This window comes from Quercus robur, chromosome 2, assembly GCF_932294415.1.
Source record: "Quercus robur chromosome 2, dhQueRobu3.1, whole genome shotgun sequence".
Taxonomy (NCBI): domain Eukaryota; kingdom Viridiplantae; phylum Streptophyta; class Magnoliopsida; order Fagales; family Fagaceae; genus Quercus; species Quercus robur.
The window spans coordinates 97,958,468-98,102,646 of NC_065535.1; the positions used below are offsets into that span (position 1 = coordinate 97,958,468).

At 36.9% G+C, this 144,179-nt stretch overlaps 5 protein-coding genes and 1 long non-coding RNA gene across 12 annotated transcripts in view; 4 read left to right on the forward strand and 2 right to left on the reverse strand.

The window, feature by feature from the left end:
* The first annotated feature begins 18,965 nt into the window (after positions 1–18,965).
* LOC126716137 (ferric reduction oxidase 6-like) lies at positions 18,966–25,301 on the forward strand. 2 transcript variants are annotated; one of them, XM_050417167.1, is made up of 9 exons: positions 18,966–19,485; positions 19,583–19,676; positions 19,830–20,027; positions 20,449–20,683; positions 23,000–23,327; positions 23,412–23,676; positions 23,790–24,045; positions 24,144–24,576; positions 24,972–25,301. In XM_050417167.1, exons 1-9 carry the CDS (start codon positions 19,260–19,262, stop codon positions 25,139–25,141), a joined length of 2,205 nt encoding a protein of 734 aa, XP_050273124.1. In that variant the 5' UTR covers positions 18,966–19,259; the 3' UTR covers positions 25,142–25,301. The 2 variants fall into 2 exon arrangements, with proteins under 2 accessions (XP_050273124.1, XP_050273125.1); XM_050417168.1 differs by lacking the exon at positions 19,583–19,676 and having other exon boundaries at positions 19,293–19,485.
* Positions 23,852–67,217, reverse strand: LOC126716138 (uncharacterized). The gene is made up of 2 exons (XR_007652014.1): positions 67,134–67,217; positions 23,852–23,884 (listed from the first exon to the last, which is right to left on the reverse strand). It is a non-coding gene; the product is annotated as an uncharacterized LOC126716138 (long non-coding RNA).
* LOC126716136 (ferric reduction oxidase 7, chloroplastic-like) lies at positions 34,466–115,946 on the forward strand. Of its 5 annotated transcripts, none has more exons than XM_050417164.1 (9): positions 34,466–34,917; positions 34,988–35,087; positions 35,243–35,428; positions 38,814–39,048; positions 40,752–41,079; positions 41,163–41,427; positions 41,534–41,789; positions 41,887–42,319; positions 115,565–115,946. In XM_050417164.1, the coding sequence occupies exons 1-9, from the start codon at positions 34,674–34,676 to the stop codon at positions 115,732–115,734; spliced, it is 2,217 nt and encodes a 738-aa protein (XP_050273121.1). In that variant the 5' UTR covers positions 34,466–34,673; the 3' UTR covers positions 115,735–115,946. The 5 variants fall into 5 exon arrangements, with proteins under 5 accessions (XP_050273121.1, XP_050273120.1, XP_050273119.1 ...); XM_050417163.1 differs by lacking the exon at positions 115,565–115,946 and adding an exon at positions 68,224–68,719; XM_050417162.1 differs by lacking the exon at positions 115,565–115,946 and adding an exon at positions 42,725–43,193 and having other exon boundaries at positions 34,470–34,917.
* An 11,062-nt stretch (positions 115,947–127,008) lies between these two features.
* Positions 127,009–131,493, forward strand: LOC126716139 (endoglucanase 25-like). Its single transcript, XM_050417169.1, has 6 exons — positions 127,009–127,734; positions 128,306–128,616; positions 128,983–129,444; positions 130,151–130,286; positions 130,419–130,591; positions 130,716–131,493. Exons 1-6 carry the CDS (start codon positions 127,356–127,358, stop codon positions 131,115–131,117), a joined length of 1,863 nt encoding a protein of 620 aa, XP_050273126.1. The 5' UTR covers positions 127,009–127,355; the 3' UTR covers positions 131,118–131,493.
* Positions 131,494–132,370: 877 nt separating this feature from the next.
* Positions 132,371–137,431, forward strand: LOC126716140 (MLO-like protein 13). Its single transcript, XM_050417170.1, has 14 exons — positions 132,371–132,577; positions 133,359–133,416; positions 133,592–133,803; positions 134,278–134,394; positions 134,558–134,612; positions 134,709–134,803; positions 135,746–135,820; positions 135,905–135,993; positions 136,082–136,131; positions 136,213–136,253; positions 136,347–136,616; positions 136,701–136,768; positions 136,864–136,924; positions 137,050–137,431. The coding sequence occupies exons 1-14, from the start codon at positions 132,458–132,460 to the stop codon at positions 137,320–137,322; spliced, it is 1,584 nt and encodes a 527-aa protein (XP_050273127.1). The 5' UTR covers positions 132,371–132,457; the 3' UTR covers positions 137,323–137,431.
* A 259-nt stretch (positions 137,432–137,690) lies between these two features.
* LOC126716141 (uncharacterized) overlaps positions 137,691–144,179 on the reverse strand; it is a 9,123-nt gene continuing 2,634 nt past the window's right edge. Inside the window, exons 3-5 of one of the 2 annotated variants that reach the window (XM_050417172.1) lie at positions 139,630–139,866; positions 138,946–139,163; positions 137,691–137,968 (exon numbers count right to left, since the gene is read on the reverse strand). In XM_050417172.1, the coding sequence (XP_050273129.1) occupies positions 137,950–137,968; positions 138,946–139,163; positions 139,630–139,866 (474 nt within the window). In that variant the 3' untranslated portion in view covers positions 137,691–137,949. Of the gene's footprint in view, positions 137,969–138,256; positions 138,766–138,945; positions 139,164–139,629; positions 139,867–144,179 lie in introns of those variants that run through there. The other variant, XM_050417171.1, reaches the window with a different exon arrangement.

Consider the following 144,179-nt stretch of genomic DNA (forward strand, 5'->3'; position numbering starts at 1 on the left):
TCCTAGCTTGGTGTATAATATAATATTAGCTTAACTGGTAAAGTCTCTGATAGTTGTATAAAAAATCTTGGGTTCAATCTATGCCTACACTAAAAACTAATTGGTGTCTTGATCTGATGATAAAGAACTATTATTAAAAGCGGACGCCATAGGTTGAAATTCTAAAAAAAAAAAAAAAAAAAAAAAACTACAAATATAGATAGAAAAAAAAAAAAACGGTTTGTTAAAGAAAAAATATCTCATGAAATTAATAGTCTCATAATAAATTGATGATATTGAGATCGAGCTACCTCATCAACTTAAAAAATAAATTAATACAGCTATATCATGTGATGTGGGAGACAACTATACAAAAATTAATGACAAAGACCTCTCGTGTTATATTCCCCTGCAGCTGCAGGTGAATAATTTGCTTCGATCCAATGAAACCCATAATATATTTATTCATGCATATATATATATATATATATATATATATGATATTTCTTTACCACAAACATATACAACTAAGTACCACTTGCATGTCTTTCCTTTACAATTTATATATATACGCTATTATTTGTTATTTTATGGGGCCGGGGTATATATCACGTAAGTACCTATACTATCTTTCCTAGGACAAAATGGGCTTCTGCCCTTTTCCACAAAACTAATTAGCCTTTTGCCCTTCTTCCCAAACTAAATAGGGAAATGCCCCTCTTTTGAAACTCGACTTTTTCAAAATCAAGTTAAACCCTATAGTGACGTTTTTAAGGACCTATAGTGACGTTTTTAAGGACCTATAGTGGCGTTTCGTAACTTGATATCCATAAAATCGAGTTATAGGCAATTTTATTGCCCATAACTCGATTTTGTGAATATCAAGTTATAAAACGTCACTATAGGTTCTTCAAACGTCATTATAGGTCCTTAAAAACGTCACTATAGGGCTTTAGATTTTTTTTTTTTTTTAACTCGATTTTGAGAAAGTCGAGTTTCAAAAGAAGGGCGTTTCCCTATTTAGTTTGGGAAGAAGGGCAAAAGGCTAATTAGTTTTGTGGAAAAGGGCAAAAGCCCATTTTGTCCATCTTTCCTAGCTATACCTCTCATTATTCATTAACATGCATATTGGATTTGGAGCAATGCCTAACTTATTACCGTAGGTCTCATGTACCTATATATAGAACACGCAAGCTGTGACACAAGTACTACTGTTGCATACAACATATCGATGCACAAACAAAATACCTCCTATAAATATAATAGAAGTGGAACTACGTACGTTCGTTGATACTATAGCCCCCAAATTTCTTAAAACTTTTGGATCTCCCAATATGTATATTTAGGACAAAATTGGCCTTTGCCCTTTTCGGGCAAAATAAATAGCATTTTACCCTCTTTCCCAAACTAATTAGGGAAATGCTCCTCTTTTAAAAATCGATTTTCTCAAAATCGAGTTAAATTATTATTTTTATTTATTTTTTATTTATTTATTTTTTTGGAGCCCTATAGTGGCGTTTTAAGGAGCCTATAGTGATGTTTTAATGACCTATAGTGGTGTTTTGTAACTCGATCTCTACGAAGTCGAGTTACATGCAATTTTTTTACCTATAACTCGATTTCATGAAGCTTGAGTTAAAAAAACGCCATTATAGGTCCTTAAAAACGTCACTATAGGACTTAGCTCGATTTTGAGAAAGTCGATTTTTAAAAGAGGGTATTTCCTTAATTAGTTTGGGAATAGGGGTAGAATGCTATTTATTTTGCCCCAAAAGGACAGAAGCCAATTTTGTCCCATATATTTAAATTAATCACAAGTTTTAGCAAAATATATGGATGGTCCCTAATATTGTTATCTATTACACGTCACTTATAGTCTCTTGGTAATGTTTAACTATAAATAAATTCTTTCATAAATTGGACATATGGAATGATCATGGCTCTCATCTCATCGACCAAAAAAAAAAAAAAAAAAAAAGAAAAAGAAAAAAGAAAAAAGAAAAAAGAAGTAAATATAGGCGAAGCCCAAAAGCACATGGAATGACTATATATCTCAATAACCATAAGATTATATATTAATATCAATTAGAATCCAATTGCATTCCAAAGTTGTTGAACACGTACGAAACCTAAACGCCCACTTCACTTAGAGAAATCCTAATTAAGCATCCATTTTCTCTCTAATTAATTGAGCAGGTTCTAAAGTACACCGTAAGTTTCTTTCCTTAATTTGCAGTACTCTCCAAGTGCCCTTTCTGTCCCTCTTACCAATCTCCTATCATCTTTCTTGTTTCACATAATATCTCACAGTGAGCAATTTGGTGTATCTTATCTTTCTTATGCTTTCTTCCTTCTTGTACATCATTTTCGTGATAAAGAACAAATTGAAATACCCACATATATATGGTGCTGCCATAATTCACACTTAACCTCCTGCATATGCTTTGCACTTGTTCCAAGGAGAAATGGGCTTTTGCCCTTTTATTTAAAAGAAAATCCAGCATTTTGCCCCATTTCCCAAACTAATTAGGGAAATGTCTCTGTTTTGAAACTCGATTTTTGGACAATCGAGTTATAACAAACTGAAAATTAAAAAAAAAAAAAAAATTGCATGGAACTCGCGCGAGTTCATGGAGCTCGAGTTCCATGCAATTTTTTATTTATTTATTTTTATTTTTTTATAAGTTTGATCGCCCTATACCTATAGTTGCATTCAAGGAGCCTTATAGTGGCATTTTAAATGGAACTCGAGTTCCATGCAAGGTTTTTTTTTTTTTTTTTTTTTTTTTTTTTTTTTTTTTTAATTTGATCGCCCCATACCTATAGCTGTGTTCAAGGAGCCCTATAATGGCATTTTAAATGGAACTCGAGCTCCATGCAAGTTTTTTTTTTAAAGTTTGATCGTCCCATACTTATAGCTGCGTTCAGGGAACCCTATAGTGGTGTTTTAAATGAAACTTGAGCTCCAAGAACTTGAGTTCCATGCAAGTTTTATTTATTTATTTATTTATTTTAAGTTTGATCGCCCTATACCTATAGCTGTGTTCAGGGAGCCCTATAATGGCGTTTTAAATGAAATTCGAGCTCCAAGAACTCAAGTTCCATGCAATTTTTATTTTTTTATTTTTTTAAGTTTGATCTCCCTATACTCAATTTTCTACAAATCGAGTTTTACATTGAAACTCGATTTTGAGAAAATCGAGTTTCAAAATAGGAGCATTTCTCTAATTAGTTTGGGAAAAGGAGGAAAAATGCTGGATTTTTTGCGCAAAAGGGGCAAAGGGCAATTTTCTCCCTTGTTTCGACAAAGAGAGAAAGTTTGTTTTTTTATTATTTATTTTTTCAATTTATCTTCACCAATGCATATAACTAAGATAAGTGAACTTTTACTTGTCTTCGCCAATGCATATAACTAAGATATGTTTCACTGACTTTCTATTTTACTCTCCTCATTTATTACTAAATAGTTTCTCTAACTTTCTATCTTACTATTCTCGTTTATTACTAGATAGTTTCATATGATATTGCAAAATATATTCATTAGCTTGGATTTTCTACTTAATATGCTTACTTGGGCATATGAATATATTCGTTTTTTTTAATATTATTTTTTATAACAGCATACGAATATATATATTTGTTAAATATACTTGTTTGGCTTTGCTCATAATAGCCTAAAATATTTCTTCACACTTAATTTGTATACGCCTCATAGCTCAAATTATCTACACATGAGAAATACTCGTTTTCTCATTTGTTAGGACATATGTAGATATTGTTAGAGACATATGTTATGTATATTGGTTAGTCCTTTGACAAAACGTACTTTACTTGTAATTGGATAGATCTATGATGGGTTTAGTACTTCAAGGAACAAGAGTTCATGTCTAGTATTGAAACCATGCAAATCTGTCCAAGAAACAAGTAAAGAAGTGTTGTTCATTAAATCTCGACAAATAGCTCAACAGATAATATCTATCAAGGTTTAATGCTGATGCTCGACAATTGCTCAACAGAAATTATATCTATCGAGAATTACGAAATTCAGATTTCCAGATCTGTTTTCATGCATATCCAAGTGTATTATGTAGGGTTTCTTTTCTCACAACCCTAGACATATATAAGGATTATTTTAAGGGCTATCAAAGGTGATGCAAAGTGATGCAACTCAATGCAAATTGATTGTGCATGCATATTGTGACCGGAGACAAAATTGCCCTAGTTCATCATATTCTTTGTAGAAGCTGCTGTGTCTTTGCGCCAAGGGTTTTGTAACCAAGGAGTTTCTTGATCTTCATCGTTTGGATGAAATGAAGAACTTTGCAGCCAACATCTTTCTCAAGTTGGTGTGTCCGTCACGTACTTGGATCCGTGCATCGATTGGTTAGTCACGTACTGGGAGCTATACATTGAAAAGAAAGATTGTCACTACATTACAAGTCCAATTGGGTATTGGAGTAAGAGCTCAACTGTAAGTTGGTATTAGGTACTGAGATTCATTTTACTTGTAATCGCTTGTTTTGATAATAGTGGATTCTCGGGAGTGGTGACTTTAAATTCACCCGGTGGGGTTTTGTCTCGGTGGTTCTCTCCATTCGTAAACAAATCACCCATGTCAAATTTAATTTCTGTTGCATTTAGTTATTTGGTGATTTGTTTGTGCTACCACGCTTATTGCATGTAATTGAATCTAATTAATTTCACTTGGCTAAATTAATTGATTAAGTTACCAAATAGGTCAATACATTCTTGACCTATCAAGTGGTATCAGAGCGGGCACATTCTGATTAAGGTTAATCTTTGCTGTATGATCCATTGACCCCTGTTGTCATGGCTGCAAATGGCATAAAAAGATCTTTTATTTCAAATACATCTTGCTTCTCTAATCTCTATTTGAATGAGTGTTTCAGAAAATGCAAGTCTAAAAGTTATTTGAAAGCTATCTTGAGGATTATTGAAAAAGGTCTTAGTATAACAAAGAAGAAACTAGACTGTCTCAGAATGATAATGTGCAGAGGAGTTCGTCTGAGAAGGGTGAAACTTAAAGGCTTCCTTCTTAAATGACATATTAGAGAGAAAACCATTCCTACTGATTTTTCATGCAAGCATGAGGTGTGCTCTATGATGAAGTCTGCATTTAAGGTAATGGATACATATTTGTGATACCTTGACAATGGATGCTCACGACATATGACTGGAGACCGCTCTCTCTTTAAGGTTTTCGAGTCCAAGAAAGGTGGAAATGTCACCTTTGGTGATGGGTGTTAGGTTCTAAAAGTTTAGAACAATTGGCAAATTGTGAACACAAACTTGTTTAGATATAGATCTTAGAGTCTATAGGTATTATTAAACAATGCTCAAGGTGATTCAAGTCAAGATTCAAGAACATACAAGCTGTAGGAAGAAGATTTCATAATCTGTCTGGTTCGATCGATTGAAAGACAAGCTCGATTGATCGAAAGTCGTATCTGTAGAATTTTAATTTAGCCCAAACGGCAGTTCAAGCCTATTAAGGATTAGGGTTTCAGATCTACTTCTCCTAATATATAAAGGAAACCCTAAGCACGTTTTTATGAGGCTTTTCAGAGAGAGAAGAGTGTGTCTCTTTTATATTTAGGGTTTTGTACCTAAAAAACTCTCTCATATTTTCTACCGGTATTATTACTTGAAGAATCTCAAGATCCGGTATTGTAGAAGTTGCTGCCTTCTCTAGTTATCAAAGGTGTTGATGATCTAAACCTTCAAGGGTGGTCTTGGAATCACAAACAGGAGAGTTTGTGTTGCTAAACCTTTGAGTGGGATCTCAAAGTCACAAATATGGGTGTTTGTGTTTTGCAAAGGCCAAAGAAAGAAGGAGTCCGTGGTTTCGGAGCTTGCACATGGTCGTGTTAGTAAGTTTCTACTGGTGGGTAGTAATAGGATGTTAGTGGTCTAAGTCGCTATTGTAAAACTTCGATTCTTTCTAGTGGATATGTTTTTTACCTTGAGGATAGCTAGGTTAAATCCTCCCCAAGTTTTTTACAGGTTTGGTTTTCCTGGGCTATCATATCGTTGTGTTTTTTATTTTCCGCTACTATACATTGATATGATATGATTGTTTGATAGTGATAACCTAGATCTGGAATTTGGACTAAGTAATAACTTGGCTAATTAACTAGGTTAATACAATTATGTTTTAAGGGGTCTAAAAACCAACAATGGGAGTAAATCACAGATAAAAGGGAAGGTAACCATCTCTCTACCTGGACTGCTAGACATTTCAAATGTGTTGTATGTAGAAGATCTAAGGGTAAACTTGTAGAGCATAAGTCAGATATGTGATCAAGACTTTATGGTGCTGTTCTCAAAAGGGAAATGCCTTGTGTTGAATGAGTCTGAGAAGAAACTCATAAGCGGTGTTTGCACTCTGGACAACTGCTATGGATTATTACTTGATGCTGATATTGTGTGCAATAGCATTCGTTTTCCAAATGAAGACCTATGGCACCAAAAGATGGGACATGCTAGCTACAAACATCTATTAATTGTATCTAAGCATGAATCAATTTTGGGGATACCAAAGCTCCGCAGAGTAAACAATGTTGTGTGTGGACCATGTCAACTTGGGAAATAGACAAAAGAAAAACATCCAGGCACTTAGACATTAGCTACATCTAGATTCTAGACCTTTGGAGCTACTACATCTGGATCTCATGGGTCCAACTAGAATTGAGTCTCTTGGAGGAAAGAGATACATCATGGTTGTGGTAGATGGTTTCACCAGGTATACTTAGGTCATCCTTCTAAGATCCAAGTCAGATGCTCCTAAGCACATTGAAGCCTTGTGTACAAGATTGCAAAAATGAGAAGAACTTGAAGATTGATTGAAATCGAAGTGATCGTGGTAAAGAATTCGAGAACTCGTACATGGAATCCTTCTGCACTAGATCAGGTATATCTCAAGAATTCTCTGCTTCTATTACTCCTCAGCAAAATAGTGTAGTAGAAAAAAAAAACAGAGTCATTCAGGAGATGGCTAAAGCCATGTTGCACAATAAGGATGTTGTTAGAAATTTATGGGGAGAAGCCATCAACACCGCATGTCATACGGTTAATAAGGTGTACTTTAGACTCGATACCAAGAAGACTCCCTATGAGTTGTGGAAGGGAAGAAAGCCAAATGTGAAGTATTTTAGAATCTTTAGAAGTACTTGCTTCATCCTTAATGATAGAGAGAATGTGAGAAAATTTGACTCCTGAAGCAATGAAGGAATATTTTTGGAATACTCCTCCATTAGCAAAGCTTATCGGGTGTACAAAAGAAGAACCAAGAAGGTGATTGAAACAGTTAATGTTGTTATTGATGAAGCTTTAGATTATGGTTTTGAGAAAATTAGTGAGGAAATGACTAAGGAAATTCTTCCTTCAGAGTTTAAGGGTGTTCAAGAAGTAGTTGATCAAGAAGAGAAAGGACCTTCCTCAAGGATCAAGTTGAATCACCCTCCTGAAGTTATTGTGGGAAACATGAATGAACTTACACTAAGAAAGTGTACAGTTGATGAATGTGTTGCTAACTTTGTGTCTTATTCTTGCTATTTGTTGCAGGTTGAACCCACCAAGGTTGAGGATGCTATTTAGGATGAAAGCTGGGTTAAGTCCATGCATGATGAACTGCTTCAGTTTCAAAGGAATGATGTCTGGGCCCTAGTACCTAGACCGGAAGGGGAGCACATCATTGGCACAAAGTGGATATTCTGTAATAAAACTGATGAGGAGGGAAATGTGATCCGCAACAAGGCTCGTCTTGTGGCTTAAGGATACTTTCAAGTGGAAGGAGTAGATTTTGATGAGACATTTGCTCTTGTAGCTCGTATGGAATCCATTAGGGTTCTCCTAGCCCTAGCTTGTCACTTGAAGTTTAAGTTTTATCAAATGGATGTAAAGACTGCATTCTTAAACGGGTTCCTTAAAAAAGATGTTTGTGTGGCTTAGTCTAAAGGATTCATTGATCCACATTTTTCAGATCATGTGTTGTACCTCAAGAAGGCACTTTATGGACTAAATCAAGCACTCAAAGCTTGGTTTGACCGGCTTACACAATATTTGGTCTCCTATGGCTTCACAAAAGGACAAGCAGATCAAACTCTCTTTATCAAAAAGAAAAATGGCGATTTGATATTTGCTCAAGTTTATGTTGATGATATCTTCGAGTCTACTAAGGATGAACTTGCTCATAATTTTTCCAAGCTTATGTAAGCCGAGTTCAAGATGAGCATGATTTGAGAGTTGAATCACTTCCTTGGATTGCAGATCTATCAGCAAGAGTTAGGTATATTCATATCTCAATCTAAAAATGCTAAAAATCTTGTGAAAAAGTTTGGATTGGAATCTGCTAGTTCTGTTAGAACCTCCATGAGCCCAAATGTTAAACTCACTGTTGATTTGTTAAGAAAAAGTATTGATTCTTCTCTATATAGAAGCATGATAGGTAGTTTTCTTTACCTTACTGCTAGTAAACCTGACATTAGTTATAGTGTGGGAGTGTGTGCTAGATATCAGTCTAATCCTAAAGAGTCTCATATGATTGCTTTGAAAAGAATCATAAAGTATGTCAAATCCACTGCCAATTTCGGTGTGTGGTATAGCAAGGACACCAATGATGTCTTAGCTAGGTATTCTAATGCAGACTAGGTTGGTAATGCTGATGATAGAAAAAGTATTTCGGGGGGTTGTTTTTATGTGGGTAATAATCTTGTCTCCTAAATGAGTACGAAGCATAATTCCATCTCTTTATCCACTACTAAGGCTAAATACATCGCTGCCAGTAGATGTTGCACCCAACTTCTGTGGATGCAAAAACTCTTCCTTGATTATGGTATTCGTCAAGAACATCTTACCTTCTATTGTGACAATACCAACGCCATTAACATCTCTAAAAATCCTGTTCAACATTCTCGAACAAAACATATAGAGATTCAACAGCATTTCATTTGGGAGCTTGTCGAAGATGGCACGCTCATTCTTGAGTTCATTTACACTGATGATCAGAAGGCTGATTTGTTCACTAAGCCTCTTGATAGCAAATGGTTTGAATTCCTATGCCAAAACATTGGTGTAATCTCCATGGAGTGATCTTTTCATCTTCTCCTCCTTCCTCATGCATTTGCATCTATTTTTATGCTATGTTTTGTTTGTTTGTTTTCAGTTTTGCGTCATTTTTTTTATTAAAAAAATGAAAAATCAGAAAAATACAAAAACAATGTGTGTTTTGTGTACTTTGGATGGCCATTGAAACAAAATTTTCTAAACTTTGAATCTTTTGTAGCTTAGATAAGTATCTTAATGCACAACTAAGCAAGTGAGCTTTGTGGCTCGCGTTTGTGCTGAGTACGATTAAGTAATCTCTTGTACTTAACACTCATATCACTCTTTTTTACAGGAATGACTAAAAAAATCCTAAGAGAAAGGCATAAATAACCATCTCACCACTAAAGCCCGCCAATCATAAATAACATTTGTGTGCTTCGACATAGCAGAATTGTGATGTTTAAAGCTTAACATAATTGGGTATTTCTTCTCTCTCTTATATGCCCATGCATGATATGCTAAAAAGAAAAAGAATATGCAAAGAAAATAAAAGCAAAAAGAATCAAAATGCTTTTAAATATGGTTGCAAGTGTGTTTCTAGGAGATATGGGAGTTATAGGATGTACCTCAAAGGTGATAGTCCCCATCAAGCAGTTATGATTATGTGTGAGTTAAAATTGATTTTCTCATATCTCAAATCATCATAACTTGAGACACTTACGCACTCTTGCAATGTTTTCACACACAACGCACATATTCTTTGCTACTTTTGATGATTTTCTCATATCTCAAATCGTCATAACTTGAGACACTTACGCACTCTTGCGATGTTTTCATACACAACACACATATTCTTTGCTACTTTTGATGCATGCGCAGGTACAATGTGATTTGGCCATTACAAGGAATACATGTGTTAATGTATGCTCACTACATTGTCTTGACTTGTTTTTGAAATATAAAATTGGTTAGACTTATTTTGTGTGTGTGTGTGTGTGTTTTTGATCTATGAATGCTTTGCATTTTCTTATTGAGAGTGAAAGCTCGAAAATGTGTTGAAAACACAAGAGCTGTTTAGACCCCCAAATTAAAGTTACGGCTCGATTGATTTTACTCTAACTTATACTAAGTGCAGAATAGAGTAAATGCGAGTGGATAAACACATAAACTACTCTAACCTATATTTATTATAACACAGCAGTAAACTGAAAGGCAAATAGTAGGGAAGAAGAATGCAAACACAAGATAACACATCGATGTGTTATCAAAGAGGAAACCGAAGAACTCGGTAAAAAACCTCTCTGCCGCCCTTCAAGCGGTAATCGATCCACTAGACAATTAGCTGGGATACACGAATAGCAAGAGACCCTCTAAGCGTAATCTACCCAATGCACCTAATCCCTTCAAGCTCCTACTCCAACAAGGCTTCTCGGAACCGTGACTTCTCTAGCTTTCCGGATCCCGCAATACGCCCAATTGCATCTGCCAAAGCCTGGCTTCTTCCAATGCTTCCTAGTAGCACCAAAACCTCACTTGATACTCTGAAATGGTATGGTAAGTGTTTGGGCTATTAACCTCGCAAGGATATGAAAATGGAGAGGTAGGAGTTGAGGAAAAACCACAATGGATTATGTAGAGAAATGTTGGTATAACAATTTCTAACTCTCAAAGATAGTGGCTAGGGTATTCACTCAGAAGCACTCCTCAACATCTGTGGGTAATGTGGGTATATATAGTGTAGATACAAAAAATGTGTATCATAAATGACAGTTCAGCAAAACAGAATGTTTCGCGGGTATCTCGCGAGAAGGCCTTACCCGTGAGACACTCGCGAAAACTAGCTGTCTCCATCCTGTCTTGACACTTCGTATTCTAGTCATGTGCAGGACACATGCTTTACTTCGCGGGAAGCTTACTCGCAAGCTACCCGGGAAAACAGCGTTAGTCTTCACACTCTCTCTCTCTCACACACAACCTTTACAAATAAAACCCATATGAAATATAGGGTATATAAGATTGAACAAAATTACAATCAAATTTGGCACGGAATTAAAGCCAACAAAAACATAGTTGTAAATTACAACTTTACAGAGAGATTTTTTTGAAAGCTTAAAATGTTGATTGGATCTTTGGTTAAGTAGCTTGCTTGTTTGCATTCATTTCTTTGTGTTTTTCCTCTCTTTGAAAAACTGCTTTTTATCAAGCTCGATAGCTTCTCGACAGCTCCTTGACAGCTTTCTATCTATCAAGCCTCTTGGACTTCTTATCTCGATAGATCTTATCGCAAATTCGATCCATCGAAGCTTTTTGGAATTTGTCTCGATAGCTTCTCGATATATTCTCAATCCATCGAGAAAGTTTCTGTTTGGCCGATAGCTTCTCGACAGCTTTTCTATCCATCGAGGTGATTTTGTCGTCGACAGATTCTCGACAGCACCTCGATGTATTCATATCTTTCGAGATTTAGTGCTCGACAGATCACGATAGATCCTCGATCCATCGAGTTGTGTTTTGTTTAAATAGGTTCAATGCGAAATCAAATCTCACTTTCTCATTTCTCCCTTGACAGAAATTTCTTTTCTCTCCCTCTAAACACTCTTTCCTCACTCCTTTCACCTTCCCCACTCAGATTTCGGCCTAGATCTTGCATTTCTCCTCTGGTAAGGGTCCTTAATCCTTCTTTCTTCATGCATTTCACGCATTAGACCTAAGTTTTAGGGGTTTTATGAAATTTTTGGGTTGGGTGTAGCTTATTTGATGCTATATGATCATGCATTGCATTCCATTTACATTTTCACAATGTTTCATGCATATAGATATGTATTTATATGTTGAAAATTGTGTGCTGATAGATTTGGATTGGGTTGAACTCATGATGCAATTTTTTTTTGCATGTCACATGTTCATGCATTCTTTTCATGCATACGTACCCTTTCTTTTCTATCTATCTGTTTTGGGTTGTGATTGTATTCTGTTTTTTTTCTCTCTCTCGGATAGATTGCGCATGGCACCTAAGCGCAAATCTACTTTGACTCGAAACCCTTTTTGTTCTGGGTTATCTTCTTCCTCCAATCCTCCCGTTCCCCCTCTTTACATTCGGTTCCATGATGAGAAGGCCCATCAGGACTTCTCGGAGAACTTTCCTAAATGTGGCGTTCATCTAGAGCACCATGTGATTCTATCGGACTTTTTTGATACTCCTATTCCCGATGTCATTAACACTCGGGGATGGAAATCTCTTTGTGAGATACTAGGAATGGCAACGGGGTGGGTTTGGGCCGGGTTTTTCCATACCAGGACCCGGCCTGTTTACTAAACGAAATTTTTTTTTTCCGAGGCCCGGATCCGCCCTCGCCGGGCCTCGCGGGCCCTACGGGCTCCGTTAAGCCTTGCTAGATTTGGGCCCAATCCGTGGCCCAAATCGTGGCCCAACCAAAAAAAAGAAGAAGAAGAAGAAAGAATTGAAGCCCAAATGCCAAATCAGTCCAAAATCCAGCAATACACCAAATGAATTTACATCCATCTCATGTTATATGCCATAATCAATTTGTAAGTACACAATTCATGATTGGAATATTATCACTAAAGAGTTTCACCTAAATTTGGTTTCACTAGAAAGAAATAATCTACCAAATTAACTAATATATAAAATATACTGCAGAACATTATTAATAGTATTGCATTAATACATATTCAGATACAGAGCTCCATTTCAGAAACAAATTTTACCTATTGGCCAGAACCATTCAGGAAAAATGAAAAAAAGTCATTTTATTAAGTATTCGATGTGGTTGCGGTGGTGGTGGTTTCGGTGAGTCTTTGCCCATTTTGGTCACTGATAGGGTTGTAAAGAAATAAACTTTCTGAATGAAACTAAGAAAGAAACTCTCTCTTAATAAGATTCTTATTATCGAAGAAAAGAAATGGAGAGCATAAAAATAAAATACAAAGCTCCTTTGCTATTTATACTACATAACAGAGCATGTACACAAGCCCAGAAACTATTTATTGTGACCTTTGGTGAATAATGATTTGAGGTTGTAGCAAATGGTTGTGTGCTTTTGTGAGGCCGTGAGGGTGAGGAGGCGAGGCGTGACTGCGTGAGTGAGGCCGTATGCGTGAGGCAGTAACTGAGAGTGAGTGAGCTGAAATGAGTGAGTGAGGGTGAGGAGGGACTGAGGGAGGTGTGAGCTGCTGCTAAAGAAATGAGGGACTTTAGGGTTAGTTATATATATATATATATATATATATATATAGGGGTTTTTGGTAATTTTAGGATAACCGGGTTATATCCGAGTCGGGTTTCAGATTTTTTTTATAAAACTTGGACCCGGCCCGGACCCGGTTCGGGTTTTTTTTTAAAACCCATACTCGACCCTATCCTAATCGGACTGGGTAAAACTCGGCTCATTAGGGTCGGGCTGGGCTGGGTACCCGCGGGTCGGGCAAAAATTTCCATCCTTATGAGATACCCTTAAGGTGTCCCACCGTGTTCATACAAGAGTTTTACTCCAACATGCACGGTATCGAAACCTCTGTGCCTCAGTTTGTCACGACATTTAGAGGTACACGTATCGTAATCACTCCGAATCTTATATTTGAGATACTACACAACTTGCAGGTAGCGCATCCTGACTACCTCGGCTGTGAGCATTTGAGGACTGTGTCGAAAGACGAGCTTCTGTCTCACTTTTGTAAGACACCCTCCTTATGGGGTGAGCGATAAAACACCCCATGCTTGGGCTTTGCAAAAGGTCCGAGATTCCTTAATATGGTGATGACATTTATTCTTACTCCATTGTCTCACTATAACTCCATCACAGAGCCTCGTACTCAATTTTTGTTATCCCTCTTAGAGGACTTCTTTATAGACTTCCCTTTTCATTTCATTATCTCTATCATAGATGTCTATAGGGATACGGCGACCCGTGATAAACTCATTTTTCCTTCGACTATCACACAGATCCTTCGTCATTTTTCTATCCCTATTCCTAATTCTCCTCTCTACACTATCATGGGTGCCATTAGCGCAATGTTTGTTTAACGGAGCGAGGCCTAGCTTTGTTCGAAGCGGCCAAGGACCGAGACGACGGATTCTCCAACCCCCTCCATTCCATCCACCTCCTCTCCTTCTTCTTCTTTTGCGGGTGGTGTGACCCTTGAGGCAATCATGGTGCAGCGTCAGTGCATGGATGCTCACCTTGATACACTCACTACTAAGTTGTATTAGGTGAACACCCGTGTCGGTCGTATTGCATGATGACAAGCTTGCTTTGGTGGCTTTATAGCTTCTCCCTCTCCTTCTCTAAAGGCTTCTGAGGATGAGGATGCTGATGATGGTACTGATGATAAGGATGAGGATGCTAGCTCTTTCAGTAATGAGGAGATGACGACCTTTCAGTAACTTGCCCTTTGTCATTCGTGACAAAAAGGGGGAGTAGTTTTGAGATGAGAGTAGTCATGTTTTTAGGGGGAGAGTTAGCATAGGACATTTTTTACGGGGAGAGTTAGCATAACACATTTTTTTTTTTTTACAGGGGGAGTGTTTATATTTTTGAGGGATGTAATGAGGATTATATGTACTTTTCTTTTCTTTCTTTATAGTTACTTTATCCTTTTGTACGCTGGTCTTGTGACCAATTTTTTGATAACATACATTGTAATCATTTCTGATTTATATATGATGATGTGTGTTATTATTGACATATCTCTCCATGTGTTGTTTCTTTTCTCTTTTTAGGCACATGTTTCTTTATGTATGCAATTCTTTATTTCTGTTTCACACTAAGATGCATTGGTGAGTTTTGTTTAAAGTGTTTGAGAAAGATAGGTTGTCAAAATCTATCATGCCATGAACTCTCTTCTTGCAAAGTTTTTCAAGAGTTTGTGTTAGGGTTATATTTTATTGTACTTAACAAGTGATTATGAGTTTAGTGATTTAAGACTTCTCTCATACTTCATTTGTTTGTTGTGGTTTTGTCACGGATTGCCAAAGGGGGAGATTGTTAAGACATATGTAGATATTGTTAGAGACATATGTTATGTATATTGGCTAATCCTTTGACAAAACTCACTTTACTTGTATTGGGTAGATCTGGGATGGGTTTAGTACTTCAAGGAACAATAGTTCAAGTCTAGTATTGAAGCCATGCAAGTCTGTCCAAGAAACAAGTGAAGAAGTATTGTTCATAAAAGCTTGACAGATAGCTCGACAGATAATATCTATTGAGGTTTAATGCTGATGCTCGACAAAAACAGTATCTATCGATAATTATGAAATTCAGATTTCTAAATTTGTTTTCATGCATATCCAAGTGTATTTGTGTAAGGTTTCTTTTCTCACAACCCTAGACATATATAAAGATTATTTTAAGAGCTGTCAAAGGTGATACAAAGTGAAGCAACTCAATGCAAATTGATTGTGCATGCATATTGTGGCTGGAGACAAAATTGCCTTAGTTCATCATATTCTTTGTAGAAGTTGCTGCGTCTTTGTTCCAAGGGTTTTGTAACCAAAGAGTTTCTTGATCTTCATCGTTTTGATGAACTGATGAACTTTGCAGCCAAAATCTTTCTCAAGTTGGTGTGTCAATCACGTACTTGGATCCGTGCATCGATTGGTTAGTCACGTATTAGGAGCCATGCATTGAAAGGAGAAATTGTCACTACATTATAAGTTCAATTGGATATTGGGGTAAAGGTTCAACTATAGGTTGGTATTAGGTACTGGGGTTGATTTTACTTGTAACCGCTTGTTTTGATAATAGTGGATTCTCGGGAGTGGTAACTTTAAATTCACCCGGTGGGGATTTGCCTCAATGGTTTTCCCCAGTCGTAAACAAATCATCCGTGTCAAATTTAATTTCTACTGCATTTAGTTATTTGGTGATTTGTTTGTCCTACCATGCTTATTGCATGTAATTGAATTTAATTGAAAGTTCAAAAACGTGTACAAAACACCTTTGAACGTTTAGACCCCCAAATTACAACTTAACCAATACAAGCAATATGTCAAACAACTAGTGTGCGGAAACTTAACACATGCTATAATACGAAATTGGTTAAAGACTATCTAAGCCATAACAAAATAAAACCACAGCAGATAATAAAAAGGCAAAGATAGAGAGGAAGGAAGATGCAAACACAAAGACAACACGCGATGTGTTATCGAAGAGGAAATCGAAGTCCTCGGCGAAAAACCTCTCCGCCGCCCTCCAAGCGGTAAACAATCCACTAGAAAATACAGTTGGGATACAAGGACAGCAATAGACCCTCCAAGCCTAATCTACCCAGTGCACCTAAGCCCTCCAAGCTTCTTGCTCCAACGAGGTTGCGCCGAACCTTTTTCTTTTCTAGCTTCCCGGATTCCGCTACTAGACCGTAGCATCAACCAATGAAGATTGGTTCCTTCCTAACTGCTTCCCAGAAATCCAACAACTGTCTCACAGTGATGATGATGTTGAGAACCAGGTTTGGTATAATGCCTCTCAAGGATTTGACAATGGAGAGGAAGAGAGTAGAGGAATTTGAAAAGACTCTAAGGTATAGATTGTGGGTGAAACAATCTTGTTTTTCTTTAGGGTTTCTCTCTCAAAATTCTCTCTGGAAGCTCTCTTTCAATCGTGGGTAAAAGGGGTATTTATACTGGAGTGGGAGAGGAATGTGAAACGTCAGGTTTTACAAAACAGGGGTAGCTCGCGGCTTGACTAAGTCGCGAGATCCAGTCGCGAGTTAACCGTATGGCCAGTTGTCCTGTTTTGTCCTGTAGTGCTCCAGCTAGCATGACTGTTCATCTTCCAGCATGCTTGGCACGTGTGCTGCTTCTAGCGGCTTGCAGCCGCGAGTCACCCGCGAGTCTCTGTTTTCTTGCACACTCTTGAGCAATCTTCACTCTATCTCACTTACTACCCTTACAACAAACCCACCTAAATACAGGGTTACTAAATGCTGAATTACAAGCAAATTTGGCACGGAATAATGCCAATTAGATGGTTGAATAAATTCAACCTTATATTAATTATTTTCACTTGACTAAATTAATTGATTAAGTTACCAAAAGGGTCAATACATTCTTGACCTATCATCATTAATTTAATATTTCCATCACCCATTACATTATTTTTTTGCTTTGGAGAAAAAACATTGGTAGTGGACAATAAGGGACTCATGGGCACGAGTTTTGGAGTCATCTACACCAAAAAACCCGACTCTAGCTACTATCCTATAAAAACACAACACCTGTTATTGTTAGAGAGAATTTTTCATTTTTTTAAGTTAGACTAATCCTAATTAAAAATATAAAAAATAAAAAAGATTATTTTGTATGATCATGATCACGTACATAGCCAATGTGGCTAGTCCATAAACTACTTTCTATTTCTTTAGTGTCTGTTTAGGATAATTTAAGTTTATCGGTTTACTGAACAAAAGTTTATCGGTATATTTTCTCTCCAATAATTGGGGGAAAGAAAGGTTTTATCTGTTTATTTAGCTTAAAAGTAAACTTCAGTAAATGTATAATTATATTTTACAAAAGAAACTTTAAAAAGCTGTGCATATAACCCACTTTATATAAGCCGAAGTGAACACATTCTTCTAATATATCAGGCATCTACTGCATTATTCATGCAATGCCAGCAGATTCGTTTGTGTATAAAGCCAACCACAAATATGAGCAAGCGAGCGAGGTACACATAAAATGAGTGGACCTTCTTTCTTTGACAGGAGTAATTATATCTAAATTCAAAACCTTTGACAAAGATGATGGGCTTTCGTTTTCATGTCATCTCAGCTAATAAATGCTATATGCAATTACTCTATCAGTATTTTGTTTAAGACTCTTCATTATAGTGTACTAGTATTGTTCAATTTCCCCAAGGAGAAGAACCTGGTTTAAATTTTGCACTTTTTGTCAGCCGTAATACGCTATTGCCAGCATTTTGTTTCCATTCTTTTGTATTACGTTTCTTTTGGTAACTGTTCAGATAATAAGTTCATTACTTATAAATCAAGGCATTTTAATTGAAGCTTCATGCTTTTGTTGTCTTTTTATCAAAAAGAAGCTTCTTTCTCTCTCTCTTTTTATTTTTATTTTTATTTTTGGGTTGGTATAAGCTTCTCTCTTGTTAGAGAACTAATAGGAAGGAAGTGAGTGAATAAGACTTATAAGCCCTGTAACTTTTTATTTGTTTAAAATTTGATAGGAAAGGCTGTAACTCTTTAATTATTAATAAGGTACTTACAAAAATATATGTATTTTTACTCCTCAATTCCCATGGATGTGGGATTAGGACTATTCTTTTTACCTTGTTTGTTACTTGCAAGTATATATATAATAAATGTGTGTTTAGCAAAAATTATTTTTGTCAAATTATTTTACTATTCAGTTTATTTTTACTACTATTTATGAGTTTTACTGTATTTTTTGTACTATTCATGGATTTTACGGGACTATTTTAGCTAACTTTTACTTTTATTTCTAGTACTTTTAGCAAAAAATTTTCAATTTTAACAAAATAAATCGATCCCATGTAGATCATAAATTTGTTTTTTCCGCTCCTCTCAGCCCTGTTCCTGTAAACAGATTATTATTATCATTATTATTATTTTTTTTTTTCTGAATTAAACACAATTAATTTCATTGTGGGGTATATGGACTATAGAGTATTTTTAACATCAGATTGGGTAGTGGGAGTGGTGAACATTGGTTTGTCCATCACATCTGTTCAATAGTGGTTTTGGTGAGTGAATGGTTAATAATGGAGGTACGTACTGTGAATTGAGATACCACTCCATTTGTCCTCTAACTCTTGATCACCTTAACCCACAACCTGTGAAGTTGTTGTCTCCTTGTGAGTTACCCCAATATATAGTTATTAATTTGGACGGTTTATATCTGTCTTTTATCACCGTTGTGATACGTATTATCCTCCTAGTCTTTGATATTTTTGGTTGGAGGGAAACAAATTGTTTCAGATGACATTACAAAAACGTTAGTGGTTCAGATTTCAGAGTGTATGTTTTACACAATTGACAAGATTCTCATTTCTTAAATATGCCTGGTTGGATCGTATGCTCTAATGGGTTCCACACAAGTTGTCTACTTTCCAACTCTTTCTATTTATATGTGACTTTTGCCCATTTGGGATTTATGGGAGATTGAGTTTTTTACCTGAAGACATTGGGAAAAAGAAGAAGAAGAGAATTTTCTGGCCATGGATGAAAATTCTGTTGAAAGGCCTCTTCTTTTGAGCAGAGGCGCTGAGAGAGTGAAGAAGACACCTCTCTTTGTATCATGGGCCAAGTGGATTCTCAAGTTTGTAATATGGGTTATTTTCCTTGCATGGGCTGCCCTTATTTTCTTCATCCCAGCACAGATTGTCAATGAAGCTTTTGAGAAATGGGCTCAACTCACCAGTGGCACTGTTTTTGGGATTACAGGTTGGTACCTTTTATTAACTTGTTATTCTTCTTTTGTCTCCCCCCCACCACACGATTCTTATCTGCCTGGTGGGCTCTGGTGTTGCAAAAACTGCAGGAAGCATATTTTTGGTGTTCAGTGGTCCGGTTCTTATTATTGCATTCCTTTCAATAGCTTATCTCCTCATCTCTGGGGAAGAGGAGCTCCACGAGTATGTATTTTTATATAGTGGAGATAGTTCTTATGTTCTCTTTTTTCTATGCTAACCTAAGAATTTATTTTTTTCCTTCAATCTCTGTATGTTGAGCTTAACCTTTTAATTAAATGGATAGCTTGTTTTGTAACTTAGAACCTTTCTTTGTAGGAGGAAGGCCTCAACAAAACCAAGATTCCGCTTGTGGACTTTCCCTGTTCTTGTGGATGGCCCATTTGGGGTTGTTTCTGCTACCGAGCTGATTGGAATTGTCCTCTTTGTTGTGTATGTTATCTGGGCTGTGTATGCATATACCACACAGATACTCAGCGTTATATCTCAGTCCCAGTTGACTTTAAAACAGAAGAGGTACAATATTTTATATGTTTTTCATGATCAATTGCTGCCTTTCTTGGTGTTGGTGGCTTTGCTTGTGTGTCATTTGTATCAGCAGAAATTAGCTGCTTACTTCCATTATATTTCCTATTTGAAGTACTCTGACACTTTTATCCTGTGACTTTTCAAGTAGGGTCTCAATTGGTTCTTTTTATTGAGTGTAGTTGAAATGAATTTCCACTTATGGTCAATACGTACTATTTGTGTGTTGCTTATTTTTCTTTTTGTTTATTATACTTCTTATAGTTTTTTGTCATCATGAAACATGTTGTATATGAGAAACTTAAATTCTTTACGGTTAGCATTTGCTCTGTAAAATTTTTAAGTTCTTTTTATTCAGTACATGAAGATTGGTTTCTTCGGCTGAGAGTCCTACTTAATTTGAAATTTTCAGTTGTTTCATTTTGGAATATCTGGGACTTCGCTTTGGTACCATTGGATTATATTGCTTGGCATTTTTGTTTCTTCCGGTTGCAAGGGGATCGGTTCTTCTCCGCCTTATAGATATCCCTTTTGAGCATGCAACAAGATATCATGTGTGGCTTGGACATCTCACTATGGAGCTGTTTACTCTCCATGGACTATTCTATATAATTGCATGGACAATTGAGGGCGACCTTCTACAAGAAGTGAGTGCTAGCGGTGTAATTCTTTTACTTGTGTATAGCTTAGCTATATTTATAAATATGTGTTTCTCTTTTGCTTGTATATGTATTTGTTTGTTTGTTTTCCAGGAGAAGAATACATGTATATTCACTGAAAATTGAATTATCCTCCTGCTACACACTCACACACACACGTGTGCGTGCGTGTGTGTGTGTGTGTGTATTCTTTATAGCATACAATAAGAATCCAAGGGAAGGGGCAACCGCAATAGAAAATGGAAAAATAGAAATGACAAGACTAGAGAAATTCTATGATAAAGTGCTGTGCTGTAACAACTATTATTGATGGGGAAATGCTGTGCAGCAGTAACAACTATTATTTTTCTTTGAAAATGATCCCTTATGCCGTTAACTTCTGCTTTGGCTGTTCATTCACAATTCGTTGGTTAAAATTTTTTATTTATGACTCATGCACAAATTACCTTGAATTGTCAGTTTCCAGTGCTTGATTAGTAAAATACAAATTAAGCCGGGGACAGAAATTATGGGAAGGTAGAGATAGCTATTTGATCACCATTAAGATTGGCTGTAGTTTCACATAATGGCCGTGGGCCTTCGTGTTACTCTTGTTGGAGTAGGCAGCGGGATCAGAATCCTGATGAAAGATGGACTAGCTGGGATTGAGGTGGGAGTTGCACTTTAAAATGGATTCATTCGTAAGAAGTTCTGCTTGAGGTCTGAGATGGTGCACCATGATGGTTAATTTTGGGGGTGAAATATAGCATTTCAACCAGTAGACATAAGGTTCTTAAGGGTAACTAAAAGCAGGCTTACAAAATATGGTTATGTGGTGGCAATCTTTATTCATGTTTATTATACAAATAACAAGGTAATTGTTCAAAGACACAAGCACAACACAATAAACTGTTCCAGAATGGGATTTTGTGATTGTTTTGTGGTTAAATACCTGTAAACCTTTTATGTTAGACTAAAGTATACTTTTGTCCCTTAGAGTTTTGGATTATTTTCATTTTGACACTTTATATTTCAAAATTTTCATTTTGGCGCTTTATGTTTGATTCTGTTTAAATATTGACCCTTTTTGTTCCAATTTTCATTTCATGAAGGACCAAATAGAAAACTAAATCAAACATGAAGGGAAAAATGAAAATTTTTAAACATAAAGGGCCAATATGAGAACAAAATCAAACATAAAGACCAAAATGAAAGTAACTCCATGCTTTAAGGGCCGAAAGTGTACTTTAGTCTCTATGTTATGACGCAAATTCTTGAAAGCTATACATTTCCTTAAAGAAGGTATGCACAATAGAATTTATGATGGAAATGAACTTTGGTAAACGGTTTTTGGAATGCAAATGTCATAACTCAAGTAGATGCACTTCAATAACTCTTGATCATTATATCATGTTGATAGTCTTGCTTAGACTAATGTTAAGGTTTTTCTCTTGAACTTTGCTGGGTTACTTTATAGTATACTAAAATTTTTATTATTATAGTAGACTAAACTTGTTTTGATTTGTAAATACTCTTTCTTAATCATTTGATAGATCATGTTGATGTTCTTTCTTAGACTGATGCTAAGGCTGTCTGGTGAACTTTGCTGAGTTACATCATAGTAGACTAAACTTGTTTTATTATAGGAGACTAAACTTGTTATGATTTGTGTTATACTCCTTCATTTTTGCTAAAATTATCTACTTCTTTTTTTCTTTTTAATGAGCACACAGAAACTTGGAAAGAATGGTACTAATGTAAAAGTCATTGACCAGAATTTTTTGATGACCTTTGGTTCCTGTCCATGTTGTCTTATTCATGTGACAAAAACTTGTGATGCTACCTAGTTCTTGGTAACCTGAAATATTATGTGCAAATACATGAGAATAGAAGTGAGTCCCTTTAGTCTTGGCTTGTACTCATAATCTTTTAGCTTATGTAGTGCTTGGTATTTCTTTATGCATGCACCAGTCTGATAGCTTAGTCTTGTACTTATATGTACGGTTACATGGTCACATTACTGCAGCTGTGTTTATTTGTATCTCTGATTAATTTGATCCACATCACACAGTCTGTTCCATTTTCAGTTCAAGCCATTTTTGAATTTAGTGGAATCTTCTAAAATTAATTGAGAGATTAGTAAGTCATTAAGTGGCATCACAGAAGAAAGACGAGAAAACCATCTCCTTTGTGAACCTTGTCAATGTCCTAAACCATATGCTTTTTCTTCATTCATAGAATGTATCTAAGAATTCCCTCATGGAAAGAAATAGAAGGTCATATGAAGATAAGAATGGTACTTATATCTTTAATTGTCTCATGCAGATATTGGAGTGGAAAGATATTGGTGTTGCCAATCTCGCAGGAGTTATAAGTCTGGCAGCTGGTCTATTGATGTGGATGACATCACTTCATCCAGTGAGAAAGCAAAAATTTGAGTTGTTCTTCTACACTCATCAACTATATGTAATCTTTGTTGTCTTTTTAGCTTTGCATGTTGGGGATTTCGTTTTCAGTATAGCTGCTGGAGGAATATTTCTTTTCATTCTTGACCGCTTTCTGAGATTTTGCCAATCACGAAGGACTGTTGATATAATTTCAGCCAAGTGCCTGCCTTGTGGAACTGTGGAATTGATGCTTTCAAAACCTGGAAGTAATACTAGTTCCCCTCAATTTTGTAGTTTCCTTGTTTATCCGTTCTTACCCTATCTGATACTTTTCCTCCTTGACAATGTAGATCTACGTTACAATGCCCTCAGTTTTATTTTCCTTCAAGTTCGAGAATTATCTTGGCTGCAGTGGCATCCTTTCAGTGTTTCATCTAGTCCTCTGGATGGTAAATATCATCTATCCGTTCTCATAAAGGTTCTTGGGGAATGGACAGAAAAGCTCAGAGGAAATATTATGAATAGTTCTGAAGCTGATCTACATCTCCAGCCTCAGACAAAGATAATAGCTTCTGTTGAGGGGCCTTATGGGCATGAATTACCATATCACTTGATGTATGCACCCAACCAATCAATTTCACTAGAATTTACTAGATATCAAGCTTAATTTTAAGTTTCATATTATTATCTTCTATTTTATGAACTGACTTCACCATTTGATTTTCTAGGTATGAAAACCTTATTTTAGTAGCAGGTGGCATAGGAATTTCACCATTTTTGGCAATCTTGAGTGACATTCTCCATCGTACTCGAGAAGGAAAACCTTGTTTGCCTCGAAATATCTTGATTGTTTGGGCTGTGAAAAGATCAAACGAGCTTCCTCTTCTTTCTACCAATGATATGGAATCAATCTGTCCATTTTTCTCAGATAAACTAAATCTTGAGATTCGTATTTTTGTCACTCGAGAATCTCAACCTCTACTGGTATGCTTAGTTATGCTCTCACACCCTTGTGCTTTCGTTTTGTATTTAATGTTATCATGTTCATGTCGTGGTATTTAATGGTTGTTAATTACCTGCAGGAAGAGGGTCAAGTACACGAGGCTACGAACTCTTCTCCTCCTATATCTGATAGTAGTAGCATGTCAGTTTTGGTTGGTACTGGAAATAATATATGGTCTGGACTATATGTTATCTCATCTACACTAGGCTTTGTTATCATAATATATTTATTGGATATTTTTTACATAAACCCCTATGACATATCTTCATGGTGGTACAAAGGGCTTCTCTTTGTAATCTGCATGCTTGCAAGTGTCTTTATCTTTGGGGGTATCGTGGTTGGTTTATGGCATCTTTGGGAAAGACAAAATGTAGCAAAGGAGGCATGCAAGGATGATAGGATTATGGTTGAGAAGATGCAGAATAATGAAATTGTAGCTCATAAGGATTCATGTCAGCAAAAACTTGCGAGTTTAACCAATTCGTACTATGGTTCAAGACCGGACTTCAAAGGTATGACATTTCAACTTTTGTTCAAAACATAAATTAAACGAATAATATAACAACAATAATGGCGAAAACAACCAAATTTTAGTCCCAAGAATAACAACAGACTAGTCAAGGTTAGCCACATGTATTCTTGCTAGTAAGGGGCGCCTTAATATGTGCCTATAGTAGATCCATTCATAATAAAGTGACTAAATTTTACACAAGTTATCAACCTACCATATCCCTCCTCTATTTTCCAAGCTAAGGACCAGTTGTGAACAAAATATACAACATAAACAGATGGAGTAAAACTAAAAGAATCCTGTAGGAAAAAAAAATCTTAATAACGAAGTTTTACCTTTTTAGTTGTACTACACTAGAGGCTTTCTTGATATGCCTTTTCCTCTGTCTTACTGTAGGTATTTTTGGGGATATATCAGAGAAATGGGGCTGCGTTGATGTTGGTGTCATTGTGTGTGGTCCTCCAACTCTTCAGACAAGTGTTGCTAAAGAAATCAGGTCACACAATATCAGGAGACAATGCTATCATCCAATCTTCCATTTCAACAGCCATAGTTTCGATCTGTAGGCACCGCCTTCATCATCTCATATTTCCTTTAATGTAATCAGTTAGCTTAGAAGCTAAATAAGCTCTATTGAATTGTATATATATTCATATAAAACATACATAAAAATATATGTATATGTATATGTTTTTATATATAACTACGTATATATGCTTTTCTTTATGTATATATGCACTTATACATAATTGTTGGGTTATAGATTGACCCTGGTTAATTAATTTAATTATCCAAGTTAATTAATTAGGTTAAATTATATGCAATATGGTGGAGGCACCAACAAATCACAATTCTAATTTAGAGTGCAGTGGAAAATAAATTTGACACAGTGATTTGTTGACTAATGGGAAAACTTTCACAAGAAAAAAACCCCACCGAGTGAATTTTAGGTCACCACTCATAATAATCAACTAATCAAGTGTTAAGTTATGTTTTTTAATAACAATTGTGTTGGCTGTATTTCACGATAAAAGTATTTTAATTTCATTAATTTATTTCCTTGTATTTTTTGGGATTTGATTGTAATGAGTTTAGTCTTAAATAGTGAAGATTTGCGACTAACTCGCGATTGACTAGAGAGTGCAAAACTCGTGAAAGTTACAAGAGGAGCACATGAGAAAGTTCGATAGTTAAGATATCTCGCGAGATGACCTAACAACTGGATTTTAAGTGAGACTTTTCTATCTTTCACCCACTCTATATATACTCTCATTACCCACAAAATTGTAAGGACGCCATTAGAGAGAAAACCCTAGAGATTGGTTTTCACAACACCCACATTTTTTAGAGAGCTACTCATCCTTAAGTAAAAAATCTTTGTAGTCTCTTATCCTCCTCTCTCCCATTGTCATACCTTGGGAGGAGATTGTTAGATACAACCCACATCCATTTAGAGTGTAGAGAGTATTTTGGAGCTTAGGAAGTATTGGGTCTTTGCCAAAAAAAGCCAGTGAGGCTTGGTAGTGCAATTGGGTGGTATTGTGGGACCCAAGAAGTTAGTGAAGACAAGATTTGGTCAAGTCCGTTGGTAGCTGGGGCTTAGAGGGATCAAGTACATTTGGTAGATTAGGTTTGGAAGGTCTTTTTGATATTCTTGTACTCCAACTTATTCACTAGTGGATCATTTTGGCTTGGAGGGTTGTGGAGAGGTTTTTATGTTGAGTTCTTCGGTTTTCCTCTTCAATAACACATTGCGGTATTATCTTGAGTTCGTTATCCTTTTCCTTACTGCCCTTTACATATTTGCCTTGTACTTATATGTTCATCCATGCAATTGTTGAATGCTTTGATTAATTAATTTGCTAGTCACATATATTCCGCAATAAGTGTGCTTAGATTAAAATTAATCAAGCCAAAATTAAAATTTGGGAGTCTTAATTAACTCTAGCATTTAGAATATCGAGCTTTCAATTGGTATTAGAACGGATACACTTATTTTTGTTTAATTACCTAAGTGTGATCCTTGACCTTTTGTTTTAATTGCCATGGATAATGCTTTATGTGCTTTTTTGCATGGTGTTGATGATATTGAATGTAACATGTCATGTGTTTGTGAAAATGCCTCTATAAGTGTTTATTCTCATGATTGTGAAGCCATATTACATGACTCTTGGGTGTTTCTAAAAGTGAAAATGTCAAACTATTGAAGAAAAAGGCTTTGAAATTTCATGAAAAACTCAGCAAGTTTTTTCACGAAAAGGATACCTTAACCGCTAAACTTGATGAATCTAACAAGTTGGTTGAAAAGTATAAGAAACTTGCTGAACATTCTTTTGAAAAGTTGAAAGAGTTTGAATGTTTGAATATGGACTTGGATGCTAAACATTTTTTTGTCTAACAAACTTGTTGATAATCTTAAATGTGAAAATGAATCTCTTAAGATGCATACCAAGTGTTTGATTGCTGAACCTATTGCTAAAAAGAAAGAAAATCTTTGTTGCAATCTTGTTGTGAAACTCGATTTTGTGCCTATTGTGAGTTCCATCTCAAAAGACAAATTGTTGTTGTGGTCCCCAAACTTGTGCGAGTTGCTATCCTGGATAAAGGATTTGGGCTCCCAATTTATTTATTTGTGGGTTTCCTCACAATCCTATGGGTAGTTGCTTCAAACGCAGCTTTGACAGTCCAATTTCTGTTATCTCTCTGATTTTAAGTCTAACACCTTGTTACTTTCTAATCTCTCTTCTTCTTTTCTCCCAACTTTCCCCTATTCACTCCCTCAGTTTTCTTTCCCCCCTTTTTTCCTAGATTTTCCAACCCCTTATTTGTCTGCCCTCACTCCCTTTATATAGTCTCTCCTTAGTGGGGTTCAAATTATTACTTTTTCACTAGTTCCCATGCAATCCCACTTTTACTAGAAATTCCTAGAAACAATCATGTCTTTTGAAGATTCTCTTGAAACTTGCTCTAGATGCCAAATTGCGTTTGGTAGCGAACTCCCCAAAGGCACTCATAGTACTTGGGAACCGACCTGAATTTAACCATTTCCTTGTGGATCTCCCACTGTCTTAATAGTCGGTAGTGGGCCTAGCTCAGCCCGAACATTGTGGTATTCCCTAAACGATACTTTCTAGGTCCTTACATACTTATCGTTGGGCTGGGCCTATTCCTACAGGGTTTAGGCCCAGCTCAATCTTTTGAGCCAGCGTTGGCTACTCATGCTGATTTTGGGCCTAAGTTAAGTGGGCCAGTACTGATTACCCGGGCTTGAGCCCCCTACAATAGCCTTCCACGATCCTATGTTCACGAAGTGGAGATGGGATCGGGGATTCCTGCTTCGGGGGTTGGCTAAGTTTCTCAAAAACGACAGTTATATCCCGGGAAGACAAAACGTCACTTAATTAATACAATAGACATGATAGCTCACTCTTTATGCGCGCGTGACAACATCTGTTACATCAGATGGTCGAGATGATCTGACGCTTCGATTACCAAGGCATGCGTGAAAAGAAACAACGACAAGTATTAATTAATTTATGGCAGTTGCATTAAATGATTTTTTTTCCTATAAATACTGTTGGGAAATTTAGACCCCGGTTGATAGAATTAACAAGTTTTAAACCCAAGTTGTTAATTAGATTAATTATGAATAAACCTTATTAAAACAAACAAACATCAATATCATGTCAAAATTATGCAGCGGAAAAGTAAATAAGACAAGATATGATAACTTAGGAAAACCAATGAAACAAACTAGTTTCACAGTAAAAAACTTGGGGGGAAACCTTCCCAAAAAGCAATCTATTATAGTAAAGAGAAGTTTCAGATCTAGTACAAAACCTTTGTCCCTAGACTCTACAATCCCCGTAGATGAACTTACAGTAGAAACCTTCTACCGCTTCAGAACCTCTAAACTCTTCAGTATATGAATGCCACCCTTTTTGCACAGATCCCAGTACATGACTAACCAAAGATGCACGGCTCTTAGTACGTGACTTACACACCAACTTAAAGAAGATGTTGGCTGCAAAGTTCTTTACTTCATCAATAATGAAGATCAAGAAGCACTTGGTTACAAAACCCTAAGGCGCAAAGACGCAGTAGCTTCTTTCTGAGAGAATAAGGCATCGGTCACCTTTTGCTTGTGTTTTCCTTGTATTCTCTTATATGACGGCCTTTAAAATAAGCCTTATATATGTCTAGGGTTGTGAGAAAATAAAGCTCAAACACATAATTATGGATTAGAAGAAAACAGAACAGAAAAATCTGTTTCTCTTAAACCTCGACAGATAGCCATTTGTCGAGCAACTGCCGAGCAGCTGTCGAGCCACGGGGCTGGAACAGCTCTTCAAGCTCGATAGATGCTAGCTGTCGAGCTTTAATGAACTTGCACTTTTCAGCTTGAATCTTAGACAGACTTGTATGGCTTTAACACTTGATCTTGAAACAAGATTTCTTGAAGTATTAAATACATCCTAGATCTACCCAAATACAAGTAAAGTGCGTTTTGTCAAAGGATTAGCCAATTACATAAAATAGTGACATATGTTCCTAACAGGTGAATCACATATGTCCTAACAATCTCGCCTTCTGGCAATCCGTGACAAAACCACAACAAACAAATGAATATATGAGAGAAGTCATAAATCACTCAACTCATATTCACTTGTTGAATACAATAAAATCTATCCTAACACAAACTCTTGAAAAACTTTGCAAGAAGAGAGTTTATGGCAAGTAGATTTTGACAACCTGTATTTCTGAAACACTTTAAACAAAACTCATCAAGGCATCTTAGTGTAAAACAGAAATAATAGATTGCATACAAGTAAAGAAACATGTGTATAAAGAGAGAAAAGAAACAACACATGTAGAGGTAGGTGAAAAAGACATACATCAGCATATAAATATATATATCAAAGATGAGCACAATGTATGTAAACATGGTCACAAGACCCGTGTACAAGAAGAAGGAAGTAAGTACTCCCCCTAACAAGAAGAAGGAAGTAAGCACTCCCCCTAACATGTAGAATCTTTAAAAAGAAACCACATATTCTCCACAATTTCTCCCCCTTTTTGTCATGAATGACAAAGGGTACAAGAAGCTAGAAAGCTTCACCCGAGAAACATAAAGATGATCAAGGATGATCAAGGGGGCACAAAGAATCCATATAAATGCATGAATGTAATGAAACAAGATGTTATGGATGACAAGAAAAAAGAAAGATGCAAAACATGTGAAAAAAAATGCATGCAAGAGGATATCAATGGATTGAGAGGTGTCGAGATCTAATAAGGTCGACAGATGCATCTATCGAGCAAGTGTCCAAGGCAAAAACGAAGCTTGATGGATCAAGGATCTATCGAATAATTTGGATTGCAGAAGCAATAGTAGATCTTGAAGGCAAACAAAAGTGCCAAACCATCCAGACCATGCACATAGTGGATTTCTCTCTAGTTGTCAGAGTCTTAGCCTATATAATGATCTTTAATCTCTATCCAGTCAAGAACTTGACAGCCTTGTCTCAACAAAAGGGTTCCTATGAAGAGGGAAGATCCAATCTCAACTTAAACCATGACTAGAAGCAAAGCACATCTTCAAGGTTATAAGGAGGAACCAGCAAAAGAAAGACCAAAAGGAGAGGCTATTGAAGCTGATGTTGGTAATACCAATGAGGAGATTGATTAGTTTACACTTGGTTTGGAGGACAATCCAGCCTCACCACCACATGATCTGCCACAGGGACAGCCACAGGCTCAACCTCAGGCACCTGACCACCTCGATCTGATTCTTGATCGATTGGACCACTTGCAAAGGTCCTTTGATGATCATGCTATGTACTCCAGATGACAGTTTGTTTACCTTCAGTAGCAGATTACTTATATCTCTGGTCGCTTCCAGGGCATGGGGGGTTCCGATGACTAGTACCTTTGGCCGTTCTGGTAAAAAAAAGGGAGTAGGATTAGTTGAGGGGGAGTGCAGATTGAGGGGAAGTAGAAATCTAACTAGTAGCTTTATTTATTTACTTTGCTTTATTTAAGCTTTCAATACTTTAGTTTAAAAACTCAATTTACTTTAGTACCTTTGTACTTGGTTTATATAACCTTTATGATGCTTTTAGTTATCTATTGCTTTCTTGCTTTAACTTTGTTTATTGCATCATATGCTTGTTGGACATGCAATTAGTTTTTGCGTTGCACTTAATTGCTTGCGTGTTTGGATGTTCATTTACTTGTTAAATGTTCATTGTAGTCATTTCTCAATGACTTTTCATGTTTGATCAAGTTGTGCTTTAAGTTTTTTTAAATTGGTATTTACTTGATCGCTTTATACTTGTTCTATATACATGCCTTGATATCTTTTTGTCTCAATCTTAATGAAGTTATTTGTTATGTACAAGTGTTTTAGGTTACAGGTATATATGTTACAGGTTCTTCACAGTTTTTAGATTTAAGTGTAAGTGAGTTTTGCCACTGTTCCCAAACTCACGTTTAAGTCTAAAGTTTGTTTAGGGGTTTTGTCATGAAATAGCTAAAGGAGGAGATTGTAAGGTTGTAATTTTCAATTATGTTTTGTTGGCTTTAATTTCATGTCAAATTTGATTGTATTTAGTCAATCATTTCCCTGTATGTTTGTGGGATTTATTGTAAGGTTTGAGTGTAAGAGATTGGTGAAGAACAGGGCAACTTGCGACTTGCTCTTGGCTGGCTTATGAGTGAACAACTCGTGAAAGGTCACATGAGAAGCACATGCTGGAAGCTGAAGAGTCAAGTGCCAAGAGGTATCTCGCCACTCACCTCGCGACTAGGCCAACTTGCGAGATGACCCGTGAAATGCACTGCTGGCTTGTTTTAGTGTGCTTTACTATTTTCTTTACTCACACTATAAAAGCACACATTACCCACAAAATTGTAAGGAGAATTTTAGAGAGAAAACCCTAGAAATACACTTGAGAGTTAGAGATTGTGAACCCACAATCATCTACACATTTCTCTTGGTTTTCCTCTACTCATACCTCTCTAATTACAAATTCTTGAGAGGTTCTCAGCCTAAACACTTACCTCACCCAATCTGAGTGTTGAGAGCTGTTTTGGTAAATGTGGGAAGTATTGTATGAAGCCACTGTTTGGCGGATGCAATTTGGAGCTAATTCGGAATTCGGATAACTAGTGAAAAAAAGACTCAGTGAAGTCCATTAGGAGCTAGAACTCGAAAGGTTCAAGTGCATTAGGTAGATTAGGCTTGGAGAGTTTTTTTGATATCCTTGTACTCCAACTTTATTCACTAGTAGATCATTTCGGCTTGGAGGGCCGTGGAGAGGTTTTTACACTGAGTACTTCAATTTCCTTCTTCGATAACACGTCTCGATGTTATTTTGTGTTTGCATCTTTCTTCCCTTACTCTTTGTACTTTACATTTTGTTAGGACATATGTGGAACATTTATGAACATATGTCATTTAGAATTGGCTAATCCTTTAACAAAACGCACGTTACTTGTAATTGGGTAGATCTAGGATGTGTTTAATACTTCAAGGAACAAGAGTTCCAGTCCAAGTATTGAAACCATGAAAATCTGTCCAAGAATCAAGTGAAGAAGTTCTATTCATTAAATCTTGATAGATAGCTCGATAGATGTATCTATCGAGATTTAATATTTGAAGCTCAACAGATAACTTGACAGATGTATCTATCGAGAATTATGAAATTCAGATTTCCAGATTTGTTTTTCACGCATATTCAAGCTATGTGTTTAGGTTTTCTTTTCTCACAACCCTAGAAATATATAAGGATTATTTTAAGGGCCGTCATAAGGTTGTTGCACTTGTTGTTACATGCATATTGTGACAGGAGACAATTTGCTCTAGTTCATCTTTCTCTTGAAGAAGCTGCTGTGTTTGTACATCGTAGGGTTTTGTGACTAAGGAACTTCTTGATATTCATTGTGTGGATGAACTGAAGAACTTTGCAACCAACATCCTTCTCAAGTTGGTGTGTTAGTCACGTATTGGGATCCGTGTATTAATTGGTTAGTCACGTACTTAGAGTCGTGCATTGAAAGGAGAGATTGTCACTACATTACAAGTCCAATTGTGTATTGGGGTAAGGGTTCAATTGTAGGTTGATATTAGGTACTGGGATTCCTTTTACTTGTAACCGCTTGTTTTGATAATAGTGGATTCTCGAGAGTAGTGACCTTAAATTCACCCAGTGGGGTTTTGCCTCGATGGTTTTCCCCATTCGTAAACAAATCACCCGTGTCAAATTTAATTTCCGCTGCATTTAGTTATTTGGTGATTTGTTTGTGCTACCACGCTTATTGCATGTTAAATTGACTTAATTAATTCACTTGGCTAATTAATTAATTAATTTATCCAAAGGGTCAATACATTCTTAGCCTATCACATTTGTTGTTTATTGTATATGCCTATGTACTAGAAAGTAGTTCTGGTTAATTGCGTTTCATTTACTTTTATTCCGCACTTAGTTGAGTAGATTAAAACCAATTAAGCCGTAAGTTTAAAATTAGGGGTTTAAAAAAGCTATAGTGCTTTACACTATTAAGCTTTCGAAAACAAAACAAGGTTTTCTCATAAAAACATTGTCTTCACCCCCTTGGTATATGCATCTCCCATATGGAATTTATGCCCCTAAGAATGTGCACAAGAGTCATATAGAAATGACAATATTAAGAATGTGATTGTGCTAGGCAGGCGAATCTCATTAATGTGGAGGTGACTACCACTTTATCAGGAAGCTTCAGCAGACTTCCTTAGACAACTCTGTATCTTCCAGTTTCCTCCTGAGTAGCTTGGCAAATGCCTAGTCATCGGCTAACCAAACTCCAACCTATCTAGTAAAAGAGGGGGAGTCATAGTGAGCGAAATGCGGATCCACGTTCATGTTTTCAGCTTCTCTCTTTTTCTTTTTTCTTTTTTCTTTTTTTTTTCCCAGCGCGTGAACAGTAAAATCACATGAATTTACTCTGCAGAGACAAAATGCACTGTTCACACACTATTCATGCACTGTTCATGAATTGTTCACGTGTCCCACAGTACTATTCACACATTTAAAAATTATTTTACTACAGTGTTTTCAGTTTTCAGTTTTCAATTTTCAGTTTCAGCAAAAATAAGTTGTATCCAAACGGACCCATATTCTATTTTGTGGTCCGAGGTTAGGCTCCTTTAAAGAGGCTAGGTATTAGATTGGCCAGCGAGTATTGGGCCCATTCGTACTTGGGGCCGACATCATTTAATGTTAAGACCACTTCCATACAGCAACTAGTAAATCAGTGGTATCCTAAATTGTTTAGGCACATATAATATGTATTGTAAATTCCTTGGCATGATATAATTAGTTGCACACCTGCTCTTCTTCCTAAAATCCTGATTGCATAATAAGAGGCGCACTCAGACTCAGACACACAACCACATGTGTGGCCTTGAGAGGAGGTTAGGTGCCGTTGGCGTACAAGCGCATGCATATACTTTGACTGAGACTCTGAGAGCTAAATACATAGTCTGTCGGAGCTAGCACAGGACTACAGGAATCACTCACGCGTTCTCCAAATTGCCCCAACTAATTTTCTTTGATGTACCCCATTCATTTGTTAGCGTAGTCCTCCAAAAGAGTCAAAACAATTTCTTTTGAGATGGAAAGGACAATAATATAAACGTTTAGAAAAGAACAGAACAACAGAACTAAATAAATAAATAAATAAATAAATCCTCTAAAGTAAAGACCTTTTGTTGACCAACTAATTTTCTTCCAACGCCCAAACGTGTAGAGTAGAAGTGAAACGCCCAGGCTGCACATCTCCTTTTATATAGTATCTGGTGCAATCTAACCTGAGGGTCAACTTCCTCAGACATAGTCACATTTAAACAAAAATAAGATTGCCTTTGCCTGCCACAAAGAAAATTAGATGGGTATTCGGATCGGAGGAGAATGATTTTATTAGGTAGAGTTTTTGAAATACAGGTGAACACTAGTTGTGAGAATCATTCCATATCAAAATGGCCTTTAGATTTCATCATCTTTCCAATAATAACATCACCCTGCTTCTTGCTGCTGCTGCTGCTTCCTTTTCCTCCTCATGGCCGTCGATGACTTTTTACACACTGACCCTCTTCTTCATTCCAATGGAGCTCATGCCAACAACAACAACAACAAGAAAAACATCAACTTTGTATCATTGGCTAAATGGGTTCTCAAATTTACCATGTGGATTGTATTCCTTGCATATGTTGCTCTCTTTTTTCTCATTCCTACAGACTTCGGGACTGAACTCTATGCTGACTGGACTGCTGCAACCAATGGAAGCCTATTTGGGGACATAGGTAGCTACTTCTTTATTCAAACTTCTTGTCGCATTCAAAAGAGTTTTGACTTAAAAATGTGCATTTCCAGGGAGTATGTTGCTGTTATACAGTGCCCCAATTATCTTTATTGCTTTTCTTGCTGTTCTATATCTTCTCATCTCTGGGGAAGACCAACTACAACTACAAGAGTATGTATTTTTTAATCTATATATGCACTCCTTTTACATCTTTTCATTTTGTTTTTACGATATATGATAGCTAGCTGCAAAAGGAATAATATAGTAATGTATTTGCTTAAATTGGAGTAACATGAAGAAAAAGCATAAGTTTCATTTATTTTCAGGAAGAAGACTCCAAGATTCCGATTGTGGACTTTTCCCGTTCTAGTGGATGGACCACTTGGGGTTGTTTCCGCTGCTGAGTTAATTGGCATAATCCTCTTTATCGTGTTTGTTATCTGGTCTGCTTATGTCTATACTGTAGTGATCATTGGAACGTTACCTGGTGACTCAACCCCCATAGAAAAGAGGTACGATATTTGTTGGGTTGGGTGTTACTTTGTCTATAACTTTATTGTATAGCTTTTAAATAGAAACCATATACTATTTTTATATTGCTTAATTTTCTTTTGATCATTATACTTCAGCAGTTTTCGTAGTTTTTTGTCATCCTTACAAAACTTTTAGGGAAATGATAGTAAACTCATCTAAGACTCATCTAAGATTATGCTCATTTTCACCTTGCCTAACCATGATTCAAAAGTTGTTATTTTGGCCACCAAAGATAAGATCCATTAGAATTCCGTAACTCACCTCTTTATTTTCATAGTTTTGTATTTATAAAAAAATATGAAAGAAGAATGAAAGGAATTAAACCGAATACCTGGCCTCCTCATAAAGTCTCCAGATTGTATGAGGGATTGAAGAAATTAACTAAGATAAAAATTATAGAGAACCCAAAACCCATCACTCTCTTCCTTTTCCTTTTTCTATACATTTCTTTTCTTGGCGAAATTCACCTCTGGTATTGAAGTTATGGAGATGATGGGAGTTTGAGAGAGAGTCGATGAGAGTCTATTCATTTAGTTTTGACATATAGCTTGTTTCTTTACAAAATTACTTGTTTGATCCTTTTTTTTGTGTTTTTATTTTTATATTTATTTTTTGTGTTGGAAGGAAAGAGACATAAAAGGGGTGCAAATTAAAAGTACATATTTACCCTTTTTTTTTTTAATAAAAGTGGGTTATGAGAGACAAACGGAGCTAATCTCAAGTGGGCAAAGTGTCAAGTTTAGAACCACGAATAGGTAAGATGAAAACAGGCTTAACCACAAATGGGTTTACTATAATTTGGGACAAAATGGGCTTCTGACCTTTTTGGAAAAATTAATTAGTCTTTTGCCCGTCTTCCCAAACTAAATAGGGAAATGCCCTTCTTTTGAAAATCGACTTTCTCAAAATCGAGTTAAGCCCTATAGTGACGTTTTCAAGGATTTATAGTGACGTTTTTAAGGACCTATAGTGGTGTTTTGTAACTTGATATCCATAAAATCGAGTTATAGGAAATTTTATTGCCTATAACCTGGGATGCACGGACGCGGCTCCCAGGCCGGCGCACCCACGTTCGATGCGGCGGGACGCGGCGACGCGGGAGGGACGCCGCAGACCGCGCGTCCGTCCCCCGTCGTGCCGCGTCGCGCCACGTGGCGGATCCCGACTCGGGCCGACGCGGCCGAAATCGGCGACGACGCGGCCGAAATCGGGCCGACTCGGTCCGTATCGGCCGTATCGGCCTGTATCGGCCGTATCGGCCTGTATCGGCCGTATCGGCCTGTATCGGCCGAAACGGCCGAAACGGCCGAGTCAGGCCGAAATTCAAAGACTTGTTGGGGATTCGGGTTTGGTTGGAAGACCTTCCTAAAGACATTTCTCCCCTTGTCCTTCTAGATGTTTATTGAGTTGTTTCCAGTTTTATAAATTCCCAGGCATATTGTCTGGTTTCTCAAAAAAAAAAAAAAAAAAAAAAGGCAATGAAATGAGTATGGGAATAGTTAGGAAAATTAACAAGATACAAATGTTAATCATTTTGGTAAAGTTATAAGTGTGCTTTAAGACTTGAGGACTTCTATAGTAATGTAATATTTATTTATAATATAATAATTATAAATGTGGGCTTCAAAAAAAAAATTTATAAATGTGGTAATAATAATATAATTAACGTTTGTAACTGAAAATAGTGATTTAATTTTGGCCTTGTTTTTCTATTCAATTTCTTCAACTCAAACGTTTTTTAACATCTTCCAGCTCTTTTTCTTTTCATTCTTTTTTATTGAGTCTAATAATTATTAGATGTTTTCTCACATAACTAATACTCCAATTAACCTCCATAAACGTAGTCTCAAAGAGAGAGAGAGAGAGGGGGGGGGGGGGGGAATTAGTTGTTTAGCTATAGACAACCACCTAAGGTACGAATTCCTTTGCAACCAAAATCTTAAAAATGATTTTCATGGAAAATAGATTGAATTTATCCCACGAGTCAAAATTCATCATTTTTTTTTCTTCATCTAGCATCTTGTATACACGAGACACAAACAAAGAAGGGAAACTATAGATACCCCAATTTTTCCCTATTTTCCTTTATAAAAAAAAAAATTTTAATTTATTGTATTTTGTGCACCAATTAATTTATATATATATATATATATATATACAAAATAGAAACTCTACTATTACTCTTAAATTTGGTATTTGTTTATATAATGTGAAAAAGTAAAAGTATGCTTAGCAATATATTAAATATATATTATAAAAATATTTTTAATAATTTTTTAATCGCCGAGTCCTGCCGCACCCGCACCCACCTTTTTCAAAAATTGCCGAGTCCCGCACCCGCACCCGCACCCGCACCCGAGTCCCGAAACGCACCCGTGCTTCATAGCCTATAACTCGATTTCATGGATATCAAGTTATAAAACGTCACTATAGGTTCTTAAAACGTCATTATAGGTCCTTAAAAACGTCACTATAGGGCTCCAGAATTTTTTTTTTTTTAACTTGATTTTGAGAAAGTCGAGTTTCAAAAGAGAGGCATTTCTCTATTTAGTTTGGGAAGAAGGGCAAAAGGCTAATTAATTTTCCCAAAAAGGACAGAAGCCCATTTTGTCCCTATAATTTGCCCAAACTCTTATAACAAAGATGGAATTAAAATTATTGATCTCTCTTATTAGAGTGAAGAAATGCTTCTCTAATCTAAATACATATGGAAGTTCTGAATATATATACACACTACAACCATGATTTTAAAAACTGGAACCATCAAAGAACTAGAATTGTGTCTAGTTAGCAGTTTTTCCCTTTTTTATTGGACTGGATTAGGGTCTGATTCTCTATTGAACTGGTTGGTACAGTCTGGTTTTTAGAACCATGGCTACAACCACAAACTATTTTTCAACATTTTTATGAACTATTGGTGTGGCAAATTCTTACTAGTTCTCATTTCGGCCCACCATTAACATTACTTTTTACTTACCAATAACTAATCAATACCTCAACAATTTGTTAAAAAGTTTGTAAAATAATTTGTGACTAGCATTTTCCATATAAGAAACAGAATTTGGTGCTTAACCTAATAAACTTTCCAAGTAAGAAATAATAGACTGACGCGTGGCTAATAACTAAAACTAATTTAACAAACTTCTGTTACAGCTTCAATGACACCATTTGAGAGCTTTCAAACTACAAGTCATTATCACTGATGTGAACTCATCTCTTTGCAATCATAAAACATGTTGCATATGAGAAATTTAAATTCTTCAGAGTGTGCATTTTCCCTTAAAAATTTTTAGATTTCTTTTTCTTCAGTACATGAAGATTGGTTTCACTGGTTGACATTCCTAGTTTTTTTGAAATTTTCAGTTTTTTCATTTTGGAAAATCTGGGACTTCGAATTGGTACTATCGGATTATATTGCTTGGCATTTTTGTTTATTCCGGTTGCAAGGGGATCAGTTCTTCTCCGCCTTATAAATATCCCTTTCGAGCAAGCAATAAGATATCATGTGTGGCTTGGACATCTCACTATGCTACTGTTTACTCTCCATGGACTACTCTATGTAATTGCATGGACAATGGAGGGACACCTTCTAAAAGAAGTGAGTGCTAATTGTGTAATTCTTTTTCTTGTGCATAGCCATATTTATACATATGTGTTTCTCTTTTCCTTATAAATATATATATATATATATATATATATATATATATATTCTTTTCCTTATAAATATATATATATATATATATATATTTATAAGGAAAAGAATATATATATATATATATATATATATTTTGCCAAAAGAAGAGAATATTTATAATCACTGAAAGTTGAATTATCCCCTTGCTATATATAGTAATAATTGTTATTTTTGTTAATTTGATTTGACCCTCTTTGAAAATGATCCTTTATGCCGCTAGCCTCTGGTTTTGCTGTTTTATTCATAATTCTTTGGTTAAAATTTTTTATTTATTATTCATATGCACAAATTACCATGAATTGCCAGTTTCCAATGCAAGAGTAGTGAAATAAAAATTTAAGTTATGGACAGAAATAATGGGAATGAAGAAATAGCAATTTGACTTCCATAAAGATTGGCTGTAGTTTCACAGAACGGCCTTGGGCCTTCATGTTGCTCTTGTTGGAGCAAGTAGCTCGATCAGAAGCCTGATGGAAGATGGACTAGCTGGGAATCTGGGATTGAGGTGGGAGTTGCAATTTAAAAATTGATTTATTCTTGAGCAGTTCTGCTTGAGCTCAGAGATGGTGCAACATGTTGGTTTTGGGGGGGAAATATAGCTATGCAACCTGGAGAGTTAAGGTTTTTGAGTGGAACTAAAGCAGGCTTATAAAATATGGTTATGTGTTGGCAGGCTTTATTCATGCTTATTATACAAATAACGTGGTGGTTCAAAGACACAAGCACGACACTATAAACAATTACAGAATGGGATTTTGCGATTGTGTTGTGGTTAAAATACACCTGTCGGCAACCTTGTATATTGATTGTTGCTAAAAATATCTTCTTCTTCCTTTTTTTTTTTCTTTTTAATATATCATCTTCTTGATTCAATGATATGGTCACTGACAATTACTTAGCGCACACAAACTATGAAAAGATGGTGCTAATTTACAAGTCATTGACCTGACTTGTTTGATGACCTTTGGCTCCTGTCCATGTTGTCTTATTCATATGACAAAACATTCATGATTCTAACTAGTTCATGATAATATATATATATATATATATATATATATATATATATATATATATATATATTTATATTTATATAAATAAAAATAAAATAAAAAAGAGCATAAAAGTGAGTCCCTTTAGTCTTGGCTTGTAGTCATAATCTTTTAGCTTATGTAGTGCTTGGTATTTTGGTATGCATGCGTAGGTCAGAATGCCTCCTTGCTTTTAGAACAAGCCAAGCTGATATGTACCTATATGTATGGTTATAGGGGCCCATTACTGCAGCCATGTTTATCTGTATCTCTAATTAATTTATGCTCATCACACAGGATCTGTTCCAATTTCCATTCAAGCCATTTTTAAATTGCATAGAACTAGGCTGTGACTAATTTCATCCTCTTCTTCAAGACTTAATTGAGAGGTAAGTTAAGTCCTCGAGTAGCATGACAGAAGAAAAACAAGAGAAGTCCATCTCCTTTGTATCGCTTGTCAATGTCCTAAACCATATGCTTTTTCTTCCTTCATAGAATGTATCTAAGAATACCTTCATGGAAAGAAATATAAGGTCATATGAAGATGACGTTGCTTATATATCTAATTGTTTGATGCAGATATTGGAGTGGGCAGATACTGGTGTTGCTCATCTTGCAGGTGTTATAAGTCTAACAGCTGGTCTACTAATGTGGATGACATCACTTTATCCAGTGAGAAGGAACAAGTTTGAGTTGTTCATCTATACTCATCAACTATATGTAATCTTTATTGTCTTTTTTGCTTTCCATGCTGGCCATTTCATTTTCTGTGTACCTGCTGGAGGAATATTTCTTTTCATTCTAGATCGCTTTCTGAGATTCTGCCAATCACGAAAGACTGTTGATATAATTTCAATCAAGTGCCTACCTTGTGGAACTATGGAATTGATGTTTCCAAAACCTGCAAGTAATACTACTTCCCCTCAAATTTGTAGTTTCCTTGTTTTTCTGTTGTTACCATAGCTGTGACACATTTCCTTAACAATGTAGATCTACGGTACAATGCCCTCAGTTTTATTTTCCTTCAAGTTCGGGAATTATCTTGGCTGCAGTGGCATCCTTTCAGTGTTTCATCTAGTCCTTTGGATGGTAAATATCATCTATGCGTTCTCATAAAGGCTATGGGAGAATGGACAGAAAAGCTCAAAGGAAATGTCCTGAATAGTTCTAGAGCTGACCTACATCTTCAGCCTCGAACAAAGATAACAGCTTCTGTTGAGGGGCCTTATGGGCATGAATTACCATATCACTTGATGTATGCAACCAAACAGTCAATTTCACTAGAATTTACTAGATATCAAGCTTTTAAGTTTCATATCACCTTCTATTTTAAGAACTAACTTCACCATTTGATTCTCTAGGTATGAAAATCTTATTTTAGTAGCAGGTGGCATAGGAATTTCACCATTTCTGGCTATCTTGAGTGACATTCTCCATCGTACTAGGGAAGGAAAACCTTGTTTGCCTCGAAACATCTTGATTGTTTGGGCTGTGAAAAGGTCAAATGAGCTTCCTCTTCTTTCTACCAACGATATGGAATTAATCTATCCATTTTTCTCAGATAAACTGAGTCTTGAGATTCAGATTTTTGTCACTCGAGAATCACAACCTCCATTGGTATGCTTAATTATGCTTTCACACCCTTGTTATTTTGTTTTGTATTTAAAGTTATCATGTTCATGTTTGACATTTAATGATTGTTATTTATCTACAGGAAGAGGGTCAAGTACACGAGGCTACGTACTCATCTCCTCTTGTGTCTAACAGCAGTAGCATGTCAGTTTTGGTTGGTACAGGAAATAATATATGGTCTGGACTGTATGTTATCTTGTCTACACTAGGCTTTGTCATCTTATTGTATTTACTGGATATTTTCTACGTAAACCCTTATGACATATCTCCATGGTGGTACAAAGCGCTTCTCCTTGTAATTTGCATGCTTGCAAGTGTCTTTATCTTTGGGGGTGTTGTGGTTAGTTTGTGGCATCTTTGGGAAAGGCGAAATGCAGCAAGGGAGGCAAGCATGGATGATAGGATAGTGGTTGAGAACATGCAGCATGATGAAATTTTAGCTCACAAGGATTCATGCCAGCAAAAAATTTTGAGTTCAACCAATACTTATTATGGTTCAAGACCAGACTTCAAAGGTATAGCATCTCAATTTTTGTTCAAAACATGAGTTAAAAGAATAATATAACAACAACAACAACAACAACAATGACAACGATGACAACGATGATGACAATAATCAAATTTTAGTCCCAACAACAATGGTAGACTAATCAAGGTTGGTTACATGTATTCTCGCTTGTAAGGGACACCTTAATGTGTGTCTATAGTGACTAAATTTCATACAAGCCATCAATCTACCACAGCCCTCCTCTATAACCAGGCTTAGGACCAACTGTGAACAAAATATATGACATAAATGGATGGAGTAAACTAAAAGAAAAATGAAAAAAAAAAAAAAAAAATCTTAATAACAAAGTTTAACCTCTTTAGTTGTACAACAACAAGGCTTTCTTGATTCCCTTTCCTTTGTCTTGCTGCAGATATTTTTGGGGATATACCAGAGAAATGGGGTTGCGTTGATGTTGGTGTTATTGTGTGCGGCCCTCCAAGTCTTCAAACAAGCGTTGCTAAAGAAATCAGGTCACAGAATATTAGGAGACAATGCAATCATCCAATCTTCCATTTCAATAGCCACAGTTTCGAGCTATAGGCACCACCTTCATCATCTCATCTTCCCCTTCGCATTGATGCACGGATAATATTGTAATTTTATTTTTTTGAGAAAGTTTCAACCTATAGCGTCTGCTCCTAGTGATAGCTCTTTATCATCAAATAAAACACCGATCAGTTTTTTTGGTGTAGGTAGGGATTGAACCCTAGATCTCTTATTCCCATCAGAAACTTTACTAGTTGAGCTTACTGGAACCCATAATATTGTAATGTTTTATGTAAGATGGATTTGGAGAATGTTGTATGTATATTATAACTTAACTAGTAAGTTGCCCGTACGATGTATGGATAATCTTGTAATGTTTTTTGCAAATTTTTTTTGAAGAATGTTGTATATATATTATAGCATATTTGTTATAAAACTTTGTAAGTAATAGTTCATCATAAGAAGCAATAATTATAAATTGTACACACATATCCATTATAATTATTCAGTTCAAGTAATAAGCAATAAAAAAACAACTTTGGAGTAATTTTGTATAATAAAAGTTGATAAAAGCATATTAATTCATTCCATATTATTGATTTTTATTATATGATGTAATAAAGAGTTTAATTACGATTTTTGTTTTCTATTTCCTCAATGCTTTGTTATTACAGTATGGCGATGCTTGTTAAGTTTGTTTAGGGGTATGTTATCATCATCTGTTTCTTCATCTTCAACATTTGAAGTTTGGTTTGTCCCTATTTGTTCATTTTTAACTTTCATCACTTTTTCATTTTATTGCATCATTTGTGATAATCACTAAAGAATTGGCATTGGAAGATTCTTGTCTGGATCTTACAAAGTTTGAACTTGCAGATTTGTTGTCGCTAAGATTTTTCGTACGTATTTGCACTTATATTAAATTTTAGTGATGTGATAGTTTTTTGTAATTTTTTTATGTATATTTTTTGTTAATTTATGAATAGTTTAGCAAAAGAATTAATATAGAATATTGGGTTGTGTATTTTTTTTCTTCCATACCTTTTTGTCCTTTGAAGGTGCATAAAAAATCTTAGCAACTAAATAATTTTCAAAATCATCCTTTAGATTGAATTCATTCAAATTAATTATGAAAATGAATTTTTTCCTAAAATTTTCTTCAAATCATGTGGGATTCCTTTTCCAATATCAATCTTGTAAAGTTGTGATTTACAACTATGTTTTATGTTGGTTTTATTCCATGACAAAAAGTGTTGTAATTGCTTTAATTTTGTTCCTTGTATTTTGTGGGATTTTATTGTATTGGGTTTAGTATTAAGTTGGTGAAAAATCGAGCATGAAATGAAGAATTAGTGCAGTTTCGTGATTGGCTTGCGAGTAGCTCGCAAGAAGGGTTCCCGCGAAAAGGGCACGTGAGAAGCACATGTTGGAAGCTGAAGAGTCATGTCAACTTGGAGGATTTCGCGAATGTCTTACGGGTAAGGCCTTCTCGTGAGATACCCGCAAAACATTCTACCTAGAGGATTTTAAGTGTGACTTTCTTACCCTTCACCCATACTAGGCCATTCAGAGAGAAAAACCCTAGTTAGGTTTTCTACAACACACACACACCCATCTTTTAGAGAGAGAGCTACTTATCCTTAGTGAGAAATCATTGTAGCATCTTCGCCTTCCCTCTCCCATTATCATACCTTGAGAGGAGATTTGTACCCAAACACAACCCACACTTTTTCAAAGTGTAGAGAGTGTTTTGGAGCTTAGGAAGCTTTTGGGGATTTGCCAAAAGTAGCCGATGAGGCTTGGTGGATGCAATCGGGCGTATTGCGGGATCCGAAAAGTTAAAGAAGATATGACTCCAAGAAGTTTATTGGTAGCAGGAGCTTGAAGGGCTCAAGTACATTGAGTAGTGTTGTTACGTGGCTTTTAATTTGGTCAAAGGAATTGACCAAGTCCTAGAACTAATAGGAATATGTTTTGCCAACTTAATTAAGCAATTCTACTTCTAGGTGGAGTTTGTATTGTACTGCACGACAAAAGGCCCACATCTTTGCTATATATACACTAGTTATGCGGCTATTGTTGATGAGTTATGAGTGCCGCAATATTAGAATAGGTTTTTTATATTCTCTGGTATTTTGTATAGAGTTCTAAGGCGTGACTTTGTTCTAGAGATTTTCAAGTTTCTCTAGTCACGTGCTTTTGGTGATTGAGAGCTCTTTTGGGTGTATTTGGGACTTGGGTTTTGTGAGAGTGTTTTGGTACCACCTTTGTAATCTCTTTCTTTTGTTAGTGAAATTTTCTCCTTGATGCCACCCATGGACGTAGGCCAAAAGCCAAACCACGTAAATCTTTATGTTCCCATGTCATTGTTTCTTATGTCGTTCTATTTCTATTTTGCATAAACCAACTGTTATTTGGATACACACACAACAAATTGATATTCATGCTTCTGCTATTCTCAACATATTGGTATTAAAGCTTCCGCTTTTACAACAAGTAGACTAGGCTTGGAGGGTCTTTTGTTATTCGTGTACTCCAACTTTATTCTCTAGTGGATCGATTTCAACTTGGAGGGTTGCAGAGAGGTTTTTCGCTGAGTTCTTCGGTTTTCTCTTTGATAACACATCTCGGTGTTATCTTGTGTTTGCATCTCTCTTCCCTTACTCTTGTACTTTACTTTTATTGTTTATTGTTCATGTGTATGCACTAGAGTAAATCCGGTGATTGCGCTTTATTTACTCTTGTTCCGCACTTAGATAAGTTAGAGTAAAAGCAATTTAGCCGTAATTTTAATTTGGGGGTCTAAATTAGCTCGTGTTTTCACACAAATTCGAGCTATCAAATCTGTATGTCAAGAATTTAATACATATTATGATCAATAGTTTTACAATAATTTAAATAAGTTGTACCTCAGTTTATTTTTCAGCAAGATCTCTTGCAGATTTATTTCGGATTTTCTCGACACCTCAATCAAAATTTAATATGAATATAGTTGAATGTAATATGACTATTGTTGACAATGCCATATTGCATATCATTTGACATTTTCTATAACACGGCAAAAGAAGCACTCGTTATCTTAGAAGACAATCCTTCCAATGTGTAACCCATTGGTAAGATTGAATATTGTCTTCAATTTGGGGAATCCTAATATACAACCCAAAATGAGAGAGAAAAGTTTTGGAAGAGAAATAGAAAATAGAGTAGTGGGATTGTTGATGTTAGACTGTACATTTTTTTATTATAAATTCTTTAGAGTGATTGTATATTTTCATTGACCGTACATCTCTATTAGTTTAGACAGAAGAGCATAATGCTAAGAAATCAATACACAATAAATAGCCCATAACATGGCTGACCTTGATTACATATAAATATAGAAAACGTCAGATTATATATTTGAATATTGTCAAGTGTCAACTATTTTGACTTTCCACTAAAACAATGAAACATTTATATATACCAATAATTTACTAGATTAAAATGTTAGAATGTTTACCACCGCACATTATTGGCACGATAGTTACTCCACAAATATAATTGTTTGTGGGATGTGGGGGACAAGGCAAGGGTTCAAGTCTCCAAGAGGAAATTTTACACACATATAAACTTAGATTAGGTTAAAGTAAAATTTCTACCTTGTATCAAAAAAAAAAAAATGTTAGAATGTTTAAAACAGAAATGGTTTATAAGGAAATATGTATTTGACAAAGAAATATTGCTATATACATTAAACCAAAAACGTTCATATAGTCAATAATATTTGAATTTCAACCAACTTATAAAAGAATTTTTTTTTCAAATAATAAAGTTTGTCATTAAGAAAATAAAACTGACGCATTTGAATATATTAGCATTAGATATAAATTTCAACTTTAGCAAAGAAATCGATATAGCCATTAACAGATAAAGATTGATTTCATCAATTCACTTAATTGAGAATATAACCAATATTAAAATAAATTATAATATTTTTTATAAAAATAATCCAACACAATGTGTTGATCAAAATTACATGAAAATTTGTCACAAAATTAAGCCAATAAAAACAAAAAATTTACTTTAAGCTTTTTGTAGTAAAACTTGTAGTACCTTTAACATTTTTCATTCGATTTTGTGTGGTTTACATAGATTTGATAAGATCATTAGATTTTTTAAATATTATATCTTATATATGAATAAAAATTAAAAGAAATTGAGGATTTAAAATTTTAAATTAGAAAAGAGATCCTTTCCCGGAGTTATGGAGTACATGGCTAATAAGAGAAGAATCAACTAACATTCCTGATCTTTTTTTTTTTATTATTTTTATATCAACTAACATTCCTGATCTTGAATGAAGATTTACAGGTACAATGCTCTAATGCGGTAGTTATACTAGTAAAGTCAAAGACAGAAAAGAGAATGTGTAATAAGATTAGTTGTTTTAAAAGCAAAGGTTGAGATTAGATTCCTATTGGCTCTTAACTCCCAACTCAGTTAGGTACTGATCGTCCGGGTGTTGTTGTGCACCTGTGTGATCAGTGTTATTGGAGCAATGACAGAAAGAATCCCATTAAAAATAAAAAAAATAAATTAAATACTCTTACGTAAGGATCAACCTCCAGCTAAGACTAGTAAGACCTTTAGTTGACAACTAAAGAAATTTTCTTCCAGAGAAATTGTTAGTGCGCATAAGGAACTACAAACAAGAGACAAAACAAAAATTATAATTCAAATCGCCTATATGTGCTATTCCACATGAAAATGGCCATCATCATCTCCAATAACAACATCACCCTGCTTCTTGCGCGCTGCTGATTCCTTTTCCTCATTCTCATAGTCATGGCCGTCGATGACATTTTACACACTTCTCAACACCCTCTTCTTCATTCCAATGGAGCTCATGCCAACAACAACAACAACAAAAACATCAACTTTGTATCATTGGCTAAATGGGTTCTCAAATTTATCATGTGGATTGTATTCCTTGCATGGGTTGCTCTCTTTTTTGTCATTCCTACAGACTTCGGGAGTGAACTCTATTTTGACTGGATTGGTGCAACCAGTAAAAGCCCATTTGGGTACACAGGTAGCTACTTCTTAATTCAACCTCGTTGTCGCATTCAAAAAAGTTCAACTTTAAAATATGCATTTTCAGGGAGTACGTTGCTGTTATTCAGTGCCCCAATTATCATTATTGCTTTTCTTGCTGTTCCATACCTTCTCATCTCTGGGGAAGACCGACTACAACTACAAGAGTATGTATTTTTTTAATCTATGCACTCATTTTACATGTTTTCATTTTGTTTTTACAATATGTGATAGCTAGCTGCAAAAGGAATAATATAATATTGCCCATAATGGATTTGCTTAAATTGGAGTAACATGAAGAAAAAGCATAAGTTTCATCTATTTCAGGAAGAAGACTCCAAGATTCCGATTGTGGACTTTTCCCATTCTGGTGGATGGACCACTTGGGGTTGTTTCCGCTGCTGAATTAATTGGCATAATCCTCTTTATCGTATTTGTTGTCTGGGATGGTTATTTCTATACTGCAGTGGTCTTACGAATGATACCTGATGACATCCCCAAAGAACAGTGGTACGATATTTTGTTGGGTTGGGTGTTACTTTGTTTATAACTTTATTGTATAGCTTTTAAATAGAAACCATGTACTATTTTTTTATTGCTTAATTTTCTTTTGATCATTCTACTTCAGTAGTTTTTGTAGTTTTGTGTCATCCTTACAAAACATTTAGGGGCAATTACAGAAAACTCACCTAAGATTAGGCACGTTTTCACCTTACCTACCCTTGATTCAAAAGTTGATACTTAGCCTCATTTTCACCTTGCTTGCCCATAATTCAAAAGTTCACACTTCACCCACCTGAGATAAGCTCCGTAAGACTTCCATAAAAGCATCTCTAACAGCTTCTCCAAAATTTTGTGCTATCTGGAGAGTAAATAGTTACATATAGGGTTGTCCACCACTTGCTTGGACCCGAAGAACCGCCCAAACCTAAAGCTCTCCACCCGATAACTGCCCAATCAAAGCAGTGTTTCGATCGGATGCTAGTCGTCGGCACCAAGACCCGAGACTATCGATTCGAGTCGCGGGTTGGCTGTCTAAGAAACCGACGAACCCAACCCGCCCGATGAGTTGTTCTCTCCTTGTTAGAAATATGAGTTTTGGCCGAAAATCCGGTAAGTCCAAACTCTTTACCAATATAGGGAGATCATGGCCGGATCTCGACAGACCCATCGAGATCTCGGCCAGATCTCAATAGATCCGGAGGAATATCAGCCAAATCTCATTAGATCCAACTATATCTGACGAGATCCGGCAAGATTTCGGCTAAAATCTGGCAAGATTTCAACCCCCACAACAAACCTGAAATCAACTGATATGCACTCGAAATTGATATAACCCGAACCGGCAAATCTGAAACTCTATTCAAGTCAGTTGCAGGTTAAGATTTTCCCCACTCGATGCATTCGAGTCGAGTCTGGATTGGACACAAACCCGACCCGGACCACCTGTGGATAGTCCTAGTTACATATACCTTTTACCTACTTTTTCAAATACATTTTTCAACAGACTCTATTGTTTCTCTATTTCATTTAAATATTATTTATTTAATATTTTTTTTATTCTTTTTTTTTAAATATTCCTTATTCTTTATTTTATTTTTTTATGAAGTGTTACATTCTCAACATTTTCATAACAAATTTTAGGTGGTAAGCTGTTACTGGTTTTAATTTAAACCCACCACTTAATTTTTTTTCCCCCACTATTAACTACAAATAACAACTTACCATTTAGATTTTTTTTTTTTTTTGTGAAAATGTTGTAAAAATATTGTGGACATAATTCTTTTTTTTTTTTTTCATCCATACATTTACTTTCTAGAATCATCTCTATCTTCTTTTTTCTTTTTTCCTTTTTCTTTCTTGATTTTTCTCCTCCACACACATACCCACTCTTCTCCTATGTATCTACATTTTTGTTTCTCCTCCACACATCTTCTGATTTCTCCTTTATGTCTTCGTTTCTGTTTTTATTTTATTTCCTTTTTGTCTCACTTCACACACACACAACCGCCCACTCTTTTGACTTCTCCTATGTATCTACATTTCTGTTTTTATTTTCTTTCCTCTTTGCTCACTTCACACACACGCACAACCGGCAGAGAGAGTTGGCATTCACCTAACTTTGTTTTTAGATGAGAAGAAAGAGAGTTTTTATGAGAGAGAGAGAGAGAGAGAGAGAGAGAGAGAGAGAGAGAGAGAAAAAAATTCATTTTTTATTCAACTGTGGGATTATTTTAAGGGGGGGGGGGAATGTTTGGAGTTGCTACAGTATTTTCTATAGTGCTCTCTTCTTCAAGAGAACTACTATAGCAACTCTAAAATATATATATATATATAAAAAAAAAAAAAAAAAAAAAAAAAAAAAAGGAGTTGAAGACGCCATTGAAGGGTGTTTTTGGTGTCTTTGCTCTCCAAAAAAGGATTTAGAGAGCCTATTGGTGATGCTCTAACCCACCTCTTTATTTTCACTATTTAAAAAAAAAACATTAAAATAAAATAAAAGATCAAAAAGTGGTATTTATAAAATAAAATAAAATGTGAAAGAAGAACAGGAAGGAATTAAACCCAAAACCTAGCCTCCTCATAAAGTCTCCAGATTGTATTGGTATTGAAGAAACTAAGATCAAAGTTATAGACATCCCAAAGCCCATCACTCTCTCTTCATTTTCCTTTTTTTTTCTCTACATTTCTTTTCTTGGCAAAATTCACCTTTGGTATTGAAGTTATAGAGATGATGGGAGTTTGAGAAAGAGTCAATGAGAGTCTATTCATTTAGCTTTGACAAATAGCTTGTTTCTTTACAAAATTCCTTATATTTAGTGTACTGTGTATACAAACACTACAACCATGGTTTTAAAAACTGGAAATATCAAAGAACTAGAATTGGGCCTAGTTACCAGTTTTTCCCTTTTTTTATTGGACTAGATTTAGGCCCGATTCTCGGTTGAACCAGCCAATACAGTCCGGTTTTAAAACCATGGCTACAGCCACAAACTATTTTACTACATTCTTACAAACTATTGATGTGGCAAATTTTTACTGGTTCTCATCTCGGCCCACCACTAACATCTCTTTTTTCTTACCAATAACCAATCAGTACCTCAGCAATTTGTAAAATAATTTGTGGCTTTAACATTTTGCATAGAAGAAACAGAGTTTGGTGCTTAACCTAACAAACTTTCCAACTAAGAAATAATAGACTGACATGTGGCTAATAACTAAAACTAATTTAACAAACTCCTGTTACTGCTTCAGTGTCACCATTTGAGAGCTTTCAAACTAGAAGTCATTGTCACTGATCTGACCTCATCTCTTTGCAATCATAAAACATGTTGTATATGAGAAATTTAAATTCTTTAGAGTGTGCATTTTCCCTTTAAATTTTTTAGAGTTATTTTTCTTCAGTACATGAAGATTGGTTTCACTGGTTGAGCTTGAGATTCCTAGTTTTTTTTTGAAATTTTCAGTTGTTTCATTTTAATAAATCTGGGACATCGCATTGGTACTATCGGATTATATTGCTTGGCATTTTTGTTTCTTCCGGTTGCAAGGGGATCAGCACTTCTCCGCCTTATAGATATCCCTTTTGAGCAAGCAATAAGATATCATGTGTGGCTTGGACATCTCACTATGCTACTGTTTACTCTCCATGGACTACTCTTTGTAATTGCATGGACAATCGAGGGAACCCTTCTACAAGAAGTGAGTGCTACTGCTAATGGTATAACTCTTATACATGTGCTATTCTTTTCCTTTTATATATATATTTGTTAGTTTGTTTGCCAAAAGAAGAATACATTTATAATCACTGAAAGTTGAATTATCCCCTTGCTATATAAATATATACACGCAAAAAGAATGCAAGGGAAAGGGAAACAGCAATTGAAAATGGAAAAATGGGAATGACAAGAAGACTAGAGAAATTATTTAATAAAGCTAAGAGTTTCAAGACTTACAGATGGGGAGGTGCTGTGCAGCAGTAATAATTGTTATTTTTGTTAATTTGATTTGACCCTCTTGGAAACTGATCCTTTATGCCGCTACTTTCTGGTTTGGCTGTTTTATTCATAATTCTTTGGTTAAACTTTTTTTTTATTTTTTTCTTTTTTTATTTATATTTTTTTTTATTATTGAAAGTATGCTATTGCAATCCTAGCAAGTATTTAGAACCCTTAATACCAGATTTTATGGCTAAGTTGATTTTAATACTAAACTAATCATAAGTTAAAGTGTAAGTGACTTAGCAAAACTTCCAAACACACAAACTACTGTACACAAGCATGGCAATAGACCTAAACAAAGTAGAGAGAGGAAGACAAGCAAAACACACATAACACCACAAGTGTTATGGAAGAGGAAAACACGAGCCTTGAGCTTAAAAACCTCTCTCCCGACCACCCGTCGGAAATCTCCACTAGGTAAAATAGTTGCAGTACATAAGGTATCCAATGAACCCTCCAAGCCCACTCTCTTACATGTACTTGAACCCTCTAAGCTCCAGCTAGCAACCGACTTCACTGAGCACTTTCTCTTCCTAGTTTACCGGAGACCCTCCATTGAAGCTCCAATAGAATCACCACCAATGAGGATTGGATTTAGGTTGTGCCTTCTTAAGTTTCCTTTCTCATTCACTCACTCACAGGTATGTGTTTGTGGATGAGGAATATGTTTACAGAATCTCTATCAATGGAATGAAAGAGATGGAAAAGGGAGATGAAGAACTTGGTTTCTCTCTAAGAAAAAGCTCTCTATTTTCATACAAAGGATTTTTCTTCACACTCTTGGCACCCTTAAGGTTTCTAGGGTATGGTCAATACTTATTTGAAGCCCTTTGCTACACCTCACAGCTGTGTGTATGTGTGTGTTGGCAGAAAAATAGTGGTTGGTGCATTTTGTAGAGTACAAAATTCATTCAGCTTGCAACCTGTTCGCCCCCTAAGGTTGCGAGATGGTCGCGAGGTGCACATCTGCACTTTCAGACAAACACCTGTCACGTGGATTTCGCGGGCAGCTTAGGTCGCGAGAAGGTTGCCTCCAGGCCATGAGATCTCAGGTTGATGCTGCTTCTAATCTTCAAGGAGAGGCTCAAGTACACTACCGCAATTTACATAAAAACCTAGAAACTAATACATCACCAAACAATACATTACATATAAAGTTTTGTCACTGAATAAAGCCAACATAAAAGCATGACTTCTCAATCTCCCACTTTGGCTATTTTGTGACCAAGCACGCCTATACAGACTCTAGACTTAATGCGAGAGGAAACATGAGACCACCAAAGGCTCACACTAAACTTTAAAGGTCAAACACAAGAGCTTGAAATTATAATCAATGCTTGAAACACTAGTACAAGATTGGTTAGACCCTATAGTTGATAACAAGTATAAAAGCATAGAATAAGTACAAGTACAACACGATCAAGTATGATATGAATGATATGCATGAATGCAACTTGATCAAACACTAGACAACCACAGAGACTATGGCAACAATGATCAAAGAACACAAGGTTATGATAATCTGAACATGCATGCAAGTGAGCACAATGAGCATAAGATAAATGCATGTTCAACAAGCACAAAACGATGCAATGCAAGCAATCAAACCAGCATACTAGATAGATAAAGCAACATAAATCCAGAGCACCAGAAAAGTACATGACCTAAACACGGTCATACAGTACAAAACCAAAAGACATATTATTCCTCCTTAAAAAAACTTAAAAAATGGATGGTTAGTTGTTAATGTATCAAAGTTATACTAAAAGCAGGAAATAACTAAAAAAACTTAAAAAAAAAATGGATGGTTAGTTTGTTGATGTAGTATTCCTCCTTGCTCATGCAATTTTGCTCCCCTTGCTTTGAGCTATCCCCTTATATGTGTGAGGTTAGTCTATGCTCTCCCCCCTTTTTGTCAGAATATCCAAAGGGGGTCCTCAAAAAACGATTTCACTAGTCCTCCGTAGGTGGCAAAGGTAGAGGAGGCATGCGAGCTTCCACATGATTGAGACGAGAAGAGGTGATATCTAGAAAATCGTACACAAGCCCAAATCCTGTTGCCATTTGCTGAGACAGTTCCACAAACATGGTTTGCATATTCACTAAGTGAAATGTCAGAGTATATGCCTTGAGAGAGGTGGAAGGATCCGAGTCCCTACGGGCATCTCTTGCTTCCACATAAAGAGCATTGAGTGTATTGATGCTGATGGATTCCGGGAGAGGTATGATTTGATAAGACTCAGAGAACTTCACATATTTGTACTTGCAGAAATGAGTGATCAAGCATGTGAACGGAAGGAACTGAGTCCGAGTACCTTTTTCAGCCATACTCCACCACACATTAAAGATGTGCCAACTTAAATCAATCAAAACCCCTCGAACCAAGTCATGTAGAAAGTGAATTTAACGGTGATCAAGGTTCGATTGAACATGTGAGGATACAAATTTGACAATATTGACACCACACGGTATATTGGAGGAAGTTTCTTCATGGACATCGATATGGTTCCGAGGTAAAGCTCTCCACCTAAAGCTTGGCAGATGGAGTGAAGATCTCCCAAGCTCCGAGAAGAATATGGAGTGTTCTTGATCCTTGTGTACTCCGGTAATTCAAACACCTCAAAGATGATTTATGGGGTGATGATGTAGTAGGAACCCTTGATGAAAGTACTAAGAGAGTTGTCGTGACGATGGAGATTGACATAAAATTCAAGGACTAATTCTTCTACTGGACACACCAGATCAACAAGAATGGAGTCCCATTCCTTTTGGTTGAACATGTTGAAGATGGGAGATCCTTGGAAAAATCTCCATTCCACTTTCTTTTCCACGACAAGGTTCGCATAACGATCTTCAAGATGCATAATTTCAAGGCCTAGAGCATCACAAAATTGAATCTGATCGAATGTGGGGCTTAGATCAGTTGGATCAATTAGTGCTTCACTTTGTTAAATGGATAATGAGTTAGGCATTTTGTGCTTTCCTCCACGAGAGGATAAGGCTTTTGGTGCAATTGAAAAACAAATGCCACAATAGCAAAAAACACAAGAACATGGCATATGATGTTAGAACAAAATAGATGCTATAACCACCCTTAAGGCATTAGAGGCATAGGCACAGGATGCAATTTTAGAAATCGATCAACCCAACAATGGTAAAACAAACTATCATAACCAAGTCTCATACAGAGATTTGATGTCCAACGGAACAACAAACTGATGAAAATACTCACTTGAGAATTTCATCAAACACTTGATGTGCACAAACACAACAACACAACAGGCAAAAAGGGAACCCAACAAATACAAGCCTAATTACAAGCACAAAATGTCATAAAAGACCAACAAAGCATATGATCAACACGAAGAAAAAAGATAGAAGGTTCAAGATCAAAAAAAACCACAAACACAACCACACCCCAACTACACAAACACACACACCCAAACCAAAAACACAAACACTAGATAAAGAGATTAGAGTTGCAAAAACTTACTTGAGATGTGACTTTTAGCTAGGCCTCACCTTGTCACAAAATCTCAAGGTAAAAACTGAGCAAGGATTTAATTTGCTCACGACCTGGGCCAAGGTTGCCTAGGGTCGCAACTAGGTCACGAGACCTACAAAAATATGGCATTTTGAAATTTTAAAAGAAAACAAAACAAAATATAGCCCACAAACACAAGTCCATTAAGTGAAAGAATAAGCTATGAGCAAGATAGATAATCAATCACAAATTAGGTCAAAGTTCCTAAACTTTTTCAAGAGATGAACGGCACAAACAAAGCGATAAACTTTGAGTGTGTGAGTGAAATTTGAGATAATACTAGCAAAGATAAACAGTTAGTTCAAGCACTCATTCAATCCATTCACACAAGGAAGGTTCACATACAGAGTAAACCTTGCAAAATTGCAAGACATGAAATATATAACTCTCACAATAAGACTTTTTTTTTTTTTTTTGATACGAAAACTAGTGTTTCATTAACCATTCAAGTCTGAATCAATTGGTTTACATCTGAAGCAACTGCAGATTCTATAATGGTTGGAGTTTCCTCCATCCATGTTACATAGTCATCTACATATTGAGCATATTGTGCTAGACCGTGGGCTGCCTTGTTGCCCTCTCTTCGAATGTGTTGGACTTCAACTTGGTGTAGCTGGGACATATATTGGTTGGTGCCAGAGATAATATTGGCAATGGTTGTAGGTGGTTCAGTGACTCCCTGAATTGCAGAGCAAACAAGTAAATTATCACTTTCAAAGACCACCTTCTGGATAGCAATGTCTCTAGCAAAAACAGCAGCCACTTCAAGTGCTTTAGCTTCAACTTCCAACGCCCCTAAGGGGAGCATCAGTTTCTTGCTCATTGCAGCAACTACCCTTCCTTGATCATCCCTTGCCACCACCCCAATACCTGTCCATTTGTGCTTAGAGAAGACTGCACCATCAGTATTCACCTTGTACCATCCTACTGGGGGAGGAGTCCATTTGTTACTTCCAATTGAATTACCTTGGGGTTGAATTGGACTTTCCTGTACTGCAGAGTATTCCTTCAACAGTCTTGTGGCTAATCCATAAATTGCAGCAGCTGTGAGTTTTCTTCCTCCGTGCCTTACCTCATTTCTGTTTCTCCAAATACTCCATGCGATCATCAACACAATATCCAACATGTTAGACTCCTTATTCAGGTCCATGCTGCACTGCCACAGTATATCAGTAAAATCCCCTTTACCCTCAATCCGAGATAGCAGATGACAATGGTTCCATACCTCTTTGGCTTTTGAGCACTGACACAACACATGGAGGACAGTTTCAGGTTCTAAGCCACACTCATCACAGATAGGGTCTTCAAGTACTTTCCGATGAAATAAATTTTTTTTGGTGGGTAGGATATTTTGACAGGCTTTCCATCCAAAAGCTCTAATCTTAGCTGGGATTCTTGCTCTCCAAAGCTTCTGCCAAAAACATTTCATCAGTGATGGATCTGAGTTCTCTCCTTTGTCCTTTCCCTTCCCATTTCTAGCTAAGTAGTATGCACTCTTCACACTAAATTTTCCATTAGCTGCTGCTATCCATACCGGTTTATCAGCTGGTAGTACTGTGCTTAATGGGATGCTCAGTATGGAGTCAGCCTCATGCTCCAAAAACAAATCTCGGATCATGTTAGCTTTCCACTCTCCATTTTCTGCATCAATGAGCGCACTAACCTTCGCCTCCATTTATCCTTCCATATGCTAATGCTTTCACCATTCCCCACTTGCCATTTAACACCATCACTGATTAATGACTGGGCTGCCCAAATGCTTCTCCACGCAAAGGATGGGTGATGGCCCTTCTTGGCATGAATAAAGTCCTCATTTGGGAAATATTTATTTTTGTAGACTCTATAAAAAAGGGAATTTCTGCCTTGTTGGAGCCGCCAGCCTTGTTTAGCCAAGAGAGCGAGATTGAAAGCTTTTAAGTCTCTAAACCCCATACCTCTATTGGCTTTTGGCTCACACATCTTATCCCATTTCATCCATGCCATTTTCCTTTCCTCCCCTTTTTGTCCCCACCAAAAATTACGCACCATGCTTGTCATTTCCTCACATAAGCTGGATGGCAGCAAGAAGCAACTCATGGTATGTGCTGGCACGGCTTGAGCGACTGCTTTAATAAGCACTTCCTTGCCTGCATTGGATAGTAACTTTTCCTTCCATCCCGATAGCTTGTTTGCCAGTCGCCCCTTTAGCTGTTGGAAAGTGTTTTTCTTTGATCTTCCCACCAAAGATGGTAGGCCTAGGTATTTCTCGTGCTGCTTAATGACCTCAGCCCCAAATAGTTGTTTTATGCTTTCTTGGGTACCCGGATGTGTATTCCTACTAAAAAACAGTGTTGTCTTCTCCCTATTGAGTTGTTGTCCAGTAGAAGCTTCATACACTTGGAGAAGGCGTAGGAGTTCTTCACATTCCTTTGTTGTTGCTTGGCAAAACATCAAACTATCATCGGCGAACAGCAAGTGGGATAGTTGTGGACCCCCTCTACAAATGGATATGCCATGAAGTCTGTCCTCCATGGCTGCTTTCTTGATTAGGGACGATAAGCCTTCTGCACACAACAAAAACAAATAAGGGGAGAGAGGGTCCCCTTGACGTAATCCCCTTGTCGGAGTTATACGCCCTTGGGGAACTCCATTAATCTGAATAGAGTAGGTTACTGAAGACAAACATTGCATGATAATGTTAATCCATTTAGTGTGGAACCCCATTCTTCCCATAATCTGTACCAACCCACCCCATTCAACTTTGTCATATGCTTTGCTCATATCCAACTTCAGAGCCATTTCCCCTGTTGAGCCACCCCTTTTCTGACTAATATGGTTCATAACTTCAAAAGCTACTAGGATGTTATCAGTAATGAGCCTATTAGACATGAAGGCACTTTGGTTCTCACTGATGATAGTTGGTAATACAACCTTTAGGCTTAGGGAAGGATATAGATAGAGAGAGATACATAGATTCAAGAATCTTCAAACTTAGCACAAGTTTGATGAGTGTGCTTTATAAAACATTGTCTTTGACATAATTGAGGCAAAATGAGCACAAGTTTGAGGCTCTTACAATTTTTGGCTCTTTTTCCGAGCATAGCTTAAAAAGCTTTATTCAATAAGAATGGTGCATCACCTTTTTCATTCTTTTTGGCACCGGCTTTTTAAGAATAGTTTGGCAAGACAATTTTGAGAGAGACATAAGTCACATTTTACTCAAATGATGAGGTCAAAACCAAATATGTTCCAAGCAAAGTGAAAACATCATGAACATTTTCTTTTTCTCTCAACACGTAGATCTAAGAAGTCTATACACAAATCACAACAAGCGCATATAATTCAAGATAAGGCAAAGTTGTGCATTCATCACAAGAGAAACTAGATGAACTAATTCCTAAAAAGTGCATGTGACAAGCTATCAAAATCAAAACTCATATGATAAGGGAACAAAAGCAACGTCACACAAGCACACACAAGTACAAAACAAACAATCAACTGAAAGATAAACAAGAAACTCACAAAGAGTATGTACAAAAACATAATGCAATGCAATGCAATGAGATGATTAAGGAGAGGGACCAACACCGATGGCCTTACAAAGAAATTCATACCAAGGACCATCTAGTGGTTTTGTGAAGATGTCTGCTTTCTGAAATTTGATGGGGATGAATTCAAGAGACACTACCTTTGTTTCCACCAAATCTCGAACGAAATGATACCAAATTTCAATGTGCTTAGTCCTTGAATGATGAACAGGATTTTTTGATATGTCAATAGCATTGGTATTGTCACAATAGGCTGTCATCATTTCTTGGGGATTGGAGTAACCATGAAGGAGCTTCTTCATCCAATGCAATTGAGCATCACAACTTCCAGCTGCTATATACTCTGCCTCTGCAGTAGACAATGATACACTATTTTACTTCTTGCTCATCCAAGCCACTAAGTTGTTCCCAAGATAAAAGCAACCCTCGGAGGTGCTTTTTCGATCATCCACACATCCTGCCCAATTGGCATCTAAGAACCCGACTAGGGTAAGGTTTAAGTCGCGGGAGTACCAAACTCCAAAATCGCAAAAACCCTTAACATATCAAATGACAAGTTTCACAGCAATGAGATGGGATTCCTTTGGGGATGCTTGATATATAGCACAAGCTCCTACACTAAATGATATGTCCAGACAACTAGCTGTGAGATATAAGAGGCTTCCAATCATGCTTCGCTAAAGGTTGGGTCAATGCATTTTCTGGATGCATCAAGGCTTAGCTTTACACTTGAGCTCATGGGAGTTGAAACTGATTTTGTGTTTTCCAATCCGTACTTCTTCACCAATTCTTTAGCATATTTGAATTAACACTCGAAGATACCATCTTTGTCTTGCTTTACTTGAAGACCCAAAAAATAGGTTAATTCTCCTACCATATTCATCTTAAACTCACAATTCATTTCATTTGCAAACTCGTGAACACATGAGTCCACAGTTGATCCAAATACTATGTCATCCGCATAGACTTGAACCACCATAAGCGACTTTGAGTTTTTCTTGATGAACAGAGTGTGATCTGCTTGTCCCCGCTTGAAGTTATGATCAAGAAGATAATTGGTAAGATGATCATAACAAGCTCTAGGTGCTTGCTTTAAGCCATATAGGGCTTTCGTCAATCTTAACACGTGATTGGGATGAAATGGATCCGAAAATGCTTTTAGTTGTTCAATGAACACTTCTTGAGAAAGCATTTTTCACATCCATTTGATATAACTAAAACCCAAAGAAGTAGGAAATAGTTAATAGGATTTGGATTAATTCCATTCTTGCTACAAGTGCAAAGGATTCATCAAAATCAATACCCTCCACCTGAGTATATTCTTGAGCTACAAGCTGAGCTTTATTTCAAACCACAGTTCCATGTTCATCTGATTTTTTTTGAAAGATCCACTTGGTTCCAATGACATGAGTGTCCTTTGGTCTAGGAACTAATTCCCACACATCATTCTTGGTAAACTGTTGAAGTTCTTCTTGCATGGACTCTATCCAATCCTCATCTTTCAAGGCTTCTTCCACCTTCTTTGGTTCAATATGAGATAAGTAGCAAGTGTAGTTTACTTGATTCAATACTTTGTTTCAAAGTCTCATTCCCTCACTGACTTCTCCAATAACCTAAGTTGTTGGATGATTTAACTTGACTTTAACAAATGGCTCTTTGCTTTTTGGAGTCGTGTCATTTACTTCCGAGCATGATTCACCACATGTTTCTCGACTTGGTGAAGGTTGAACCAACAGAGGGCTAGGAGGACCTGGGGAAGACACTTGAGAAGAAGATATCATGGGACTTGAACTAAAGTCGCTTGTAGTTGTTTGAATGGGGCTGGAGGTATCACTTATAGTTGTGGACTCTTTAAGGGCCTCGGTTGCAACATTTTCGACTTGTTTCTGCGTCCTAAATTCAATTTCTACTTTCTTGTCATTAACTTCGTCGTCAACAGTGACATTGCATGACTCCATAACTGTCTTGGTTTGATTGTTAAAAACTTTGTAGGCTCGACTCGAAGTGGAGTACCCAAGAAATATTCCTTCATCACTCCGAGTATCAAATTTTCTAAGGCTTTCCCTATCCTTCAAGATGGAGCATTTGCTACCAAAGATTCTGAAGTAGTTCACCTTTGGCTTCTTTTCTTTCCATAGCTCATACAATGTTTTGGTTGTTCCGGCTTGAAGAATACTCTATTTGCAATGTGGCAAGCGGTGTTTACAGCTTCCCCTCAGAATTTCTGAGGAATTCCTCTGTTCAAGAGCATCACCCTAGCCATCTCTTGAATGGCTCTATTTTTATGTTCAACAACCCATTTTACTGAGGAGTCTTGGGAGTAGAGAACTCTTGATTGATTCCATGTTTCTCACAAAATTTTTCCAACTTTGATTTTTCAAATTCCTTCCCTTGATCACTTCTTAAGCGAGCAATGGATGAGTTCTTCTCAACTTGCAACCGATTGCATGGCTTCTTTATTCTTTTGGCAACCTCCAACTTCTCTCTTAGGAGTTCTACCCACGTGAATCTAGAAAAGTCATCAACCATAACCAAAATATATCTCTTCCCACCTAGGCTTTCGGTACAAGTAAGGCCCATAAGATAAACATGCAGGAGTTCCAGCGGTCTTTTGGTCATCATTTGATTCACTTTGGGATGTAAGGACCGTGTTTGCTTTCCCATTTGACAAGGTCTACATATGGTTTTTTGAAATTTCCCAAATTTTGGTAAACCTACTACCACATCAAGTTTTGAGATCTTGGACAGCTGCTTGTGGTTTGCATGACCAAGACTTTGATGCCACAACTCCATTAAGTCTACCCTTGCACTTCTACATGACAGCTTTGAGTTTGGCACAATGTCATAGCAATTGTCTGTAGTTCTTCGGCCGCACATAACTTGCATTCCGTCTTCATTGAATACTAGACACTTCTTCATGGATAACTAAACAAGATAGTTGTCATCGCACAATTGGCTAATGCTAAGAAGATTTGCCTTCAACCCATCAATATACAAGACTTCCTTCAAAATTGGAAAACCCGGAATCTCAATGGATCCTTTTCCAAGAACTTGAGAGCGACTTCCATCTCCAAACATTACAAATTCATCCTTCATTTCTTTTAAATGCTTGAAGAGAGTTTTGTCACCAGTCATGTGTCAAGAGCAGACACTATCAAGATACCATAAACAAGCATCAAAAACTTTTAGGGCAGTATGAACAACAAGACAAGAGTATGATTGACATTTTCCTCTTTCTAATGATCTATATCATTTAAGCAATGAGAAACAATGTCTTAGCAAGGAATACTTTTCTCTAAAGCTTTCACTTTCTCACAAAGAATATCATTTTAATGAGTAAATCATTAATCAATTTATCCGACTTGTGAAGGTCATTGAGAAGCATTTTGTTTTCCAATTCAAAGGCTTTGAGAGCATGGAAAAAACTTTTTAGCATGTCTTTGGGATTAGAGTTTAACACACAAACATTTGAGATAGGAGAGCTCAAAGAGGTCTCACAGGCAATACAAAGAATGCGAGATAAGCATTTTTCAAGAAGCCTCTCCATCATCAAAACAAGGGTTCAAGGATCACACAACGTGATGTGAATCACAAACAAATGTGAACCTACTCTAATACCAATTGAAAGTATGCAGTTACAATCCTAGCAAGTATTTAGAAACCTTAATACCAAATTTTACAGCTAAGTTGAATTTAATACTAAACTAATCACAAGTTAAACTGTAAGTGACTTAGCAAAACTTCCAAACACAAACTACTCTACACAAGAATATATAGAGCTAGATAAAGTAGAGAAAGGAAGACAAGCAAACCACACATAACACCACCAATGTTATGGAAGAGGAAAACCTGAGCCCCGGGCAGAAAGTTTGGTGCATTTTGCAGAGTACAGAGATCATGCAACTCGCAACCTGTTTGCCCCCTACGGTCGTGATATGGTTGCGAGGTGCACGTCTGCACTTTCAGACAAATACCTGCCACATGGATTTTGCAGGTAGCTTAGGTTGCAAGAAGGTTGCCTCTAGGCCATGAGATCTTGGGTTGATGCAGCTTCCAATCTTCAAGGAAAGGCTCAAGTATACTACCCCAATTTACATGAAAACCTAGAAACTAATACATCACCAAACAATGCATTACATATAAAGTTTTGTCATTGAATAAAGCCAACATAAAATCATGACTTCTCAATTACTCATATGCACAAATTACCATGAATTGCCAGTTTCCAATGCAAGAGTAGTGAAATAAAAATTTAAGTTATGGACAGAAATATTGGGAATGAAGAGATAGCTATTTGACTTCCATAAAGATAGGGTGTAGTTTCACAGAACAACCTTGGGCCTTCATGTTGCTCTTGTTGGAGCAAATAGCTCAATCAGAAGCCTGATGGAAGATGGACTAGGTGGGAATTGCAATTTAAAAAATAGATTTATTCTTGAGTAGTTCTGCTTGAGGTCAGAGACGGTGCAACATGTTGGTTTTTGGGTGAAATATAGCTATGCAACCTGGAGAGTTAAGGTTTTTAAGGGTGGTCTCATTATTATTATTATTATTATTATTAGAGAGTTTCAACCTATGACGTCCACTTCTGATGATAGTTCTTTGTCATCAGACCAAGATACCGATCAGTTTTTGGTGTAGATGGGAATTGAACCCCAGATCTCTTATTCAACTATTAAAGATTTTACTAATTGAGTTAACTGGAACCCACGAGGTCATTATTATTACTATTTTGTAATTTTAACTAATTTAATGAAGAGTAATGCATTTCATAATCATATTTATTGCAAAATAATTTTTTATTATTTTAGAATTGTTTTCTTTACATTTTGAAACCTTAATTCTACCATAGTTGGTTGACTAATTTTTACATCTCTAAGTCAATTAAACACATTTTGCATTCTACATGTAAACCTTCTTTTCCATAAGGGTTGAAATAATGTGGGTAATATTTTTTTTCTATGGAAGTTAAAAATTAAAATTCTTATACTTGTCTTGATGTTGCCTAAAAAATTTGGCGATTCTCTTTCAATAATTGGGAAAATTTCAAACAGTAATTCAAAAGGTAATTCATGTTATATGTTCATGCTTTGATTGTGTAATTGTATGATTGATTTAGGTTATAATTTATAAGTTATTTAGGATATTAAATATAGTGTTGTGTGTGATTTATAGAGTAGTGACTTTTGTAGTTATTAACACTTAGATTTTCATTGTGTTTTAAGTTAATAAAAACTTTACATATTTTTTTAATGTGAATCTTTACATATACCTTAACAAGTAAACTCTATACATTTCATTTCCTTAAATGCATTAAAAAAAAAGAAAAAAAAAAAAAGAGGCATCTATTCCAGAATAATAATGGCTAATTAGTTTTGTCATGATCTTATTTGTAATGTTTATTACCATTATCATATTTTACTAGCTGCTGAATTGCAAAACAGAGATATTAAATGAAAGGTAAAATCTTAGAACCTTTCATTAGATTTTTAAAAGTCGTGGTATGTGAAGAATATAAGCATTTAAGCATTTATATATGTATATATATATTTTAAGTAATGTTAAATGAAATGTCAAAAAAGGGATCTTGAATTTTTTTCATCTTTATTTCTTATATATTTATATTATTACTGAAGAACATCTTCCTTTTAGTTTTGATAATAAATATGTTTTTCTAGATTAGAGTTTGATTAGTTTTAAGTTAAAATTTTGTATGATTGTATTTAATTGTTGATTATATGATTTAATTAAGTGAATTGAACGATTTATTTAATTGCACTGTAAAGTTTTTAATGACATTAATTTGTAAGGTCATCTTTAATTAATTTTTTACTCCTTCAGCTGTCAGCCTCTTTGTTTTCCAATTAAGGGTTACCAATTAATTTATTTAAGGACAAAATTTAGCTACAAAATTGATTATAGCCTAAGGTTACAAATTTGAAAAAATAATAAGATGTCAATGGAGAGAGAGAGAGAGAGAGAGAGAGAGAGAGAGAGAGAACTTTTTGTGTGTGGAAAAATAAAAAATTATGCGTGGAATGAGAAAAGGAATGACAAATTTATAGTATGAGAATAAGAATAAAAAGAGTCAAAAATAAAGGAAGATAAAGGGATAGAAGTATAGTGATATTAAGGTAGAAAATAATGGGGATATGAAAAGTTAAAATGGAATTGAAAATTCAATAATAAATAAAAATAGTTAAAAATAAGATAAATATGATATTTTGATTGTGATATAATAGAGTTTTTATTTCACTTTAAGTGTAAAAAAATCATATAAAAATTGGGAAAAAAATGATAATGACACGACTGTTGATGTGGCTTAACTAGAGCATAGTAATAATAAATGCTACACTTCAGTTTTTAGATATATATATATATAGATAAAATGGTGATTGTTCAAAGACACAAGCACAACACTATAAACAGGTCTAGAATGGAATTTTGTGATTGTTTTGTGGTTAAAATAGTCGACAACCTTTTATGTTATGATCCAAATTCTTCTACTTCAACAACTCTTGATCATTGAATAGATCATATTGATATTCTTGCTCAAGCTGTCTAGTGATTGTATACTGATAATTGCTAAAAATATCTTCTTCTTCCTTTTTTTCTTTTTAATATATCATCTTCTTGATTAAATGATATGGTCACTGATAATTACTTAGCACACACAAACTATGAAAGCATGGTGCTAATTTACAAGTCATTGACCTGACTTGTTTGATGACCTTTGGCTCCTGTCCATGTTGTCTTATTCATATGACAAAACATCCATGATTCTAACTAGTTCATGAAAAAAAAAATTAAAAAAAAAAAAAAAAACATGAGCATAGAAGTGAGTCCTTTTAGTCTTGGCTTGTAGTCATAATCTTTTAGCTTATGTAGTGCTTGGTATTTCTATATGCATGTGTGGGACAAAATGCCTCCTTAGATTTGGAAGAAGCAAAGCTGATATGTGTTAACTATATCTCTAATTAAGTTGATGCTCATCACACAATTTGTTCCAATTTTCGTTGAAGCCATTTTTAAATTGCGTAACTAATTTCAACCTTTTCTTCAAGACTTAATTGTGAGGTAAGTTAAGTCATCGAGTAGCATCACAAAAGAAAGACAATAGAAACTCATCTTCTTTGTAACCCTTGTCAATGTCCTAAACCATATGCTTTTTCTTCCTTCATAGAATGTATCTAAGGATACCTTCATGGAAAGAAATATAAGGTCATATAAAGATGACATTGCTTATATCTATAATTGTTTGATGCAGATGTTGCAGTGGGTAGATCTCGGTATTTCTCATTTTCCAGGTGTTATTAGTTTAGCAGCTGGTCTACTGATGTGGATGACATCACTTCATCCAGTGAGAAAGAATAAATTTGAGTTGTTCTACTACACTCATCAACTATATGTAATCTTTATTATCTTTTTAGCTTTGCATGTTGGGGGTTTCATTTTCTGCATATCTGCTGGAGGAATATTTCTTTTCATTCTAGATCGCTTTCTGAGATTCTGCCAATCTCGAAAGACTGTTGATATAATTTCAATCAAGTACCTTCCTTGTGGAACTGTGGAATTGATGCTTTCAAAACCTGCAAGTAATACTACTTCCCCTCAAATTTGTAGTTTCCTTGTTTTTCTATTGTTACCATAGTTGTGACACTTTTCCTCGACAATGTAGATCTGCGGTACAATGCCCTCAGTTTTATTTTCCTTCAAGTTCGGGAATTATCTTGGCTACAGTGGCATCCTTTCAGTGTTTCATCCAGTCCTCTGGATGGTAAATATCATCTATCTGTTCTCATAAAGGTTATTGGAGAATGGACAGAAAAGCTCAGAGGAAATATCTTGAATAGTTCTGGAGTTGACCTACATCTCTTGCCTCAAACAAAGATAACAGCTTCTGTTGAGGGGCCTTATGGGCATGAATTACCATATCACTTGATGTATGCACCCAAACAGTCAATTTCACTAGAATTTACTAGATATCAAGCTTAATTTTAAATTTCATATTATCTTCTATTTTATGAACTAACTTCACCATTTGATTCTCTAGGTATGAAAACCTTATTTTAGTAGCAGGTGGCGTAGGAATTTCACCATTTCTAGCTATCTTGAGTGACATTCTCCATCGTACTAGGGAAGGAAAACCTTGTTTGCCTCGAAACATCTTGATTGTTTGGGCTGTGAAAAGATCAAACGAGCTTCCTCTTCTTTCTACCGAAGATATGGAATTAATCTGTCCATTTTTCTCGGATAAACTAAATCTTAAGATTCACATTTTTGTCACTCGAGAATCACAACCTTCACTGGTATGCTTAGTTATGCTCTCACAACCTTGTTATTTCATTTTGTATTTAAAGTTATCATGTTCATGTTGTGACATTTAGTGGTTGTTATTTATCTACAGGAAGAGGGTCAAGTACATGAGGCTACAAACTTTTCTCCTCCTGTATCTAACAGCTGCAACATGTCAGTTTTGGTTGGTACTGGAAATAATATGTGGCCTGGACTATATGTTATCTCGTCTACACTAGGCTTTGTTATCTTACTGTATTTACTAGATACTTTCTACATAAACCCTTATGACATATCTCCATGGTGGTACACCGGGCTTCTCTTTGTAATCTGCATGCTTGCAAGTGTCTTTATCTTTGGGGGTGTTGTGGCTGGTTTGTGGCATCTTTGGGAAAGACGAAATGCAACAAGGGAGGCATGCAAGGATGATAGGATAATGGTCGAGAAGATGCAGCATAATGAAATTGTAGCTCACAATGATTCATGTCAGCAAAAACTTGCGAGTTCAATCAATACTTATTATGGTTCAAGACCAGACTTCAAAGGTACAGCATCTCAACTTTTGTTCAAAACATAAATTAAAAGAATAATATAACAACAACAACAACAATGACAACGATGATGACAACAACCAAATTTTAGTCCTAACAACAACAATAGACTAGTCAAGGTTGGCCACATGTATTCTCACTTGTAAGGGACACCTTAATGTGTACTTGTCTATAGTGACTAAATTTCACACAAGCCATCAATCTACCACAACCCTCCTTTATTTACCAAGCTTAGGACTAACTGTGAACAAAATATATGACATTAATGGATGGAGTAAAACTAAAAGAAACATGAAAAAAAAAAAAAAAAAAATCTTGATAACAAAGTTTAACCTCATCAGTTGTACAACACCAGAGGCTTTCTTGATTCCCTTTCCTTTGTCTTGCTGCAGATATTTTTGGGGATATATCAGAGAAATGGGGCTGCGTTGATGTTGGTGTTATTGTGTGCGGTCCTCCAAGTCTTCAGACAAGTGTTGCTAAAGAAATCAGGTCACAAAATATTAGGAGACAACGCAATCATCCAATCTTCCATTTCAACAGCCATAGTTTCGAGCTATAGACACCACCTTCATCATCTCATCTTCCCCTTAGCAAAATGCACGGATAATATTGTAATGTTTTATGTAAAATGGTTTTGGAGAATGTTGTACGTATATTGTTGTAGGGGTTAGTAACCCCTACCATCGGCACCCGAAATGGCCATTCGGCTTGTAGGGGTTTCAATGACTTGATGGTGGTGGGAGGCCAGCATAACGATGGTAGCAGCCCCTCAGATTCCTTTCTTTCTCTCTCTTACAAAAGCTTTGTCAATTTTAGTTTTATTTATTTATTTTGGTAATAGTAAAACAACTCATTTCATTTAACAATCCACAAGATTTTCATGTCTCTCTATCTCTCCCTGGAGCCTTATCTGGTTAGTTATATTAGTTTTTTTTTTTTTTTTTTTTTTTGCTTTTTTTTTTTAGTACTAAAACGGTGGGTATGTTAAAAGACATGAAGAAGAGAGAAAGGCGTTGTGAAAGCTCACGCAATTAATGAGATAAATAGGATACATTTTGTACAATACGAGCTCAACGGGCTTTAAGGTTTTTGTATTATTGTACTATATTTACTTGGATTACGCTCATATTGGAGAACCTCTTTCTTTATAAAAGTAGTCCCTTGTATAATATTTTAGACAATTTTATACAATAAGACATTCAATCCTTTAACATGGTATACTCAGTGGAAAACCTCTTCTTCATGCTACCCTCTATAGACAGTGTAGACACTTGATTTTGCACCTATAATTTAATCAAGGAAGATGACTAAAGTAACCATTCATATACCCGAAAAAATCATAATTACATTACATGCATTAATTTATTCATTGCATAAAAATGATCTTGAGATTCTCACGATCATGACGATGTACCTGATTTCCAAATCGGACCATTGGATTGAAAGATATTGCATGATCAGGTTTGCATGGTCTGCATGCATTTTGTTTAGGTGGAACCAAACATGCATGATTAATTTAAATTAATTTTGATTGGCTAGACAATTAAAATTAATTAAATAATTTTGTGATTGGTTGTTAGTTAGTGTTAAAAATAGGCTTGCTTGCATGAGAATAAAAGAGGATAATCGAATAACTAATAATCAAGACCAATTTCAAACCCCTACCATCGGCACCCAAAAGGGCCATTCGGCACTTTTGGAGTGCCAATTGGCACAAATGCAGGCCACGGCCCAAGGGCACTTGGATTGAGATAAAACTCATCCTTTTCAATTTTTTAGAGATAAGGACGTGTCTTAGTTCGTATTCTGATCATTTAGCTAAATTTTTCGAACATCCTAGCCTCTATAAATAAAGGAGGCCTCTCAAAATTTAGCACACTTTTTCATGCTCTCTAACTCCCCTCTTTCTGACTCTTCTCTTCTTTTATTTTTTCTCTTACGTTAAAGACGTTCTGGAGGCTCTGACCTTAGGAATTTCTTTTCTGTAAGCAAAATATTTTAGGTTTCAAAGAGAATTGAATAAATTTCTTTGAATCCTAAAATATTCCTTCACTAAGAAGAGCATGCTCATGCAAGAGGTAGTTTATCTTTTCTTTTTCTGTTCCTTTTTATTAATTCTACTTGATGATGCATGAATAGCTTTAAGATGTTTTTATTATTTTTAATTTCTAATGTTGTTGCCATGTGTTGTTTAAATCTTTCTTAAAGCATGTTCTTAGTATATTTTTGTTGTTATGAACCTTATGGGAGGACATGAACCTTATGGTACAACAGGTTCAAAGCTTGAAGAGTAATCAAGAGGAGAACAAGGCTGACCATAATCCACCAACCATGGAGAGTGAGAAGAAGATCAACAAATAGAATGAACAAGATGGAAGAGATGATCAAGAGAGCTCGCAAAATGGAGGACCTCATGGACTACCAATCACTCTCACTTTTCCCAAATGTGAGGCTGCCTCCCATGTTCAAGATGCCAACCTTGGACAAGTTCGATGGGACTGGCTGCCTAAAGTCCCATTTGAAGATGTATATGACGGCCATGCAGCCCCTAGGTGCGACTGAAGAACTACTTGCTTAAATGTTCCAAAACCCTTTGACCGGAGCCGCTCTTAGTGTTGGGGTTTATGCCCTAAAATCCAATTTATTGGCATGACATAAATAATTAAATTGTTTAATTATATGAGACTATTTATTAATGAACTAATGGGACATTATCTTAGTCCATGAGATGCATAGTATGTGATTTATGTGAAAAGTCATAGAAGATATAAATCACAAGTTCTTTGTAAACTCAGAATTTTAGTTCATAGTCGGTGATGAAATTGGGTGTTTCATCTACGAAGACTAGAACATATCAACTACGATGATTTGTCTTGATCATGGAAGTGGAGACTTCTAGTTCGTATGTTGATATGTTTTAAGAGTTAAGACATATTGAACTAGACCGCTGTGATATTTATTATTCTCCTAACGACTGTCAAATGAATAATAAATCTCACGACTTCTATTTACATCAACTCTAAATCCTAAGAGAATAATGGACCTGATCATGAGATGTAGGTTGCTTTGATATATAAGGACTGAGATCTATAAGTTATGGTCAAAACCTCAGTATGTTGGGCAGCCGCATTTAATGTTGATGGAACATATATTCTCAAGATGGAATTCATAGTCTCTTAACGGAGATATAAAATATTCTCTTGAGATAAGTTTAATGAGTTTGGTTATTCAGAGTGTTGGGCCCAACCACTTTAGTAAGGAGTTACTAAAGTATATATATTTATGAAATTGGACTTCATAAATATATATTGAATAACATAAAGGATTAAACCGGGTACTCAATGATTAAGATGTAGTAATCTTCAAAGTGGCAGTCTGTTTCATGACTTTGTATTACTACGAATATTTTAATGAATGGGTTGCATGTATAATAAAGTCTTGGGATATAATTTTTTAATAAGGCTTAGAGTGCAATTATATTCATATAGTGATATTGAATATAATTAATGGTAACTTTGGACTTGTCAAGAGTTGACAGAAAAGCCTAAGGCCCATTGGAGCTAGAGTCTTATTTGTTCCCTTTTGGTCCCACTCCAAGCCACATACTAAAGCCCAATTGGAATGGCCCAAAAGGCTAGCCCAATTAGATAATCAGTTATATATAAGTAGAGAAACATACAGAATTTTATTAAGGGTTTTTCATAAAAGTCTTTTCATAAGAGTTCTCATAAGAAATGAAATAGTGTATGTGAGTGTTGGACACTCTTTATTCTCTCCTTGGAAACTGATTGAGAGACCACACATCTTGGGCATCAAGTGGAATTGGAGTGAAGATTAAAAGTCTTCCCAAGAACTTCTGATCTTCGGTTTTGAATTTTACCACACCAAGGTACGCATTCTTGTTCTCAAATTCTGAAACTTACATAGTACATGTTATCAATTGCGAATGAAGTAGATCCGTTAATTTTTCCGCTACGTATGTTTTGTATGCGATACAAATATGTATTTTTCCAACAAATGGTATCAGAGCCAGGTCTTCAATTTCGAATCTGTATAACATGTTTTGTGAGTTTTGGAATTAGAGAAAGTAATTTCATATTGTTAGAAGATTATACACTTAATTTTCTGCATGATCATTGAAATTATTGTTTGATAAAAACTGATATTGATGTTATGATGTTGTTTAAATTTGAATTTAAGTATGTTAAATTGATCTTTAAGGCTATAGCATCAATGGAATTCAATTTTGATATCAATCTTTGTCTATCATGTTCATATGATGCATGTTTGTTCTTGAAAAACCGTTGAAAACTGCCTTAGAAAAATTCTGGAAATTCAAGTGTCACGAGTTTCGATCAATCGAAAAGTAGCTTCGATCGATCGAGTGAAACAGTAACCAATCTATCTTGATCCGATTGACATTCAATTGCTAGTTGATTGATCGAATGCTCTTTTTCAATCCATCGAAAAGCGATCGAGTATCAATCGAGCCAAGCAGATTTTTTGGTACGAATTTTTAATTTTTTTGACCGATTGAGAAATACATTCGATCAATCGAAATTTGTAAAATCTGAATTTTTGTAAGTGTTTTCACAATAAAGAAAGAGCAATGCAATGTGTGATTAGATTATACATGGTTCTAACTAAAAGACCTAATGAGATCAAAGGTATTAGTCAAATAGAACTCTTAGTCCTAAATAGTTTGGGACTTGTCTTTTAAGAAACATTCTAATGAGTTTGGAATTGTTGTATGATTAAAAGTCTTTAACTTAATTTATTTTAATTAGAAGTTTTAATGAGATTAAAGCTTAATTAAAAGGTATATAGTTTCTAATGAGATTAGAATACTTTATCAAATAAGTTAAGGATAGAGTTCTATATAACTAATTTTTGATTTATTAGTGTTTAAGGAATCCTAAATAGTTTAGGACTTCCATTTTAGTTAGTTATTCTAATGAGATTAGAGTCTTCAACAAGTGCAAGGTTATTAGTTGTGATGGGATCACAATTATTTAAAGAAAAACCCAAATAATGAGTGAGAGTGCTGAAATAACCCTTTTGTTAAGTTTATTGTAATGTGGATAGATACCTTGTCTTGACTTCGAGTCTTGCATTCCATGCGGAGGGTATTTACTTCACGGATTACAAGGTTAAACTTCTTTGTGATTGCGCGAATGTTCGTTACGTTTTTGTGACATGACTTAGTTACATCACATTGAATATAAACAATTTAACACATTTGATGTGTGGGGTTAAAATTGTGATTAGATCACAATGATTTCAAGACAATCCACTTGTTTTAAAATTTCTAGTGGGAGAGAGATTCAAGGGTTGATTCTCACGGCCTCCATTGCTGGATTATAGTAGTGTGATTAGGCACCTCGCCTTGGCGTATATGTCTTGCTCCCTTCGGAGGGTGTTTAATTCATGGTACTACAGGTTAAACTTCTTAATGATGGATGAAGTGTGTTTTTACATTGACAACGACCACGCTTCCGTGGAGTTACTTGGTGACTCACATTGATTCTAGGCAATGGTGTACACTAGACTAAGTGTAATGTTAACCTTCCTTCGGAGCTATGTCATTATTACTTAGAGGCTAAAGGAAAAGCGGCAAATTATTTTTGTTTGGTAAGAGTTACCATGAGAGCATTAATAATGAGAATAATTCTCGCCTAATCATAGTGATTGGTATGACCTCGCTTCCGAGGAATATTAATTGCGGCGGGATTAGGTTGTCGTTGCACCTAGTATAGTATGTTTTTCGGGTTCCATACTATATGGTTATGGATGCAAAATATAATGTCCTGGTATTTAAGTTCATAGTCTCAAAATACTCTTCAATAACACATCGTTGTGTTGTCCTTGTATTTGCATCTATTTTCCCTTAATCTTTGCCATTGAATTTCTACTGTGAATGTGATTTTACTTGGTTTAGATTGTTTATCAATTCTGTTTTATGCTTATGTTCATATTCCGCACATTAATTGTTTGATAATAATCTTGAATTGATAATTTGGAAATTGGGGGTCTAAACGTTCATAGTGTTTTATACACATATTGAACATTCAGATCCCAAATTGAAGATGCAATAAATAATGGCACTAAAAAGAATGAGGACCCACCCAGGTTTTTTTTTTAAAAATTAGGATTTAGTTCTAAAACTGTAGAAGTTTCTAATATCCATAAAAATGATCATTATCAACTAATTGCACCCATTGCATCTGTGCAAATATCACAAGGGCCACTCCCAATGCCAAGGAGAGAATTTCATGAGTTACATATGCCTATAAGCCAAGTATTTGAAAAGCTAAAAGCAAAAGGGTTACTAAGGCCCTTAGACCAAAGACCAATTTCAAACCCGCTACCTTCAAGGCTTGACGTGAATAAAAGATGTGCCTACCACCAAGGCCCTGGCCATGATACTGACAGGTGTTTTAGCCTTCGTCATGCAATTCAAGACTTAATAGATAACAAGGTGATTGCACCGCTGACAAGGCCTAGCATCACAAATAATCCCTTACCCAACCACAATTTTGGGAAAGGACCGAGGATTAATTTTTTGATGATTGAAGAAGAAAGTAAAAAGGACCCATCTAAATTGATCTATAACCTACCCGAGTGCTTTATGATGACATGGGAAGAATTGATGGGTATGACATCCACTACAGGATATGATATATAGAGTGAAGTAACGGAAACCAAAAATTACCCAACATCCACAAATGGGGGGTGAAAGTTCAATTAGTGTATAAAACACCTTTGAACGTTTAGACCCCCAATAACAAAAATACCAATTCAAGCTTTATGACAAACAATAAGTGTGCGGAAAATAAACACAAGCTATAAACAGAACTGGTAAACAATCTAAGCCAATTAAAATCACATCCACAGCAGAAAATAAAAGGCAAAGATTAAGGGAAGAGAGATGCAAACACAAGGACAACACAACGATGTGTTATCGAAGAGGAAACCGAAGCCCTCGACGTAAAACCTCTCCGCCGCCCTCCAAGCGGTAAGTAATCCACTAGAAAATGTAGTTGGGATACATGAACAGTAATAGACCCTCCAAGCCTAATCTACCCAGTGTACCTAAGCCTTCCAAGCTTCTTGCTTTAACGAGGTTGCGCCAAACCTATTTCTTTTCTAGCTTCTCGGATTCCGCTACTTGACCATAGCATCAACCAATGTAGATTGGTTCCTTCCTAACTGCTTCCCAGAACACCAAACAGCCCTCTCACAGTAATGGATATAGTGAGAACAGGTTTTGGTAAAAGACCTCTCAAGAGTTTAACAATGGAGAGGAAGAGAGTTGAGGAATTTGAAGAGACTCTTGTGTAAAGATTGTAGATGAATCAATCTTGTTTTACTTTAGGGTTTCTGTCTCAAAATTCTCTCTGGAAGCTCTCTTTCTTTTGTGGGTATTAGGGGTATTTATACTAGGATGAGAGTGGAATGTGAAGAGTCAGGTTTTTCAAAACAGGGTTGGCTCGCGGCTTGACTGAGTCGCGAGATCCAGCCGCGAGATAACAGAACGGCCAGTTGTCCTATTTTGTCCTGTAATGCTCCAGCTAGCATGACGCTTCAACTTCTGGCATGCTTGGCACGTGTGCTGCTTCTAGCGGCTTGAAGCTGCGAGTCACCCGTGAGATCAAGTCGCGAGTCTCTGTTTTCTTGCACACTCTTGAGCATTTTAACACTCTATCTCACTCACTACCCTTACAACAATCCCACCTAAATACAAGGTTACTAAATGCTGAAATACAAGCAAATTTGGCACGGAATAAAGCCAACAAGATGGTTGATTAAATTCAACCTTACAATCTCTCCCTCTGGCTATTCCGTGACAAAACCCTAAAACAGACTCTAGACTTAACATGTGAGTTGGGAACAGTTGAGCAAAACTCACTCACACCTAACTCTAGAAACTGTGAAGCTCTTGAATCATATGAACATGAAACTCCTGAAACACAACAATACACCATGATCATTTTATGCAGAAAAGCATGAAATGCATATGAAGCAGGCTATATGTGATCCAGCAAAGATGGAGTTAAGAAACAAACCATGGCTTGATCAACCAAGCAATCACTACAAGGTAGTAACCACAATGCTCATTCACACTTGGAATGAACACTTGAACATACAAGCTAACAAGAACAATGCAAGTTACTTGTATGCCCAACACTCAACCAATGCATAATACACTAAGTATAAGCATCTAGGAACAATCCTATAAGGGCACAAGAGTGACAGTACTTAACAAGAAAATGCATGACATTTAGTTAACAGTACTGATTTAATCAAAATATAAAAGGCTGCATAAAGTATGGTACAGACCATAAAGCCTACAGATAAAGAACATAAACCCTAAAAGCTTACAGAAGCAACATGGGTACAAACTCAAAATACTGAATATAAACTTAAACAATATAAACTAAAAGTGCTTAAAGTTTCTCCCCTTCAGAATGATGAGAAGCTGTGATGCACTTGGAACATATATACTTGTAACCTGAAACACTTGCATAAAACACATTAGACCCTCAAGGTAAAGCAAGTAATAAAAGGACAAGTATAATGTAACAAGTAAATTGCGATCAAGTAAACATGATGTGAAACATGTGAGCAACTTGATCATACACTAAAACAGTCATATAGAAATGACTACAATGATCACATAGCAAAGCAATTGATCATCCGAACATGCATTCAATGAAGCACAATAGCACAAGGAAGTATGCATGTCCAATACACAAACACGATGCAATACAAGAAAACAAACATAAAGAGAAACAAACAAAACAAAGTTTTCTTATTAACTCAATGTCTTCTCCCCCTTGGTATATGCATCTCCCCTTACAAATGTGCATGAGAAATAGAATTTCTCCTCCTAAGGATGTGCACAAGAGTCATATAGAAATGACAAAACACTCTGGTATACTCTCCCCTTTTTGTCAGGAATAGACAAAGGGTCAAGGAGAAAAGAGGGTAAGAGATGAAGGTATGAACAATGATAATGATGCATGAGGGGTGCGAGATGAATGAGAAAATGAAACTCAAACCTAAGACAAAGTAAAATGCTACAAAGCATAAGGTAAACATGACATGCTAGGATGAAGAAATAAGGTAAAGACCAATGCATGACAATGGTAGCAAAGGTGTGTGCAAGAGGTGGCTATGTGCAATGCAAGACCAATGCATGAAAAATGCACATGTGGGGCAAGGTGTGTTAAATACACAACCAATGAACCAAACATGTTCCTAATGAGGAAACATGAGAAACCCCAAAGTTTGGTACTCATCGGAGTCCAAACAAGCAAGAAAATGTCTAAGAGGCATTTTATCAAACACCTAGCATGCACACTATGAACAATAATGTGAAACAATGCATGAACATCATGAAATCCACCCTTAATACATGTTCTTTCTACCACAAGGGGCCAACAACCAATGCAAATCAACAAAAGAAACCAATACCATGAAAAAAATTTGACAAAAATTAAGTTTTCCCAACCCCTATGATAAAAATCCCAACCAAGAGCACAAAACTCTCCAAAACATAATCTAAGGATCAAAATCAATGAAAAGAGTTTATAATTACCTTAGAGATGTTAATGGAATGAAAAACCATTCAAATTGATCGGGTTTTGATGTAAAAATAGTGAAAGAGGGGTTTAAGAGAGGATGGGAGAGGTTTAAAACAGGTTTCCCACAAAAAGCCCTTTAAAAGGCTATTTCTGGGCGTTTCGCGACTGGGCAAGTCGCGAGGTTCAGTCGTGAAAATTTTCGCGAGACGCAAATGAGTCGCGAGCAAGCCGCGAGTGAGTCGCCAAAGCTTCTGGTTGAACTCGCGACTGGGGTTTCGCGACTGGCGAGTCGCCAGCTGAGCCGCGAAAAACTCTGACACCTGTTTTTCAACACAGAACATGTTTAAACAATGAAAAACAAAGTAAGCACTAAACATGAACACAAAGAGTGATAAAAATCACTTCCAAAAACATGTAAAATGATCAAAAATCTTTTTGGATTAATCCATATATGATTGAGCACACACACATCACATTTAGACAAGTACAATCTAACAAATGAATAAGACATTCATTGAACATTAGGCATGTGTGTTGTGTGTGTATATCAAATGTGGAATATTCCTTAGTCTAGAGTGAAGTTTCAATGATCAATTCAATCAAGTCATACACAACTAGTACTAAGTCAAGTAGTCTATCTCAATTATAGAAATGAACATATATGACCACAAGAAAATGATTACATACGATGAAGCTTTTCATTTGGTTTCTTTACAATTCATAACATATGATCATTTTGAATCAAAACATCTCATTTTGAGATCGATGCCTGAAATTTGTGATATTTCAATTTAATGAACAAGCCTTTGGCTTTTTGAGCATCATACATTTTCAATACAAGTCGCTTTCCCTTTTTCCTAGTCAAATACTAGTATATGCGACGGCTTTTGCAGCTCATTATCTTTTTTCATTTTGATATTTACATTTGTTGAGCTCTTTAAGCAAAAACTGAAAGTTCAAAAACGTGTACAAAAACACTTTTGAACGTTTAGACCCCCAAAAACCAAACTTAACCAACACAAGCAATATGTCAAACAACTAGTGTGCGGAAACTTAACATATGCTATAATATGAAACTGGTTAAATAACTATCTAAGCCATAACAAAATTAAACCACAACAGATAATGTAAAGGCAGAGATAGAGAGGAAGGAAGATGCAAACACAGGGATAACACCAGATATGTTATCGAAGAGGAAACCGAAGACCTCGGCGAAAAACCTCTCCGCCGCCCTCCAAGCGGTAATCAATCCACTAGAAAATACAGTTGGGATACAAGGACAGCAATAGACCCTCCAAGCCTAATCTACCCAATGCACCTAAGCCCTCCAAGCTTCTTGCTCCAACGAGGTTGCGCCGAACCTTTTTCTTTTCTAGCTTTCCGGATTCCGCTACTACACCGTAGCATCAACCAATGAATATTGGCTCCTTCCTAACTGCTTCCCAGAACTCCAAACGACTGTCTCACAGAGATGATAATGGTGAGAACCAGGTTTGGTATAAAGCCTCTCAAGGATTTGACAATGGAGAGGAAGAGAGTGAGGGATTTTGATGAGACTCTAAGGTAGAGATTGTGGGTAAAACAATCTGGTTTTTCTTTAGGGTTTCTCTCTCAAAATTCTCTCTGGAAGCTCTCTTTCAATCGTGGGTTAAAAGGGTATTTATACTGGAGTGAAGAGGAATGCGAAACGTCAGGTTTTTCCAAAACAGGGGTGGCTCGCGGCTTGACCTCGCGGCTTGACCAAGTCGCGAGTTCCAGTCGCGAGTTAACCGTATGGCCAGTTGTCCTGTTTTGTCCTGTAGTGCTCCAGCTAGCATGACTGTTCATCTTCCAGCATGCTTGGCACGTGTGCATCTTCTGGCGGGTTGAAGCCGCGAGTCCACCCGCGAGTCCCAGCCGCGACACTCTGTTTTCTTGCACACTCTTGAGCAATCTTCACACTATCTCACTCACTACCCTTACAACAATCCCACCTAAATACAGGGTTACTAAATGCTGAATTACAAGCAAATTTGGCACGGAATAAAGCCAATTAGATGGTTGAATAAATTCAACCTTACAAAAACAATAAAAAGTGTGGGAAGATATATAGGCACAAGTCTATGCAAGTATCAAAACCCTCAAGACTATTGACCAATCATTCATGACAAGCTTGAAGATCGATTTACAACAATCACACATAGATTTCAATATTTTTCCCACAAAGACATAAGTGCATAAAGAACAAGCTAAGTTCGTAAATGCACAAAGCCATTTGTACAAAGGTACAAGGCCAAATTCACATGTGATATGTGCTCAAACATATACAATCAAACTTTTTGAATTTTTCACTTTTTATGTGGTTTTGGATTTTTTTTTTTTTTTACTCACACAAAACTGAAACATAAAAGTAAGATAAAAAACAAAACAATGTATACAAATAAATGCAAGATGCACAAAATGCATGAAGATATGACATTTAATGCATGATGGGTCCTACAAAGATCGAAAGAATTAGATCAAGGACCAAAAGAGCAAAAGCTCAACTATAGGAACCCTTCCTCATCCAAACGGAACAATTGTTTGGAATGAGTGTCTCAAGAGAAGTGAGACGAGGGTTGGAAGAATGAGAACCGGAGATGCACATAGTCAAGGAGTTAAGAGTATTAAACATTTTCTTTAACAACATGCTATTTTCACTCAAAACCGGTTTACTCTTTTTAGCACAACTTCCAAGAAGCTTAAGTTTCTCTTTTCATTTGATTCTTTTAAGAGCATGAAACTTAAAGTAATGAGGTCTTAGATGACCAAAAGCACCACAATGGTGACAAACAATGTGTTTATGTCTACTAAGCTTTGGAAGTGATCTAGCAACATGGTTTTGTTCTCTCTTCAACTTATGACATTGAGGTCTTATATGACCAATCACACCACAATGGTGGTAAGTTGGAACAAACTTAAATCCATCTAAAGCCTTAGGTTGAGACCTAAACAGAGGCTTTGACTTAACAGCCTTTCTCTCCACCTTTTGATTTCTTTTATGTGGAGGAATGTACACCGATTTGTCCTTTAAGGTAGAACACACAATAGGCACAAAATCGAGTACCACAACATGATTACAACAAATATTATCATCCTTTTTAACAATAGGTTCAGCAATCAAACACTTGGCATGCATCTTAAGAGATTCATTTTCACATTTTAACTCATCAACAAGTTTGTTAGACAAAACAAGTTTAGCATCCAAGTCTATATTCAAACATTCAAACACTTTCAGCTTTTCAATAGAACTTTCAGCAAGTTTCTTATATTTTTCAACCAATTTGTTGGATTCATTGAGCTTAGCAATCAAATCAACCTTTTCACAAAATAATTTGCTCAAATCCTTATTAAACTTCTTAGCCTTTTTCTTCAAGAGTTTAATGTTAGGAATATCAACAACATCCAAAGATTCATGTAACATAGCATCACAATCATGAGAATCCACACTCATAGAGACATTTTCACAAACACGTGACATGCTACATTTATCATCAACCAAATCATACAAAGAGGCATACAAAGCACAGTCCATGGCAAATAAACACAAGGGGTCAAGGATCACACTTAGGTATTTAAACCATAACAAGTGTACCCGCTCTGATACCAATTGAAAGTTCAATTAGTGTATAAAACACCTTTGAACGTTTAGACCCCCAATAACAAAAATACCAATTCAAGCTTTATGACAAACAATAAGTGTGCGGAAAATGAACACAAGCTATAAACAGAATTGGTAAACAATCTAAGCCAATTAAAATCACATCCACAGCAGAAAATAAAAGGCAAAGATTAAGGGAAGAGAGATACAGACACAAGGACAACACAACGATGTGTTATCGAAGAGGAAACCAAAGCCCTCGGCGTAAAACCTCTCCGCCGCCCTCCAAGCAGTAAGTAATCCACTATAAAATGTAGTTGGGATACATGAACAACAATAGACCCTCCAAGCCTAATCTACCCAGTGTACCTAAGCCCTCCAAGCTTCTTGCTCCAACGAGGTTGCGCCGAATCTATTTCTTTTCTAGCTTCCCGGATTCCGCTACTTGATCATAGCATCAACCAATGTAGATTGGTTCCTTCCTAACTGCTTCCCAGAACACCAAACAACCCTCTCACAGTAATGGATATGGTGAGAACAGGTTTTGGTAAAAGACCTCTCAAGGGTTTAACGATGGAGAGGAAGAGAGTTGAGGAATTTGAAGAGACTCATGTGTAAAGATTGTAGATGAATCAATCTTGTTTTACTTTAGGGTTTCTCTCTCAAAATTCTCTCTGGAAGCTCTCTTTCTTTTGTGGGTATAAGGGGTATTTATACTGGAGTGAGAGAGGAATGTGAAATGTCAGGATTTACAAAACAGGGGTGGCTCACGGCTTGACCTCGCGACTTGACTGAGTCGCGAGATCCAGTCGCGAGATAACCGTATGGCCAGTTGTCCTGTTTTGTCCTGTAGTGCTCCAGCTAGCATGACTGTTCACCTTCCGGCATGCTTGGCACGTGTGCTGCATTTGGCGGCTTGCAGCCGCGAGTCACCCGCGAGGCCAAGCCGCGAGTCTCTGTTTTCTTGCACACTCTTGAGCATTTCAACACTCTATCTCACTCACTACCCTTACAACAATCCCACCTAAATACAGGGTTACTAAATGCTGAAATACAAGCAAATTCAACCTTACAGGGGGAGACACTTCAAACCCCAATCAAACAACCCAGTATCTACAAATAGAGGGAGACACTTCGAACCCCAATCAAATGCCCCAACATCCACAACTTAGGGGAGACACTTCAAAAACCAAGATACCAATCCTAATGACTTGACAAAAATTGCACACATTACAAAGGGGGAGACACTTTAAACCCCTATATTTGGAGACTGACAACCCAATAGAAGCCCTGAATAAATCTACTCAACAAACACCTGCTGAAGAAGATGAGGTCCTCAAGCAACTACAGAAGACACAAGCCAATATATCCTTATGGCGTTTACTCATGGCCTCATACAAACACCGTCTAAATCTGGTATACCTTCTCAACCAAATCCAGGTCCCTACAACCACAACTTCCTAAGATTCAAACCCCAATCAAATGCCCCAACATCCACAAATGAGGGGAGACACTTCAAAACCCAAGATACCAATCCTAATGACTCGACAAAAATTGCCCACATTACAAAGGGGGAGACACTTTAAACCCCCATATTTGGAGACGGACAACCCAATAGAAGCCCTGAATAAATCTACCCAACAAACACCTACTGAAGAAGATGAGGTCCTCAAGCAACTATAAAAGACACAAGCCAATATATCCTTATGGGGTTTAGTCATGGCCTCATACAAACACCGTCTAAATCTGGTATACCTTCTCAACCAAATCCAGGTCCCTACAACCACAACTTCCTAAGATTTGAATGCTATTAGGTCCATAAGTAGGGAACTCACTGTTTCCTACTCTAACAAAGATCTGATGAAGAAGGGGAAGCACCATAATGACCCACTGCATATTGCTATAGATGCTAAAGGCAAGAGGATTCCGATGGTTCTCATTAATGATGGAAGTGCCTTAAACTTGTGTCCTTTAAAGACTGCAAGTTGTTTAGGTCTAAGCATTGAAGACTTTGTGCCTACAGATCAACATGTGAGGGCATATGACAATAGTAAAAGAGAGGTCTTGGGAACCATAACACTGGAGCTCACTATAGGGCCAATGATCAAGAAAGTGGAGTTTCAAGTACTTAACATAGCTTCATGCTTCAATATGCTCTTTACGAGACCATGGATCCATGACACAGAGACCATACCTTCATCCCTATACCAAAAGGTTCGGTTTCCACATGAAGTAGCTATTGTAACCATATATGGGATACTTTGACTATGTCAAAGCCTATTTTTGGTATTGATTCTGAGAAGGAGCCATTGACTTGGATGGTTTTGAAATTGAAAGGCTTAGCTTTGAAATAAAGGAAGAGGAAGTGTTAGGACATATGTGATTCACTTGTTAGGAACATATGTCACTATTTTATGTAATTGGCTAATCCTTTAACAAAATGCACTTTACTTGTAATTGAGTAGATCTAGGTGTTTTTAATACTTCAAGAAACAAGGTTTCAAGATCAAGTATTGAAGTCATTCAAGTTTGTCCAAGAAACAAGCTGAATAGTGCAAATTCATTAAAGGTCAACAGCTGGCTCGACAGCTGCATCTATCGAGCTTAAGAAAGCTGTTTCAACCTGTGTTCTCGACACCTGCTTGACACCTCCTATCTATCGAGGTTTAAGAAAAAAAAATTTCTGTTCTATTTTCTTGGAATCCGTGAATGTGTCTTTGAGCCTTCTTTTCTCTTAACCCTAGACATATAAAAGGATTATTTTAAGGGCCGTCAAAGAGTTCACAAGTTGCACAAGTGTTGAGCAAAGTTTGTTCAAGCAAATTGTGACCGGAGACAGAATTTGCTCTAGTTCATCGTTTTTGAAGAAGTTGCTGTGTATTTGCACCGTAGGGTTTTGTGATCAAGCATCTTCTTGATCTTCATCGTTGGGATGAACTGAAGAACTTTGCAGCCAACAACCTTTTCTAGTTGGTGATTGAAGTCGCGTACTGGGATCTATGCATTGGTTAGTCACGTACTTGGGAGCCGTGCATCAAAAGAAGAAATTGTCACTACAAAACAAGTCCAATTGGGTATTGGGGTAAGAGTTCAACTATAGGTTGGTATAAGGTACTAGGAGTCCTTCACTTGTAACCGCTTGTTGTGATAATAGTGGAATTTCAGGAGTGGTGACTTGAAAATCACCCGGTAGGGTTTTTGCCATTAGATTTTCCCCATTCATAAACAAATCACTGTGTCAAATTTATTTTTCGCTGCATACTTAGTTTATTAGTGATTTGTTTGTGCTACCACACGTTTGCATGTTAATTAACTTAATTAATTCACTTGACTAAATTAATTGGTTAATTTATCACAAGGGGTCAATTCGTTTTTGGCCTATCAAGTGGTATCAGAGTAGGCACACTCTGATTAGGGTTAATCTTTGTTGTGTTGATCCATTGACCCCTATTTGTCATAGATAAAGGACAGTCTTTAATCATACCTCCTTTATTTGATGGCACTAACTATGCATACTAGAAAGTACACATGAGAGCTTTCTTGCAGTCCTTAGATGAGAAAGTATGGCAAGCTGTGGAGATAGGCTAGACTAAGCCTACAGAAGTGCCGGCCGATTGGGATGATGCCAAGATCAAGGCGGCAAACTTCAACAACAGGGCATTGAATGCTTTATTCAGTGCAATCACCAATAAGGAATTCAAGATAATATTCTCTACATGAAACTGCTAAGGAGGCATGGACCATCCTCTAGACAACTTATGAGTGAACCAAGGCCGTCAAGGATTCGAAGCTACATAGGCTCACTACAAGCTTTGAAGAGATTAAGATGGAGGAGGATGAGTTATTCAATGAGTTCTATGCCTAGCTCAAAGACATAGTGAACTCAGCATTCAATCTTGAGGAAACTATTCCTGAACCCAAGATTGTGAGAAAGGTGCTCAGATCTCTACCTGAGAGATTCCATGCCAAGATCACAACAATAGAAGAATCAAAGGATATTGACAAGATTCCTTTGACTGAGCTGGTTGATAATCTGCAAACCTACGAGCTAGGATTGACTAGGATTGGTAAGTCGGGCAAGAGCAAGAGCAAGAGCATGGCACTGAAGGCTAAGAGCAGTGAGACAGATGAGTCTTCAAATGATGAAGATTCTAAGATGAAGTCCTACATCACTAGGCAGTTGAAGAAGTTTATGAAGAATGCTAATGGAAAGGGCTTCGACAAGGACCGTAGGCAGTCCAATTCTTCTCAGTTCAAGAGCCATGACAAAGGGAAGAAGGATGCAAGGGATGGTAGTCAGTACACTCTTCCCACAGGACCTAAGTGCTTTGAGTGTCAAGGCTTCGGTCACATGAAACAGGAGTGTCCTACATATCTCAAGAGCATTGGGAAGAGCAAGGCACTTGTTGCTACTTTGAGCGACACCGAGCCTGAGGATGATTCCGACAATGAGGATGATGGAATCTTGAATGCCTTCACTGCCACTGTCAATCTTACTAATGGGATTGTTGAAGATGTGGATAAAGAAAAGGAATTGGTGGAGTCCAAGTTTGAGAAGATGGATGATCAAAATGATATCCATACAGCCTATGAGAAATTATACAAGATCTCTGAGAAACATGAGAAACTATATAGGCTGACCACTAAGAAGCTCAGTGATGTGGAACTTGATCGTAAAGAGCTTTCCACAAAGTTTGATGAAGCTAATCAGACTATTGGAGCACTGAGGTTCGAGAACAATCTCTTGGCTAAGAAGACTAAGAAGCTTGAAGCAAAGCTGTTTCAAGTCAGAGCTCAATTGGAGAGGATTTCAAGTGCAAAGCTTGATGAGATGCTCAGTCTTCAGAAATATGCTTCTGATCGAACAGGTTTAGGGTATGGTTTCTCTTCCTCTAATATTGCTTCAACTAGTACTACTATTTTTGTTCCTCCTAGGAATAATGTTGAAATTGATAACAATAATGTTAAAACTGATTTAGCTAGTGAGAACTTAGACAAAGGTAAATCTATCTTAGGAGCACCCTCTAAGCAAGATAAGAGGGAAGCGAAGAACCCTAGGGCTAAGATGGTTATCTCTCAAAAGCCTAAACAAAAGAAGCAGCATCTCTGTCATCATTGTGGAGTTGCCAGTCATACTCAACCAAATTATTATAAATGGCTAGCCACTCAACAGAGCAACAGCATGATAGCATCTGGGAACCAGAATCAGCTTCAATCCTCTCTTGCTCCTCTTGGAGATCTTCTCAAAGCCCTCATATTCCTTTTAAACTTGAACGGTTTCAATTCTTCCCCCTCACCGCCGATTCAAGGGTTTAATCAAAGTAAAGGTTCTTCCAAGGTGTGGAAGAAAAAGGACTCCAAGTGATTCTATCACTTTTCTCTTTCTTTCTTCTTGTTTTTATTTTTGCATAACTTGTGTGTTTTGCTTTTGTTTTGTGTCAGTCTAATTTTTATTCTTTGCTTTGTTTAACATGTTTTTGTTTGGTTATTTTTCTGTTTTATTTTGTTTTGTTTTTCATATAAAAATAAAAATAAAAATAAAATTGAAAAATCAGAAAAATACAAAAACAGTGTGTATTTGTGTACATTGGTACTTGTGTACCTTGGATGGCCATTGAAACAAAGTTTTCTAAACTTTGTATCTTTTGTAGCTTAGATGAGCATCTCTATGCACTACTAAGCAAGTGAGTTTTGTGGCTCTTGTTTGTGATGAGTATGATTAAGTTATCTCTTGTACTTAACACTCGTATCACTCTTTTTGATGGGAAGGACTAAAAAATCCTAAGAGAAAGGCATAAATAACCATCTCACCACTGTTGCTTGCCAATCATGAAATGACATCTGTGTGCTTCGGCATAGCAAAAGTGTGATGTCAATGACATTCGTGTGCTTCGGCATAGCAAAATTGGAATGTCAAAAGCTTAACATAATTGGGTATTTCTTTCCTCTCTCTCTCTTATATGCCCATGCATGATTTGCTTAAAAAGAAAAATATGCAAAGAAAACTAAAAAGCAAAAAGATCAAAAATGCTTTTAAATATGATTGCAAGCGTGTATTCTAGGAGATGTGGGAGTTATAGGATGTACCTCGAGAGTGATAGTCCCCATCAAATAGTTATGATTGTGTGTGAGTTAAAGTTATTTTCTCATATCTCAAATTGTCATAACATGTATACACTTATGCAATCTTGCGATATTTTTCACACACAACACGTAATATTCTTTGCTACTCTTGATACATGTGCAAGTACAATGTGATTTGGCCATCATAAGGTTTTATATGTGTTAATGTATACTCACTAAACTGTCTTGACTTATTTTTGAAATATAAAATTGGTTAGACCTATTGTGTGTGTGTGTGTGTTTTTGGGATCCATGTGCTTAAAATTGCTGTTGAGAGATGATTTTGAGAGGTTAATATGGTGTTTGGATTATTAGTTGAGCTACTTGCTTGATTGCATTCATGTCTGTGTTTTTCTCTTCTCAAAAAACAATTTTTAAAAGAGCTCAACACCTCCTCGACACCTTCTCGACACTTGGCTATCTGTCGAGCTTCCAAGCTTTTTCTTATCGCAATCTCGTCACCTCCTCGACACCTAGTGGGTTGATCGAGAAAGTTCATGTCCCCTCGATAGCTACTCGACACCTGGTGGATCGATCGAGCCTCATCTCTTGTGTTTGATGTTTTGTACCTCTACACCTATATCTGTCGACAGTCAAATCCTCGACACTTGGCTTGACACCTTGATCGACACCTTGACCGACACCTTCTTCTGTGGAGATTTACTGAGGTTCTATATATTCTCCTCGTGCGATCTGACCCTCATTTCTCTCGATCTCTCTCTCGATAGCTTTGTCTCTTCACCTCCCAAACCTCTCTCTCTCTCACTCCAAACCTCTCCCCAGTGATTCTTCAAGCTTTTTCAAGTTTTCCTTCACTTGGTAAGCTTCTAATCTCCTTTATTTACATGCATTTCATGTTTTGAAACCTAGGTTTTGGGGTTTTGAAAATTTTGGGGTTTTTCAAAATTGATGAGTGTTTGTTGAAATTTTGGGATGGGTTTTTGCTTAAATAAGTTTAAAATCTTATGCATTGCATCACGCATCACATTAGCATAATAACAGTATTATCATGGATTTTAGATGTGTGCAATTGATTGTGTGCTGGTAGGATTGGATTGGGTTGAGCCCATGATGCAATTTACTTTGCATGTCACATGTTCATGCATTTCTCATGCATACGTACTCCATTTCAATATACTTGCTATATTTGAATTGTTTTGGAGCTTTTCTGATTGTTTCTTTTTCTCTCCCTCTCTTTCTGTTTACGTTAGTCGTGTCTATGACACCTAAGCGTAAATCCACTCCGGCTCGGAACCCTCTTCATTCCGGAGCCTCTTCATCTTCTGATTTTGCTCCCATCTCTTTTTGCTTCCATGATGATGATGCCCACAAGGCATTCTCGGAGAACTTTTCTAGACGCAGCATTCATTCGAAACGCCAAGTCATTCTAGCAGACTTCACCAACACCGACCTTCCTGATGTCATTCACAGGCGGGGATGGGAGTCACTGTGTGACGTCTCGGTCACCTATCCTCTCGTGCTTATTCAGGAGTTTTACTCCAACATGCATGAGATTGATCGTTCAGTACCTCTTTTCTTCACTCGCGTTCGAGGTACTCGCATTCCTGTCACACCGCAGCTTATTGCGGATATGCTTCGGGTTCCTAGGGTAGAGTTCCTTAACTACCCTGGTTGTGAGTGTCTGCGGACTGTGTTCAAGGATAAGCTCAAATCCGCTTTTTGTGAGCATCCTTCCGAGTGGGGTGAGCGCTAGTTCACTTACTGTTCTAGCTTTGCAAAAGGCCCTCGGTTTTTGAACATGGTGATGACCTTTGTACTCCATCCTCTCTCTCATTATAACTCCATTACAGAGCCTCGTGCTCGATTTTTGTTATCCCTCCTTGAGCATCTTACTATTGATTTCCCTTCTCATTTTATTCTTTCCATTATAGATGTTCATCTGGATTCGGCGTCCCATGATAAGCTCATCTTTCCTTCCGTTATCATGAGGATTTTACGCCATTTTTCCATCCCTTTTCCTATGTCCAACCACTTCACTCATATTTGTGCCATAGACTATGCTATCGTTAAAAGTAGTGAGGCGTAATTCAGGTCGTGACAGATGGATTCAGTAGCTCCTACCCGTCCAACTCCATCTCGATCTACTCGATCCACATCCGTTCCCTCCTCTTCCACGAGCAATGTGTCACTAGGAGACATCATGGCGCAACTTCAACGCATGGATGCTCGCATAGATACACTCTCTACAGAGTTATATCAGGTGAACGTCTGTGTTGGTCGCATTTCTAGACGGCAGGCGACTATGGGCGATTTTGCTCTTGATGCTTCTCCTCCACCTCCTCTAGTGGTTTCTACTTCTGATTCTGACTATGAGGATGATGATGATGGTGATGACGATGATGCTTCTGATGATGATGATAGAGATGCTAGTTCTACCGACGAGATGTCTACTTGAAACTCTTACCCTTTATCACTCGTGACAAAAAGGGGGAATAGTTTTGGGTTTATGAGAGTAGCCATACTTAGGGGGAGAGTTAGTATAGGACATTTTTATTAGGGGGAGTGTTGATATCTTGAGGGATGTAGTGAGGATTTTATGTATCTTTTCTTTTCTTTCTTTCATAGATACATTGTTCTTGTACCTTAGGTCTTGTGACCATTTATTGACATACATTGTACTTATTCTTCTTTATATGTGGATGTATGTTTTTTTCTTTCACCTACCCTTATATGTGTTGTTTCTTTTCTATCTTTATACACATGTTTCTTATCTTGTATGCAATCTATTATTTCTGTTTCACACAAAGATGCCTTGATGAGTTTTGTTTAAAGTGTTTCAGAAATACAGGTTGTCAAAGTCTACTTACTATAAACTCTCTTCTTGCAAAGTTTTTCAAGAGTTTGTGTTAGGATAGATTTTATTGTATTCAACAAGTGAATATGAGTTGAATGATTTATGACTTCTCTCATATGTTCATTTGTTTGTTGTGGTTTTGTCACGGATTGCCAAGGGGGAGATTGTTAGGATATATGTGATTCACTTTTTAGGAACATATGTCACTATTTTATGTAATTGGCTAATCCTTTGACAAAACGCACTTTACTTGTAATTGAGTAGATCTAGGTGTTTTTAATACTTCAAGAAACAAGGTTTCAAGATCAAGTATTGATGTCATTCAAGTCTGTCCAAGAAACAAGCTGAATAGTGCAAATTCATTAAAGCTCGACAGCTGTATCTATCGAGCTTAAGAAAGTTGTTTCAGCCCGTCTTCTCTACAGCTGCTCAACACCTCCTATCTGTCGAGGTTTAAGAAAAACAAATTTTCTGTTCTATTTTCTTGGAATCCGTGAATGTGTCTTTGAGCCTTCTTTTTTCCTAACCCTAGACATATAAAAGGATTATTTTAAGGGCCGTCAAAGAGTTCACAAGTTGCACAAGTGTTGAGCAAAGTTTGTTCAAGCAAATTGTGACCAGAGACAGAATTTGCTCTAGTTCATCGTTCTTGAAGAAGTTGCTGTGTATTTGCACCGTAGGGTTTTATGACCAAGCATCTTCTTGATCTTCATCGTTGGGATGAACTAAAGAACTTTGCAGCCAACAACCTTCTCTTGTTGGTGATTGAAGTCGCATACTGGGATCCACACATTGGTTAGTCACGTACTTGGGAGCCGTGCATTAAAAGGAGAAATTGTCACTACAAAACAAGTCCAATTGGGTATTGGGGGTAAAGGTTCAACTGTAGGTTGGTATAAGGTACTGGGATTCCTTTACTTGTAACCGCTTGTTGTGATAATAGTGGAATTCCGGGAGTGGTGACCTGAAAATCACCCGGTGGGGTTTTTGCCGTTAAGTTTTCCCCATTCGTAAACAAATCACCGTGTCAAATTTATTTTTCACTGCATACTTAGTTTATTGATGATTTGTTTGTGCTACCACGCGTTTGCATGTTAATTAACTTAATTAATTCACTTGGCTAAATTAATTGGTTAATTTATCACAAGGAGTCAATTCATTTTTGGCCTATCAGGAAGTAGAGAAGATCCCAATGGACTTCACTCCCTACAGCAACAATAATGTGCTGGTAGTGATGAGGAGAATGAATTACCTTCCAAGAATGAACATGGGGAAGATCGTGAAGAAGCCAACTATTTAAGACCCCATAATTCCAACTACCACACCACCTTTTGGGCTAGGCTATAAGCCCACTAATGATGACTTGTTAGAGATGAAGGTGAGAAAGATGGCCCCAACCAAGGCCAATGCAAAGGGACTTCCTTGTCCCCCGGAACCCCTAAAGCCGTATACTCCAACCTTGAACGGAAAGTTTGTCAAAGCTGGAGATAGTTAACACTATTGAGGATTCCTCGAACCAAGATTTAATCACTAGATCGGAACTATGATGCATGGGTTTGAGCTACTACTTGATTGCAACAAGAAGCCTCCAAAACTAAAGAGGGAAGATACAACCTAGATCCTTACTAATTGGGCTGATTACATGGACCCTGATGCGATGACTATGCTTCTGGGGGATGCCATTTGCTATATAGAGGAAGAAGAGTACTGAGAGGCTTGCCAACATGCATTAAAGAGCCCGTATGAAGTAAGAACAAGTGATGAAGATGAAGAAGGGGGAGCAACCCCTAGTAATGATGATGAAGATAGTAATAGCTAGAGTGACAATAGTAGTAACAGTAGTAGTAGTGACAGTGGACATGGTGAGGATGAGGAGCACCTAAGATACATTTCCAAAATTCATGAGCCATTAACATTGTCCAAGTTACACCATACCAAAACAAAAAACTCAACAATTCAAAATTTCCCTAAAGCCAAGATTACAAATTGATCACAAGAATTTCCAACCAAACTCCACAATGTCCAAAATTCCAACAAAAGCAAACAACAATCAAATGATAATGTCTCAACACCAAACTTGCAATAAAACATGAAATCAACAAATTTCCCCAAAAAAAAAAAAAAAAAAAGCTCACCTTAAAGTGCATGTTGGAATGAGGAGCATGGGTCTTGGGGTCTTGAAGGAGCCCCTCTTCATCATTCCATTCAAGGGATGGATGGTTTTTTTTTTTTTCCATGAAAAGTGAGAAAAGAAGGCCTATTGGAAAAGGATGCCATTTATGTAGAGAAAATGGAAGTTTGGAAATGGGTTTTACAAAATGGGTATGAAGCAAAAATGACCAAGAATACAAGGATCTGAAAAGATATCGAGGGTGAAGAGTGAAGGAAGGTTGAGAAGCTTAGGAAAGTGTTTTTTTTTAGAGAAGAAATGGTGTAGGGAAGGAGAAAATCCAAGTGGAAGAAGGAAGTGAATAGTGATAATGGAGAAAAAAAAAAGGAAATGGTGGCAAAAATTCGGCCCCTCCCCCCCCCCCCCTCTCTTTTAGTGACCTGAGTTGTTGAGTCAACTCAGTAAATTCTTTTTTTTTTCTTTTTTCTTTTCTTTTAAGAAAAAGAAAAAGAAAAAAAAAAACCATGAAGGATGAGTGAAAATTTTTCAAAGTTTCAAAAAAAAAATAGATGATATCAATTTTGGAAAAATTTTGTGTGATTTTGAAGAAAATTTTTCTTGGAGATGATCAAGGACAAAGATACAATTTTTTTTAAGGAGAAAAAGTTTTAAACTCTCAATTCCAAGTTTCAAATTCCAAATTCCAAATTTCAAAGATAAAATCTTTTTCAAAGAACTACAAAAATCAATCAAAGTTTCCTTGCTAAAAATGAAAAAAATTCAAATCAAGAAGGAACAAATGAAAATCCCACATCTCAAAAAAAAATGGGCCAACAAAGCACTCACCATTTAAAGTCTAATCCCAAATTTTGACTTTTTGTAGGCAACAGTTCGAGATCAAGGTAGAAAAGCCTTTTGATCAATATTTCAGCAAAATTGAGGTAGAAAAGCCCTTTGATCAACATTTCAGCAAGATCAAGGTAGAGAAGCCCTTTGATCGACATTTCAGAAAAATCGAGGTAGAAAAGCCCTTTGATCAACGTTTTAGTAAGATCGAAGTAGAGAAGCCCTTTGATCAACATTTTAGCAAGATCAAGGTAGAAAAGCCCTTTGATCGACCTTTCAACAAGATCGAGGTAGAGAAGCCCTTTGATTAACGTTTTAGCAAGATCGAGGTAGAAAAGCCCTTTGATTGACATTTTAGCAAGATCGAAGTAGAGAAGCCCTTTGATCAACATTTTAGCAAGATCAAGGTAGAAAAGCCCTTTGATCGACCTTTCAGCAAGATCGAGGTAAAGAAGCCCTTTGATTGACATTTCAGTAAGATCGAGGTAGAGAAGCCCTTTGATTGATGTTTCAGCAAGATCGAGGTAGAGAAGTCCTTTGATCGACTTTCATCAAGATCAATGTAGAAAAGCCCTTTGATCAACCTTTCAGCAAGATCGAGGTAGAGAAGCCCTTTGATCGACCTTTCAGCAAGATCGAGGTAGAGAAGCCCCTTTTCCTTTGTCAACCTACCGCATTCAGGCTGGGATAGAAAAGCCTCTCAGTCACTCTAGTTATCAAGATTCATTTCAATATTGGTTATCAAGTAGGTCAAGAATTCACAATTTTTATTTTTCAAAACAGCAAGGCACTAGTTCTATGTTCCAAAGTTTTAGATTCTAGGGCTAGGTAATCTTTAAAAAATCAATCTCAATTAAATCATGACTGCTAAAATCGGTGTCTTTGTTTTACATTGACATTCGCTTTGCAAGCTCTATCAATGAAGGGCATTCTGTAGACACTCGATTTTGAACCCATAATTTAATTAAGGAAGATGACTAGAGTGACCATTCATATACCCGAAAAAATCATAATTGCATTACATGCATTAATTCATTCATTACATAAAAATGATCTTGAGATTCTCACGATCACGACGGTGTACCTGATTTCCAAATTAGGCCGTTGGATTGAAAGATATCACATGATCAGGTTTACACGGTCATCATGCATTTTGTTTAGGTGGAACCAACCACACATGATTAATTTAAATTAATTATGATTGGCTAGACAATTAAAATTAATTAAATAATTTTGTGATTGGTTGTTAGTTAGTGTTAAAAATAGGCTTGCTTGCATGGGAATAAAAGAGGATAATCAGATAACTATAAAATTGTGGATAATCAAGACTTTTTGGAGTATTTATCTACAAAATAATCATTGCTGAAAAGACTTGAATTATCATAAAAAGAGTTTAATTTTTAGAATATGGATTAAAAACGCGTCTAAGTGCAAGTCTAGGCTAAAAAAACCTTTAAAAAGGAGTCCAAAGTGGATCAAAACTCAAACACGAGAGCGGTACCCAAACAAGGGAGTCAATACCGTACCGGAGGCTGTACCGGTTTGGCCAGCGATACGATATATTTCGGATACCGGTCAATACCGGTATACCATTTCGGGTTTACCACTATTTTTTATATTTATAAATAAATAAATATATATATATATATATATATATATATATATATATAAGTGTGTGTGTGTGTGTGTGTGTGTGTGTATTATAATAAATATAAAAGTTTACCAGAAAACATTTCCTCAATTCAGAACTAATTATTCATAGTTTAGACTTTAGTATCAATTAAAAAAAAAAAATAATAGAAAGCTTAAAAGTTACCATTGCATATTAATAAAACAAATAATACTAATAAGTTAATGCAAATAAGTTACCATTTTGCCCTAACAAAAATTCAAAAATTACAAAACTTAAAAAAAAAAAAAAAAAAACTTTTTTCTGTATCAGCCGATACGCCCGGTACCGGTCGATATTGTCCGAAATTGGCCGGTATAGCCGGTACGGCCGGTATTTAAACCGGTACGAAACGTTGATGTTTCGATACCGGTATACGTACCGGTACAGTACATACTTGCCGGTACGGCCGGTACCGGTACGGTATTGACTACCTTGCACCCAAAAAGGCCGAATGGCCCTTTTAAAGTGCCAATTGGCACAAATGCGGGCCATAGCCTAAGGGCACTTGGATTGAGATAAAACTCATCCTTTTTTATTTTTTAGAGATATGGACACGTCTCAGTTCGTATTCTGATTATTTAGCTAAATTTTCGAACATCCTAGCCTCTATAAATAGAGGAGGCCTCTTAAAATTTAGCACACTTTTTCACACTCTCTGGCTCCCCTCTTTCTGACTCTTCTCTTATTTTATTTTCTCTCTTACGTTAAAGACGTTCTGGAGGCTCTAACCTTAGGAATTTCTTTTTTGTAAGCAAAATATTTTAGGTTTCAAAGAGAATTGAATAAATTTCTTTGAACCCTAAAATATTCCTTCACTAAGAAGAGCACGCTCATGCAAGAGGTAGTCTTTCTTTTCTTTTTCTATTCCTTTTTATTAATTCTACTTAATGATGCATGAATAGCTTTAGGATGTTTTTATTATTTTTAATTTTTGATGTTGTTGCCATATGTTTAAATCTTTCTTAAAGCATGTTCTTTGTATATTTTTGTTGTTATGATTTCTCTTTTGAGTCTCAAAAATCTGCCAATTAACAAAGATTTATATTAAAAACTAAAACTTATCTGAATTTTTCAGATCTGATTTTTTTCAAAACTCAAAACAGATCTGCATTTTCATTAAATACAGATTTTTTTTTTTTTTTTTTTACACCTAAAAACTGATCTATATTTTCATTAAATACAGATCTGATTTTTTTACTCTAAAAAACTGATCTGTATTTTCATTAAATACATATCTTATTTTTTAATATTTAAAACTGATCTGTATTTTTATTAAATACAGATCTGATTTTTTTAAGAGAATTTTCTTTGTCACAAAATAGCAGATTTTTGAAATTTAAAAGAAGAAGTTAAAAGTTGAGATGGTTTTTGTTTGATGCATGTAACATAGATTTATTTCATGAGTGTAGTTCCTCTTCTAAAAAATGTCTTTTTCTTATTTAATTCAACGAAAATAGATCTGATTTTTTTTTTTTTTTTTTACCAATCTAGATTTTCTTATTCACAAAACAGATTTGGTTTTTCTTAATAAAAATCTTTTTTTTTTTTTTAACTTTGCTCCAAAACAAATCTGATATTTTTTACAAAAACTTGTTCTTTCTTTATATAAAAATAGATCCAATTTTCTTTACAAAAATAATTTTTTATTTACACAAAAATAGATTTGGTTTCTTTTTAATAAATCAAATCTCACTTTTCTAATTCACAAAACATATCTGGATTTTTTTAAAGAGAGGATACATTCATAAGATAGATTTATGTGAGTCAGTTTTGGTTAAGTGTGTCATGTATGTTCAACATATCATTCACATCATGTAAAAATGGGTATATTAGTCATTAGAGTCTAGAAGACCAGACTCTGTCTGGGCAGAATGGGTGCCTAACACCTTTCCATTCCATAACCTAGCCTCTGAATTTAGTCCTTTTCGATAGGTAGATCCATGCCTTGTCTTTCTTTTATTTTTGGGTAGATTGTAACTAGGATAAAAAGGCATGTATTCTTTTCGTAGATTGTAACTAGGACTCAAAGCCTTGTAAGATTCAATTTATCAAGCTTGTATTTATTTTTATTTAATCAATGACAATGAAGTATTTCAATCATGTAAATTTGTATTTATTTTTTTCTTTTTTTTTGTATAAAAGAAATAACTGGCGACTCCACACCATTTACCCAAAAAGAGAGGTGTCTTTCAAAGCACCCAAATTTCTTTTTTGAGAGCACCTAATTTCCCGGTCTCTCATAGATAGCTAGTTGGGAGTCTAGTCTATCTCATTGCCTAGACATTTCCCATGTAATCCACAATGTCAGTCAATTCATGGTTGCAACATGGTCCTTTCAATTTGCTGATGTACCTAAAGTCCTCCAGTATTTGAAAGGCACCATGCTCCATAGATTTCACTTTTCCTCTTATTCTCCATTGACTCTCCAGCTTACTAAAATGCAAATTGAGTAGGCAATCCCATTGACCATCGGTCACTACAGGGTATTGCTTATTTCTTGGTGATTCCCTCATCACTTAGCACAACAAGAAACAAATTGTCGTTACTCTTAAGGCGCAGGAAAAACAAGGAAGAATTCACACATCCCACCTATGAGGCAAAGACACATGTCCAAAGTCAGGTGAAGGAATCACTTCACATTTATTATTGTACGACACCGAGGTCCCAAGACCCAGATGGGCCCTGGGCTCAGGCCCAATGGCACGGCCCCATCACTCTAAGCTCTGCTTGAAACTACCTTCAAGAAATACGAGTTTTGAGCCTCGGCCCCTAAACTATGCTCGGCATAAATTTCCCAAACAATCAATGAAGCCTTGTCCGGACGTACCATAGGTTGCTCTTGCCCTCGGGGAACATCACTACCGAGCATATTCACCTGAGTTGGAACCAAGTTCCAAGGCCATAATCGTTGTATTCCACTCTCACCTAAACATCCACTTATAACAAATAATATTGGACCTTCAATTGCACTAACAATGGCAGTAATCATGATCTCCCCACTAACTTAAAGCTATAAATAGGAGAAGTTGGGGAAGAAGAAGGGGTTCAGAAAAAAGGGAGAAAAAACAGTCATTTAGGAATGGAGTAGGAAAATCAGTTTGAGTCTCTGTGCTGTGAACGACCCAAAGTAGGAAATTCTTAACCCACCTTATAAATAGGTTGTGAGTCCAAGTGAAGTTAGGCCCAATAATTTCATTTCTGGTACGCACAATTGGCGCCCACCGTGGGGCCATCCTACGAAGCTGTGGTTCGACAGTGACTCAAACGAGGGAAATGTCCGAAAGGCGTACGGGAGGCCAGGCCGAGAGCGGGTCGACAGGATCTTCTCGGGGTTCTACATGGTGGGAAAGAAGGCAGAAAAGGCGTGAGGATAGGGAGCGTGTGCGAGGAGAAGTAGAATCTGGCCTGGGAGAAGGATCAGACCAGACTCGCCGAATGATGTTTGGTGCCTTGGGACACCGACAGCGTGACGAGAGGGACCAAGAGTTAGAGCGGTTGCGCAGACTGGTGGGGGATTTGGAGTTAGAGGCAAGCGGTTGGAGCCAAAGAAAGGACCAGGACTACCGAGAAAGGAGAGACGGAGGTATGGGAGATCAAGGCGAGGAGAGGTCTGGCCATTCCGGTTCCCAACGATTTCGGGACCGTTCAATTTCCCGAGAGTCACGCCGACATAGGACCCGCTCACACTCCCAAGAGAGGCCCCGGCGCCAGAACCGTTCTCCTTCGCACGGGTTTGGTGACCGTGGTTCGGATTCGCCGGAGGAGCGGCAACCCTACAATGCTGCCGTGGACGCAATGAGCCGAGCTTTACGAAGAGTTGCTCGGTCACCGTTCTCAAACGAAATTGTGCGGGCCCCTATGCCGAGCAGATTTACGTGACCACCATTTAACTCGTACGACGGGAAGACGGACCCGGTGGAACATGTCAGTCATTATATCCATATGATGTCTTTGCACGCACACAATGATGCGTTGATGTGTAAGGTATTCCCCTCGAGTCTCGGCTCCATGACCTTGAGATGGTTTAATGGGTTACGGAAAGGCTCCATCCACAGTTTTGCCGAGCTGATCCAGGAGTTTGGCGCTCGATTCGTGACATGCAGCCGGGTGCCGCAACCTGTGGATGCATTACTTTCCATAAAAATAGGGGTCGGCGAAACCCTTTGGAGTTACGCTAGTCGGTATTGGGAGCTGTACAATGAGATTGGTGGGTGTAATGAAAAGATTGCGGCGAGCACCTTCAGGATGGGTCTACCCGAGGATTCTGAACTACGAGAATCGTTGACGAAAAGGCCCCCGGAGGATATGAGGCAACTTATGAGACATATTGAGGAATACAAACGTCTCGAAGATGATCGGCTGCAGAATAAGGGAAAGGCCCCGTTGTTGAGCCGCTCCCGGCAGGGCGTTTTTCCCACGAGACCGAGGAAGGATTTCAGGATGTAGGAGCCAGAAACACAAATTGAAGGGGTAAATGTAGCGTTCAAAGAACCGGTACACAAAATTTTAGACCGGATTAAGAATGAATCATTCTTTAGATGGCCGAACAAGATGGGAGGGGATCCATCTCGGAGGAATCAGAACTTGTACTGCACATATCACCGAGATAAAGGGCACACCACCAAACAGTGTCGGGTATTAAAAGATCATCTGGGTCAACTGGTGAAGGCTGGGCATTTGAAAGAATTCGTAATGGATTCTGGTAACCGAGATGCTGGTCAGGGTGTTCGGCAAATGGGGAATCCTCCCCCGCCTCCTTTAGGAGTGATCGAAGTCATCCATGCCGCCCCAAGGAATGCGGCCACAATGAGAGAAGTATTAACAGTAGCGTGCTCGGAAGGACGATCAGCCGAAAAAAGGATGAAAATTGACCGGCTGGCGATCTCTTTTGACGAGGAAGATTTGGAGGGGACGATCCAACCTCATGATGACGCGTTGGTAGTAACAGCACGCATAAGCGACTTCTTGGTGAAGAGAGTGATGATAGACCAGGGAAGCAGAGCTGATGTAATGTACCCCGATCTGTTTGAAGGGCTCGGACTAAAAAATCGGGACTTGGTGAAATATGACATGCCGCTGGTCTCTTTTGACGGAAGAACGGTAATCCCCGAAGGTCAGTTTTCTCTCTCGGTGAGTATGGAGGGCAAGGAAGTGACGGTGACCTTCATAGTAGTCAAGTCGTTCTCGCCATATACGGCAATTCTGGGAAGGCCGTGGATTCATGCAATGAAAGCCGTCCCGTCCACCCTGCACGTGAAAGTTAAATTTCCCACCGAATATGGAGTTGCCATGGTATGGGGGAACCAGCGAGTGGCTAGGCAGTGTCTGGTCGCTGCGATCAGGTGGAAAGACGAGCATGTTGAACAAAAGGAAGTCACCGAAGAAGTAGCTTCATAGCAATTACAGAGGCCCCGAGAAGAAGCAGGGGCGTGTTGTGCCGAGGATGTTTTAAAGGTTAAAATTTTGCCAGACACTGACAGGTATTTCCAGATAGGCATGAGCATGGCAGACCGGGATAAGGTACAAATGTTATTATTCCTCTTGCAGAATGTGGACGTCTTTGCCTGGAGTCCGTACAAAGTACCCGGAGTTGATCCCGAGTTCATTGCCCACAAGCTCAACGTTGACCCATTGTTCCCACCAAAAAAGCAAAAGTCGAGAAGAGCATCGAAGGAGCATGTTGACGCGGTCAAGTTAAAAGTCCTGAGGCTGAAGGAAGCAGGGGTAATAAGAGAGGTATTCTTCCTGGAATGGTTAGCAAACACGGTGGTAGTCAAGAAGAAGAATGGCAAATGGAGGGTTTGTGTGGATTTCACGGACTTAAACCGGGCATGCCCTAAAGATCCGTTCCCAATGCCCAAGATTGATCAACTAGTAGATGCTACGTATGGGCACCCGAGGATGAGCTTCCTGGACGCCTTTCAGGGGTATCACCAGATTACCCTGGCACCCGAGGACCAAAAAAAGACGGCATTCATCGCCCCAGATGCCAACTATCACTATGAAGTGATGCCGTTCGGATTGAAAAACGCCGGGGCCACTTACCAGCGGATGATGACAAGGATGTTCCGAGAAAAAATTGGGCGCACGGTAGAGGTGTACATTGACGATATGGTGGTGAAGAGTAAACAGGAACCACAGCACATTGAAGACCTCCGGGAGGTATTTGAGGTACTCCGACAGCATAAGTTGCGCCTGAATGCCGAGAAGTGCACATTCGGCGTGGGGGCTGGTAAGTTCCTGGGGTATCTGATTTCTACTCGAGGAATAGAGGCCAATCCCGACCAGATAGAAGCCGTGGAATGCCTTAGACCGCCGAGTAACCCCAAGGAGGTGCAAGTATTAACCGGGATGTTAGCCGCATTGAATTGCTTTATCTCCAAATTTGCTGATCGCTGCAGACCATTTTATCAGCTTCTGAAGAAGTGGAAGGGGTTTCAGTGGGACGAGGACTGTGACAAGGCCTTTCAAGATCTGAAGGAATATCTTGCATAAGCACCCATGTTAACGGCCCCGGATTCCAGAGAAGATTTGTTCATGTACCTCTCGGTGTCCGATCACGTTGTAAGCGCCGTGTTGTTGACAGACCGAGGAGTGCAGCAACCAGTGTATTACATAAGCAAAACCCTGATAGATGCCGAGACGAGATATCTACCCTTGGAGAAGTTAGTGTTAGCTCTGGTGCACACTACGAGAAAGCTGCCACATTATTTTCAAGCTCATATCGTGTTCATCCTCACCGAGTATCCTCTGCAGTCGTTGTTGAAAAGATCAGACTTCACGGGCCGAATAGCTAAGTGGGGAACCCGGTTAGGCTCCTTCAACATAAGATACAGGCCGCGAAGTTTAGTCAAGGGGCAGGTCCTCACTGATTTCATCGTGGAATTCACCCCAAAGAACGATGGGAAGATAATCTGTAATGTAGAAAATCGCCCATGGAAGGTGTTTGTGGACAGTGCTTCTAGTGCTATGGGGGCCGGAGCCGGAATAGTCGTAATCACTCCGAAGGGCATACGACTGGAGCATTCCTTCAGACTAGGATTCAAAGCCTCTAATAATGAGGCCGAATACGAGGCTTTTCTTGCCGGGTTGAGGACCGTGTTGTGCCTGGGCGCAAGGGATGTGGAGATTTATTCAGACTCTCGGCTAGTTGTTTATCAGATCCTTGGAAGCTTTGAAACTTGGGACTCTTGGATGAAGGCCTATTTGAGCACAGCTAAGTGTATCATTAGCAAGTTCGAGACAGTGAAGGTAGCCCAGGTAGGACGGGCTAAAAACAGGCACGCCGACTCACTAGCCACATTGGCCTTATCAATTACCGAGGATGTTCCTCGGCTTATCAAAATAAAGCTTATAAGGGAGCCAAGCATCAGTTTGGAAGATGACAGTCACATACCCGGGGTTGATGTGTCCGTAGTTTCAACAACCAGGCCGTGCTGGATGAACCCAATCATAGATTTCTTAGCCGAGGATAAAGTTCCGGACAATGAAAGAGAGGCCAAAAAAAATTCGTCGGATGGCTCCCCAATATTGGCTGTCGGCAGATTGCAAGTTGTACCGGAGGTCTTTTGGAGGCCCATACCTTTTATGTTTACATCCCGAAAAAGTAGATGAACTTCTGTCCGAGCTGCATGACGGGGTGTGTGGTGGCCATGTTGGGGGCGTTCATTGGCACACAGGGCGATGACTCAAGGGTTTTGGTGGCCGCAAATGCAGAAGGATGCGGCGGAATATGCTCGGAAATGTGAACAGTGCCAAAAACACGCCCCTTTGATCCACTAGCTGGCAGGTCATTTAAACCCCGTCAACAGTCCATGGCCATTTGCACAATGGGGGCTAGACATCCTCGGACCGTTTCCCCGAGCAACAGGTAATCGCCGATTCGTGTTGGTGGCGGTTGATTACTTCACAAAGTGGGCAGAAGCCGAGGCCCTGGCCAATATCCGGGATGTGGACGTGAAGAAGTTTGTATGGAAGAACATAGTCACCAAATTTGGGGTACCAGACTCACTTATATCAGACAATGGCCTACAGTTCGACAGCAAAGCTTTCCGGACCTTTTGCAACGATCTCGGCATTAAGAACAAGTATTCCACTCCGGCGTATCCTCAAAGCAACGGCCAAGCTGAGGCAGTCAACAAGACCATTTTGAATGGGTTGAAGAGAAGGTTGGACGGGGCAAAAGGAAGGTGGGCCGAAGAGTTACCTAATGTTTTATGGGCTTACCGGACAACCCCCAGAAGGTCCACGAGGGAGACCCCGTTCTCTTTGACGTATGGGGCAGAAGCCGTGATACCAACCGAGGTTAGTTTGTGCAGCGCACGGGTCTCAGGATTCGACCCCATCCGGAATGACGGTTCAATGCTGGAGCACCTGGATTGGTTAGAAGAGTGCCAGGATGCGGCCACAATATGGCTCGCGGAATACCAGCAAAGGCTCGCCCAAAGACTCAACCGAGATGTGAAAGTTCGGGAGTTTAGTGCCGGAGATTTGGTACTGAGAAAAGTTGTGGGAAACATGCGGGATGTAAGTACAGTGAAGCTAGCTCAAATGTGGGAAGGACCGTACAGGATCACGGCCATTGCAGGCGCGGGGGCTTACTACCTAGAGGACCTTGACGAGAGGCCACTCCCCCGACCATGGAATGTCCACAACCTAAAGAAGTTCTATCAGTGACCATTTATGCACGAAAACGTAAGTCCATATTTTGTACTTTGCTCTAGTCAATATAATGGTGAACTTATTTGTGTCCGTTGTATTTGATTTTATTGTCATACTTTAAGCAAATTGCATGTCTAGCACGAATTGATTGTGTTAAGGACAGAAACCTCGTTCTCGGTTCGATCAAAATCACCGGGCAGGTGGAAACCTTATCGTTCTTGTAAAAAAAAAAAAATCTCTAAGGACAGAAACCTCGTTCTCGGTTCGATCAAAATCACCGGGCAGGTGGAAACCTTATCGTACATACAAAAAGACTAAGGACAGAAACCTCGTTCTCAGTTCGATCAAAATCACCGGACAGGTGGAAACCTTATCGTACTTACAAAAAATCTAAGGACAGAAACCTCGTTCTCGGTTCGATCAAAATCACCGAGCAGGTGGAAACCTTATCGTACTTACAAAAAGACTAAGGACAGAAACCTCGTTCTCGGTTCGATCAAAATCACCGGGCAGGTGGAAACCTTATCGTTCTTGTCAAAAAAAAAATCTCTAAGGACAAAAACCTCGTTCTCGATTCGATCAAAATCACCAGGCAGGTGGAAACCTTATCGTTCTTGACCAAAAAAAAAAAAATCTAAGGACAGAAACCTCGTTCTCGGTTCGATCAAAATCACCGGGCAGGTGGAAACCTTATCGTACTTACAAAAAATCTTAGGCCAGAAACCTCGTTCTCGGTTCGATCCAAATCACCGGGCAAGTGGAAACCTTATCGTTCTATAATAGAAAAGAGACTGACGGGAACCGCCTTCTCGGGTTATCAATCTCGATACGATCAGAATCGCCAAGCAAGTGAAGGCTGTGCGCCAGTTTTTGAGGCACTGCCGTTCACGCTCTCAGGAGAATGAACAAACGTTGTGTAAACACAGTATATTGGGGCCACCGTGCAAGCCGCTCCCGGCCAAACATACGAAAGGATAAATAGTGACAACAAAAATAGATAAAGAAAGGCAGCACCAAGGATCACAGTGAAGCACTCACAGGCATGATCCAAACAAACACACAGTAAACAGATAGTCATTCAAATTGAGATAAAAGCAGAGTAAATATTCCATCGCCAAAACTCAGCAACCGTTTATGGGTCATCCCCGCGAAATAAGGAAATTGTTCAGTCACCACAACCCGGTGATGTAGGCAAACTTAACAAATTAAAGAGAAGAAAAAATGCTGTAAAAAGGGGTAAGAGCGGAACGATAATTAATTTAAGTCAAGTGAGGGGTTCGGTTTGGTCGGTCACGGGAAAATGCAGGTCCTCACCGAGTGGGTCTTGTACAGTCGGGATGCTGGTGGCTTCCATCTCATCTGGCTCTGCATGAGCATCAATCTGTTCCACCAGCTCCCTCATGCTTGCCGTTTCTTCCTCCTCAGCAGGCACTGTTGGGTCCTGCACAGCGGTAACGGGGCTCGTAAAGGGAATCTGGCCGGGGTCCCTCAGGGGGGAATCCTCGGGAACTCCCAGAGCTTGCAGGGCGGCAAACCACCTAGCCTCAAAACCCAGTCTTCAAGCTTGGGCCACCACCGGTTCCGCAGACTTCTCGGCATTGGCAAACCCCTCGTTGTACCATTTTTGCTCACAGGCTTCCAGGGCTACCCTCAGGTCGGTGAGTTCCTCGGCTTGGGAGGTGTTGAGGCTAATCGCTGCGGCTAGCTTCACGTCTGTTTCGTTCTGCTTAGCCAAGAGCTCCGAGCATCTCTTCTCCGCCAACGCTCTATTCTTCTTCGCGGCAACAGCCTTCTTCTCTGCAGATTTAGCTGCCTTCAGTTTTTCCTTCGCTGTTTTGGCAGCTGACTCCCGCGCCCCCTTCTCACGATCGACCTCCTCGGCAAGATCCTTTGCACGGCCAACCAGTATGTAAGCCAGTTGAGCAGCCTGGCAAACGCAGAAGTTAGTACGGAAATGAAAAGAAATGTATGGAAAGTAATAGACGAACAAGGAGTTACCGCAATAGTATGCCACTCTAACCGGCTCCCCACAGACTCCTCCGACCCGTCCTCGAAAGCATGCACGTCGTCGGGAAGAAGAAGACCCTCGGCCAGGGTCTGAGCAATGCGACCACCCTCGCCTTTCTCCCACATCCGCACACAGGCGATTGAAGGTAGAGGCTTGCCGTCCAGCAAAAACCTTGGCTTCCACGCTGGTGCGGCCTGGGAGGAGGACGCAACGCCCGGCCCGACCTAGGTTTGCGGCTCGTGAATTACGATACCTCCTGTTGGCCGGGGAGGAGTCTGGACGGCAGCGTCTCCCGGACCCGTAGATGGTTGATCAGCAACCCTCTGTTTCTTCTGGGCTCGTCCAGCTTAAGAAGAGGGTGGAGGGGAAGGCACCTGGCTTCGACCCTGAGAAGATGGGGGCTGGGTGGGTTGCCGTGCACCGGGCACGAACCGATCAATGGTCATGACCCTCCTAGCCACCATGTTTTCGCCGAGATGGGTATCTGTAACCGACAGGCTAGTCGCTTCAAGCGCAGGGTCGCGTACCGAACGTCGATGTATGACAGAAGTGGACTATTAACCAGTAGCACCTGCTTGAAGGACTACCAGGTGGAATAAACGGGCTCTACTTCGAGGATCAAGTGCGAGGCTCGGAGCTATTCGTCCCGATGCACGAATACCTCGGAACGGAGGATAAAGTTTAAGTCTTTTACGTGGACTGTCCTGATGTCCGGAACGAACACTTTGCCGTCTGCAAAAGAACAAATGTTATATCAATATCCGATAACGAAAATCTATTTCAGTAAAGAGGAAATAAAAGGAAAAAAGGGGGGGGGGGGAAGAACGGTTGGGTCAAGAGATTGGTACGAACCCACTTCATGCCATGAAAGAGGGCAGGGGACCTCCCCGGCAGACCAGTTGCCGCGCACCCGGACAAACTCCCCGGCCGAGTTCCTATTCGAATCAGGTAGGCATGATATCAGCCGTACCCGATTATCTCTAGTTTTTAGGTAAAAGTTGGAAGCTTTATTCCCACAGAGACTATACATGTGGTTAATATCATGGTAATCTAACTGTAAATCAAAGGTGTGGTTCAACCTACTAACGCAGCTAACTACCCGGTAAAAGTTGGGGGGAAGTTGATCGGGACACAGCCCGTAGTACCTAAGTGTGCTTACCAAAAATCGACGGGGAACCTAACCCCACCCTCTAGAATTGCCATTAAAGGGAAAAAGGTTGTACCATGCCCTTGGTGGAGAACGATTTCACTCTCGTGGCAGTAAGCCACTTCCACGTCATCAGGAACATTAAACTTTTGCCTAAAGGTGGCCAAGGTAGCCGGGGTCTCCAGGAGATAAGAGTAACCCATCTTTGAAACTTAAAACTATGAAAGGGAACTCGAGGAAATAAGCTGAAGGAATAGGAAAGGGAAGAGAACTTACTTTGGGTTCTAAGGGAGGAAGGAACTCTGGGTTGGTGAGTAAGCGCACGAAGGATTGGTCGGCAGAGAGTATGCCCAAGATATCAGAGGTGGAAAAAATGAAAGAATGTTCTGAAGAGAGCTATTTATAGGATCAGTAAAGGGCATGGGAACGTTTAATCAAGCAATAAATGGGCACGATTCACGAAAGGCCCTGCGAATGCCAAGGATAATCGACACGCGCGCCGCTTCGGTTCGCAAACCGTCAGGCAATAATGACAACTGAACTTGGCGCCCCGGAATAGCGCGTCTTTTGAGAAGAGCATTAATGAGAAGCCATAACCGCATGAGTCCCTGACCATAGGACTTTCGAAACCGAAAAGCTCAGTTGGCTCCTTGATTCTTCCTGGCAGCCGGGTATGAATCAAGGGGGGGCTAATGTATGGCACCAAGGTCCCAAGACCCAGATAGGCCCTAGGCTCAGGCCCAATGGCACGGCCCCATCACTCTAAGCTCTGCTTGAAACTACCTTCAAGAAATACGAGTTTTGAGCCTCGGCCCCTAAACTATGCTTGGCATAAATTTCTCGAACAATCAATGAAGCCTTGTCCGGACGTACCATAGGTTGCTCGTGCCCTCGGGGAACATCACTACCGAGCATATTCACCTGAGTTGGAACCAAGTTCCAAGGCCCTAATCGTTGTATTCCACTCTCACCTAAACATCCACTTATAACAAATAATATTGGACCTTCAATTGCACTAACAATGGCAGTAATCATGATCTTCCCACTAACTTAAAGCTATAAATAGGAGAAGTTGGGGAAGAAGAAGGGGTTCAGAAAAAAGGGAGAAAAAACAGTCATTTAGGAAGGGAGTAGGAAAATCAGTTTGAGTCTCTGTGCCGTGAACGACCCAAAGTAGGAAATCCTTAACCCACCTTATAAATAGGTTGTGAGTCCAAGTGAAGTTAGGCCCAATAATTTCATTTCTGGTACGCACAATTATGATGGGAAGTGAATCTCAGGAAATGGAGAGAGCTCCAAACTGCCATGACCATTCATATTCCTACACTCGTCCAAACTAGAACAACTAAGAAATAAAAGGGGCAACTAACGAGTAGTGAACAAATGGCCATTCATTACATGAACGACCATAAGCACATTTAAGTTAGGCATAACTCCCTCATTCAAGCTAGAAAATAAGAAATGGTTATAAAACCATTACAAGTGCCTTTATGAGCCGCTTCATGTCTGTTACAAACACCTTTATGAGCTGCTCCATGGCCATTAATCGCTCAGCTTAGGCGCAACGCCTAGGGGAGACCAACAGACCTTGCAATAATTCATGAGTTGGCTATATAAACCTATAAAGAGCAAGTAGAAACAAAAACTAAGCTAGAATATATATTAGTGATTTCCTAAGAGAGATTAACTAATTTAAACATCGAAGAGTCTTTGGCTGGCACCAACCTAGTGTCTTTTATTATCACTTTGTTTACTCTTAATAGAAAACCCAGCTCGTCCATCCAGGTTGACAAGGAACATACTGACGACATATTTTGTGTTTTATCAGAGGTCATTAAATTATCTAAAGGATGGAGACGGGCTCTAGGCAAAGGTCAGGGGAGGTGCTATTGGCACACGGGAAAATATAGAACCCGTTTAGTAATGTTGTTCTAATAATATTATTTAAGTGTTATGAAAATACATGTTGTATTATTTAAATAATTAAAACTGTGGTTTAAACAATATGGCCAAGACTGTAATTTCAATTTGCTCTGGACTTTGTACTTGCATCTAGAACATGTGGCAGTAGGGGTGTGCATGGGTCGGGTTGGGTCGGGTTGAGAGGATTTTTTGACCCAACCCACCATGGTGGGTCAAAAAATATTTAACCCAACCCAACCCAACCCATCACATAAGTTCAACCCAACCCACATGGGTCGGGTTGGGTTGGGTTGAACCTATGGGTTTGACAAATTTTTTTTTTATTATTATTAAATTGAGTAGAAAAAAAATATAAATATTAATATATTAAAAAAACCTAAAGATTAGTATCAATGTAACTTCTTAAAGCCAAACAACACTAATGACTAAACAACAATAGTAATTTATTAGAATTTGTGTGAACTAATTAGTTTTTATATAGGAGGGAAGAACTGGATATTTAAAAAAAATTATTAATTATATATATATATATATATATATATATATATATTAAATTAGTATTAGTAGGAGGAACCGAGGAAATGCTGCTCTATAGTTGGTTTTTTTTAAAAAATTATTAAATATATATAAGTGCCCTACAGTTGATTTAAAAAAAAAATTATTAAATATATAATATATTTTAAATATATATTAAATATGGTGGGTCGGGTCGGGTTTGGCAGGTTTGTAATTTTATGACCCAAACCCAACCCGACCCGTTATAAATTTTTTTTTTGTAACCCAACCCAACCCATCAAGTCTTAAAAACCGACCCAACCTGACGGATCGAGTTGGATTGGGTCGGATTTGGCGGGCCGGTGCGGGTTTCCTGCACACCCCTATGTGGCACAGTCTGTCAAAGCATAGGACTACAGGAATCACTCACGCGTTCTCCGAATTGCCCCCAACTAATTTTCTTTGATATACCCCATTCATTTGTTAGCATAGCACTCCAATAGAGTCAAACAATTTGAAATGGAAAGGACAATAATATAAACGTTTAGAAAAGAACAGAATTTAAAAAATAATAATAATAAAATAAATAAATAAACCTCTAATGTAAAGACCTTTTGTTGACCAACTAATTTTCTTCCAACACCCAAACGTGTAGAGTAGAAGTGAAACGCCCAGGCTGCACATCTCCTTTTATATATAGTATCTGGTGGCTGGTGCAATCTAATCTGAGGGTCAACTTCCTCAGACATAATCACATTCAAACAAAAATAAGATTGCCTTCGCCTGCCACAAAGAAAATTAGATGGGTATTCGGATCGGAGGAGAATGATTTTATTAGGTAGAGTTTTTGAAATACAGGTGAACACTAGTTGTGAGAATCATTCCATATCAAAATGGCCTTTAGATTTCATCGTCTCTCCAATAACAACATCACCCTGCTTCTTGCTGCTGCTGCCGTTTCCTTTTCCTCCTCCTCCTCCTCCTCATGGCCGTCGATGACTTTTTACACTCTTCTCAACACCCTCTTCTTCATTCCAATGGAGCTCATGCCCACAACACCAATAACAACAATAAAAACATCATCTTTGTATCATTGGCTAAATGGGTTCTCAAAGTTACCATGTGGGTTGTATTCCTTGCATGGGTTATTTTCTTATTTCTCTTTCCTACAGACTTTGGGACTGGACTCTATGATGACTGGGTTGATGCAACCAGTGGAACCCTCTTTGGGGAGACAGGTACATGCTTCTTAATTCAAACTCATTTGTCGTATTCTTCATTCTTTGTCTCAAAACAGTTTTGCCTTAAATCTGTGCAGGAAGTGTGTTGCTCTTATACAGCGGCCCAATTATCATTATTGCTTTTCTTGCTGTTCCATATCTTCTCCTCTCTGGGGAAGACCAACTACAAGTAAAAGAGTATGTGCCTTTTAATCCATGCACTACTTATACATGTTCTAATTCTGTTTTTACCAAATATGATAGCTAGCTGGCTGCAAGTGCTAGTGAATGTAATATTGCCCATAATGTATTTGCTTAAATTGGAGTCACATAAAAACTTCATCTATTTCAGGAAGAAGACTCCAAGATTCAGATTGTGGACTTTTCCCGTTCTGGTGGATGGACCACTTGGGGTTGTTTCCGCTGCTGAATTGATTGGCATAATCCTCTTTATCGTGTTTGTTATCTGGGCTGTTTATTCTTATACTGTAGTGAACTTTGAAATCCTACCTAGCTATGGTGATGACTTGACCCTCGAAGAAAAGAGGTACGATATTTTGTTGGGTTTTTTATTTTTATTTTTATTTTTTATAGGTTTTAAATAGAAACAATATGCTTTAATGGTACTCTTACCGATATTCCACTTTTCCAAAATTTTGAAAGTTTAGGAAAAATGAACGTAGGTATCACTAATCCATAAAATACATTCAGCAGCAGTGTTTCCATACTAATATGATTCCTTCTTTCCACTTTTCAGGGTTTTTATGTTGCAAATGTCAGCATATTCCTTTGGTTTGATTGGCTTAACTTGCTTGGCTTTTCTGTTTCTCCCAGTTGCAAGGGGATCGATTCTCCTCCGCCTTATTGATATACCTTTTGAGCATGCCATCAGATATCATGTGTGGGTGGGAAATCTCACAATGTTCCTCCTTACTCTTCATGGACTTTGCTATATGATTGTTTGGGCAATCCGGGGCATCATACCATCTGAAGTGAGTGCACATACTGAATTTGTGTACATATAATCCCCTTGTGAAACATAATTGAGACAGCTTTTTGATGCTTTTATGAAAAGCTAAAAGAATTCTTTATAAAGAAGAAAGGTTGGTAGTAGCAGGAAACTTATTGATTGGAGATATTGTGTGGCCATAATCTGCAAGAATGTTTAATAATAAATTATCAATTTTGGAATTTGTTCCTGGTTCTGACTAGTTTGGCAACAATACGTCTAATTCATACTTCTTTTCTAGAACCCACCACAATTTCCATGTAATTGCAGTCATGTGCTTTCTAGACACCTTTTTACTCCTCAAGTTATCAATGTGGATATCCATTTATGACACCAACATCACCTGATACTTTCAGTTGTTCAATATTGGATTGGATAAAATCATATATTTATGGATGTAAACTTTGGAATGTTTCAAAACTGCGGATCTATGATGAATTTTAACAGATATAATGTATAGTTGACTTGACTGTTTTGGCTAGTTTGTGCATCATACTTCACAGCTTCAACGTTTTTTATTTTTATTTTTTAAAATTGAAATTCTAGATGTGGTTGACTGCATTATTGACTTATTTATAAATAACGCTATAGAAGGCAAGACTGAACCATCTCTTTGGCTCCCTATCTAAGAAGAGAATGAAAAAAGTTGACTTTAATCTTTGCAAAACACAAACAAAAGAAAATTTGACAGTGAGGCGTCTTCAACAAAATCCTCATGTTTCTTGTCCTCCTTTCTGACTTATCTTCTTATTCTTCCATTGTTAAATATGTAAACTATCTCTACATTGTAAGGGTTTCAAGGAAAAGACATAGGGACAAAGAAAGATACCATAAACCACAAAAATATTTTTTCCTAACTTCTTTTTACATGCAGATAATAGAGTGGAAAAGTGATGGTGGTGCTAATTTTGCTGGGGTGATCTGCTATGTATTTGGTCTGTTGATATGGGTGACTACACTTCCTCCTGTGAGGAAGCGATATTTTGAGCTTTTCTACTACACACATCACCTCTACGTACTGTTTATCATCTTCTTTGCCTTGCATGTTGGTGATACCTACTTTAGCAAAGCTGCTGGAGGAATATTTCTGTTCATGCTTGATCGCTTTCTAAGGTTTTGGCAGTCACGAACGAATGTCAATGTAATTTCAACTACATGCTATCCATGTGGAACAGTGAAATTGGTGCTTTCAAAACCTGGAAGTAAGATTAGTTCAGAAACTTATTGTTTTCTTGTGTTTCTTCTTTACCCAAAAACTATAGAACTTCCTCTTTGACAATGTAGACTTGCAATACAATGCCCTCAGTTTCATCTTCCTCCGAATGCGTGAAATATCCTGGCTGCAATGGCATCCTTTCAGTGTTTCATCAAGTCCTTCAGATGGTAAATATCATATTTCGGTCCTAATAAAGGCTGTTGGGGACTGGACAGAAAAGCTAAGAGGGAAAGTCTCAGAGGAATCTAAAATAGAGCTACCTTTCCAACCTCATTCCAAGATTTTGGCTTCTGTAGAGGGGCCTTATGGGCATGAATCACCATACCACTTAATGTACATACTCTGTCCTTTTTATACATGTACATACATGTGTGCAAGAATGATAGTAGGTTTAAATGTTCAATTCGCATTTGGATAGATAAATGTTTTTGAAGGAGCAGTGGGGGAAGGAAAAAAGGTTTCTTTTTTTGTGTACAATTTTTATCCCCATGCAGCCCATAGGCTGGCGCCTCTAGAACTACTCCCCAGATCATGCCCCTAGCAAGCCTCAAATCCTGGGCTCCCCTTCAGGAGATGCGGGAGGTGCCAAAACAAAACTACAAAATGATGCTCTGTCTGGATGTGGTCACATTTTTTAATGACCAAATTTGGATGGACAAATTAAAATCTTACCTCTATGAAGTTATTTGATTTGATTTTCAACTTGCAGCATATCTAGAATTTGGGAAAGTTTACTGCTATGACAGAAAAATAAGTTTTATCTGTAGTTTGCTAAATAATGCAATGTTCCTTATTTTGTGATGTATAATGTCTTTTTAATATGCTAATCTGACATTTTGTTATTTTAGGTACGAAAAGCTTATATTGGTTGCAGGAGGCAGTGGGATCTCCCCATTCTTAGCTATCTTGAGTGATATTCTCCATCGTACTAAGCAGAAAAAACTTTCTGTACCAAGACATGTCTTACTTGTTTGGGCTGTAAAAAGGTCAAATGAGCTTTCTCTTTTTTCCACAAATGACATGAAGTCGATCTGTCCATCTTTCTCTAATCAATTGAATATTGAAATTCAAACCTATGTCACTCGAGAATCAGAGCCTTCATTGGTAGGTTCAATTGTCTTTCTTTTCCTAGATAATCTGTTCTCTATATTTTTTTACATAAAAGTTTAGCCCTTTGGTTTGCTGCATCTGACTCTTACTAATCACAGGAGGAAAATTTAGTTCACAAGGCTACAAGCTCTTCTGCTTTTTCTATCTCCAAGGGAGGGGGCATATCAGTTTTAGTTGGTACTGGAAATAAGTTATGGGCTGGAAGCTATGTTATCATATCTACAGTTGGGTTTGTTATCACTTTGGGTTTGTTAAACATCTGTTATCTAAACCCTTTTAGTATATCATATTGGTGGTACAGAGGGATTTTGCTTTTAGCATGCATGGTTATAAGCGTTTGCATCTTTGGGGGCCTTATGGTTGGTTTATGGCATCTTTGGGGAAAAAGAACCTCAGCCAGGGGAGAAGGTGATGAAGATGGGGAAAAGTTTAACATGAGGCAGCATATTGAAGGGGTGACAGATGAAGACTTAAGCCTGGGAACTTTTGCTCATTCATATTTTGTACGATATGGTTGCAGACCAGACTTCAAAGGTATGTCTTCATTTATTTGTTTTTATTATGATAAATTGTAATTGTTTTAGTATTAAACAGGTTCGATGTGTTGTATTATGTATATTTTTCTAATATGCTTCTTGAAGAGTCTAATTAATAAATGGGAAGCAAAAATACTGACTACATATAATATTGTTGCATGTTTCTGTAGAAAGAAATTCAGATTTTATTGTATGAACTGCTAATGAACTTGGAAAGTAAAATTCTCCATATGTTTCTGTTTGTAGGAGCAGTCCCTCTCAAATTTTGAACCCGAAAGTATTGCATATATTGACTGGAATGCTAATTGCACCAATAATCACAAAATAAATTAGATTAGTTTAGATGAATGAACAAGCTAAGTTTTGTGATGCTTTCATGGGGTAAATCAGAATGCCACCCCATGGAACAGCACTGGTAATGTTAGTCTCATGAAAACTCGGGTAAGGGGGAGATGAAAATTAGATAGGAAGAATAGGACGACTTAGTTCATTGAAGGTTTTGTATTTGATACACTAGTTGGAGATAGTGGACATCCTTGCTAAACAAGGCTATGCCCTTAACATTTACTCAGTCTAGAGCATACATGTTTTCATGTATATATTATGAATTTCATGGAACTGATATTTCCTCGGAGCTTTGCTAATTAAAATTATAAACTGCAACAATACAAGTGACGTGTGTTTATATTATAAATAAATAAATAAGTGACAGGTGTTTATTATTGCTATTTTTTTTTCTTGTACTATATTATTGATATAGCTGAATTGAAAACCACTTTGAAGGGAATGACTAAATATGTGAGGTCTCAACAAAGACTGGATTGCTACAACATGATTCTAGTCCGTTTGTTGCAAAATGTTCCATATTGGGCCAATAATTTCTTGAACAAGATTCTTAAATTTGATGTGTTGTATGAGCTATGGGTGCACGGACACTTCATTTAGGGTACTGTACCCGTTTCGTATTTGTGTCATACCCATGTTATACCAGTGTCGTACCGGCCATTTTATGTTATAATTTTTTAGAAATTGTTCGTGTCACCATGTCGTACTCATGTCTGTATCCGTACCCATGTCCATATCCGTGCTTCCTAGGCCTATGGCTCTAAAGTCAGCCTAGAAGTTGCTAATGCATAATTTTGTTTTTGCTCCTTCTCATTAATGGAAATCATCTTTAGCTAATCATTTTGTCCTGTTTATCTTAAACAAATTCATCTGGTCATTAATCTATCCAAAAACAAAACTTGACACTTTCACATGTGATATAACACCATGGCTTTATAACGAACCTCAGCGGTATAAATTGCTGCCATGCACTATTATTCTACCTCCCATTGAAGAAGTATCACCCAGAAAGTCATAGTAGCACTAGTGGACTAACCACAAAAGAGGAACACATAAATGGGCCTCTTATTGGATGGGCCATCATGGGATAGCTAGTAATCTGATTGATCAACAGGATTAAGATTTAGTCTAAATATACCCTTCGATATATACAATCTGGTTTTACATCAAACCCGATCATCAAGTTTGAAATTTTAGTTTCTGATACTGTACCCTCTAGGGATTGCCGTCAATTTTACAAGACAAGGCACCTGTTGCTTGACTCCATGTTTGTTTATCTTTGTTGCAGAAATTTTTGGATCAATATCAGATCGTTGGGGCCATGCTGATGTGGGTGTCATTGTGTGTGGTCCTCCAACTCTTCAATCAAGTGTTGCTAAAGAGTGTAGATCACAAAGTTTGAAGAGAAGAAGCAGTCACCCGATATTCCATTTCAACAGCCACAGTTTTGATTTATAGGGTTATTATTAAGTGCCCTTTGTACTATTAGGCTTAAAAAAATTTTCAACTTTTATAACCCAAATGGTTTGTAACGGCTATCTGCTGACGACCATAATGTACCGAATTCTCATTCACACTTGCCGTATGTGGAACAATTTCCCGTGTTTAGGTTACCATGCTTAAATTGAAATGATTTCATGGTCTGAGACTGTGAGTTCTAGTTAGCTCAACTAGTAGTATTTGATGGTTGAATAAGAAATATGGAGTTCAATTTATGTCTATACAAAAAATCGATTAATGTCTTGATCTGATGATAAAAAATACTATCATCAAAAGTGGACGTCATAAGTTGAAACTTTATAATAAAAAAATTGATCCTAGACTCAATACTTTGTTATAGTTACAAATAAGGCGAAAATATATATATATATATATATATATATATAAACTATAAAAAAATAAAAATAAAAACTAAAAATCAATGCATGCACATGCTTGATCTTTTCCAAATTATCTTGTTTTCATGATGTATTGTAGGTTGGAAGCTGGGGACCCTAACCTTAAGAGTGGCCAAAACCTAAGGATTTCAAGTTCAACCAGAAATATGGTGTTGAAAATGCTTCTAAATCAGTAATTCTATAGATGTTACGAATTTTACTATAAAATATTATAAATTAATGGGTCGACTTTTAAATACAATACAAAAGAATAATTTATAAATTATTTATTAAGTTATTATCATATAAAATCATATTTATTGGCACGTCAGTTTATAATTTTCTTTAATTATGTAAAATTAGTAATAAAAGTATATGTTGTCAAAGAAACAACTCATTCTTAGGCATGAGATTTGGCTTGAGGTTTATTCTTTACCCATCGGCTTCAAGGTGTGCATATGAAAGATGCATGTTCAATTTCGTGTAAAAATAATACCCTTAATCTCAACTAAATTGTCAGTCCTAAAAAAAAAATTCAAATAATCATGATAAATATTTTTAGAAAAAATTCATAAACATCTGTAAGGTATAGTGGCGGCTCTAAGAATTTTTTTTAAGGTGTTTTGTCATAGAATAGCCAAATAGGAAGATTGTAAAGTTGTGATTTAAAACTATATTTTATGTTAGCTTTATTCCATGACAAAAAGTATTGTAATTGCTTTAATTTTATTCCTTGTATTTTGTGGGATTTTAGTGTATTGGGTTTAGTAGTAAGTTGGTGAAGAATCGAGCATAAAATGAAGAATTAGTGGATTTCGCGAGTGTCTCGCTAGAAGCTTACCCACGAAATAGCCACGTGAGAAGCACATGCTAGAAACTGAAAAGTCATGCCAGCTTGGAGGATTTCGTGAGTGTTTCGCGGGAAAGGTCTTCTCGCAAGATACCCGTGAAACTCTTTGTCTGGAGGATTTTTAAGTGTGACTTTTTTACCCTTCACACATACTATATATACCCTCATTACCCACAAAAATATTAAGGAAGCCATTCATAGAGAAAAACCCTAGATAGGTTTTCTACAACACACACACCCATCTTTTAGAAAGAGAACTACCCATCCTTAGTAAGAAATCATTGTAGCCTCTTCTCCTTCCCTCTCCCATTGTCATACCTAGAGAGGAGATTTGTACCCAAACACAACCCACACCTATTCAGAGTGTAGACAGTGTTTTGGAGTTTGGGAAGTTTTGGGGATTTGCTAAAAGAAGCCGGTGAGCCTTGGTGGATGCAATCGAGCGTATTGCGAGATTCGGAAAGCTAGAGAAGATAAGGCTTCGTCAGATTAGTTGGTAGCAGGAGTTTGGAGGGCTCAAGTACATGGGATAGACTAAACTTGGAGGGTCTTTTGTTATTCGTGTACTCCAACTTATTCTCTAGTGGATCAATTTACCGCTTGGAGAGCAGCAGAGAGGTTTTTCGCCGATTTCTTCAGTTTCCTCTTCCATAACACATCGCGGTGTTATCTTGTGTTTGCATCTCTCTTCCCTTACTCTTGTGCTTTAGTTTTATTGTTTGTTATTCATGTTTATGCACTAGAGTAGTTATCGGTTTACTGCACTTCATTTACTCTTGTACCGCACTTAGAAAAGTTAGAGTAAAAGCAATCTAACCGTAATTTTTAATTAGAGGTCTAAACAAGCTCTTGTATTTTCACACAAATTCAAACTTTCATTTGGTATCAGAGTAGGTATACCTGTTTTGGTTTTATTCCTTAAGTGTGATACTTGACCCCTTGTGTGTTTTGCCATGGATAGTGTTTTGTATGCTTCTATGGATATTTTGAATGTTGTTGATTGTAACATGTCATATGTTTGTGAGAATGCCTCTATGAGTGTTAATCCTCATAATTGTGATGACATGTTAGTTGTTAATATTCCAAATGTCAAACTCTTGAAGAAAAAGGCTAACAAGTTTCATAAGAATTTGAGTAAGTTACATTGTGAAAAGGATGATTTGATTGCTAAGTTTAATGAATCTAACAAATTGGTTGAGAAATATAAGAAACTTGCTGAAAATTCTCTTGAAAAGCTAAAAGAGTTTGAATGTGGACTTTGTTACTTGAATCTATGGGTGTTGTTAATATTCCAAATGTCAAACTCTTGAAGATAAAGGCTAACAAGTTTCATAAGAATTTGAGCAAGTTACTTTGTGAAAATGATGATCTGATTGCTAAGCTCAATGAATCCAACAAATTAGTTGAGAAATATAAGAAACTTGCTAAAAATTCTCTTGAAAAACTAAAAGAGTTTGAATGTGGACTTGGATGCTAAACTTGTTTTATCTAACAAACTTGTTGATGAGCTAAAATGTGAAAATGAATCTCTTAAGATAAATGCCAAGTATTTGATTTCTGAACCTATTGCTAAAAATGAAGAAAATCTTTGTTGCAATCATGTTATGGTACCCAATTTTGTGCCTATTGTGAATTTTAACTCTAAAGACAAATCGGTGTATATTCCTCTACACAAAAGAAACCAAAAAGTGGAGAGAAAGGCTCTTAAGCCTAAGCCTTCATTTGGGTCCCTTCCTAGGGAATTGAGTGGATCTAAGTTTGTTCCTACTTGTCACCATTGTGGTGTGATCGGTCACATAAGACCTCAATATTCCATGTTGAAGAGAGAACAAAACCATGTTGCTAGATCCCTCCCTAAAAGGCCTAGTGGACTTAAACCCATTGTTTGTCACCATTGTGATGTCTTTGGTCATCTTAGACCTCATTGCTCTAAGTTTCAAGCTCTTAAAAGAATTAAAAGAAAAGAGAAACTTGAGTTTTTTGGAAGTTTTGCTATGAAATCAAAACCGGTTTTGGAGGAAAATGGTAAGTTGTTGAAGAAAGTTTTTAATGTTCTTACCTCCTTGTCTATGTGCATCTTCAGTTCTCATTCTTCCAACTCTCGTCTCGCTTCTCATGAGACACTCATCCTAAACAATCATTTCGTTTGGATGAGGAAGGGTTCCTATGGTTGAGCTTTTGCTCTTTTGGTCCTTGATTTAATTCTTTCAATCTTTGTAAGACCCTTCATACATTAATTGTCATATCTTCATGCATTTTGTATATCTTGCATTTATTTGTATGCATTGTTTTTGTTGTTGATCTTACTTTTATGCTTCTGTTTTTGTGTGAATAAAAAAAAAATCCAAAAACATATAAAAAGTGAAAAATTCAAAAAGTTTGATCGTATATGTTTGAACACATATCACATATGAGTTGGGCCTAGTACCTTTGTACTAATGGCGTAGTGCATTTACGAGTTTAGCTTGTTATGTATGCACATCTATCTTTGTGGGAAAAATCTTGACATTTATATGTGTTTGTTGTAAATCGATCTTCAAGTTTGTCATGAATGATTAGTCAATAGTCTTGATGGTTTTTAATACGTGCATAGACTTGTGCCTATATATTTTCCCACACATTTTAAGTTTTTGCTTTATAGCTCAACTGTAAAGTTGTGATTTACAACTATTTTGTGTTGGCTTTAATTCTGTGCTAAATTTGATTGTAATTATGTTCAATCTTATGTACCCTGTATTTTATGTAAGATTTCTTTGTAAAGGTTGTGTGTGAGAGAAAGTGTGAAGACTCAAGGCAAAGTGAAAAGCAAAGAAGTTTTCGCGGTGGCTTATGAGAAGCCTTCCCGCGAAGTGAAGCATGTGCTTAGCACATGACTAGAATGTGAAAAGTCATGACAGCTGGTTTTCACGAGTGTCTCGCAGGTAAGGCCTTTCCGCGAGATACTCGTAAAACATTTTGTTTTGCTAATTTGTCATATCTGATACACTAGGTCTCTACATACACTATATATACCCACATTACCCACATATTGAGAGGAGTACTTTTCAGAGAGAAAACTCTAACCACAACCCTTGAGAGTTAGAGATTGTTATACCCACAATTCTCTACACAATCCATTGTGCTTTTCCTTAACTCCTACCTTTATCCATTGTGGTTTTTCTCAACTCCTACCTCTCAATTTCCAAATCCTTGAGAGGTCGATAGCCCAAACACTTACCACACCCATTCTGAGTGTAAAGTGAGGTTTTGGTGCTGCTAGGAAGCATTGGAAGAAGCCATATGTTTTGTGGATGCAATCGGGCTGAATTGCGTGATTCGGAGAGCTAGAGAAGACAAGGCTTGGCGAAGTCAGTTGGTAGTAGGAGCTTGGAGGGCTCGAGTACATGGGGTAGACTAGACTTGGAGGGTCTTTTGTTATTTGTGTACTCCAACTTATTCTCTAGTGGATCGATTTACTGCTTGGAGGGCGGCGGAGAGATTTTTCGCCGAGTTCTTTAGTTTCCTCTTTGATAATGCATCGATGTGTTATCTTGTATTTGCATTCTTCTTCCCTACTCTTTTAGCTTTCATTTTACTGCTGTGATATGATGAATATGGCTTAGAGTAGTTACTTTGTTTATCTGCTCACATTTACTCTATTCCGCACTTAGTTTAAGTTAGAGTAAAATCAACCGAGCCGTATTTTTTTTTAATTTGGGGGTCTAAATAGCTCTTGTATTTTCACACAAATTTGAGCTTTCATCAACAAATGTCAAATCTCGAAAAGCGATAATGAGTTGCAAAAGCCATCGCACATACTAGTATTTGATTAGGAGAAAAGGAAAGCGGCTTGTATTGAAATGTATGATGCCCAAAAAGCTAAAAGCTTACTCTCAAAATTGATATATCAAAAATGAGACGTATTTTTCGTAAATGATCAAAAGTTTTGAGTTGATTGAAGCCAAAAGAAATGTTTCAAAATTATGTAATCATTTTCTTGTGAGAGATCATATATGTTCATTTCTATAATTGAGATAGACCACTTGACCTAGCACTAGTTGTGTATGACTTGATTGAATTGATCATTGAAGTTTCACTTTAGACTAAGGATTATTCCACATTTGATACACACACACAACACACAAGTTTAATGTATAATGAATGCCTATTTCATTTGTTTGTTTGTACATGTTCAAATGTGATGTGTGTATGCTCAACCTTATGTGGATCAAACCAAAAAGATTTTTGTTCTTTTTGTTTGCTTTTGGAAGTGATTTGTATCACCCATGTTTTTCAAAGTTTTTCAAGTTGTTTTTGTGTGAAAAACATGTTTTCTGAGTGTTTTCTTGACTTATTTCATGTGTAAACTCAGTCGCAAATTAAATGGTCCAATTTTGCGGGAAGCTTACCAGTGAAAATTTCCAAATCAGGTTTTTAAAGAGCATTTTGTGGGACATTTGTTTTAAACTTTTCCAATCTTCTCCCAAACCCCATTTTAATGCTTCAATATCAAAACCCAACTAATTTCAAGTGTTTTACATTCCATAAACATCTCTAAGGTAATTTTTAACTCTTTTCATTGATTTTGATCCTTAGATTATGTTTTTGGGGGGTTTTATGTTCATAGTTGAGATTTCTTCAAATATGAGTTGGAAAACTTATTTTTTATCAATCTTTTTGATTGAGTTTTGTTTTAAATGATAATTTGTTTTGGATGTTGGTCCCTTGTGGCAATAATAACATGTATTTAGGCAAGTTTTTCATGCGTTCATGCATTATTTAACATACATGTGTAGTGTGTGCACTTTAAGTGTTTGATAAAATGCCCAAATGACATTTTCTCGTTGTTTTGACTTCAATGAGTACCAATTTTTAGGGATCACCATATTCATGTTTATCATGTTTTGATCATTGGTTTTGTGTTTTACACACTTTGCCCCGTGAGTGCTTGCTCATGCATTGGTCATGCATCTCACATGCACACTAGATGCACCTTTGTTTTATACACTCTAACACTTGACATGTTTTGCACTCACTCATACTAGTTAAGTCTTTTTAGACCCTTTTAGCACATATAACATGCTCTTGTGTCTATGTCTTGCCTAGGTCTATATCATATTCCATCATCTGTAGCATGTCATGTTTACTCTATGCTTTGTAACATCTTTTTGATGTTTTTGTCTTTTTTTTTTTTTTTAATTCATCTTGCTCCCCTCATGCATCATCTTTTACCCTTGTTCATATCTTCTTTTTTTTCCCTCCTTACTTTTGATTCATTTGTCTATTTGTGACAAAAAATGGGGAGAGTATACTAAAGAGTATACCAGAGTGTATCGCCATTTCTATATGACTCATGTGCACATTCTTAGGGGAAGAAGTTCTACCTTGTGCACATTCATAGGGGGAGAAAGTCATAAGGGAGATGCATATATCAAGGGGGAGAAGACATCATTTTTTGAGAAAACCTTGTTTTGTCTTATTTTACTTTATGCTTGTTTTCTTGTTGCTTTATGGTACTTTAAGTTTCATTTAGTATCTATGCTTTGTTGCTCTCATCACATCATGCTTATGTGTTAGACATGCATACATCCTTATGCTATTGTGCTTTATTGTTTGCATGTTCAGATGATCATTTGCTTTGCTATATGATCATTATGGTCATTTCCATATGACCCCCAATTGCTTATTCGATAACAAAAAAACTTTATTAGTTGAATTAATAGACGTTAATCTTGCACTTTGATGTCATATTGGCAATTATTTGTCAACATAAAAATCCTCTAGACTAACATAGAAAGTTTGCATACAAATTGTGAAACAATAGCAAGATCTCATTGTTTGATTGTTGATGTTATTATAAGTCCTAATTAAGCTCTTAACAAAGCCCCCCCCCCCCCCCCCCCCACTTTTCTTTTTCTTTTTCTTTTTGTATTAAATATTATATGCAAGTAGTTTTCTGGATATACTTTTTTGTGGTATACGAACTTTCTCTACATGGTACTGAGTTCAACTTGAATAAAACCTTTAACACGCATATAGAATCATAGACACGTGTACAATACATTAATAATTGAAAATATTAACGTGTATAATATTAATGTGTATAATACAAACACGTGTACCAAGTCACATGCTACCTCTTGAGTAAGAAAATTAAGATACATAAAAAGGTATATACATAAAAAATGTATGTCATACAAAGTTAATCTTATTTGTATTTGAATTTTGATACCTATTAGCCAAAGACAATATCCACTCATTAAAAACTTTTAAGAATGATAATTGTCAAGGACATATTTTGTGTAATTGGCTAATCCTTTGATAAAACGCACTTTACTTGTAATTGGGTAGATCTAGGGTGTTTTTAATACTTCAAGAAACTGTGTTTCAAGATCAAGTGTTGAAGTCATCAAGTCTGTCCAAGAAACAAGTGAAGAAGTTCTGATTTTTTAAAGCTCGATAGCTGCTCGACACCTCTCGATAGCTAGGCTATCTATCGAGCTCTTAAGCTATTCCTTATCGTAATCTCGACACCTCTCGATAGCTAGGTGGATCGATTGAGAACTCTCCTGTCTGCTCGATAGCTCCTCGATAGCTTCTCGATAGCTGTATCTAGCAAAATTTAAAACTCGACACCTCCTCGACACCTCTCGATCGATCGAGGTTAGGGAATTCAGATTTTTAGATCTGATTTTCGGCCCATGCTAACATGTATGTGTAGGGTTTCTTTTCTCACAACCTTAGACCTATATAAGGCTTATTTTAGAGGCCGTCACATAAGAGAATACAAGAAGAACATATGCAAAAGGTGACCGATACCTTATTCTCTAAAAAAGAAGCTACTGCGTCTTTGCGCCTTAGGGTTTTGTAATCAAGTGCTTCTTGATCTTTATTGTTGATAAAGTGAAGAACTTTGCAGCCAACAATCTTCTTCAAGTTGGTGAGTGAGTCATATACTAGGATTCGTGCAAAGGAGTTAGTCACGTACTGGGATCCGTGCAACAAAAAGGGTGGCGTTCATATATTGAAGAGTTCAGAGGTTCTGAAGCGGTAGAAGGTTTCTGTTGTAAGTTCATCTACGGGGATTGTAGAGTCTAGGGACAAAGGTTTTGTACTAGATCTTAAACTTTTCTTTACTATAGTGGATTGCTTTTCGGGAAGGTTTCCCCTTAGGTTTTTTTACTGTGAAACTAGTTTGTTTCATTGGTTTTCCTCGGTCACTATATATTGTCTTATTTATTTTTCTGCTGCATGATTTTGACATGATATTGATGTTTGTTTGTTTTAACAATTTTTATTTATAATAAATCTAATTAACAACTTGGGTTTAAAACTTGTTAATTCTATCAACCGGGATCTAAATTTCCCAACAATAATGAATATCATCATTTTCCAACAATAAGCAACTGAGTTTTACTAAAACCTTATCACAATATTTAAATGTTATATGCTACAATTGAAACTCTTCATCAAATACCTTCAACCATACACAACGGAAATTTTTTCATTCATACTTTCTTCTTTATCATTTTACATGAGTCTAGGTGCAATCTTTAGCTTAATTAGTTTTTATGAACACCCATTTTAGGCAAGGGGAAAAAAAAAAAGATAACAAAAGGTATATATCATCAAATTTTTTATTAGATAAATTATAAGTTTCGAAGATTTAAACCCAGAAAATCAATGTTCTCTAGGTAACAAATAAAACACCTTATATTACCATTCGAACTTTCTAACAATTAATATCATTTAAAACTCAAAATACATGTAGAAAATTTTTGAAATGTTAAAATTTAGAGAGAGTATTTTAGCCACTATATAATGGAATATTTTAGAATCATAAGCTTTCATTAAGGTTTAATTGTGAGAATAATAATATGACATATTTTCACTTTTCCAAAATATTAAGGAAGAAATTGCTTGATTTTAAAGTTTAAGGAAAAATTGTGAACTACCCCAAACATAAAGGATGAAAAGTATTTTAAATCCTAAGTTTTTGTTTTTGTTTTGTTTTGTTTTTTTTTTTGGTGTGTGTGTGTGTGTGTAAAACTATGTGTTTTTACTTAAAATAGTGCACAAAGAAAAAAATACAAAAATTCAACCCAAGAAAATTGTATATGAAATAGTGAATTTTGGCTCAACAAAAATTGACTATAAAAAAAATATTCTAGAAACACAAAGAATGACACAACATTTTTATAATACCTTTACAACTTTGTATATTGTACTTTGACTTGTAAAAAATTGACATTTCAGCAGTTGTGAAAATATTGTGACGACAACAAGATGTCTTAATATTTTCACAAGAGAAATGCTATGTTCATAACATTTTCATTACAAATCATAAGTAGTAAGTTGTTACGGGTTATTATTGGTGGGTAAAAAAGTAATTTAATTAGTAAGTTTAAATTAGAATAGCAATTTACCACTTAAGATTTGTTATAAAAATATTGTGAATGTAGCACTTTTTTTTCTTCTTCACAATACCTTTATTTTTTAGTTGTAGTTGGTTCCTAGATGATATTTTATTATTTTATAGGAATTAACATCTCAACAATTGTGAAAATATTGTGATAATTTATTGCGTTAATATTTTATTATTATTATATAAGCAAGTTCAACAGAGGCAATATTAACAAACCAAAGTATTGTGTAGCAAGTACCATTTAAAAAAAAAGAATTGAAAAAATAAAGTACTGTAGCGATAGTACTATAACACTAACTCATTGGCTCTTTTTATATATAGATAATTATTATTAATTTTTTAACTTGGGTTTACTAATTATGGTTCGACATTGGTCACTTTAGTCCAATTCGGTCTAGTTTAGTTCATTTGGTCTATATCGGTCCAATTTGATTATTTTGGTCACTTCAAAAATGAATAATATCAATAAAAAAAAGTTAAAATTATATATTTATAAAAAAAAGAGATATCTTTCTCAAAAAAAGAAAAAAAAAGAGAGATAAAAATTACTTTTAGAAATGGTTTAATTTTTAAAGAAAACAAATCATATACATAAATTGTAAACAATAATGGCTATATCATGTCTAGAAATAATTATATATATATATATTATTTTTTTTCCACCCTATACGTGGGTGTGCGAATGGTTATATATAAAGGCCAAAATGGAAATAAAAAGGGAAGAGGCTAAAAATGGACCCCAGCATATACAACTAAGAGACAGCTAAGATTAAAAAAAAAAAAAAAAAAAAAAAAAAAAGCTGACAGCAGCAAGCAAGCAATTAGATTAGTGGGTGTGGGTGTGTCTTTAAGTGTCGGCAAGCATTTAGGTAGAAAATTTGAAAGAGAAGGGTTGGGGGTATATATGTAAAATCCTGAAGAAGAAAAACAAAAATAAAAAATTAAAAAGAGGGTTGTAGGTTGTTGATAATTAGAGAGATTAGTAAAATTATGGAAGAGGATAGAGTAGAGAGAGAGGTTGGGGTTCTTTTCAGCAGAAAAAAAAGAGTTACTTTCATTCTTCTAGAATGGGGCTTTGCTTTAAAATCAAAACTAGTAGCAGCAGCAGTAGTAGTAGTAGTTAAACAATGGATTGAGAGTTAAACAGGATTTTTATATATTTATTTCTTGTTTGCGCATTGTTCATGTGTTGTAACCAGTAAAGATGAGAATAGAGAGAGGTTAAGAAGTTAAGAGTTAGACGGAGTGTCGTTGTCGATTAGTGGAGGGGTCAGTGTCATCAAACCATATAAATTTAATCAAAAGCAACCCTAAAATCACATGATATATGAATCAGAATCATATAATAATAAGAATGACATAATTATTGACTACCACCGTCACCCACCCACCACACCCGAAAATATACGACTACTAGTCCTGCTAACAATAATATTCTTCCTATATTGTACTATTATTAATTATTAAAATATTATGTAAATAGATTCTCAAAAAAAAAAAAACTAATTAAATACCCAAACCCAACCCATTACAACATTATTATTATTATTTGCATGACCTCTCACCTTCCCATTCCCAGTAGGCAGTACTTTCCCACAAATACACACTACAGATACAGTACACACACTGTCACACTGTTGTGTTGTGTTGGGTTCCTTTCCTTCTTAGAGACTCCAACAGTTCCAACCAAAGCAGCATTTTACTTAGCGTGATATATAGTCATATAATTGTTATTTCTTTTTCTTTACTTTTTGTTTCTCTCTCTCTCTTCTCTTCTTCTCCACATTTCTCTCTCACTCTCTCTCTCTTTCTAGTACTACACCTATTCCCTTCTATCTATCTATCTATCTATCTCCAATTACGCAGTCTCACTCTCAGATCTACCCATCTCTTTGGGTGGAGGAGCTGATTGATTTCGATAAGATCTCGATCTCGATCTCGAAAGGAAATGAGCATGTACGGAAGGGATCCATGGGGTGGTCCCCTTGAGATTAACGCTGCTGACTCTGCCACCGACGATGACCGCAGCCGAAACCTTCAGGACTTCGACAGGGCTGCTCTCTCTCGCCCTCTGGACGAGACCCAGCAGAGCTGGCTGCTTGGCCCCGGCGAGCAGAAGAAGAAGAAGTACGTCGATCTCGGCTGTATCATTGTTAGTCGCAAGATCTTCGTCTGGACTGTCGGTACCCTTGTCGTCTCCGCCTTCTTGGCCGGTTTCATCACCCTCATCGTCAAGACTGTCCCACGCCACCGACACGCCCATCCTCCTCCTGACAACTATACCCTTGCTCTTCATAAGGCTCTCATGTTCTTCAATGCTCAAAAATGTAAGCGCCCCCCCCCCCCCCCCCCCCTTTCTCTCTACAACTCCCCTTTCTTCTTTTTTTAATGTTACTCTTTCTTCTACTACTCAAACCAGTCCACCCTCTTCTTCACTCTTGTTTTCTTTGCTTCCTCTGACTCTGACCCCTTTCCCTTTTTTAATTATCAACCTTCACAATACAATTACTACATCAGACATCAGACATAGATACATACTTTATTTATTAATTCAAATTATTCAATTACTCTATTTTTATGTACATTAATCACAGAAAAAAAGAGACTTTGATTAAGTCTTTCCTTCACATGCCCCATTAATTAAAAACACACACACAAAGCAATAATTTTGTTTCTTTTGCATAGCCCAATCAAATCTGTATACTAAATATGTTCTGTTAGCAGTTATGTTTTTTATTTTATTTTTTTTTTTTTTAAGATTTAAGTAGCAACAATGGTAAAAATATCAAAAGTAAAAAAACCTCAAATCCTTCTTAGAGAATTTTTATTACTGTCCCCATTAGTGATCCAAATGCAAAGATCCTTCATTTCTTAAGGGTTTTAACTTGATAATTGCAGCTGGGAAACTCCCAAAGCACAATAATGTATCATGGAGGGGTAATTCCTGTCTAAATGATGGCAAAGGCCAATCCGGAACATTTTACAAGGATCTAGTGGGTGGCTATTATGACGCTGGAGATGCTATCAAGTTCAACTTTCCTCAATCCTTTGCCATCACCATGTTGAGCTGGAGTGTTATTGAATACAGACAAAAATATGAAGATGCTGGAGAGCTCACCCATGTTAAAGAAATTATTAAGTGGGGAACTGATTATTTTCTCAAGACATTCAATAGTACTGCAGATACCATTACTACCCTTGTTGCGCAGGTATATAGTATACTACACTATGTTATTAATTCTTTGCTCATTGCATTTAACTATATAATTACTGCTTATTATGCCTTATGCTTTGTGACCTTTGTCTGAACCTGCTACTCTACATTTCTGTATATCTAGGAGGAACCAAGGTGTTTTTTTTTTTTCTCGATATTATGGGTTAGATCCCATCATTATTGAATTTACTTTTTCAAAGCATTTAGGAACTTGTATATTACTCTCTAGATGTTTTTTTTTTTTTTTGCCAGGTGCCATGATTAAGCCATGTGATATGTTATCAAACTATCGTTAAAGTTGTCTTTGGATCTCCTGTGAAGTAGGCAATTAAATGTATTAATTTGTCCCCTTTTTTGATAGGTCGGGTCGGGGGATACTTCTGGAGGGAGTACAGCTTCTAATGATCATTATTGCTGGATGCGTCCTGAGGACATTGATTACAAACGACCTGTAATGACATGTTCCAGCTGCTCAGATCTTGGTGCAGAAATGGCTGCTGCTCTCGCTGCTGCATCTATTGTTTTCAAAGAGAACAAGGCCTACTCACAGAAACTTGTCCATGGAGCCAGAACACTCTTTAAGTTTTCAAGAGATCAGAGGGGCAGATACAGCGCTGGTGGTTCTGAAGCTGCTACATTCTATAATTCTACTATTTACTGGGATGAGTTTGTATGGGGTGGAGCTTGGTTGTACTATGCAACTGGGAATTCTTCCTATCTTCAGCTTGCCACTGCACCTGGTCTAGCCAGACATGCCGGAGCTTTTTGGGGAGGCCCTGATTATGGTGTGCTTAGCTGGGACAACAAGCTTGCTGGGGCTCAGGTAATTTTTAATTATAGATGTGTTTGGATGTCAGAGGGAATATCCATAATTGGTTTCATTGTACTATCTTCAAATGGTACTGTTTAAGTGTTTATGTTAATTAAGCTATTATTAAGTCCTAGTACTTTGTTCTCAAGTATTGGCCCCATGTTTTTAGTGCTATAAAGCTTTTCTGGTTGTATATCCCATATACATACTTTAACCATGTTTCTTGCGTAATGTATATGTTTATGCGTATACATATTTGTTTCTTGATTTCCTGTTTGTTTCTACAGCTTATAATTGTGTTTTTATCAAAGATACTAATCCATACATGTTTGGTTTTGTATGTGAACACAGGCCACATTGTTGTTTTCCCTAACTGCAGACCTTTCAGTACACATAAACTGGATTTAAAAAAAAAATATATATATATATATATTTTTAAAGATGAATTTTAAATCTTCATTATCTCAAATTTCTCTGAAGAGGTACTTCTACATGATGTTATGCTGATAATGTCTGATTATGATAATTTTATTTGTATGTTTTGAAAACCAGCTTGACTATTTTTTGATTTTGAAATTGCAATGATATTGTTGCACTGTTTGTGGACGCCCAGTGATGTATAAGCACATTGGATTAAGAACTTTACAACCTTAGTTACTTTTGATTTTGCTAGCCGTATGTGGATCATTTCTGACATAAGCTTGTTATCTTGTGTTAGGTGCTTCTAAGCCGTTTGCGGTTGTTCTTAAGCCCTGGCTATCCATATGAGGAAATTTTAAGAACATTCCACAATCAGACTAGCATCGTAATGTGCTCATACCTTCCAATTTTCACTAGCTTCAATAGAACCAAAGGTATGCATCGTAATCTGCTCATACTTCCTTGATCTTACATCTGGGTAGTGGACTCTATTGGTCTTATTTTGTTCTATATCTAGTTTAATGTATGTATGGGGATGTCGCTCTGATTTCGGTGACCTCTTGCAGGTGGCTTGATTCAATTGAACCATGGAAGGCCTCAACCTCTTCAGTATGTAGTCAATGCAGCCTTTTTAGCTACGCTGTACAGTGATTATCTTGAGGCTGCAGATACACCTGGATGGTACTGTGGACCCAATTTCTATTCAACTGAGGTCTTGCGTGATTTTGCCAAAACACAGGTATGTGATGTTGTAATCCCTTCAGCACGGCAGTCTAGGGGACTTGAGTCTGCTCACATGATAATACATTACTGCCAATACATGATGGCAAATAACTCCATCTTTTACTGTGATGTTCTGGCAGATTGATTACATCCTCGGCAAAAATCCTCGGAAGATGAGCTACATTGTGGGTTTTGGTAATCATTATCCAAAACACGTCCACCATAGAGGTGCATCTATCCCTAAGAATAAGATCAAGTATAACTGTAAAGGAGGATGGAAATGGAGGGACACTTCAAAGCCAAACCCAAATACACTTGTTGGAGCTATGGCTGCTGGCCCTGACAAGCATGACGGTTTCCATGATGTGCGTACAAACTACAATTACACCGAACCAACCCTTGCTGGTAATGCTGGTTTAGTTGCTGCACTTGTGGCTTTGTCAGGTGACAGGACTACTGGGATTGATAAGAACACCATTTTCTCTTCGGTTCCTCCCATGTTTCCAACTCCACCACCACCTCCAGCACCTTGGAAACCATGAGAGGCTGTGTCGGTGCTCATCTTTTTTGTGAAGTATGCTGTATGACTTACGAATAGATGATTTTGGTGGAAGTAATAGTTTTTTTGGAATTTGTGTCACCTTCAAGGTAAAAAGTAAATGCAAAGATGAGGAAGGAGATGCGCATAAGAAAGCAAAGGACAGACTTCCTAAAAATGGACTGGGGCCTGGTTGGGGGACTAAAGACCGGCATTGAGAATTGATGATCACTAATGTTTATGAATGTCTTTGTTTTGGGTTGTGATATATGTAGTATATATGTATGAAACCATCATGTATTCTTTAAACACAAGAAGTTGACAGTTTGAGATTTGTTGACAAATAAATTTTCACTTGGAAGTCCCACGATTACCTTGTAGCTTTCTTCTTTTTTATTGCTTTTTCGGATTTATTTTTGAAAATTTTCATGTAGTATTCTTTCTATGTTGTGTTGTTGCATGGTGTATATGGATTTAGGGGGTGTTTGGTTGTGTTGTTTAAACAACAATTTTCGTTGTTTAAACATCACAATATGTATTTCCACAACACTTTTTCACCTGTATGTATTTCTACAACACTTAAACAACGTTATTAGAATAATATTAGATATTGAAAAGCCATTCTAAATGTGGTGAATTAATTTCTCTGTATACTGTAACCGTATGGATTGATTCAATGGGACTTGCTTGCGTTACTATAGTTTCCAAACCTTGGTACTTTGTTAACAACCAAGCTTTGCTTCAACAATGCTCCGATTAAATTGGGGGGAGACAAGGTCAAAAGTTTGACAACGGTCATAGTCATTTTCCCAGCGTTCTAGCTTATAGATTTTCTTTTGGTGATTTTTATTTTTATTTTTTTGTGGAGAAATTGGCATCCTCGTTTGCCTGTGTTTTCACTGGCGATAGATGTACATATTTCCCAAAACTGGGATAGGATAGTTGTAGAGCTTTAGGTCAACAGTACTATAAAGTTCTTAGCTTTGCCATATGCTGGCTGACAATAACAGGATAGATTCGTCAGTGCTGTTAGATGAACATCTCAAGTAATTCTTTTCAGGAAAATTGTTATTCTACGTTGTTCAACTGGCTCTTCGCTTTTAGTAGGAGGGATAGAAGTTAAGAATTTAAGGCAAGAACCTCATTGCTACTTGTCCTCTTTTCCATGCATGGTAGATTCTGTGCGTTACTTAAAATGTTCACCATTAAATAATCTGATTTTGTCATCATCTGTCTTCTCCATTACATATTCTTTTCTTTGCCCCCACACCACAGCCATCTGTGATCTGTCTTATATATACAAACTTCACCGCATTATCACGTTGTCAACTGCATTACCAAGATATGGAAGCGGAATTCAACAGCTCCTTAGAGTATACACCCACATGGATAGTAGCCATTGTCTGCTCCGTCATTGTTTTAATATCTTTATGTGCTGAGCGTGGCCTTCATCGACTTGGAAAGGTATTCAAACTCTTCTGTCACAACCTAGTAACATCATTATTATAATGCATATATAGTAATGTAGTACCTCTTTAATTTGCTGGCCTTCTCTATATTCGTGGATTGATCTTTCTTTGGCTTTTGGCAGGAAAATACCCGGCCAAATTTCTCTCTCATTTCTAGGCTTTGGAATTCTAGTCTGACTTGCTTTATTCATGTCAAATTTGATTGAACTTGCTCAAATTCTACTAAAATTGTTGGTTGCATTCTGACCCAATAAAGTTGTTTCTGTATTCCTTTCTTCTTCTTGTTCTCCAGAGTTAGCTTTTGATTCACTATTGAAGTTAGAAATTCAGCTGCTTCACTGATCCAGTTTTGACTTTACAATGATAGCCCTCATTGAGATTTTTATCAAACATAAGTTTTATTATTAGTTCTAAATTAAATAAGCATAAGATGAGATGGTCTTTTTGACAAAATCGAGAGATTTTTTTTTTAAAAATAGTTTTATATATAAATATATATATATATATATATATATATTTTTTTTAATATGGTATTATGCACTGCACCTCTTAATGATAACTTTACAGGAAAAAATTGCTGTGTGCTTGTTCCAAAAAACAGGTTCTCAAGAACATTTCTTTTTAAAACACAACTGCACTGGCCCTTTAACATTTTTTTTCTCTGATTATGGAAACGAACTTTATTTTATTGAATGATTTTATAATGAATATTTTTTGATGCATAGTGGGGAGTCTTTTAAGTATTTTGCTGCTTGTTGCATTGGTTTGCATTTCAGTTACTGGAGCGTAATGGTCAAGATAAACTATATGAAGCGTTAACAAAATTAAAGGAAGGTTTGCTCCTCTTTCCCTCTCTCTCTCACTTTATTAAGAGTAATTAAAGCCAAGTTTGCAATCTTAGTCATCTTTCACTTTATGATTAATTTTGCCTTGCAAATTCACCATGCCTAAATTTTTACATTATTTGCAAAGTCTAATCAATGTGCTACTGATTTTGTTGTTGTTGCAGAACTGATGCTTTTAGGGTTCATTTCCCTTCTATTAACGGTCTTTCAAGGTTTCATAAGTCGCATATGCATACCAACTCATCTTTCATCTACCATGCTTCCATGCAAGAGGGGCGCTGTTTCCTCCAATGGTTCTGAACATTACTCTAATCTAGCTACTAACAATCGGCGACAGCTTTTGTCTGAAGATACTAATTCAGGGCACTGCCATGAGGTATATCATAGTCCTGTAATTTTAACTGATTTTTTATACATTAGCCTTTTATTATTATTATTATTATTATTATTATTATTATTATTATTATCACTTCTTAGACTTATCGTAATTAAATTGCTGCCCTATATATAAATGACCATGAACAAGTAATGAAAATGTGATACATACATACAGACATATAATAATAATAAAAAAATAAAGAATATGTACCCCTTCGCTGCAAGTACACATGATTACAGGTGTAGCCATACAATGGGGGTCTGGGAAAATTTCGGATTACTCCACCTAGTCATTAGAGAATACAGTAAAGATACATGGATAGGTAGCTAACTAATAAAAGGAAGGGAAAATGATACTTATAGATGGAAAAGGTATGGGATCTTCCACCCCAAACAAACATTTGTATATGCTATCTATTGAAGATGATATTCAATTGATTTTTTGTTACATAATTGGTTCTCTCTCTCTCAGGGGAAGGTTCCATTGTTATCATTGGAAGCATTGCATCAACTACACATTTTCATCTTTGTATTGGCAGTTGTTCATGTGATCTTCTGTGTCTCTACAATGTTCCTTGGAGGAGTTAGGGTAATATATTGATGCCTCTAACTGTTGATTCCATTGAAAATGTATATATGTTTTGGGTTAGATTTTCAGTTAAGAAGTTTTTTACACCATTTATGCTTTTGTTGATGGAAATTGGATAAATAAGTGTTTCATAATTTATATAGTTTTTCTTCTACATATGTAGATACGCCAATGGAAGGTCTGGGAGGATTCAATTAGGCAAGAAATTTCAGAAAGGGGTAACATGAACAAGAATTTTTAAAAAGTCCCTGAATGGTCTTTGACGTTTTTGGTTTGTTTAGGATGCATGAATGAGTTCTTAATATTTTGTGCAGATCCAACAAAGATCACTCTTGCTCATGAGCACAATGAGTTCTTGAAACAACGCGCACAAGGATATTGGAGAAAGGCAGCAGTCGTAAGTTGGATGGTGAGTTTGAACCTATCTATGCAATAATTAAATTCTCAAATTATCAGTCTTAAGGTAACTGTAATTGTTTTCCTTTCATTAAGTGGATGAACTCAAAGCTTATCTCATGCACTTCAAAATATCCCTAAATTAGTCATAAATATCTCCATTTATGCAAAAAGTTAATAGTTTTTAAAAAAAAAAAATTTTTTTTTTTGAAGAAGAGGGAGTTTTATTAATATTTTTAGGAGCGTTTGTTCAAAATTAGCAGACCATGGGGCATTCCTTAGGGGTAATTCTTCCATGTTGCTTGATTGCTCTCTTCCTCTCTTTGTCAATCTATCTACACATCTGTTAGCTTCATGGTTTATGTGATGTCAATGGATGGTCTAGTCTAGCTTCACGATTCATGCAGTCACAAACCAAAACAGAATTATCTGGTGCCAAAACATAATGGATTGTTATTCTTCATGAATTACAGTTACATTTCTATTACATAATTAAACACAAAGGTACCTTTCAAATGCACACAAAGGTAGGCAACGAGCAACAAGCTGATGCATACACAATGAGCAATGTTGTAAAGAGTATTACAGATCTCTACATGTATGGCAAAAATGCCTAAAAAGACAATTAAAAAAAAGAAAGAAAGAAAAAAGGACAGTGTTGTGCATAAATGAAGAACAACTCAACTAGATTTTGTGCATGTCTTTGTAAACAATAGGGCTCAACTACACCTAATGAAACAAGGGCAATTCCAATTATTTAATTATTCATAATAAATCCATCATATTGCACATAACAGTGTATTGTTTCTGTTTGAGTTTAAAGTACTGCTCTATGACTTTGCATGCAATTATGTGTGTTTATAAAATGGTTGAAAACATTTTTTCCTATATGTTTTACTGGTATGAAGGCTTATATCCAATGTGGTGACACCCAGATTTTTATATTTATTGGTAGATATCATTCTTCAAACAGTTTCGTGGTTCTGTTACCAAGTCAGACTACGCTGCACTGCGACTAGGATTCATCAAGGTTAGGTTTGCATCATTTCTATGTACCAAATTATGCGTATCTATTTTGTTTCATATGCCATTTACCCTTGTTTTCTCCTTGCAGGAGCACTGCCCACAAAATACTACATTTGATTTTCACAAATACATGGTGCGGACACTTGAAGTTGATTTCAAAAAAGTTGTTGGCATAAGGTAAAACTCAAAGAGAGGTTTAAATTTAATTATTGAATTATTTTCCAAGATTCAATTTGACTTTTTAGATAAACGTTGTCAACTGTAGCTGGTACCTATGGCTGTTTGTTGTGGTTTTCTTGCTACTGAATGTGGCAGGTAATTTCCAAATCTTGATTGATTCACCTCATTTCATAATTGGAATTTCATATCTTACTTGCGTCTGAAATGAACATGCAGGGTGGCACTCGTATTTTTGGTTGTCCTTTTTGCCAGTGATTGTAAGTGGCTTTGTTGTTTCCAAGTGAAAATTAATTGTCTTTGTTTATGGAATGACATTTTTGGACTTATTCTTGAGTTGGTTGGAGTGACAGCTGCTACTTTTTGTGGGTGCTAAGTTAGAACACATAATCACCCGTTTGGCTCATGAAGCACAAGCACAACAGGAACAGGTAACAGAGATGACCATAGACAATCATGAAGTGCATAATGTTGTGGAGAAGAACGCAAAAGACCTTGCAGGAACTAGAGTGAAGCCTTCAGATAAACACTTTTGGTTTAGTAGGCCTGCCCTTGTTCTCGACTTAATTCACTTCATTTTGTTTCAGAATTCATTTGAGATTGCATTCTTCTTCTGGATCTTGGTGAGTTAGCTAAATGGTACATAATCAATTTCAAAAGCATATATGCAACCACATTCTTACGTAATCAAATATACTACTATGCAGTGCACATATGGATTCAATTCATGCATCATGGAGAAACCAGGATTCATTATCACAAGACTTGTTATGGGGTAATACTTTGGGGAGAGAATATGGAACATATTATCTTAGCGAGCCTGTGTGCCTCCCATCATTCACATGCTCAATTAATATTTTCCTTATGCAGTGTGGTTGTTCAAGTGCTATGCAGTTATTGCACCATGCCTTTGTATGCTCTTGTGACCCAGGTTAGATAATATAAAGAATCACAGATACGCTTCTTTGTTGGAATCATATCTAAGCTTCACCTAACACCTGAACTTATCACTCATTTCTCTATGTACTTTTTAAATACTTGCTTGACTGCTTGAAGATGGGTAGCGCATTCAAAAGGGGCATGTTTGAAGAGCATGTTGCATCAACAATAGCACAATGGGCAGAGATGAGTCATTGGGGAAAAAAGAAGCACGGAGTCGGAACAACAGGGGACCAAACTGTAGAAAGTCAAATACAGATGCAAAAAATGGCTAAAGAATCACCCCAAAATGGTCAAATTTCAGAACAAGCAATTGTTGTGATTGAAGAAACTAGCACATCAATAACAGAGCTTCCTTCGTTAGGACAACTGCCTTCTACATCATTTTAACTTTCTTCAAAGGTATCAAGGACATTAGATTGTTTCTTCTCTTCCATGAAAAAGGATGTAGCTTTTCAACAATAAAAGAAATCAAGTTTGCTCTGATACCATTTACCATGACCCAAGGAAAGTGCTAGCCACACTTAAGACCCAAAATGACCAATCAAGTGGCAATTGGAATTCATCGTAATTACTTATAACCTAAGATTCACTTATTAAACATCCAAAGTGAGATTCCCCTCTTGGCTTTGTCTCATTGTCTATTTCTTAATTATTCAATTCGGTCCAACACATGCCCAGACAACACACTCAAAAAATCAAATTTGCACAATTTGGGGTATCACAAATGCTAGTAAAAATAAAACTACTGCAAATAATTGAGGAAAATCAGCATCAAAAAAATAAAAATAAAAATGAAAACGAAACATCTATAATGTTCTATATGGTTTTATAAGTTCCTGTTGCTAACACGAACTGACTAGAAATACAAGTATACAACAGCAAGTGAAATAAATGGTCCAGAGTTCAAACACTCAGTACTGTTTCAGCTGACTCTCTAACCCGACATTTATACAATATACTGTTTAACATGGATCATCAATACCATACACAGAATCAGTTAAGCTGCAAAACCATCTACCCGGTAAAGTAAACCCTGAAATGGATCATAGTTGAAAGCTGTGATCAGCTATAGGCACAAGCCGAATAGATACATTTTTAGCCTACAAAGTTAAAAGGGGCCATATTTTTGTTAAATAAGCATCAAAGCTGCACCATTTGTGTATTTGTTTGTGCACAACATAATGCAAAATTAAAAATCCATATGAAACAAAACATCATAGTGCTTAAGGTCTAGGACAGTGATGTAATTACCGTCAAACTACCTGAACAAGCAGAAGTTAATTCTCATATTCACAGATGGTAACTAAGAACATGCATAAGAAACTGACAAGCTAGAAGTGTCTAGCATTTCTTATATGACATAACCAATCATTTTTTTTCCCTCCTATTTTGGGACCAAGGCTTGGTTGTTATTATTGTTGTTGCGTGTACAGTTTTTGTGCTTACAAAGATAAACCCTGTGGTCCCAAAAAAATAGAGTTACAAGGATCAAGAAAATCTGAACCTGCCCTCTTAGTAAATCCCAATATTTACAGTACTATTCTATTCGTAAAGAATCCAGGCTATAAAGAAACGGATGAGAAATAAAGCTACTTAGGTCTTTCAAGAGGGAGCTTCCCCATCTCGAGATTGCCAAGGTCAGAGGGAGAGGCATCTACCCCACTAGTCTCAGCCTTTTTAATATCATCTAAAGCTCTTTTTGCGTACACAGTGAATGCAATTGTGGTAATGACAGCAATAATGAAGGAGATAATGTTGTATATGATTTCCACTGTAGTCAGGTGCAGGCTTCCATAATTTGCATCTGCGAATGTCCTTATTAACCGACCACTGCACATAAGTACAGCCAACATAATTTAATTACCAATCAAAAGACAGTCTTCTTTTTTATTACAGCTTCATCCATCAACTGAATGACAGGAAGAGGAAAATCTATTCTGTTTTCATATTTTATTTTCTTAGAGCAATGATCACAGCAAAATAATCATATTAGGAATATAGAGCACAAACCTGTAGATATAAAGGAAAGCTTCAGGGACCATTCCGGCAACTGATCCACATAAGTAGGGCCAAAACCTCATACTTGTTACCACAATGGCATAGTTGAAAATTGTGTAGGGAAAAGGTGAAACCCTAAAGAGAGCTACCACTTTGAATTGATGGAACCAGCTTCCTTCTCCAGCAAGTCTAATCATTTCAGCTTTATTGGGCCATCTCTTTAACCATTGCTGCACAAGTAAGAAGAAAATATGAAGGACAAATAAATAAAATAAGGCTAAAATGCAATTTTCTATTAAACCCTCTTTGTTTGGGATCTCTTCTAGATCAATAATTTGATTATGAAAACTCACAATTTACACTCAAGTATTACAACAATGTTCATATGCCCTTCCATCAACATCTGCTAGAATTTTGCCATTATCCCACCCAAAAGCAATGTCATTTTGGACAAGAAAAAAAAAAAAAAAAAAAAAAAAAAAAACCCATTTTTTAAGCAAGTCAATGGCAAAAATGTGACAAACCATAAGGGGCACATTGAAATTATTGTTATAGGGTATAATTGAAGTTTTGGAAATTTGAGGGACTAATTTAGAAACAACCCCCAAACTTAGAGGGTGTAAAATGCAATTTAGCCTAAAAACAATTGCCCACTTCATTAAATTATCTTAAGCTAAAACCAAGAAAGAAACTTACATGAATGCGATCACGGAATAATAGTCCAATCAAATAGGGAAGGATCATCCCAATGGTTGTTCCAACCATGATTATAACGAATCCAAGGCCATATCCAAAAATCATTCCAGATAACCACATTGAAGGGCCAGAAGGGATTAAGAACACAGGGAAAAAAGCCAGAGAAGCAACAAGCACGAGGGCAAGAACGGGACGGCCAAAGGCAGTGGCTTCCCACTGCATGAGAGGGATGAGAACCTACAATGAAAATGATAAATCTTTAGGATAAAAATTAAGCAAAATGTAGAGTCTCCACATCGCAAAAGTACTTCATAAGGGGTAAAGTTTTGTTATTTTTTAAATATATCCTCTCTTGTTTATATAGAACAGAGCATGATCGACAAAAGATACTTGCCTACATGGCAAGGTTGAAACTAGAAACAGGGCATCTGAAAATTTTCATGGAAGCTAAATCAGTATGTAGTAAATTTGCAGATTATGGTGATGTCTCAATGCCAAAATATCAGCTCAACTGCTCAAAACTTATGCAAGAGTAGAGATCCTTTTAATGCCCGTTTTAAATTTATCCCTCTGCATTGTTCCTTTCTACAAGTCTATTTACAGAATATAGCAATTTTAAGATGAATTATATGTAAGTTAAGATTGACTAGGATGGAACTAATAGATTGGTGTGGCTACCAGCACCAAAGCATGGATTTCAAGTAAAAAGTTATTATAGAGTTCAAAGGATAGGGGTGAGGGAGCTACCCCTTTTTCTTGGAGAAAATTTGGAAAGTTAGAGTTCTACCTAGAGCCGCTTTCTTTACATGGACTGCAAAACTAGGTAAAATATATACATACATACACATATATATGTGTGTGTGTGTGTGTGACCATCGTGAGCACGATGTTCATTTCATTCAATAAAAGTCTTATTACCTATCAAAATAAAAAAGTGTTTGCGTGCATTGATAAGTAGGGTAATTATTAGTTCACACACCTTGTTGCATGCATAATTTATTTTTTGAATTGAAATTGTCATTTGAAGTCACAATTTTAGTTCAAAAACTAAAATGTGTGTACACTGTGTAACAAGAAATGTGTAATAGACACTGCCCTAGATAAGTAATACTAGGGAAAATATTGACAATGTATAATTTGAAAAAAGAGGGAGACAATAGCTGCAGATTGGTGCTATATGTGTAAATTCAATGGGGAGTCCTTAATTCATCTTCTTCTTCATTGTCCTATTGCTAAGGAGTTGTGGAACTTACTATCATGTTAGTTTGGTGTCACTTGGGTCATGTCCAATTCAGTAATTGATATGTTGGCTTCTTGGAAAGGGAACTTGGGCAAGCTCAATAATGGAGAATTTGGATGATAGCTCTGTCATGTCTTGTGTGGTATACTTGGAAAGAGTGGAATACATAGTTCCAAAAGAAAAGAGTTATCTATTCTCAAGACATTAAAAGAGTGGACTTCCAATTCCTTCAATTTTTCACAATTAGCATTTTGGACTTTGTAGATGACTTGTTTTTTTAGATCTTAATCTCTTCTTTCTTCAGTCCCTTTGATGCAGGACAAATTATGGATTTGTCTACGTTTAGTTGTGGTGGGTTTAGGGTAAGAAAGAAGAAGAATTAGAGAGAGTTTAGGGTAAGAAGGAGAAGAATTAGAAAGAAGTTAGGGCTGTTTAGGGGCTGTGTGAACAGTAACCGTGAACGGTAACCCCAGAAAAAAAGAAGAGAAAATAAAGAAAAGAGAGAAAGAGAAAGAAACAACAAAGGCCAATGTGCCTATTGCTCAAAACACCCAATTTTATTAATCAACTCATTCTACCCCTTCAATACATTGAGCACCCTATATATATATATATATATATATATATATATATATAAAGACTCTTACTTGTACTAGTAGTATTAGGATTCCTAATAGTACAAGAACTACTATTTAACCCTAATAAATTAAACCAAAGCCCATAAATAAAGACCCATAATTAAATAAGACTCATTAATAAAACCCATAGTACAAGGACTACTATTTAACCCTAATAAATTAAACCAAAGCCCATATATAAAGACCCATAATTAAATAAGACTCATTAATAAAACCCATGGCCTATAACTATGGCCCATACCCAACAATTGTAAAATTACTAAAATACCCTTGACTCAAGAATAACCAAATAATATATAAAAACTTAATTAACTACCATGGACACTTATTCTTGGGCTTTGCCTTAGCCTTAGGCTTCCAAAGAGAATATCCTTTCTTTAACCATGTTATGATTCCGCCATCAACTCTCCCCCTCTAAAAATAGCTTGACTCCGTCGAGTTAGGAGCTGGACCAAGAATGCCATCAGAAGGCACAATTTTCCGAATAAGGAGGGTACTCTTCTTTAACTTTAAGTTTGGCATGTCTCTTGCACACGTGAGAGTGTACTTCTTGTTGCCTTCAACAAAAGAATAAGTATTGGCACGTCCAGCATGGTGGGCATCGCAATCCCATATCCATGGCTGACCCAAAATTATGTGACAAGGCTTAAGGGGCAGCACATCACACATAACAGTCTCCTTAAGCTTGCCAATTTCAAAGGTGACTAGGCACTGCTTATCAAACTTCAACTTTGTGTTTGTGACCCATGCAACATAATAAGGATTCAGGAGTGGCTCTACTTTTAATCCCAATTTCTGCACTGCATCCTCAGATATTGCATTAATACAACTCCCAGTGTCAATTACCAAAGAACATATTTGTTTCTTGCAATTAACTTGAGTTTGAAAAACCTTTCCCCTATGATAGCAATCTTCATTCACTTGAACATCTTGGTTAAATGCTGTAAGAAGTGGACGAATGATGCCTAGCATACCCTCATCATTAAGATCTAAGTCGTCAAAGTTCAGTATACCCACATCAGACAGATCTGGGTCTTCAACATTCTACTTCAGGTTAGCATTGAGAGGTTCACAAATCTCTTCTTGAATTTTGAGTTGCTTGGATCCCATGATTGCCTTTGGACTAGGACTATCCTTTTCAAGCATAGCAACTAGTTTTGAAGGGCATTGAAAAGACATATGGCCAAAACCTCCACAATTAAAGCACTTTGCTGTAGAATTAGAACTACTCCCTTGTGATGTAGAAGTATTAGAACGAACATTCTTGTTTGGTTGATAAGAATTACATTTGATACTTATCAATAGACTTCTCCAAATTAACATCCACAAATGTTCTCTCACCTCTAATATTGCTTGCCACTGGAGCTCTCATTAAGGCCTTCTTTTAATCTCCTCTTCCATTTGGTATTCAATTTGAATTGCATCTGCCATGGTATAAAGCCGACTTGCAGCCAAACCCAAAGAAATATTAGGATTCAAACCTTGGCGATACATAGAAATCATCACATCTTCATTCCATGGGAATCCCGATCTCATAGCCAAGCCATAGAATTTGTTGGTATATTCTTCAATTGAATAACTTCCTTGCACCAACTGTGTAAATTGTAAGTGGGCTCGCTGCTTGTAATTAGGTGGTATAAAGTAACGAGTCATAGCACTTCGCATGCCTTCCCACGATCGAATGGCAATATAGTGAGTTTGTTGGTACTTTTCCCACCATATTCTAGCTGTCCCTTTGAGTTTAGCTTCCGCAAAAAAGAGTTTTCGCTCTGCACTTAAGCTATACCATCTGAAAAAGCTTTCAATACTATGTAGCCAATCAAAGAACACCTCTGGATTGCCCTCCCCATAAAAATCACTAACTTCTAGTTTAACACCTCTATCCACATCCATTAATCGAGGCTCCCCATAAGAACGGACCGATGATGGATTGTAAGGCTGATTCCCTTCCATATAACCAGCACCTTGAAGAGGAAAAACAATATTGGGTTGTGTTTGCTGTGGGTGCACCTGACTAGTGCTTGGAACAAAGGAATTTGTGGAAGAAAAAGGCATTGAACTTGAGGGGAATACAGGGGCTGTACTTGGACCTGATTTGGGGAACTTGGGGTCTTGATCAAAGGTGGTTTCAGCAGAAAATTTGCTAAGAACGATTGCAGACAGCTTATTGAATTCACCTCTCATGGAGGATAAGTCTTCCAATTTTGTCTCAATGGAATTCACCTTCTCACATAACAGATTAAAAGTCTTCTTTGTGCCTTTGTAATCTTGAGAAAAAGCTTTGAATTGAGACTCTAATTCTGCGTTAGTCACCATTATTATTATTATTATTATTTTTAATGAACTCTGTCAAGCAGTTGCCTGAAGAAGATTTTCACAAAGAACTTGTGGTAGGATTTTCGCTCTAATACCAAATTGATGCAGGACAAGTTACGGATTTGTCTACGTTTAGTTGTGGTGGGTTTAGGGTAAGAAAGAAGAAGAACTAGAGAGAAGTTAGGGCTGTTTAGGGGGCCAACATGCATATTGCTCAAAACACTCAATTTTATTAATCCACTCATTCTACCCCTTCAATACATTGAGCACCCTATATATATATAAAGACTCTTGTACTAGCAGTATTAGGATTCCTAATAGTACAAGGACTACTATTTAACCCTAATAAATTAAAC

What these genes read in the sequence shown, in the direction of transcription:
- LOC126716137 (XM_050417167.1), top strand. Translation starts at nt 19,260, where the DNA reads ATGGATGAAAATTCTGTTGAAAGGCCTCTTCTTTTGAGCAGAGGCGCT. An exon ending in TTGACTTTAAAACAGAAGAG is followed by an intron (nt 20,028 to 20,448) that starts GTACAATATTTT and finishes TGAAATTTTCAG; the next exon opens with TTGTTTCATTTTGGAATATC. An exon ending in GAATTACCATATCACTTGAT is followed by an intron (nt 23,677 to 23,789) that starts GTATGCACCCAA and finishes TTGATTTTCTAG; the next exon opens with GTATGAAAACCTTATTTTAG.
- LOC126716140 (XM_050417170.1), top strand. Translation starts at nt 132,458, where the DNA reads ATGGAAGCGGAATTCAACAGCTCCTTAGAGTATACACCCACATGGATA. An exon ending in CAGCAGTCGTAAGTTGGATG is followed by an intron (nt 134,804 to 135,745) that starts GTGAGTTTGAAC and finishes ATTTATTGGTAG; the next exon opens with ATATCATTCTTCAAACAGTT. An exon ending in TGTCCTTTTTGCCAGTGATT is followed by an intron (nt 136,254 to 136,346) that starts GTAAGTGGCTTT and finishes TTGGAGTGACAG; the next exon opens with CTGCTACTTTTTGTGGGTGC.
- LOC126716136 (XM_050417161.1), top strand. Translation starts at nt 109,826, where the DNA reads ATGGCCGTCGATGACTTTTTACACTCTTCTCAACACCCTCTTCTTCAT. An exon ending in AACCCTCTTTGGGGAGACAG is followed by an intron (nt 110,079 to 110,158) that starts GTACATGCTTCT and finishes AAATCTGTGCAG; the next exon opens with GAAGTGTGTTGCTCTTATAC. An exon ending in GAGAATCAGAGCCTTCATTG is followed by an intron (nt 113,390 to 113,493) that starts GTAGGTTCAATT and finishes TACTAATCACAG; the next exon opens with GAGGAAAATTTAGTTCACAA.
- LOC126716139 (XM_050417169.1), top strand. Translation starts at nt 127,356, where the DNA reads ATGAGCATGTACGGAAGGGATCCATGGGGTGGTCCCCTTGAGATTAAC. An exon ending in TTACTACCCTTGTTGCGCAG is followed by an intron (nt 128,617 to 128,982) that starts GTATATAGTATA and finishes CTTTTTTGATAG; the next exon opens with GTCGGGTCGGGGGATACTTC. An exon ending in GTGATTTTGCCAAAACACAG is followed by an intron (nt 130,592 to 130,715) that starts GTATGTGATGTT and finishes ATGTTCTGGCAG; the next exon opens with ATTGATTACATCCTCGGCAA.